Source organism: Syngnathus floridae, chromosome 22 (assembly GCF_059516105.1).
Source record: "Syngnathus floridae isolate MCC-2025c chromosome 22, RoL_Sflo_1.0, whole genome shotgun sequence".
NCBI lineage: Eukaryota > Metazoa > Chordata > Actinopteri > Syngnathiformes > Syngnathidae > Syngnathus > Syngnathus floridae.
The window spans coordinates 1870882-2007741 of record NC_142434.1 but is presented as its reverse complement, the minus strand read 5'-3'; the positions used below and the strand labels follow the sequence as shown (position 1 = coordinate 2007741).

General features: G+C 46.6%; 8 protein-coding genes across 22 annotated transcripts; 5 read left to right on the top strand and 3 right to left on the bottom strand.

Moving 5' to 3' along the window:
• Positions 1–35141: 35141 nt before the first annotated feature.
• On the bottom strand, positions 35142–52329 carry tfec (transcription factor EC). Of its 6 annotated transcripts, none has more exons than XM_088366424.1 (9): positions 52248–52329; positions 49697–49872; positions 39496–39753; positions 38966–39067; positions 37795–37915; positions 36881–36937; positions 36728–36803; positions 36098–36245; positions 35142–35982 (listed from the first exon to the last, which is right to left on the bottom strand). In XM_088366424.1, exons 2-9 carry the CDS (start codon positions 49868–49870, stop codon positions 35545–35547), a joined length of 1374 nt encoding a protein of 457 aa, XP_088222550.1. In that variant the 5' UTR covers positions 49871–49872; positions 52248–52329; the 3' UTR covers positions 35142–35544. The 6 variants fall into 6 exon arrangements, with proteins under 6 accessions (XP_088222550.1, XP_088222552.1, XP_088222555.1 ...); XM_088366426.1 differs by having other exon boundaries at positions 37870–37915; XM_088366429.1 differs by lacking the exons at positions 49697–49872; positions 52248–52329 and adding exons at positions 39972–40190; positions 42506–42735.
• A 2332-nt stretch (positions 52330–54661) lies between these two features.
• Positions 54662–57426, top strand: akr1b1.2 (aldo-keto reductase family 1, member B1 (aldose reductase), tandem duplicate 2). Its single transcript, XM_088366431.1, has 10 exons — positions 54662–54838; positions 55312–55479; positions 55559–55675; positions 55745–55822; positions 55958–56080; positions 56420–56526; positions 56593–56674; positions 56802–56885; positions 56971–57053; positions 57122–57426. Exons 1-10 carry the CDS (start codon positions 54773–54775, stop codon positions 57162–57164), a joined length of 951 nt encoding a protein of 316 aa, XP_088222557.1. The 5' UTR covers positions 54662–54772; the 3' UTR covers positions 57165–57426.
• A 369-nt stretch (positions 57427–57795) lies between these two features.
• On the bottom strand, positions 57796–59837 carry dnajb9b (DnaJ heat shock protein family (Hsp40) member B9b). The gene is made up of 3 exons (XM_088366433.1): positions 59373–59837; positions 58880–59126; positions 57796–58753 (listed from the first exon to the last, which is right to left on the bottom strand). The coding sequence occupies exons 2-3, from the start codon at positions 59094–59096 to the stop codon at positions 58326–58328; spliced, it is 645 nt and encodes a 214-aa protein (XP_088222559.1). The 5' UTR covers positions 59097–59126; positions 59373–59837; the 3' UTR covers positions 57796–58325.
• A 13981-nt stretch (positions 59838–73818) lies between these two features.
• On the top strand, positions 73819–79732 carry scyl2 (SCY1 like pseudokinase 2). 2 transcript variants are annotated; one of them, XM_088366422.1, is made up of 18 exons: positions 73819–74255; positions 74883–75079; positions 75148–75305; positions 75397–75541; positions 75613–75762; positions 75827–76048; positions 76112–76228; positions 76302–76427; positions 76493–76669; positions 76837–76959; positions 77054–77167; positions 77244–77376; positions 77446–77564; positions 77627–77727; positions 77795–77861; positions 77941–78018; positions 78080–78202; positions 78294–79732. In XM_088366422.1, exons 2-18 carry the CDS (start codon positions 74903–74905, stop codon positions 78861–78863), a joined length of 2700 nt encoding a protein of 899 aa, XP_088222548.1. In that variant the 5' UTR covers positions 73819–74255; positions 74883–74902; the 3' UTR covers positions 78864–79732. The 2 variants fall into 2 exon arrangements, with proteins under 2 accessions (XP_088222548.1, XP_088222549.1); XM_088366423.1 differs by lacking the exon at positions 73819–74255 and adding an exon at positions 74350–74366.
• A 200-nt stretch (positions 79733–79932) lies between these two features.
• On the top strand, positions 79933–85061 carry tcp11l2 (t-complex 11, testis-specific-like 2). Of its 2 annotated transcripts, none has more exons than XM_088367551.1 (10): positions 79933–80295; positions 81737–81905; positions 81991–82123; positions 82697–82817; positions 82883–83106; positions 83172–83308; positions 83381–83553; positions 83629–83810; positions 83876–84048; positions 84107–85061. In XM_088367551.1, the coding sequence occupies exons 1-10, from the start codon at positions 80092–80094 to the stop codon at positions 84367–84369; spliced, it is 1779 nt and encodes a 592-aa protein (XP_088223677.1). In that variant the 5' UTR covers positions 79933–80091; the 3' UTR covers positions 84370–85061. The 2 variants fall into 2 exon arrangements, with proteins under 2 accessions (XP_088223677.1, XP_088223678.1); XM_088367552.1 differs by having other exon boundaries at positions 81730–81905.
• Positions 85062–85433: 372 nt separating this feature from the next.
• apaf1 (apoptotic peptidase activating factor 1) lies at positions 85434–92151 on the top strand. Its single transcript, XM_088366863.1, has 27 exons — positions 85434–85601; positions 86044–86220; positions 86286–86445; positions 86511–86708; positions 86780–86969; positions 87053–87165; positions 87223–87354; positions 87437–87675; positions 87752–87919; positions 87984–88115; positions 88178–88291; positions 88350–88534; positions 88603–88729; positions 88802–88927; positions 88990–89130; positions 89232–89357; positions 89425–89571; positions 89636–89764; positions 89834–89959; positions 90035–90163; positions 90228–90353; positions 90426–90551; positions 90620–90745; positions 90812–90937; positions 91014–91139; positions 91208–91354; positions 91414–92151. The coding sequence occupies exons 2-27, from the start codon at positions 86077–86079 to the stop codon at positions 91558–91560; spliced, it is 3750 nt and encodes a 1249-aa protein (XP_088222989.1). The 5' UTR covers positions 85434–85601; positions 86044–86076; the 3' UTR covers positions 91561–92151.
• Positions 92152–92302: 151 nt separating this feature from the next.
• Positions 92303–97942, top strand: LOC148379118 (uncharacterized). 8 transcript variants are annotated; one of them, XM_088366869.1, is made up of 10 exons: positions 92303–93039; positions 93149–93679; positions 94677–94876; positions 94944–95036; positions 95105–95197; positions 95262–95372; positions 95445–95562; positions 95634–96132; positions 96215–96273; positions 96344–97942. In XM_088366869.1, exons 3-10 carry the CDS (start codon positions 94739–94741, stop codon positions 97819–97821), a joined length of 2589 nt encoding a protein of 862 aa, XP_088222995.1. In that variant the 5' UTR covers positions 92303–93039; positions 93149–93679; positions 94677–94738; the 3' UTR covers positions 97822–97942. The 8 variants fall into 8 exon arrangements, with proteins under 8 accessions (XP_088222995.1, XP_088222992.1, XP_088222993.1 ...); XM_088366866.1 differs by having other exon boundaries at positions 94674–94876; XM_088366867.1 differs by lacking the exon at positions 92303–93039 and having other exon boundaries at positions 93056–93679; positions 94674–94876.
• Positions 92342–94052, bottom strand: washc3 (WASH complex subunit 3). The gene is made up of 7 exons (XM_088366872.1): positions 93854–94052; positions 93576–93674; positions 93442–93507; positions 93243–93374; positions 93072–93182; positions 92937–93001; positions 92342–92859 (listed from the first exon to the last, which is right to left on the bottom strand). The coding sequence occupies exons 1-7, from the start codon at positions 93902–93904 to the stop codon at positions 92766–92768; spliced, it is 618 nt and encodes a 205-aa protein (XP_088222998.1). The 5' UTR covers positions 93905–94052; the 3' UTR covers positions 92342–92765.
• Positions 97943–136860: the final 38918 nt, after the last annotated feature.

The following is a 136860-nucleotide window of genomic DNA, read 5'->3' as shown; positions in this document are numbered from 1 at the left end:
ACAAATACACTCGACATCCAAGTGATTCCCGCTCGAGTATTTGTGAGGATCCGAAAAGGTGTGAATGGAGGGATTTATGTATTTGCAATGTTTCAGGCACTTCACTATAGAAAAAATTATTCCATGAAAAAAAAGTTGAATAGCAATACCAGGATATCATGTGATATGTTCACATAAAACTTATTAATGTAAAAAAAAAAATCTGGAAAAAAATACAACTCATGCTAACACGCAACACAACATTTTTCGTATGCGTATAATTTCCTTTCCCGTATTTTGTTCTCGTCATGAATGACCGTCGGTAATCAAAGTGGCGCTTATTTGCCCTAAAGTAGGATTGACACCAACGGCGTCTACATGACACGGCGTGGAATCAAGCGCATTAGCAACACGCGCAATCGCCGTTAAACGCTCCTGATAACGTCCCCGACCGCCGTCTTGGACGGATGACGAGCCGGAGCGACGGTAATCGTCCCTCGGCACGGGAAATAATGAAGCGTGCGCTACGTGTCAGTCCTACAAGCCTTCAATATCCTCTCGTAAAATGAAGTGGAGGGCCAATAGAATGATCTAAAAAACTGGAGAGGGGGGAGAAGAAAAAAAAAACAATCAATAAAGGCATCTAATGATAAATATGAAATTGGTATGTGGAGTGAATATTATTTCCCCTCTCGGAGGATGCCGGCTCGAGGATGAAGGGGAGAAGCCTATTTGTATGTAAATGGCAGATTGATTATATTTATTTGCTGGCGGAGGGTCTGTGAGTGACACAGGCGCAGGCACACACACCTACACTCAAGTAGACAGCTGTCCCGGCCCTTCTGACAAAGCCAAGAAATAATAGTTGGAGAGTAGAAAGGGACGGAGAACCATCATTCTTTTAGCTGCCAGCTCCAGCCGGGCTCACCTCTCCAGAATATTCTAATTACCAACCCTCCTCATTATGGATGCCGTGTCCACCGGAGAGCGGCGGGGTTGGGGGGGAAGGGGGACTTCAAGAAAGGGGGCGACCAATTCTGTAATTTCTTAATTACTTTTTTGCCAGCCTAGTTGTGGCCACAAATTGAATGCACCCCCCTCCCTTTACTAAATAGGCTATCATGGTTTGGCGGTGACGCTCGGTGAAATCTATTATTATTGCCATTTGCATGGATGGGTGGGGGGGGGGGATCCTTTTTGTGGCGGGATCGGGGCACGGGGAAGAACAAAAGAGCTCATGAGGGAGAAAATAGGACAGAAATGATCCGGCGCTGCCTTCATAAACGTGACGTCAGGCCCCCCCTAATGAAATCTTTTGAGTGCGACCATAGCAAATGGTGGAATCTATATCTGACACTTAATGCTTTGCATAGAAATGACACACAAGGAGGCCGTCATGCCCCCCCCTTGTACCCCCCCTCCCCCTGTCTTTCGCTTGATGTCCCCTGATTAATTTACAGCACTTTTGTTACATCGGCGTCACCCAAAAATAAATTAACCGCAGTGGAGATATCAGGAACAGGGAGGCGAGGGGGGGTTGCAATTTATTAAAAAGATGAGATTAAATAAAACACCTAATTGACGAGGCAAAAAGCAGAAGAAAAAATCGGCATTGTTGTCGAGGGAGAGCTGGCGCGAAGAAAAAGAGCCAAAGAGGTGGCCACTTGATTTCCTATGAAAATTAATCGGCTATCAAACAATCTGGCACTGTCTTGGGCTGATTATGCGGCGGGGGGGGGGGGGGGGGGGGGGGGGCGAGGGGGAGGATGCCCTTTGTGTAGGTGAAATGTGTCGGCGACTGTCATCGTAATATACCTCGCCGCCATGAAGGTTAATTCTGATGTACAGCCTGCATGGCCGTCATTATGGGGCGAATCATGAAAATAAATTAAGCCGCTGAAATGGAGAGTGGTGGGCCGCGCGGCGGGGAGCTCCTGAAGGATGGACGGCTGAACTTTGGAGACCATTATTGGGGAAATAGTGGAAATTCAATTAATGCACCTAAAAGCCACCTTTAGAGAGGGCAGCCGTAATTCCAATGACAGCGGGGTGTCATTTTGCTTGGTAGGAATCAAATTTGCAGAGTTCTATGCCTTTCTTTTTATTTTTTTTAACCATTATTTCCCGCCTTTTTGACTTCTGGGAAATTCCTGAAATTCAACACAATTAAAATACACATAATTATTTATTTATTTTCAAAATCTTGCAAAATTTATATATTATATTAGATTATATATATCATAATTCTACTGTATTTATATAGTGTGATCAAATAATAATTTCCAGATCTTAAAAAAAAAATTCAACTCTTCTTCTCATATTGCCTTCCAGTATGTAATCATGGCAGCATGGAGAACCCCCCCCTCCCACCTCCACCTCACCCAGCACCTCCGCCCGCAGGTGCCGGGACCTTTTATGCAGAACCACGTCGCACCCGGTGAACTGGGTAAGTGCTTGACCTCTCACCTGCACACAAGAGAGAAAACGTGAGGGGGGGGGGACGAGGGAGCGGCGGCTTAATCTCAGGCAGGTGTCTGACAAGCCGGGCCGACACGGGCGGCGCTGACCCTCGCTCAGACCTTCCTTATCTGTTCATCTTCACCTCCCTCTAACAAGGCTTTGAATTAACACCTCGCCAGGGCGTAAGGTAACGCGGGGAGGCAACACACCGGCTGCCTCACCAAACGCTCCCCCCCCGCTTGTCAAACACTGGACTCTCTTTTGTTTTCTTCCTACTCACCTTAAACGCCACTCAAGCTGCAAAAAAGGAAACATTTGAAATTTCTTGATAAATATTTATATGTCTGTTTTTAATCCTCTCTCGCTATTTTTATGGAAGTTTTTTGCGGCGCACAACAGAAACAGAAATCCTTGCGCCTTTATGGCGCGTGTCATAAATGAAGGTAGCGAGCAGGCCCGCAGAACGCTGTCGTAAAACGCACCGGAGCGGCACGAGAAAGCGTGCATCAAAATAAAATTCGAAAAAAAATTGAAATAGTAGCACCAAACGTGAGCAGTCGTCATTCGTACCCATCTGTGTCATCTTTATTTAATCTCACCCATGGCAAGATTTTTTTTATTGTACCCCAAAAGCCAAACATGGAAAATCTTCACTTCCTCCAACACCAAAAGTTTAAAGACCGCCCCCTTCCAAGATCATATTTAGTATTGAACTCATTTCTAAATTCCGAAATTGGCTGAGGAAGATCATTCGTTGCGGCTGATAGTAAAATCGATAGCTTTTGTGTTCGGGGCGGGCGGGCGGGCGCTCTCTCTGGGTGGGTTGTGTGTATGTGTGTGTGTGTGTGTGTGTGTGTGCGAGCGAGTGAGCGTCGGAGCAGCCGAGTGCAGTGCAGACAAAAGGCGAGTGAAAACTGAGGGAGTGGGGCCACCTCTTGACGACATGGACACACAATCGCACACGCTCTGACGCACACTCACTTCTCTCCTTTCGTCCAGCTAACACACACACACACCTTCTTATATTTAAATTTAATTTGTACTCATTTGTATATAATACTAGACTTTGCATGTGTCCCTAATATTATGACTATTGTATTATGGTTCATACATGCACGAACAAACACATTTTTTTTTTTTTTTTACGTGCTGGCAGAGCCTAGTGACGGAATGAGGACAACTTATCCCAATGAGAGTCAAATCAATCAAGTCCTTTTAATCACCACTCTGCTTTCATAGTGTGGCAGTAATGATGGAGGCCTATGTCGGGGCAATCCCCTAAGACGACCCCCCCCCTCCACACACACACACATGCACACACTGACAATTTTCATTTCTCAATTACATTATCTTATTAACCAATCCATTGCCAGCCTTATCAATAATTAATGTCCCTCCAACTATTAGAACGTAGATTAGATGGAACGCCAGTCTCTCGTCTTCCCCACTTTGATACTTTAAACTGGGTGTTAATGAGAGTAATTTAATTTATACATTTATTTGTATTCATCAAGTCTTTGGCAGTGCAAAGAATATATTTTTGCACATTTGCGTAGCCAGAGCTAATATTTTGCGAAGGCTCCTTTCAAGAATCACTCAGAGGTTGTTGACCACATTTTTTTTTTTTTAGTTCTGATGAGGATTTCCTTTCATGATTTTCGTTGCAGGATCTGAAGGTGCGTGGGAGGCTGAGCGGCCCTGCCCGCCGACTTGAGGTAAGAATTGCTGCTTTGCTGGGAGGGCTTGAAACATCTGTCAGCACTCAAGAGGGGAGGGGGCGGGTGGGGGGGTGTAAAGGGAGGCCCGCTACGCCGAGGTCCCGCCGAGCAGCCCTCACATTGGCACGACCGCCTTGTTTATTTGACCTGACCCTGGCGTTCGCCGTATGAGCTTGTACACGCCCCGCGTGCTGGCTGAAAGGAGCCATTGTCCTACGGGGAGAAGGCGGGAAATATTTGCCACCAGGGGGACGGAATTTCGACCGCTTCGCAACCCGCCCGACCCCCTTTTTGAATGTAATTTAATGTATAACAACATATGATTAGTAGTTCGTTTTATGTCAACAAAATGTGTTGGCAAAAGTATTGGGACATTAGTCATTGATTTTGTTTAAGGGGGAGTTTGCACTTAATATAAATATAATCAATCATTAAAAAATAATTAAGAAAATAACCATCTGATATTTAAAGGGAATTAAAAGATTTGGTTTTGACCACTCCCACAGCGGCGCAGTTCTCCTCATGACCACTATTTAGATTCAAATCTCTTTCATGTCAAGTTGTCATGATCGATTTGCTATGACAGCTGAAAGTCTGATCCGAATCAATCGGGTTTGGAACTTTGGCTTTTTAAAGAGTGTTTACACAACTGGCGTTAACGTTTTCCATGGAGAAAAGGCCGAGGTCGGACATAACAGACAAATTCCGACAGCTTCCCCAGATGAAGCTATTAAATCGACTTCCTCCGTGACCTAATTGAATCATTTCCCATAAATGCATGTTTTTGTTTTTTGTAAATCGGCTTCCCAGTCCGCCTTGCATCATACTGCAAAAAAAAAATGTGGCACTGATCCCAGCACCACATTTCTTATTCCACAGAGCCGCCCCTGTTAGGTCACGAGTAACAAATGCATTTTCAAAAATGCCCTACTGGAATAAATATCAGTTTCTATCATGCAAAAAAAAAAAAAAAAGAGATATTATTATTATGATTCCTCAGTCAGACCAGGCGGACACACTCACCGGCGCATTGACATGCAACAAAGCTAATGGTGGCCGGGACGGGGGAGGTGAGGTGGGTGGGGGGGTAATCTTGGCTAAGTGACAAGATATAAATTGAGGAGACATCTTCCGCTGATTAGCTCCCACACCCACAATTATCCAAGTGGGGTGTCAAGCAAGGTTTAACATCTCCACTGATTCGGCTCTCCCGAGACATCCGGGAGGCAATGCAATCGTTTTTAATAACTGCCACGCCATCCCGCCATCCCCTCTTTGGATGCCTCCGTTCCCGGAGATCCCAACCATCCTAGCTCCCTTCAAAATTAACCTTCCCTGCAAAGAAGAAAAAAAAAATACTTTTTTCCCCTTATCCTCGCTAATTTATTCAAATTGCCCAACTCGGAACAGCAAAGCAATCTGACACACGGTGAACCTGTGATTTTTTTTTTTAAATTTATGTACCTTGTATCTTCTGGCAAATAAGGTGACAGACCCTCTCGCCCCCTCCCAACCGGCGGCCGCTATCCCCCTCTAGTGTACGCCTCATTAAAATTCATCTGCTCTGAATTTTCTTTTTTTTTTTTTGCAAATATGGTCTGATTTCTAGCCACGACATGAAATGTTATTTTAATCTCACACACGGGGGGACTCCCGACGGGCAACGCTGACATTGAACTCCCTCCACTGCTTGACCTCATTTTATGTCATTTTGGAAGAAGACCTCGAGGGGCGGGGCGGGAGAGGATTGCAAGTTACCTGGAATGATGGACACGCTTGATAATTCCCCCCCCCCTCTCTTTTTTTCCAAATGTTCACATAGCATCAGATCACTTTAAAGCCCCTCTCAATCATGCACCCCCTCCCTCCCTCCCTCCCCCATCCCTTCATCCCCACCTGCTATGCTCTCCCTTCTCTCTAATGAAGTGTTTGCTTCCGGTGATGGAACGGGGACACAAAGCAACGTGATTAATAATTTACTGTTTAGTCGGACTAATTGATCTGTTGTGGGAATGTGGATAAAAGCCAGGATGCACAATGCCTTTCATATGGCATTTATCCACAAGTCACAAGCACAGCTCCCTCCAGATGAATAATGAAGCAAACAAGATCAAATAATTATCACTTGGGAGTCGCAAAAGAGAGCGAGGCGGAGCGAGAGAGGCGGCGAGTTGATCTCGGCTTCTTTCTGCACAATACAAGGCGGGGGACGAAGGCAGGTCGTTGGGGAAGGGCAAGATGAGTTTGTTGTTAGTATTTCTACCAGGCAGGAATTCCAAGTTTCCTAATTTGGATGGGGTAAATCTTGTCCGTCAAAATTTTTGTGGCACGGACACGGCCGCGCTCCGTCATAACAACTCAGGCAAAGTCAGTGGAGTGCTTCCTGCTGGAACACATCCAGGTCTTCACTTTTCCCTCCAGAACCACTCCACAATGTTGTCATGGAATCCAAAATAAAATAAATAATACAGCGGCGGGGCCTGCTGGCTCACTGGGGGGAATGAGCGACTTGAATCTAAATCCAGATTTTTTTTTTTTTTTGGAGAACTGTACTTTTGGGTCAAGCAGGAGGACTAAATGAATCTCAGGGGTTTTACGTCTTAAGGACAAATAGTGGAAATGTTAGAGAAGTCTGAATTATATTCCCCTTAACAATTCGAGATGTTGGATTAAAAATAAAATGAGAACTATTTCGTCCTCGATTCATGGAGGTGTGAATAGCATGGTGGAGGAAAAAGGGCGAGGGGTGGTGGGGGGGGCGTCTTGTATCTTGAGACATGTTCATCTGTTTGCAGATGAGCCCCGCGTGCTTCTTTTTTCGCCCGTGAGATTGACACAAATTAGAAATTTATTGTCGCGGATTACTCGACCGACAGCCCGTCCGGACCTAATACGGTTTTCGTCGGCAAATCGCTAACATTTGCAGCTTGTAAATAAGCTTGAACGCGGCCATGCGGTGTGAAGTGGCAATTTGTGCGGTGCGCTCCCAGCGCCTCGCCTCGCCCTTATAAATATTCCCATGGCTGGCTGCGAGAGTGTCATTAGCTGCAAGTAGCGAGATTAAAGAAGCAACTAAATGCCCATATCATTACCCTATTAACATGTGACATATATGTGGATAGGAGCCTGTCTAATTAGGGTTGATTGATCGGAATCAATGAAAAGGGGCGCTAAGAGGGGGCAGGGTTCGGGGGCGGGAGTCTTGTCAAGGTATCCCGATTTAAAGTCATATCCTCTTATTTGCTTTCGCTGTAGAACAGGCAGACGCGCTAAGTTGCCTTTGATACGCTAACCCGCCACCCCGCCCGTTTCAAAGAAAAAAGTAGTAGCCTAATTTTGTCACGGATATTACACCGTCGCACGCATGAATCAGTGCAGGTTGTCATAATTATGTTAACATAAGGGATATTAAATGAGAAGGGGCCTCGTTGCTAAAGGTGAGGCGGCGGAATTGGAGCCGGAGCTCGGCAAAAGCCCCGCGTCAATCACGCCCGGCGATTCGTATTCCGCCAAAGTCGGAGCAGCATCTGCCCGGATGCATTATTTATGTCAGAAATAAGCTGCTTAACTCGCCGGCGCTAGCAGCTATTAGCAGGAGACGCGCACCTATCCGGATTGCCGTCTCTCGTCGGAGGCCGCGTTTGAAGTGTTTGATTGCGAGGCCAAATCTGTCCCGGCGAAAAGTGTTTGGCGGCGCCGCAACAAAGCCTCGCCCGTGTTTGGACTTGTCATTAGGATGTGTATCTTGTCTCTTCGTACCCGCCCTCGCTAGCTAGCTGGCGCTCTCTCTGCGGGCCTCCGAACAGGGCCGCCGAGTTACAGCTCAATCCTCCTGTCACCGGAACAGTTTGGAGATCTGCCGGCACCCCTCCCAATCTGACGGGCGGCTCTGAGGAAGCGTGAAAAAAAAAAATATCGGCACTGTTGACTGCTGTTGGCGCCCCCGCTCTAACCCTGTGAAAATGAATCGTTGTGGATTTTGACTTTATTTTGTCATGATTGTTAGTTTACTGTCAAACAAAAAGAATTTCAACTTCATTGTTTCAAAACAAAACCTCTTATCTTAGGGAATTTCACTTGCTAACAAACAGTGCTAACAGTTAGCATCAATTGTCCCACACGTATATCTGAACACAAACGGTAGCGCAAAACATGTAGACAGATAATATATCTATACCAAACCAAAAACCGTCGACGTAATCCAAACTAAAACCTAACCTATGACTGGAAACTTCGGGCGTTCGCATGGGGCCTCATCATCAGACCGAAATTCTGCCCTCCATTTACTTTTTCGCCGCACACACACGACCACCCTTCTAACGCAAGCCATTTCACCCCCTGCTTATTTAGATGCACTCCAGCACACAATGGGGGTGCATTAGCGGCGCCCGCACTCACCGCCGCTGTAATTTCATTGTGGTTACCACATGCATCCTACTTGACTCTCAATTCACTGTCTGGGATGAGGGCCAAATAATGGGATTGAGCCTGTCGGACGAGAGCTCCCCTCCCTGTATTTGCGAGCGTGCCCCGACGTAGGCGTCTCATACATATAATAAATAATTACCCGGTGTAGTTGTGCTCGGGCAAGTGCAATTTGTGTTTTGGCACATTGGATGCATATATGCCAATTGGCTTCACCGTCGCTGCGACTTTGGCTGCTGTTGTCGAGTGCGGTGCTTCACGATGAGATGGTTGCAAATGGACTCGCCGGTAATGGTGGCCATTTTGAAAGTGGGGAAAAAAAATGTTTGTTTGAGAAACATGTGGGCTTAAGATTGAAAGTAATTTCATTTAATACTTCTCTCCATTTTTTTTTTTAAAAAGAGAAATTTGTTTCCATAAGATAAGCTGACATCACAGCACGCCCGGACATTTGAATGCAAACAAATCCAGGAAGAACAAAGTCTGTCTCGCTTTTCCAAAGAGGCATTCATTTATTCTCGTTAGTGTTGTGCTTTAATTATTACACCCCCCCAAAGCCCCTTTTAATAGGCAGTCTATAAATGTAGCTGTCAAAAAAAGCAGCGGCAACAATTTCATCTGTGAGTCTGGAAACAAACACTGTCTTCTCGCTTTCTCTGTTGTGTAAAAGGCCTTTAATCAGGCCCTGGTGTATTTCCTGTTTGTCTATTATGTGATAGGGAAAACACAGCTTCCAAATGTGTTCTGTTGTTACGTGACCTCGCAAAACAATTCCCATGGAGGCGGGAATTGATAGGGAGTTTCATAATTAAGCAAATTAATGAGTTTGTTCGGTGAGCAACCAAACGCTTTGTACGGCGACGGGCGCCTATCTCCTCCGAGACATGAAAAGTCGGACTTTGTTGGCAGGGTTAGGTTTCTTTGTTGCGAGCATTCTTTGCATTAGAAAGGCATTGTGCTGGTTTTCATGCTGATTTGAAGGCACGCAAATAGAGCTACAAAGGCAACGAGGCGGGCTGTTTACAATCGCTGGCATCTGGAAATAATAATAATTCCTCCACGGTTTAATTTTGTGTTAATACCCTGCGGCGTCACAATGGCCTCTCTGACAGCAGGCTATTTAATGAGCAGCCATTTTGTCCCTTTGACTGCGGTTGCACTGGGCTTCATTAATTCCTACAGGTCTGAGAGGTGAGGCGAGTGGGGGTGGCAAAGCGGGGAGGGGGGGTGCTCCGGTGCGTCTCCCTGGAGACCCAATAGGGCCGACTGTCTGCATGCTTGATCATCCTTTTTGTGACGTGTTTTTTTTTTTTTGCATTTATTCCTGAAGTGCTATTTCTTGCAAAACAGTAAGCTGTCTGAACACAAAAGGTGCTGCAACACATGTAGACAATAGTCACAGGCATGTATTCTTTATCCTGGAACCGATTCATTCAGTTTCCATTCATTTCAATGTGGAAGGATCACTTTAGAATATGGACAATGTTTTCTGAGTTCTTCCTCCTCTGCGGGGATTTTACCTTGAAATGGAAATAGTGTCAACTTCCCGTGGCCTCTAAATATCAAATATTGATTTGAATATCTTTGCCATGCATTTTCCCCCAAAAAGCAAAGTGCTGACACGGCATTCTTAGTTCCTTGGTTGCCACAAGGTGAACGCGTATGCTAATAGAGCGCTAGCCATTAGCTGCGCCTTTGCAAAAAGAGATGTAGCGGCTCCCCTTGGTCCTCCTCTTTCCACTCATCACTGATATGTCTCCCCCTCCCTCCCCCCCTCCTTCCCTCCCGCCTGCACCGGCAATAAATATCATGTCACGAGGATGGCAATGCTCCTTCATGGAACACTGCATGTTTATTAGAGGCAGGAGAAGTTTAAGAGAAATGCTAACAGTGTTCATTAATGGGCCGCATCGGCGTTTGATGAGCCATGGCACATCCTAGCCACCGGGCAAGAAGGCGGGAGTTTTTTAAGGGCTGCAGGGGAGAGGGCGGCGGCGGCGGCGTTGTATAGGTGGAGGCGTGCGACGGGCTTAACGGCCGCCGGTAAACGGACGGTAATTGTGTCCAAATTGTGCGGTGAGAAGGCCTTTCAAGGACTGACAGTGACGGAGCAATTATGGCAAGCCAAGCGAGCTGTGTCAAATTAGCCTCTCCTACCCCCTACCCCTTTTCCTCCTTGCTCCCAGGCCCACCCCCCCTCTGCTAACGGGGGGAGCCATATTTCTTTGGCCCGGCAAGCCACGCCGGAGTTATAAAGCCTTTATGGTGAATGATAGGCACGACTGGCCGTGGCGACGTGATGATTCAAATTGTCACCGGCGAGCCAGGGGTCGCGCGGGTGATATTTAGAAGAGCCATTTGCACGCCAATCGAGCTTCACTTGTCAGGCTGTCAACCTGTAGGGGGCAGGCTATTGTCACAGTCGTCATAGCGAGAGGAACTGAACAACGTTGCTGGATTTCAGTTTGCTCCAGAAGTGTTTCATCAGATCCACTCCAAACGCAGCCAACCGTGAACTGTCAAGTCCATTCCAGTCCAGTTAAAGACGCTGTAAAGTCAATTAAGATATTTGTCCGAAATACAGATAATTGCAGGGACCGTGAGGACTAGTCGGTTTTCATTTTGGGCAGATACTTGCAGTGTTGGAAAATCTCAATCACTCAATATTGCCCGAAAGAATCAGAAATCCATTTAACAACACGGGGTGTTCCGCAGGGTTCAATTTTAGGCCCCTTTTCATTTGCATATATGGCGCCATCATCAGGAGACAGAGCCAACTTTCACACTTTTTATACTTAAGAGCTTCATAAATCTAATTTGATTGATCGATTTGAAGACAAACAACCGGCACAAGCCCCTTCCATCATAAGTTGTACATGGAGGGGGCGTGTCCGGCGTTTAGCGACTATATCGGCGAAGGTCATCAGTCAGCGTTGGCTGTCAGGGCTGGATCAGAGACAGCGGAGCGCGCCTGACTTTGGTAATTACATCTGACTGCAGAGTGGGAGATGTCTTCTTTTGTGGGCCCACACTGACTACATAATTTATAATTAACCGCAATCAGTTCAGTCGTGTCGACGCGGCTTTGGTTTTAGAGCGAGAAGCTCGGCACTGGATTGTCTTCAAATGTTTGTTCTCAGTATTGTCGTGTCTTCTTTAAGGACCCTGCGCTGATGTTTAGAATGCAAACCTGAGGGGAAGGAGTCCAAGAACAACGTATTGGCTCCATGTGCAAACTAGATGGAACAAATGGGTTTTATGAAGATCACAGCAGCCGGGATCAATAGAAGTGATGATTCAAGATGTCAATCCATACATGCAAACACTATTCTAATTGATTTTCTCCTATTGATTGGCCTCTCCGCCGCTTCTGGTTTAAGGCGAGAGTAATGTTTGTGTTCCACGACGGCGGTCGGACACCGATTAGTCCTCGCGGCGTTCCCGAACGGGCTTTGCTAACTTTGACTTTTTAATTACAATAAATATTAAAGTCACTTCAACTTGGAGAGCACGGTCTGATTAAAGAAGTGTGAATTATACAGCGTAATTTGATAATCAGCTTATGAATTATTGAAATAATTCTGACTATAAATCACAAGTCGCTACATGTTAATATTTACCTGCTTTTAAATGTAAATTTTAATTTTGCTGGAAAATGTCAGATTAGAGGAGCACGCACATGAATGAAGAGCACCCGGTTATTGCCGTGCATGTCTATGCATGTGTGATGCGTTTGCGTGAGTCCAAATATATCAATCTGGTGTCTGCCATTAATGTCACTTTCAGCTCATCATTTCCCAAATTATAGTTAATAATAGATAGCTTTTGGCCATAAATGTTAATGCTGAACGGCATGGAATTTTACATCCTGGAAGCGACATGGCGTAGTTAACGTCTCCATATTCTGAGAGCTTCCATGCAGATGCCCAAAATGAGCTTCTAACTTCCCCCCCCTCAAAAAAACTTTCCTTTTAGCCTGAAACCAAACATTGGCCCAGTCGGAAAATGGCAAACAGTTGCTTTGATTATTGATTTAACTCCCTAAAAGCGACATGGGAGGAAACGCAGCTGAACTAACGTGCGAGCATGGCGATGCACGCCATGGCCAAAAAAGGCCCGTGCTCGTGTCAGATCTTATCACGAGGTGACGAGCGACGCTTTCACTTGATGTCCATTTGTGCGGAATGATATTTTAAGATGTAATCTCTCGAGTCAACACGTTCTCACGCCTAACCCCGTTATTCGTATTCTCATGAAAGGCAGCATACTCCGTTCAAGATGGCCGACAGCTAGCTAGCTAGCTCGAAACAACTGATTTATCACTTCTCATTTAATTGGGATGGATCTAGCGCTTGCTAGTGCTGGTAGCGCTCGCTAGCACTTGGGCCACCGCTAGTTTCAGCGTAATTAAGTCAATTTTAACGCTCCTAATTGTTATTGTTGACGTCTATAGCAACAGATTGTAACCATTGGACAAACTATTTTATTGAAAAACTGACTAAAGGATACCGTAAACATGCTAATTGAGTAGCCCTCAGTTGAAGAGGTCTTCCTCCCCTTGGTGGTCTCTCGTACCGGTTATCATTAGGCGGATTGGGCAATGGAGACGTCACCTATTGATTTATGTTTAACCCGCTAAATGATCCGCTTGGCACGTTGGATGGCGCCGCCCGACGTTTGATTTGAGGTTGCCTCAGGACATAAATGTTGATTTGGCGGGGAGGTGGGGGGGGTGTAGCATCTCGACGGCGCCATTACATATTAACAACATCTCCGCTTATCTTCTGAAAACATGATGAGTACACTGAAGCCCAAGTTGCCTGCCAGATAAATTATTGACACTGTCCTTTGCGCAACCCGATCTTAAAAGTCTTCCGATGCTTTCCTTTAGAAAAAATAACGCATTACTTTGGAGGGCATATTTTTCTTGTCAACATATAGTAGATATGGGGGACCAAATAAAATGTGAAGGACAAACCTTCCAAAAGTTCTTCCAATTAGGATTTCCCTCAAATTTCTCTTCTCTAAGGAACTCGGAATAGTTAGCGCAGTTTGTTAGCATGAAACAAAGACTCAGTCTGCCCCGTTTCAGTCCCGAGCGGTCTCACTTTGTTTATTAGCCCCGTTCCCAGCCTGTTGTTTATTCATAAGCCTTTGTTTTCCAGCGCCAGGGCTCATATTTGTCAGCCGAGTGTCGACGGATGGCACGAGTGCACCTCCCGAGACTACCATCCTGACAAGTACATTTTTCCCCCCCTCCCTAGCCGCCAACCCCTCTATCCTCTCCAACCAAATCCGCACGTCCTGTCCCCCTTTTCCTAGCCATTCTTTTCTACTTCTCTGACACCTTGGCCAATGGGACTTGCGTTTGTGTGCCCGGCGGTTGTCAGGAGAGACAGCCAATAAGCAATCAAAGTGGCGGCCGGCGGCTGAGACAAAGGAGCCCTGCCTTCCTCTTTCCGAGGTGATGCGACGGGCCAAGGCAAAGGACTTGCATGTATAATTAAGTGAGAGAGGAAGCCGAGGCCACTTAATCTTCCCTCTAATGGTGATCCCGGCTCCATCACCGAGGGCCCTCTTGGGGAGGGGGGGGGGCGTACCCCAAAGACCCACTCTCCGGGTCACCGCTGTCCCCCAATTGTCATTGGCAAATCCTTTTTATCGGCCGGAAGAGCTGTTTTCCTGGACCGCTGGCATTGATCCATTCATCATGGCTTTGTTCCTTTAAGAACCGCCAGGGCACACAGAGGGTCCGCAGAATACGCTATTCATCATCCGCAGGAGAAAAATAGCTAAGAAATGAACAGATGCATATTTCACACACCCTCCTAGCTCACAATAGTCTGACATATTTCCAAGTTTGTATTGTTACTACATCTCCCAAGAGACACAAGCGTGCTTCTATGATTATTTGAATGCATTTTTAATTCCATGCAGTAGATTGCAATGAACCGATACTAAGTATCGATACAACCGATACATATCTTCATTGAGGTCAGTCAATTGTGTCCCTCTTTTTCATTAACTCTTCTGGAGGTTTTTTTTTTTTTATCTGGTGTGGTTTAACGAAAGTATCCACCTGCATTTATTTATGAGTCCAGCTCGTCTGTACCCGACCCGGGGGCTGCCGTTTTTTTTTCTCGCATGAACTATTAGAGCATAGCTATACAGTACACAGCCCAAAAAAAAAAAGAGATGCTGATTTACTCCCCGTAGACACGGTCGGACCAAAGTTTAATTCCCATGTCTCCTTTTGACACCGCTAAAGGCGGCATAATGGGCCTATTACAGGCTACCTGCATCATGCCTAATTCATCGGCCCACTATCTCTACGCATCTCCTTATTCAGCAGCCTCCTCCTGATTCAAAGCAGCAGTTAGCACAGGGACCCCCCCCTAACCGGGTCCCTTACACTGGTGACCCCTCAAAGGTGAAGAAGCAGGACGAGTCGAGTGGTTATCTCTCTGGTCTGTGGTCTCGGCGCTGACGCTAATAGGATGTTACATTGCTTTAAAACCATTTAATGGCTCCCAGGTTGGGGCCCCTAATGGCCCCTCTTTATACACCAATGCGTGTTATGAATGGCAATGACAACCGGGGAGGGGGACGTGTCCCTGTAACGCTTATCAGACGGCGACTGGTTGATGCGTCACCCGCTACGCGCTAAGTCAGCATTGATGCTAGTTAATTAGCTTTGTTTGGGGTTTATTTCCATTCGTGTCAAAGGTTACGCCGAAGGATCGTCCTTCGCAAAGTTTTTCCTCTTCCCTGGTCTTTTTTTGACCAAATAAGGAGAATGATTCTATTCCATGACGCGTGATCCTCCGCTTGATCCATCGGGTCACTCCTTTCTGTCACCGGAGCGAAGTGTGTGAAGTGTGTGTGTGTATATGTGCAGTGGCGTGTGAGCGAGTGCCTGGAGGATTGACAGCTCTGGCAGTCATTACACGCTGGATTGAATGCTAGATTAGTCCAAAGTGGCTCAGGGTCAAGCGTCTGCCTGCTCCCTGTTGGCACTCGATGACTTTAATACCCGCTACTGTATTAGTCAATTACCTCAAAGGCTGGGCTGCCCTCTCGTTGGCTCCGACTTCGCTTGTCTTCTCCATCATCTCAACTTTTTACTGTATCACTGTTGATTTGGAATTTACTTTTTATATCCTCTGTATATACGGATACATGTTATATAAATGTGGCAAAATATCATTGTGTTTAATAAATGTCTAAAATTTATTTTGATTGGATCCCTTGGAGGATTTTTCCTTGAAATTTTTCCTATAATATAAAAAATATGTCTTTGACATGTGAAGAAATTGACAATAAAGCTGACTTTGACTTTGACTTTGACTTGAAATAAATAGAATCAATAGTAAAATTAAGTAAATAAAATAACAATAAATTGAATAAATAAAATAAATAAATCAGTATCAGTGTTGATTTGGAATAGGTCATGGACTTTTTATATCCTTTTTATATCATTGTGTTTAATAAATGTGTAAAATTTATTTTGCTTAGATCCCTTAGAGGAATTTTCCTTGAAATTTTTACTATAATATAAAATTTAAAAAAAATAGAATCAATAATAAAATGAAGTAAATAAAATAACAATAAATTAAAAATAAATCAGTCCTGTTTATCCCACTTCTTAGCATGTAAACATCTTGTGACACTCTCCATTAGCTCTCATGTTAAATTGTGTCTTTTTTTTTTTTTCTTTCCTCCCCCTTTTATTCTCCCTCCCTTTTTCTCGACGTGACTATGACCTTTCGGTGCACACGGCTGACAATTACTGCCACAGAGAGCCGGAATTATTTGCCGGTGATGGCGGAGCGGGCGGGTGGGAGTTCACGCTAAAACGCTGTAATTACTTAGCTAAATTGCCGCATTATATATTTATATATATATTTGGGCCATTCATGTTTTGTATTCCGCTCTGTGTGGGGAGACGGGGGGGGGGGGGGGGGGGGGGGATATAAATGCAGGCTACAACTGATTTTTGAGTAACCTTTTCACGTCTGCCAATTCCAAAGCCACAATTGGGCGCATCACGGTTTACGGCAATGGCTTTTTTTTTGGCGCCCTACTGGTTTTTGTGAGTTCCTGCGCACATCTTACCATGTAGAGGTAAACACGCTAAAAGTGCTCCTCTTCGTGTGACCCTGGCGCAATTATTTCTCCTCCGCTAACGGCTTCTGCTTAGTCGCTTGTATCGCGGCCTGTCAGATACTCGCCCGTTTGATTTTTAGTAGCCAGACTCTTTAGCGAGGATTTAAATGGTGCTGTCCTTAATTAAGAAGCTTTCAAGGGGGATGAGTGATTGCGAGGGCTTCTCAGGTCACATGCGTTGGGTTGAAAATGACGGGAAGTGCACGCCGAGGTTTGGAAAAGTAGTGTCATTGTACACAAATTTTATATTTTTTTGCTTTCTTCACTTTGCGACAATGTGCAGAAACACTTCCTTATAAGTGTTGGCCTAGGGGTTGTAAAAAAAGAAAAAAAATAGTAAAAAATATATGAAAATAAATGTAATTGTAAAGAAATAAATAGTAAAAAAAAAAAAACCTGAAAATATTAGAATAAGAATAATTTTTGGGGTTACATTTGTCATGGTGGAGCGGATAAAAGGACCATGCTCATGGACATACGTCGCTAATGAGCACGACGGATCGGCGTCTGCCATCCTTAAGGTCGAGGGCGCCCGAGCGCAGTAAAAGTGGGACAATTTGCACGCGCCATAAAGAACATCCACGCCGCAGAAACCCCGCCCCTCATCGCTCTTTTCTTTTTAATTGTCCATGAAGCAAAGCCATTGTTCTAGCGGATCATGGTGAACATGTCCTACTGCTTCATTCTTGCCGTTCTCCAGTGTGTTATTTGCATTGACAAAGAAAATCTCCAAAGCACTTCTATAAATAGCTTTTTCTGATGGAACAAGTTATAATCCGCCCCCATAAGTTGTCTTTGTTTCACTCAGTCCTATTTATCGATGGGAGGGCGGTATGTTCCAAATGATTCCATAATTCCGCCGGGTTCCTCTCCTATGGCCAGGCCGCTTCCATATCACCTCTCATTTCTCCCCGTATTAATAATACAAAGGCATCCAGCAGGTAGGAGCTGTGCTTATATTTTAACCCGGTTGAGATGTTACCAAGGTCTCAACTAATATTCTCCATGCGCACGGTGAGAAGAAGAAGCAGCCTTGGAATGAAGCCATTATTTCTTCTCTTTTCGATTTTAAATATGCAGTTGTGTGTTTAAAAAGAGCTAAATGACCAATCGGGGATGGTTCGGCTAATGCTAATAGCGAGGGTGACAACAGGAAGGTCCAAAAAAATGTCTTCGTGATGTTTTTCTATTATTTATTTCTTCCCTGATAGGAGTAGCGGATGATCCTGAAGGACGAGGTGTAGTGAGGGTCTCTGATTATTGATTGGAAATATAATAAGATCCCAGGATTGAGTTTTCCTGCTGCATCTTTGACTATTGATATAGTGAAGATGCTTTAAAAATGTTACATTGATATAAACGTAGGATCAAATGTGTTCCTTTCATTTGAATTGAACACTTACGATATGATGGAGTGTCACATACAGGACACACGTCTGCCCGGTCTCTTGGGAAAACCTCCTCCCCCCTCTTTTGGGGTCATAGTTCAGGGCCATGTAAACAACAGCTCCTGATTAGTGTTACATTACTCTTCAATTTTTCATTTGATTCTGATTGGAAAACTGACAGTGGCCTTCCCATGATATGAAACATGGATTAGTAGTGTCTCTGTTTTTAAAGGAGGTGGTGAGTGCAGGAGGGGAGGGGTGGGGGTGGGGGAGGCATTGATTTCCAAGCTACTTAAGAGCCTGTTTGTATGTATAGACACACTGAGGTGTAAGCTTGTTAAATGCAAAGTGCGTCACCTGTCGGTAAGCATCGTGATGACGGCGGTTAGCGTTTGAACACGACGCCGACGGCTGCTACCACGCCCCGGCTAAACGGGCTGATCATCTTCCGCTTGGTTTTATTTCCATGTGATTGGCGCATGACGGCTGAGGAGCTTCTGCTTATGAATCCTTTGAGGAGCTTGCAAATTCATCATTAAGAACATTTTTGGTTCTATCTTGTTAGGTCCAAGCAGGGCTTCTCTAAATCGATCCTAAATAATTATTAGCAAGCGCTCGGGGCCGTGGATATGGCTTGTTTAGTTTCAAACACACCCCAATCAATAGCGGCCTTTCATCTAAAATGGATGACAGCATCACTTTTCTTTTATTTATCCGTTTTTTTTTTCATTTCATTTGCTGGCATTCGGGCCCTTTGCCTCATCCCGTCGGCCGGCGCGGTTTTAATTGTGCATAGCGCTTGTGTGCTTGTTGTCTGCGTGCGTCCGGGGAACGCCGGAATTATGGATCCACCACAGGAGTTGCCGGATGATTGACAGGCGTGTTCCGTTTGGAGGTGATTAGGTGTGCATGGTGGAGAAAAAAACACACATGATGGAAATTTCAACACCCCCACCCCCCCAGATTTATATTTGTGCTAATTGTGCATTGTTAGTGTTGAAATTAGGTTCTAGGTTCTTTTTTCTCTCTGTGCATCATAAATTTGAAAAGGAAATCATTTCATTCATTTTTTTTTTTTAATAATCTGCCGAGTAATTGATTTTTCTGGATTTTTCGGCCTAGTAATTGACAAAAAAATAATCAAACTGTGTTTTATGCCAACGAGTGTAATATTCTATGTATCTTATTCCGTTCGGCAGGTGCAAAACTACAAAATTAACCCCCAAAAGGGGCGACAATAAAACACCTCCTAGCTGTTACACATACGAAACTGACACGCCGAATGTGTGTCAGCCCTTAAATTAGCGCTCCATATTTTAGTGCTATTTCTACCGGCAGTGCTTTGCCAAGGCAAGGCCTCTCTGCAGATGCCAGGCATCTCAAGTGGCATCTCACCTTTGTGACTCCTTTCCTGCATTTGCATAGTCTTTGTTTTGGGGCTGGAGTTACTTTGTAAAGTCATCGAGTGTGAAGCTCGACTTTATTGACCGTTCCCCCAAAAGTATTGGAACAGCTGCAGGTTTGTCTTTATGAACCAAAGAAATCGCCGTTCCAATACTTTCGTCCGACCAGTAAGTGATGACATTTATTATTATTTTTTTTATTATTTATATATATAGATAGATTTAGATCAATATATACATTTTTAGACTCAATATACGGTGGGAAGATATTTTTTTGTCTCTGTCCGCTCACAACAGCTGTTTCACCTCCTAACTATACGCAGTGTAAGTTTATTTAAAGTAATCTCAACGCGATGAGTACTTTGTCTGTCACCTCACAGATTTATTTAAAGCGTTTGTGCCGATTTCCACCCCCCCTCCCCTGGCTAATCTGATTTCCTGTAGACTAAACATAAAATTAAAAAGGGCTGCGCCGTATGTTTTATAGTAATCTGGCAAAGAAAAGAGGAAGAAAAAAAAAAAAGAACTGGCATCAGCGACTTTTGCAGATAAAAGTGGCACGGCTCTGCGTGTGAAAAGACGGATAAAAAAAGGAATATATCCTCTCTAGTCACCCCGCCTCTTTCTTTTTGGTTTTGCATATGTTGAGCAACTTGATTAACGGTCGGGCCGAGCAGAAGCTAATTATTTTATTGAGCAGGGCGACGAGGCGGGATCCCACCCGCGGGGATTTGGCTTTGGCTGCAAAATAGTAAAAGAGTCCCCCGACGTGTGTGATGTGTGCACCCCCCCCTCCCCTCCCCACTGGGCTACGGCAGGATGAGCCCCAGGTATGGGTGGTCTCATCTTCCATCTATCAATAAGAAGCTTAATAGCCAGATTGGAAATGGGAGGGAATACAATGCTGTTGAAATTTGATTTTTTTTCTTCATTTTTTTTAAGCCCGCACAGGTCAATCTGTTCCTACGCCTTATTTAGGTTCTTGCACTTATCCCCACCTCGCCCCCCCCCTCGTCTAACCAACCCCTCAACTTTCATCTTACTGCTTTTTTCTACTCTTGAAGTATTTTATCTTCTTCTCTATATTTACTGTGAAGACATTTTACATAATTTTGATGTGATAGGTTAATTCTGCCTTTAATACTGTAAGGGGGGTGTGCACACTTGTGCAACCACATCACTTGTTTATTTTAACTTTTTTCAGTAGATGTCTCTTTAAAAAGGTTATTAATTGTGCGAACAAATTTTTGAACAAAACATCTCGATGCCTTTTATATCAAAAACATTTGAACAGAGGTGTGTAGACTTATGCAATCAACTCATTTATGGTAATACTTGCAAAATATCCATTTATGATGACGTACCTAATGTGGGTAAAGCTTCAAACAAGTGCAAATATTCCATCACGACAAATAATGACTAGCCGTCACCTCCGGAGTGACCTGGCACTCCTGCCGACAATCCGGTGACGCCTAAAGCAGCTCCTTTACCTTTATCCGCCCACTCCTACTTGAGCTGCGGACAACAAATTGGCCCCATCCTGTCGGCCTCTCCAAATGCTGAGGTTAGGCTTTAATTGTGGCGCGGCGCTCGCAACGCCAGACAAAACAGCGGCGCCCGTGTCAGCTGACGTGTTGTGAATAGTTCACATAATACCAGTGTATACACAGCGGACACGCAGGCAGCCACCTTTGCTCTTCTCCCCTCTTCTCTCCGGATAAGAATCTGACATAAATTCTGCACATATAAAATTAGTAAATGCCACTGTAGCCGTAGTTAAATATCACGTAAGACCCTGGGGAAGGGGGAGGGGCAGGGATGGAGGTGCTTGAGAGAGGGGGGGGGTTACCTTGGCCTATTTTTTTTTTTTATACTTTAACTTAGAGGGGAAAAAGAGAAACAAAAGAGCAGCTGTAGATTGTCCAGGAAGAGGTGGAGAGGGGGGAGAGGAGGCTGTCATCCTTCTGCCTCCCCTCCTCTTCATATTGAAGCTATCAAATAAAAGCATCATTAGGGGTTAAGTGGGCTCCACTCTGCCACCCTAATAAAGTTACTTTGGAGAGGGGCCAGGGGTTGTTCACACACACTGTTGAGGAAATGAGCACCACTGTCATCGTCAACGCGTTGTCAGCCAGCTTGTTGCTTTTTTCTTTTTGGGCATATTTGATCTCCTAATTTGATTAGCTTGTTCAAGATCATCACATGCAAAAAAAAGTCATGGAAAGACTGCACATGAAATTTGTTCTCTCCAATGTTTAAGAAACCATCTTCTTTAGGTATGGCTGCCATCTAGTGGTGACAACTGTTATTACAACTCAATTTCTGCTGCTTAATTCATATATAAAGTTAAATTCAACGGACACTTTCCAAGCTCTTGCAGTCTGGCTGAGAGCCAGGGAAGGGGGGGGGGGACCACTTCCCTCCCCTCGTCCTCATTAATTTACCAACATCATGCTGCAGGCAGGCAGCTCACAGTTTGCCAACATGGTGTTTACAGCCGCTAAGTGACGAGCAGAAAGCCATTAAAGCTTTTAATGTAGCATCGCCTGCCTCTCTTGTTGCAAGTATTTATCAGTTGCGGATGAAGCTACCTTGATACAAGGCGGAGCCAATGTGGTTGTGATTTGCAGAGTAAACGTTATTCCGCCGGCATGTGTCAGCACCACATGGTCTTCTGGCTTTTGTTGCGGCGTACAGTCGGCAGGGGTTGCGGGAATCGCTGTACAAAAAAAAAAAATCACTTTGTGCTAAATGACTCCAAAGCATTTAGTGTCCAACACTCGGCTTGGAATTTGGAGAAGCATATGGAAGCTTTTACGTCGTGTTTTTCTGGTTGATATACAGAATCGGTAACAAATGATAATGTCTTGCAGCTGTGGGATAAATAAGGTGTCTGTTAGTGGATGACTCGATGGCCTCCATTTGAAAACAGAAAAAAGGCTAATTTTAACCACTCTTCATTCCTGAATTGTAGCATTTGGCGTCATTGTTTGTCCACTTTGTCTTCTTACCTCAAATGATTTATCTCAAGCGATCCATCAGAATTTATTTTTGCTTTGAAATCGTTTTTCAGTTGATATCGAAAGTATACCCGAGCGTATCAAAACAAGATTGTTTTAGAGATGACGTATACTTCTCGGGATGAACCAAAAAAAAATGTGGGGGTAAAAAGGGTAACTCTGACAGCTCTAGGAAAGGTGATCTGCTCTGCGGAATGCGAGCGGGGTTTCTGACAAATTGCATTAGTCCGAAAATGGTGGAGTGTTTTGAGAGGCTCTAATTTGTCATCTCCAATAAAGGCCATCAGCGGTCCGTCCGGGCACGTTGCCCGATGGCCCATCCACGGCCAAACTGATTGGATTTAATGTCTGACAGCTGTCGGGAGCGGATGCGAGTTTTGCCTGCAAAAAAGTTTGTGCACATCAATACGTCGAGTGGGCGAGTGAGCTGCCGTGAAAAAAGTACAGGAGGGTCGCTGGGCCCCATCTGGCGCTGCTTTTTTGGTTTTCAGGGCCTCGTGTGAAGTGGTCGCTGTGGTCATGTGGGAGCGGCCACCTCCAGCTATGCAGTGTCCGGGTCATGAGGTTTTTTGTACTCTACCTGCGGCGGCGTTCTGCAATGTGTGACGAGTGGCCAAATGCGGTTGCGGTCCAGTTGGGTGGCCCTGGAGTAATGACGTTGCATCATCGCTCCATACTTGATGCAGAGGTTTTGGGAAATTCACTTCAGAATTAATTGGGCATATGGACACAGTTAAATATTTTTTTTAATGGTCTAACTCGAGTAGCAATTTTCCTGATACGACTTAATTTGTCGATGCTAATATCCATTAGCCGGTCTACGGAGTTTTGCATGTTATGTTAGCATTGAGCTAGCAGATTTTTGTTTTCTTGGACACTCTAATTTTGTGTTTGTGCATATCTCAAGAGTTGTGCAGTGGATCAAGCGTTTGGTTGTTTGAGCTCTTTGTCACAGATTAGCAGCCATTAGCAGTCCACGCTTGTCTCATCCTCACCGCTATCGATTTCACGGCGAGCCGCAGTCAAACAGATGTTAATGATGCAAACAACACAAGCGCCCGTACGCCGAATCGTCCCCGGGTTGTCAAGAACGAGAACGGGGATTATCCTTTGACAGCACAAACACACGTATGATTAGTTGCCATATTGTTACGCACCATATTTATCCCTATTGATTTAGTTTGATTGGAACAATCCGAGCTGAGACAACGGCGTATTCCTTCGGGAAATTCATATTTTATCACACGACGATTCATAAATAAAAGGAGGTTGTTGAAGAAGAAGAAAAAAAACAGCGACAAAGCTGTTGTTGATGTTGTTTGTTCGCAAGACGTCGACGGGGTAAGCGCCCAAGACGACGTGCTAAATAATACAAGAAATTACACGGCGTGCCGAGCCCAACACGTTTTGAATATCTATTATTTACACAAGTAGGGTGTGAAGTATAGAGTAAGCAGTTTGTTTACTAAATATGTGTTTGGGCCCGGATGAAAACACAGCGCTTGCATAATTCATGGGCCGCTCGCGTTTGTTTGTTTGTCAAGCACCGCAAAACGTGTCGGTGCAGATGCATCCCCGCGCATTAAAAATAAAACTAGTGCAGGGGTGTAAAAAAAAAAGAACTCATCAATATTGCACATCGTGCTCTGGTGTGTCTTTGTTTGCGTACAGCTTTATTCGTGTTCCTTCCTTCAAATTTTTTTCAATTTAAATTCTTTAAACATTTTAATTTAGAAAAATTATAATTTGTTTATAAAAAATCTATATAAAAAATATACACCTAAAAAATGGATTTAAAAAAAATTAGATAAATAAATCAAATTTTAACCGTGATTAATTTTTCCGTCCTCCTCCCCGCAATGCTCATTTTCAAGCCAGGTGAGCGATTTTAGTCTCTCGCCGCCTTCAGGGCATCTGAAGCTCCGTTCCGAATCCAAATGCCAATTTGGAGCGCGCAAATAGCAAGAAGCCGCTGCCAGCCGGCGTGGTCGCTGCCTTGTTTGGCAGCCACCGGCGCACACATTCATGCATCTGTAAGATGTTTTCTTTTAAATATATATTTTGATTTAAGCCAGCATCCTCTCAGCTTGGCGCATCTATAATTGGAGAGGAGGGAGCTGTCCGGAGGTGCGCGCTTGTCAGTCACCCTTTCGGTTGCCCTCAGGGCCGCTGGCACTCCTGTGGGTATCAAAGTGGTGCTAATTAAATGTGGGCCCCGGCGTACGGGCCTCCGCATGGCTGGGGCCAAGTGAGAGCCCCTCGCCTGGCTGCCGCTGTCCTCTCCGTGCCTTTGAGAATGCTGCTGCTTGCACTAATTACCCATTGTCCAATTGACTTCATGTTTCATCCAAAGGCTCCCCCCTCCCCTTTCTGATGACTCTACCAACCCCCCGCCATCCCTGTCACCACCTCCTGTATTTATTATTTTATATTTGCCCAGCCCACTCTGTCTGTCTTTGGCCTAATTAATCTTATGGAAATCTCCTCCAGCCAACGTTGGCCTCCGATGTTTGTAATTTGATTTGGGCATGATAAAAGTGAAAGCGGGCATGTGAAGGAACCCCACACACACACCGTCATGCACATCCCAGCACTTGGTAACCGCGTGGGGGCTATCAATCTTCCCCCCACGTGCCTGGCAAACTGATATCCCAGAAAATTAACTTCAATTAATAACCAAAGTCCCCTGATGTGGCAGGCAGGACATGGGGGCTTTTTGAAGGAGAACCTTCAAAGATGTCTTTCTGCAAGTTTCATGCTGGGGAGCAGGTTTTTTTTTTTTGGTAAATGCTTGTCATTAGCAACCATTTAAATATCCCATGTTTCATTGATTTGCTCTTTTTTATTTCAGTATATACAGTTATTCTTTATTAATGACATATGTAAGTATGTCTATTTATTTATTTATTTATTTATTTATTTATTTATTTATTTATTTATTTATTTATTTATTTGCATGTTCTATTTCTTGTATGAGAAGAACCGAGAATGCTTGTTGTGTCCTCACATGCCCTTTCTCCATTTCCCACGGTGGCACAAATACAACAAACACGGCGTGCTTATCGGTCTCCGCTCACCCCTCCCCTCCCCTCCCCTCCGCCCTCGCCACAATAAAATACGATTGTGTTTTCCTCACGCTTCTCGTCAGGCATGGCGGTCACGTCTGAGGGGAGAGCCAGCCAGCTTATTTATTTGTGGCCTGTCAGGATAAAGAGGGCAACACGGAGCCAGTCTGAGAAGATCATTTCTCTGGGAGTAGCGTAGCCCGAAGCGCTGGCGTACACACACACAAGCGGTGAAAGTGGCTGTTGACCTGCTGAATAATGCTTTTTGACGAGTGTGTGTGTGTGTGAAGCAGCTTAGCGCTTGCTTCCTTCCTTGCGCTCCTGTTCGAGGCTAAAAGGATCCATGTCAACAACAAGCAAAGGGACACACACACGTGCCAAGACAAAACCAACATGACACGTCTTAAATACAATATAGATAACGGCGGCCAGGATGTTTAAAGGCTCCATTACCCCCCCTTTTACTGTCGGGGCGGGATCAGTGTCACCAGTTGGCTCCAAACTCGGCGGGGAGCTTGGAGAGGAGCCAGCAGCCTGTTTACAAGCCAGACATGTGTTTGATACTGGCCTGCCACCACTTGATAGCTGCCAAATCCCCTCCATATGAAAAATAAACTCAAGGGCTTCCTGTGAAGCGCTCGCCCGAGCTCAGCCAGGATGCTGTCAGAGAGAGAGAGGAGCTGACTCGGTTTATTCCGGGCGGCAGTTTGGGTGGTTTGTTTGCTTGACTTGGCTCATCGGGCGCGTTAAGTCTCGCCTTTTGCCTCAATTCGAAGGATCCATTTGAGAAGCCGCGTCAGCGGTTTTTCATGTTGGAGGTGGAAATCTGTTTATTTATACGTCGGGCCTTGTTTTGGGGGTGCTGGTGTTGATTTTAGTCAGGCTCCAGAGTGGAACGATACAAAAAAAATAAGTGAAATATTTGAGGAAAAAATATTTGAATATATTTAAATATTTAAAAATATTTTATATATATATTATTATTTTTGAACCGCTTCAGCTATCAAAGCATATTTTTATTCTTAAGGTACACAAGAAAATTGAAATATTTGGGGAAAAAATATTGAAATATATTGACATATTTAAGAATATATCTATTTTTGAACTGCTTCGGCTATCAAAGCATATTTTTATTGAAATATTTGGGGAAAAAAAATATTGAAATATATTGACATTTAAAAATAGATCTATTTTTGAACCGCTTCAGCTATCAAAGCATATTTTTATTCTTCAAGGCACACAAATGTAAGATGGCGAGCTCCTTCTCCTTCTTCTTCTTCTTCTCCAGTACGTATATGACGGCATTAATCATGCTCCCCGTGCTGAATGTCACAGAATGCGCCTGCTCGCCCTGAATAAACACTGTCATCCCTCTGCAGGAATAACCTTCACATATTGCCACTGCCATGCGTGTTTGCTTGTGTACAGTGTGTGTATATGTGTGTGTGTGTGTGTGTGTCGCCACCAGACATCAGGTTCGGAGACCATGTAAATAAAAGAACAGTGGGGAATTTGCGTCTGTACTTTCTCCTCCAGCATTGTTGTGTTTGATTATTTTGAGGTCGTCCAGAAACGTCTCTTCTTCCCTTCCCTCCGAGCGAATCCCTCGTTTGTTTTCATTAGCGTGATTGCCTCAATGTCTCCCTGACCTTCAGCCATCTTTAACACTCGCTCACACACGCGTTCTGGATTATCACTTTTGATTTCTGGGGTCACATTTTTTTTCCCGTATCTCTTTCTCGCTGTCCGTCTCTCTTACGAGGGGAGGCGGCGGCGGCGGCGGCGCCTCCCCTCGTAAGAATAACAAGCTTTCTATTCGGTTTTTGGGTATTAATCACCGGTGATGAGCAAAGAGGAGTGTTAAGGGGATGGAGGGGGGGGGGGGGGGGGGGCATCTATCACTGGTCAGGGTAGATAAAGTATAGCGGGTGGTTTGCAGAGTGACCTTCAGTGGTGATTGGGTACAATTAAGCCTTGAATGATGGTTTGAACTGTAAAGCCACTGGGATAGAAAGGTGGCGCCGACACGTAAGTAAATACGTTATTTACCGACGCGTCGTTATTTATCATCAGCGGTGTCGAAGATTAATTGGAGGGCCGATTGAAGGCGGCGCTCGCGGTAATCTCTCTGTGGAGTGGTCTGGCGATGAATCAATTTAAAAAAAAAAATGAATAGTTGCTTGCAATTTTTCAAAAGTAAAGACAATTTTAGTGTTGACACTAAGTTCATGCATAATTTGTCTTAAAATGATAAAAGGGGCCGTATCTGGCCCCCGGGCCTTGAGTTTGACACCCCTGAGTATCACAAGCTGCTTTGGGAGATAACTTAAAAGTCTAAACCACCGCAAGGGTGGAGATGTCGTCCACATTGGTGCTGTCCATCTTTGATGGTGCTGGAGGACTTGAGGGATTGAAGAAGTCCCATCCTGAGGCTCAGGGGATTAAGTGCTAGGAAGACCAGGAGCAGTTGGTTTACAACTCGAAGCATCACGTCACTCCTGAGTTGTGTAACTTTTACGTTTTTCCGATGAGGCTTGACGTATCACCTTAGCGTGACCCCGTGCGGTTGTTTTCACAATCTTAAAACACAGCAGATGTCTTTTTACAAACAATTTTTAATAATGAATAATGATACCCGACGCCTGTGTTGTTTATTAGCTGGCTTATTTTGAGACTGATTCAAGACAGATACAAGATGCTAATGGCCGTCAGATGCGCCAGGGATGCGAAGCAGGCAGGATGTTTGTTTGCATAGGCTGATTTCTCAGACTAATACGGCAGCTGCTTCAGATCAGAGCGGCCGCATCGGGGGCCCGTACGCCCGCCCGCCCGTCCACCTGGCAAAACATCTCATGGTGACGGTGATTAGAACAAGCCGGCTAACAAATGGACAGTTTACCGAGATGATGCATCTGAACGCTTGTGTTGTTTTAGCTGTAAATCGTACACAGGCCGAAAAAAAAAAGCCAGACGCTATTTAAGCTCAGAGCGTTCACGTTCGTTTTACTTTGTGATGTGGTCGACAGCTGAGACTTTTTATCTCGTATCTCGGACCTTATCTAAAGAATTTCAAGACAAGATGATCTCATCCCTAATTATAAATGTTAACTTTGCCGTGACAGTGTTAACAGTTTAAAGTCAGGTAATCATAAATAAATAAATAAAACCGTTTAAAGTCAAGTAATTAAAATACAAAATAGAATAAAAAAAATATATAAAAATAGATAAAATAAATAAACTAATTAATAAAAATAAAAAGAATCAAGTAATCCAGTCCAGTAATTAATCTGGTAATTTTTCAAGGTATCTGCGGCAAAATCGATGATATTCCACCACACTTTCTTGGGCGGAGAATCAATCTTCGCAAAGCCACGGCCCGGCGTCACATGCTCAGCAGCTTTTCGCCGCTATCTCCTCCTTTTATCGCCTGCCTGTTACTGCAACCGCCACTTCATAAATAAAGCCATTACACCGGAGGGAGCTAGTGAGAGAGCAGTACACATAAACACACACACACAGTTTGGAGGTACTCAGTCTTGCTGTCTGCTGGGGAGCTTTAACCCCGGCTGGCTTAGTTGCAAGGCAAGAGGGCTTTATGGGACATTGGGGAGCAGCTTGCGTCAAGTAAATAGAATACCCATCGCTGTCTGCCCCGATCTGACATAAAGCCAGAAAAAAAATAATAAAATCTCACTTTCTGTGCAGGCAAACAAGAAACACACATGTGCTGGTCTCAATGCAGCTCAGGGGTTTTATGCTGACACAAAAAAAAAAAATGTTTGGACCGAAGGGGCCTCCTTCACTCTCTCGTCTGGCTGCGTACCTGTGCTGATGGCACGACTTACCGACTGACTTAGCGACTGAAGTGCAGCGTAGTGGAGATCTATCTGACAGGGATCTCCATGTGATCGGGTCCCGGAGGGAGAATCTTTCTCCGGCTTACTTGGTGGGCCGAGGAAAGCTGGAGAACTTGTGTCAGAATTGGAAAAAAAAGGAGCTGCTGCAATGTTGGCTTTATGTTAATTGAACGGTTTTTCCTGAACCGGGATGTGGAGGAATCGCGGCCAAAAGAAATGTTGAGGTTGCTTTGAGAGGACTGGATTTTGTCAAAGATGTTAAAAAATAATAATAATAAAATGTTTTTAGGATTGGGACACTTACTTAGAGGAAGGGCGGAGCCTTTTATAACTTTTACTAGAGTCGGGGTGTACTTATTCATCCAGTTTTGTCATTTACAGGGGTGTGTAACACCTGTTCGCCTGCACTCAACCTCATGAAACTTGGCTTTTATGAACCTTGGGCAGATGAAGGGCTAAAAGATGTGATAAAAATGTTCCATGAAGGCTGGGATTGTCAGAAATGTCTTTGTAAGATAGGAAATGAAGTTGGAAGCTTTTTCGTTGCGGTATTAGGGATTCACCGTTGTGTCGTGCCAATCATCTTGTGCCTATCATTTCGTGTAGAAAGAGAAAATATGATCATTTGAGAAGTCTTGGTTATGTGTTTGTGGTAATTTTTTAAAGAGTTGTGATGTCTTGATATACCTGAAGCAAAACAAAACTGGCTGGGAGTTTCCCAAAATGTCCTCTTTTTTTTTTCTTTTTTTTTATAGAAATAAACCAGACATAAAGAGCAACAATAAAAAAAATAATTAAAAAATGAATGTGATGAGTGGAAAGGTTGCGTACATCCTGTTAAGTTTTAACTTTGGCAAAGGAACAGGGCGGAGGGGTAACAAAAATCAATTTTGCTTGACAGAGTACAAATCTAAATATTTAACTTTCAATGTCTCTGTTAGCTCAGACAGATCTGGAAATACTTGAACAAGCCACTGATAATATTTATACATTTTACATACGGCCGCATCACTGAAGGTGTCGCGGCGTGATTGAATTCCAGCTTTCACATTAAGTGTTTTTTTTTTTCTTTTTTTCTTTTTTTTTTTGATGGAGTCTGCTTGATCCTTGTGCACCGAAGCGCCACCACCACACACACACACAGATCCCATTATACGGCATCAGCCAGCCTCAAAGTGGATCATTATTTACTAAACAGGTTGCCTAACAAGAGAAGACTGATTCCCCTGCAGGCTGGCATGAAAAAAAAAAAAGCCTGCAAGCGTAGCGCTGGAGCAATATCCATCATAATTGATGTGTTGCAAAGCAGATTACACACATTAGCGCACACTGTTCTATCAATGACAGCTCCGACTGAACATGACAAATTCCATAACGTGCAGAAAAAGCTCTCGCCGAGGAAATGTTTGCATTGACTTGCCGTTTTTGTTGACACGCGTGAAGCTCACCTCGCCCGTGCGCTCGTTTATTTGTAATTAAACACGCTAACAAGAGCTAATAGGCTAATCTCCACTTAGCATTTGTAGCACGGACGATGCTCCCAAGGCCCGGGTGATATTTATTCGTAAATCTGGCCAATTTGTAACATGTGCCGTGTGCTTAAAGAATAAATAGACATATGTGGACCTTTAATTTTAATTAAATGTGTATATTAATTAAAAAAAATATTTGATTTGACTAGAAATAATATATCTTTGTTTCCCGCCCTTACCTCAGCCTTTAAGAAAAGAAAAAAGAAGACCTCCCGTGGTTTTTTTAAATGTATTGACAGGTGCATAGTGGACGAGATGATGGACATATAAAGCAGCAGTACGGTTAATAATTTTCCAATGCTCTGCTTTAGCTGCACGCCTTTTGCACGCATGTTGGCCAACTGTCGTCCCGCACAATCAGCGCCGCTGTCTGGAATAATCGTTTTGATACAAGCTAAGCTGATTTGCCTAAGCCAGCCACTAATTAAGTGAACTTAATCATTCCATTTCAATTCATTTCCTTTTTTTTTTTTTTATACCTGAATTGCTTTCCTTTTGTAGCCTGCAGCTCACGAGGAAGAGCAGCCCGAGTGGCAACTCTGTTACGACACTGACCTCTAGTGTCAGCTGAGTTTAGAAAAGTCACGTTTTCTTGCTAATTCCTATCTGAAGGAAGAAATCCGCTTCCAGAGTTGGGGAGTTTTAGCCTCCCAACGCCTGCAGCAGGGATTCGCCCGCAAAGGGCAGAGGTAGATTACGAGTCAGGGTAATGAGAGAAAAAGCTTTTTTTTTTTTGCCTCCATCGCTAAGGAGATGCTGGCCAATGGCTGACACCTTTTTTTTTCTTTTCCGTCCCACTCGCAGAGGCAGCGGCCTTGTATTCTTGTTCCATCTTGACAAATATGGAGGAGTGTATCGTGCTGCGCTAATAGGCATAATAGGGTCAGGCCTGCATTTAATAAACAATTACCCATCTATAATAGATGAACGCGGGCTCCAAAGGCCGGGTGGCGGGAAGTGAAAAAACATGGCAGTCAAAGAGTTACTGCAAAGAGAGAGTGGGCGGATGAATGAATAATGCAGACGAGATGGCCATCAGATCACCGAAATGCAGAAGCGAGGGGGGGGGGGGGTGTAATCGTTATCTTCCTCTGCTAATGAAGCTCATCATGCCCCCACTGTCCATTATGGAGAAATAAAACAAAAACACGACGACATCATTCCATCGGGGTCCTCTCTTGAGCGAGCAAGTCCAAGGTCAAGCCGATAACGCGAGCTGGAAGTGTGTCGGAGAGTGTGAGACATCGGCCGGGGGCACGCTTGGCTACTGTGGATTAGCAGCCGGTTATGATATAAAAGTCAAAGGTGTGTGTGTGTGTGTGTCTTGCTGATTGTTGTTTATTTATTTAAAAAACTAACATTTTTCCAGTGTACAGTTAAAAACTAAATTCTCATAAAAACTGTAATCATTTTGTTTGAAAAGTTAGAAAATCATATCTAATCTTTTTTAAATAACCGCTATATGTCGATTATTGTGCAGAATCCTACTAAATTCTTATTTTTAAAAAATGGCGATCATATTTGTCCATTTTTTGGTGATCCCGATGTAACAAAAATTGAACTTTGTCTGCTAAAACAAAATGTCAATAATTTTTTTTAAACCCAATAAAATCATCAAATCGGGACGGTTGTTAAAAATAATTCAAATGCTAATTATCATCAGAGTAATTGCAAGTACTACTTTTGACTTTAGTATAAAAAAAAGCCCTCTGATTTAAAACTCAGCTTCTTATCTCATCTAATATTCTTTATGAATGCAGGGATATTGTAAGATTATGCACCCCCCAAAAAAGCACCATAATTGCCCCCCCTCCCCTCGCCCAATTTAATCCCAACACAGCAGAGATCACATTTCCATTTCTCATCTGCCTTTACATAATTTCAGCCTGTCGTAGTGCTTACATTGTCTCTATTGGCGCTTTACCTAATGATGGAGATTTCCGTCTTTTATTTGATTTTTTTTAATCGTTTGTGTGTCCCCTGTCCTTCCCTTCACCTCCAGCCCACACTGGGATTTAAAACGCAGGCGCAGGCGTGCATACGTCTGTTTTACAGCACAATAACACAAAGCACGGGGCGAGACACCTTGGGTCACGCCGGCCCCATCTGTTGCACATCTGGAAGTGGTGCACCGCAACCAATAATTGCGAGTCAATTTGTTTGAAGTTATGGATTTGGCATCTGGCGCCATTCATAAAAAAAAAAAAAAAAATACTCTGGAAATCGCATTAATTTTATAGCGTTTCGGAAAGGCCCGGCCGCCCCTTTGTTTTTTCTTCTTTTCTTTTACTGTTGGTCGCTCCATAAATGCGCTAGGGGACATGCTAGCACCTTATTTGATTTTATTTTTTTCCTCTAAGAGGCTCCTAGCATCATGAGATGACTTAATGACCTTAACCTTTGTGTCATTTCCACAGTTAATGGGGCGTTTGAGAGGCAGGATATTGTTGTTTGTCACGCATCTGCGACTCACGGCCGGAAATGGACACGTGATGCTCGGTGGTTCTCCGTGTCATGATTTCAACTCGTGCTGCTCCTAATTTGCGCATAAGATGTGTCATTCCAAATCCAGTTGAGGACCTTTAAGGTTGCTTTCGTGCCTTGACGTGCATTGACGCACGCGTGCAGACAACGTGCATATGCGGGAGGTGATTAAGTGGAAGCGGTGGCAGGCTCGACAGGTGAGAACCCGCTAGCGAGCGCGGCGGCGGCACAGGCCGACTCTGACAGCGTCGTTTTGGTGACAGGGCGCCCCTCGGCTGAGGGGTTCACGACATCCCCTCCCTGCCTTAGATTTGTCAGGCCTTATGCAGGCGTGTGCATATCGCGACGCTGAATTGAATCGAAAAAAACATGTTTGATAGGATTAGACTTGCGCTGAAAATGCTCGTTTTGCTGTTGAAAATGCAAAAAAAAATTGCTACAAGTAAGAAAACAAAAATATTCTACCACAAGGGCCTTCTGTTTTTTTCCGAGGATATAAGTAACCTCTAAATTACAAATTATTTTTTGTTTGGATCCGACCATATATTCAAAATAGACATTGGTCCAAATATGAGACCAAAAAAAAAACGTCCCGAATTAGCCCCCAAAATGTTTTATTTGCCACATTTATATCCATTTATATATGCATATTATATAAATGTATATACTACAGTTCATTATTTTATGAACCCAAACAATTTGTCTAAATGTGCAAAGTAATCTACCAGCAACAAAAAAAATCTCCTTTAATAAATACTGGGTATTTTATTTTATTTTGTATGAAATCCTTCTAAATTCACACTTGAACCCTCGATGGTTAATAAGCTCTTTAACTAGCGTTGTGGTTCAAAAGAATGTGATGTGCACACTCCTGCCGTGCATTGCACAGTGCATTGCTGCCACCTGCTGGTGGACTTTATACAGCAGCTTTTATGTTGTGCACAGATCAAGTATTTTATTGACGCTATTTAACCTTGCGTTGCTTTTAAGTGAACTGGCAGAGTCTTAACTTGACTTGATCAAGTGTGAGCTCCCCCGTTGTGATGTCACCGTTGCCTCATCCGACCACAAATCCTGTTTGAAGCCCTTGCGTGTAACGAGCCTTCAACTTTGTCCACGTGTTGTCTTTGAAATGCTGGAGGAAGTCGGGAAGTGCTTTTGTCTATTCTTCAAATGTAATCCACAACTTGAGTCTGCGCGTGAGTGTGAGTAGTGGCCAACAGCAGCATTTGTCTTTCTTTGTGTATATTCCATTTTTTTTAAATTAATCGTAATACTTACTTTGGCAAAGTAATCTCAAAATGTCACAAATTATTTTCTTCTGTATAAATGGCAACAGGCTCTTTTCTCTCCGGGCACTTTTCAATCAAACGTACTTCTGCCAACTATGGCCAGCCCGCCTCACTGTAAACTTTCCACTTCATTTTTCTCGTCATTATGCGCCCTCAAGCCCTCATCAGCTCGCAGTACTCATCAACTGTAGTACTACTTGTCTTTATTATCCGCTTCCTCATTCTCGCATCCCCAATCAGCCACCTTCGCGTTCACCGTGGAACTTCCCGTCCAATTTTGCACACTGATTTTTTTTTTGCTAATCTATTCCAGTAAAGTTCCAATCTTCGAATAATAACAAGACGGCATATGTATCAAAAAAGGGGTTTATTATACTTTCCCCACCCCTACTGTGAATAAAAAAGTAGCATGTTAGCATATACACTGTAAATATATTTTAGGATTACACAGGTTAAGCATATATAAATATAAAAACCTGAAAAGGCACAGCGTTAGTCATGACAGTGAAGACGACTGAATAAGGCACGTCGAGGAAAAAAAAATAAAAATCAGTGTTGACGGGATCTCAGCAGTTCTTTGGAGTCAAAGTCAGTGTACAGCTACTGCAGTGTTGTCAAAAATTCCATTTCTCCCTTTTTTCATACGGGTCTGTTTCTGCTGGAAAGGCCGGGAGGTCCATGAGCTGTACAATATATACAGAAAAGTTGGCGAGCAAACGTCCCGTGAAGCCTTGTGAAGCCGGCTAGCTTTAGCATTATAGCTCATCGCCCTCCCCTGAGCTGAAGCTGCTGCGGCGGCTGCTGTCCTTGGAGGCGGCCCGGGGCGAGCCGGACGACAGCAGCGGGTCGGTGCCGAACGGGGACAGCGCCTCGTCCATCAGGATCTCATCCAGCCGCTGCTCGCCTTTGAGAGTGGCGCTGAAGATCTCGGTAAAGTGGGACAGCGGGTCGGAAAAGGTGGTGCAACCGTCGGCGCCCGCCACGTGGTCCTGCGGCACCGAGATGGGCGGCACTCCGGACACCACGGTTATCCGCTGTAGATAATCTCCGTTGGGGTCTTCCTGGTAGAGAGGCGGCTGCTGGGGCTGGGGGGACGACTGCTGTTGCTTGAGGAGGTGCGGATTCAGTTCTGTCGTACCCAATGAGCTCGCCATGTTAGGGAGGCCGTGCGCCCGTGCTTGGATCTCAAGTTCCTGCGGTAAAACAAAAATGTTTACCCACCAAGAAATACATAGGACTGTGGGTCGGACAATACTTCCTGAGACCCACCCACATCCATGAACTAGCATTTTTCTTGTCTTGCTTTACCTGAATCCTGAGGATAAGCCTCCTGTTGGCCTGCTCCAGCTTCTTCTGGCGACTTTCTAACTCGCGAGCGTGCTGCTGCTCCTTCTGCAGCCACCTAATGTACTCCACCGAAGCCTTCAGGATGGTGCCTTTGTTCCAGCGCATGTCGCTGCACAAAAAAAGACAAATTCTTCAAGATAACCTTTTTTTTTTCCTCTAAACCACTAGAATATTCTCTATCGGTGGATGTTTTTAACCTCCCCACACTCTTTTATAAGAAATGATGATTTACACATGGCAATTATTCATCCCTGGTCCTTACATGGGATTCTGAAGAGACTTTAATAGAATAATTAAGTAGCAATGTAGAAAGTCCATTCTCGTACTTCCTCGTGTCTAAAATTAATCCTGGGGGGGGAGCTGAATAGGTAACTCCAAGATTACCTCCTTTTTTAAAAGGCAAGGTAGTGAAATTGTCATTTTTCTGCAGGTGTGGAGAGCCCAGTTGGATCAAAGCTACTAATCTCCTTTATCTCGCCTTAATGGCGCCGCCGTGACATGGCCGACCTTCCATTTAAATGTACGCCAGAGTTCAATTGCTTGAGATGGCCGGCGGAATTCCAATCCAAAGCTCGTACGGAAACAACTTACGGGTCGTTTGACTTTGGTATGAGCGTCCCCAGTTCTTTAATCCTGTAGTTGATGTTGTATCGTCGCCGTCTTTCGACTGAAAGTCAACAAATAGCAAGTTGAAGCTAAAGCTAATCAGTCGGCGGGTTAATCGACGGCGGTTATGGCGCTCACTTAAATTGTGGTTGTCTTTTTTCTGTCTTTCCTTGGCCATGACCCGTGTGTCGTGTTCTGTAGGGGGGGAGACAAAGAAAAATGATATTACAAATGGATTATCCACGCGGTCTGATCCAGACAAAAAGGTCCAGTCAAGGGAGACACTGAGGTCGGCCCCAATGTAGCGTCTTGACCTCTCTCTCACACACAACTCGCTCACGCACAGAATGAATGAGAGCCCAGTTTATCTCCTGCTGCATGTCTGCAGCTCATTGTGGACAAAAAGTGAGCACTTTTTTAGAAGGGCCAACTCGGTAATTAAGGCGAATTTACTAAGCGGCCTTGGAGAGGGGCAAGAAAATGCCAGCGCATTTATATTTGTATTCACATTCTTGCAAATTACATGATTAGGGAGTTGAAATTGGATTTGCCAATTTGTTGATTCAATCAAGACAATTTGGAGTGCGTGGAGGTGCATATTGTCCTCTCCGTGCCCGCGCTCCACTGAGAATGGAGGCTTCTTCGGGACATACGTACGTTGGATTTCCCAAATTATTTAGGCCTCTTTGCTTGATGCAGCATATTCACGTCTCAGTGTGTGTGTTTTTTTTTTTGGGTTTTTTTACTTCAATCAGGTTCAATCAGGTTTATTTAGGAGAAATTGTGTAGAATAGCTTTTTAATTTATTTTTAATTTATTTTTAAACCAACAGGATTTCAATCAGGTTGATATATTTAGGAAAAATTGTATAGAATAGCTTTTTTATTTTTATTTTATTTCATTTTTCATTAAACCAATAGGATTTCAATCATGTTGATATATTTAGGAGAAATTATACCTCATGAAAATGTGTTTCTTTTTTGTTATCTTATATTAGACTTTGTCGTCATCAAATTGCTCGTATTTGTTAAGACTATGGTATGAGTTCATACCTGTGTATTCCCTTTTTACTGTGAGCTTTGTGGGGTTAGATGTTGGACTCAGTCCACCGTTAGGGGGGTTCATACCTTGTTCACCCCCATACACGTCCAGCATGCTGCTACTGAGGGACACCTGTCGGTAACAAAAAGAAACAAACGGGTCACTCGGAGGATCCCATTGGACTGAGTAGAAGAATCTTCCCGTTGCTCCTCGCAAGTCAAAACAACTTAACACCAAGAAAGGTCCTAAAAAAAAAATTGATTACCACGACGTCCATTCAGACGGCTCCCGCCCTTTGACCTCGGCTAATGCCCCGTTTTCAAACCCCTTCCGCCCCGCACAGAGATGGGCTCTGTTTTGAAAATAGCATTTGGTTTGATGCTGGGTCAACAGCAAAACTGTTTTTCTACGCCTGTCGTTTTTGTCTGAGGATGTAAATAGTAATCACGGATGGTTCTGGATGTCAACATGTAGCGTGCTAGCCACCACATGTGTGTCTAATTTGCATTTGTGTACTTATGGGAACATGTGAGAGTCCCGCTTTGAGTATTCTGGGCTGAAGAAACAAAACATTTTCTCATTATCTCCTCGAGATGGAAGAAGGAGAGGAGGAAAGCTTATCGAAAACATTCCAAGGACTCCTCCCATAACTTCTGAACGCATTGTGTTGACAAAGTGAGAAATCGGTCTGACTAATATATTTGGTCACAACGTCATTCCTGAGCATTCCCATTCGTGTTAAGAAGCCGAGAATATTTTCGTTTGAAGCTGACTAACTAGGCCTTATCTCCGCCACCCCCGCCTTTCCACTGTTGTGGTATCTTTCAAAGCTCCACGTCACTTTATCAATCAGAATGATCCTTCCTGCTGCTCTTAGAATTCATCACTAGATTCCCTAATCTGGATTTATCATGTTGTCCAGCAAAAAGATTTTGGCATTCGGTCTCATTGGCATCAACTTTGGAGGCTTTACTTGACCACCATCTTGACTGATGTGAGAACTGTTGTTAAGCCCTGATGAACTTTGACTCATCTCTCGACTTAAGCTGACCTCAAAGATAGCGCACCCCCCTTTCTACCTCACCCCCAAAACCAGCCTTCTCACTTTTTCCCAAGCTGCCACCTTCCATTTCTGGTGTCCCGATTTAAAAACAAGGAGATGATAGATCCTAATAGACTTACATTGTTTTGCATCAGGATGTTCGACTCCATGCAATCCAAGCCTCCATCCTTGAAGCCCGATTCAAGACTGATCAGATCATCAATCACTTCATCCATTGGGAACTAAAAGAACAAAAGTCATGAGAGTGGATCAAAAACCGAGAAGTGTTGAGGTCCACCTGAATGAGGGACTTTCGCATCCAATAATGGGAAAGTCTTAAGTTAGCACATTGTTTTGGGAAAAAGGTCTGTCATCAAAGTTCCTCCTGCGAGAGACTACTTTGTCAGAGATGACAAAGTCTGAAGTTATTGACGAGCATGTCAGATAAATGGACTTCCTGGACAGTATTTTTCCCCCAAACAACCTTTCCCTCTTATCTGGATGAAAGAATGTGGGAGGACTGAGAAGAGTCACTCGCAGTAATAACGAAAATAACCGCAGATCCGAATGCTTTCAATGCCAGTGACGGGAAAATGTGTCAGCCAGTTCGTCCCCCGAGCAATTTCACTTCCTTCCAGTCGGCAAAACAAACTTTCATTTCTGCGCTCACCTCGCCGTCGTGGTTGGCCATGGTCATTAGGGTGACGGGGCTGTCGGGGTTGCTGCCGTCGTTGACGGATCCCATGTGTCCGTTCCTCATGATGGGCACGGTGGGTAGCGGCTGGCCGGGGGCGTGGGGGTGGGGCACGGCGTGGCCCTGCGCCGCCGCCGACGAGGCCAACTTTGAACCCAGCGTCAGGTACTGCTTGACCTGCTGGCTCTGGCTCTGATGGAGGTGGAACTTGGTGTTGTCCAGTTGGCTCTGTACCTGCAGAAGTAAGGCAGAAGTTGTTGTGACTAACGTATATCGCGCAGGTGCTGATGATCTCAGTGGGGATGCAGAACTGGTCGTGAGTCACGACGTTGTCATTTCAGCCTAACAGCTGGGTTGCATTTTCTGGAAAATGACTGAACCGACAATCATTCTTCAGATCTACCGCAAACATCAATTGACCCAAAACCAAGACTGAATTTCAACGCTCTTACGTTTGAAGCTCTTGTGGCATCCCGCATGGTGTAGTAGCCGCAGTCAGATAAGTGTGGCATTCTCAAAAAGTCTTCAGATTGAGTTGGTTTGCTCGGAGCAGCAAAGTTTAAGGATGCGAGTCTGCTGCTGCTTCTGCCCGTTGCTCTCCTGTTGATCTTCTGGCTCCTTAATAACTCGGTGTCCCTCGTCTTGTCTTTATAAAGGGGCCCCTAAGTGAACTAATTAGGCCCAAAGCTTGGATAAGCCTTCATGTTGCATAGCATGACAATCACTTCAAATGGCCCAGCTGTCAGATCACCCGGGGTTTCATCACCGCGGGACGTCTGCCATTCGCTAGGACCGCCCCCTTTTTGTCTGAGCGGCCAATCGGCGCTCACCTCCCGAGGTCCTCTTTTGCCTGCTCCAGGGGTTTGCGGCAGTACAAATGACCCTTGTTCTCCAATCGGGGTTTTAAATAACTCCACTAATGCCATTTTTAGTCGTTTGTCGCCGTCAATGCGGAGAGCTCAGAACGATCGGTTACGCCGACAATAAAACAATTTGGAAGTCCTAAGCAAGAATATGTCGACTATTTTCAGAAGTAATATTTCACCCAAAACCTGTCATTGAATTATTCTATTGACAATGCGACTCTCTGTCATGACTTTATGGCCCCCGAACTATTTAGAGATAATCGAATAATGTGTGTATTGTAAGCAAAAGTTTGAAATATAAATGTCTATCGTAGGTAAAAGATATGAACTTGCCTGAACTTTGTCTCAATGAGGATTATTTTCCATGACGGAACTCAGCTAATCAATTACAAGAATCATTCCATTGTCACTTGACCTTTTTGAGCACCGATATGATTTTTTTCAGAAGCTAACCGTTGCATTGATGACGCAATCTTCAGGAAATCCGCTCTTAGGAATAATAACGGCGCTTTTTGTTCCGAGGCTGTGTGACGCCATTTGTGTTCGGTTAGCTTAAATGCTACATTATTAGCCGTAGAGAAGAATCATCAATTCAGGTTATTTCTGGAATTTTTTTATCTCAGTTCCGCCCATACCGTCTTGAGAAAACACTTATCGATATTACCACGAATAAACCTAATGAACTCACAGTGTAATATGAAACCTTTAGGTTCTCTTCATTTTTAAAGCGACACAAGGTAGTATTAGTTCCTCACTGGGACACAGAGTTCCTTAAATGACTACACAGACAAGTTTCAGATTGAGGTGCTCGGAGGAAAGTCGGATTTTTTTTCAAATGTAAATCATTTTTAGACAAATATGAACTCTGACCATACGGTGAAAATAAATTTTGAGCATCACAATGCTCATCTTGTCAGTGGTCACTTATCTCTCTCAACAAGATGCCGGTTGTTAGTCAATCTATTTTCTTTTTTTTCCGACGGGCAAGTCGGAGCTTGCACACACACGCCGCCGTCTTCTACGTGTGTGTGTGAGCTGACTGTTCTGGTTTCACTTTACCATTTTAGCTACTGTAAATGACGGAGACGCGCTTGTTATCCACTTAAAGGAATCTGATTAGATTGGAGAGGTTACGGTGCTTCAGTCACCGAAGCTGAACTCCACAATGGTGCGTCTGTGTAAGTGTGAAGAGGACATGCCAGAGGATTATCAGCGGTCCTACACACACACACAAACACACACACACTCGCTGGGATAGCAATGGGAGAAGAATTCAGTCAATCTGGGCCCAAGTTTGGGATTTTTTTTGGGTTTGAGACACTTGAGTGTTTCTCTTTGGGGAGTTGTGCTGGCACCTGCTGCAACAATTGAGGCAGTGTTTGAGTTCACTGACTGATTTTTTGTTTTGCAGGCATTCGCACACTTTTCCTGACATGCCAACTTTAAGTGGCTCAAATATCGAATTGAGCAACAACAACGAAAGCTGGCGTCAGTTGATGAAATTGCAAGTTATAGAGATTTTCGTTTTTTGTCCGAAAGACTTTTGTCACCCAAACAAGGGAGCCCGAACGGAATGTCGTGATGACGCAAACTAAGCCGGGCAAAAAATGCAAAAACTTTCGTGGCCTTAGTAACTCAGGGGTAAGATTAGACTCGGAAATAAAAACAAAGTTATTGTAGGCTTATATTCTTGTGCAACAAAGTTTCAGTCTTGCTTAAGTTCTCCTTTCACTTCAGAAAAATCCAGCTGCTTATGAAAGACCGGCCAACGTGAACCCATTATGGGCAAACACCAGCGACGTCTTTGTTATTGCTGAGTTTTGATTTGAATCAGTTGTTTTGTTTCCAAAAACAAATTTAAACAGATGTCTGGGAGTAATCATGGCAAATTTTGTCAGGCCCCATAAAATGATCCAGCGGGGCCAGATCGGGCCCCCGAGCCTTATGTTTAAGCTGCAGGAGATTCCCATTCATTTCTATGCGATGATTCGAGCTAGCTATCCAAGCTAAGCGGATGGTAACGCTTTACCTTTACGCTGTTGTAGCTACTTCCGAAGGTGTGAGCACGAGTGAGCGGCGTTTCTTTACATCCCCCCCCTCCCCTCAGCCTCGCCCCCTACCTGCAGCAGCTGAATCTCCGTCAATGCGACCACTTTGACCACGCAACGTCGACTCATGGCGCCCGCGCTTTCTCCCATCGCCGAGTGCAAAGCGTAAATTTGAGAGCCGAGCTCTCTGAGCGAGATGAGGGAAGAGGAAGAAGAAGAAATCCTGCAGCCTCTTTCCTGTACTTTGCAGAAATATCAACGAGGAAAGGAAGGCATGACACATCAGCTTATTCGGGCCGCTTCCTCTCTGTGTGTGTGTTTGAGGTAAAAAAACCTGACAGAAGCAGAAACACCAACGGCGGTTGGGCTAGCGAGATGCTAATAAGTTGCTTCTGCATGCACATCGCCGCACTTTTCCTTCCTGCAGAAAATTCAGCACATTCTGCCAGGTTATCTCCATGACAGCCACTTCCCTTGTCAGGCCTTTTTTTTTTTTTTTTTTTCCCCAAGCAGACCAGATAACCCCACTCACACCAAAAAACTTTTACGACCCCCCCTTAACTCATTCAACACAGTTAATATCTTTGACGTCTATAACCTTCAATGGCAGTGAATGAGTTAAAAAAAACATATCAAAAAGTCTGAGAAAAATCAAAGGCATAAAAAAAGTTATTTCTCCCTACTCAGTAAAACAATTCCATTTACACAGTAAGCAAATATGGCCGCCACTGATAAAGTCTCCCATTAATGCGCATCCATCTCGGCATTATTTTAACCACCGTGACCAAAGGAATGTCTCGCCGCCATCTGAGGCTCATGTTTGACTCGCGTGTCCACGTGAGCGCCGCCGGGCGCCTGACTGTAAATCACGTTTCATTGATCATTATGACGCTTGATCACGTTTCGTTTTTATCTGTATTTCTAGTCCGTTCTTCAACGAAAAGCACATGGCAATTTTGTGATTAGTTCAACAAGAAGTGAACACATTTTTGATTGTTAATATTGCCATTTTTTTTTTCCCTGCTGTGCATTTTGATTTCTTCACTTGTATCATATGCTGAATGAAAATTCCATTTTTGGGGGGGGGCGGAGCCACAAGTGCTCACCTTTGTTAGTGGCCCGGCCGGCGCACGCGGCATGTTTTAAACATCAGGGACTTCTTGTAACAGCCGGCCTGGCTTCTGAGGCCGTGCATCAAAGTGCGGCTCGCACATCTGACGACTGTTTTATCCTGCTAGAAAAGGAATGCGTAATGGACACGCGGCACCGCTGCACTTTTAATGATCCTCGTATGAATTAAATATAGAAGCCATTTTAACCGGATGACACGGGGGAAACTGTGTGCTTATTGTTAATATCCCAATCAGGAGAATGTTTTGTCCGTTTGAAATTCGGCCAAAATTTTTTAAATAAACTTTGGATCTCGATTTTACTGCAGGAAAAAAAATGGTTGACTCCTCGTGCACCTCCGATCGTACAATGAAAGCAACCCAAAATAAAAAAAAAGGGGCTTGAAGATACAGCTCGTCCCCTGTCAGCGCCAAGTACATGCGATTAGTCAAATGGAATAATAAAATTTTTGCAAGCTAAATCAATTAGGCGGCTATTCTCACAAGAGCTGGAATTGTAGCGGATGGCCACGTGTCTCGAGCTACACACACACGACATTGAGGACACCTGCAGTCTCCAGTCAATCAGTTCCACTCCAGAAACCAAATCGGTTTACAGACAATCGTTTCTCTCAGTGTTGAGGATAGCAAGAGTTAAACGACGGTGAGAAAGTGGAAAGAAGACGAGAGCAGGCCACAACGGATTAGATCATAAGAGACGAGGGAGCTCGAGAAGATTTAACAGGGCATGGAAGTTAGTAGAATTGTCAAAACTGATCTTTTGTTTCTGGGCAAATTTGAATAACTGGAACCAGCAGCAAAAAAAAAAAAAATTCCCGTGAATGAATTTTCAAGTCTGAACTTTGAAGTGACATGAAAAAGGGCATCGTATTCACCCTAACTGCATTTGTGAAGCACTGTTCAAAAGCTTTTTGGGTGAACAAATGTTGATTACACCTCCCCCCCCCTCCCCGACTTTGCTTTTAACTCGATTGTGGCAAATGAAATAATGCAATAGCTTTTTAATGAGAACTAAGCAGAAAATTAAATCAAGCTTTGACCTTACCCGAACTAATATTATACGGTTTGGGCTGCGGATACAAAGAGCGGCTTGTGTTTTGCTCGGCTAGGCTATCTTAGCGCCAGCCTTCAAGGCCTTCCCCAAAAACGTTCAAAAGCACAGAGCGCCATTTAGAACGTACAAAATGGCGAGAATTTTGTCAACCCTCAAAACCACTGAGGGGGTGAAACCAGGAAGAAAAATTAAAAAGGACCAAGGGTTGACCCTTGGGGCACTCCGCAAGAAAGTGCGATTCCTGTTTTAATATATATTCCGGGATCTGAAAGGAAACTAGCCCTTGCCAATGTGATTTCTATAACGTTGATATCAAAATGGAGAGCCATTTTGTCTATGCGGTACTTTTCGTAAGCTAAATCAATGCCAATAAAGCTAAAAAAACAACCTGGAATAACCTCAAACTTTCCCTCTCATCAGTCATTTCTTAAAAAATATGTCGCCATTTACATATTTGCGCACTTCACTCCGTCTCCTTCTCATCTTCTCTGCCTTGATGTTTGTCTGTGTGGCTCTCTTGATGGGCTTTGCCGCCGCCGCCGCCGCCGTCTATCTCTTCATCTGCGCTTACACCTGCGCGAGGCTAACGTGAGACGACACCCATCTTTTTCATCACAATGGGGAGCCCGAGAGACCAAAAGACTCACATTAAAAGCCTGTTTCAGGGTATTAATTGCTTGACATGACTCACCCAGGTATGGGAAACCTTGCAATTAAACCGAGCGAAATACTTCTGAACGAATCACGTGTCGGAGGCACGCGAAGTTTCTGTCGCCAAAAAGTCGGAATACCGTGTTAAAACCAAAAATGAGTTCCGGAAAGTTGTGCATAATAATTATTATTTGTCAAACAACTCCAGCTACAACAGTCTTCAATTGTTATCATGTACCAGAACCTTCTACATCATTCTAGATGAGAAATCTTAATAATGAGCTGCTCTTTCTGCAGGACAGCCACATGGCGCCGTCGTAAAATTTGACATTCTGAGATGAAATGGTCAAATAAAACCAAGACGCCAGCGTTTGTATGTGCGTGACCCGCCGTCTTTCTCGTTATTTATGCTAAGTTGCTGCGTCACGGTCATGTGTCACGTACGTACCTGCCCGTACCAGTTATATTCCAACATGGTGTCCCAACACCACAACACGCACGTCCAATTTCCAAAAAGGGGTGACGGGAGAATAAACGCGGTCAAGTTGTTGCGCGAGCGTTAGCGTTCACACATGTCCCAGTTCTGATTGGCAAGCCTTGGCTGTAGAATTTGGGCACTCCCAGAGCTTCTGACCTGTTGATAATGAACCTGAACCCATTATTTTGAGTCAATGAATTGAAAGAAATAGGGCAAGGAATGAAAGCCGCAAGGCCAATTAACGGCATTCTTGGATGTATTATGCCCAGCCCGCCGCTCAGGCAGACCACTTTTGCGCTTTTTGTCTTTATCCCTTTCTGTTATTCATTAATTATTCCGAGCAGGGTCGGGGGTCACGTGGCTAATTGCGCTAGGTCTCTCTCTCGACGCTCGGACGACACAAGATTGACGTTTCCTGATGGCTTTGAATTAAAAAAAAAATGCTATGTAATCTTGATACATTTTCAAACGTGACGCCGCTACGAATATCGGGCGTATCGGGGGCTAGCCGAGGCCTCGTCAGGTTAAATACGAGATCTCAAAAGCATTCCGTACATTTTAATGAGGCTTTATAACATTTGACGTCCGAATGATTTTTTCCCAAAAAATCTTTTGATACATTTCTGACTGGCAGCGGTTTCTCACGTACGTCCACGTGGAGCTCCTCAGGTTCCCAGAACTACAGAGGCGGGTTTGTGCCTGTGGATTTGTCACAGTCTGAGCCACTTTTAACGGGCCATTGGCAACGCATTGCTCAGTTTAGGGTAACTGCGAGTCACATTGTCCCGCACGGGAAGGAGGAGCCTTTTGACGATGACCTTTCAACTATTATATACGGCGTGTTTGATAAAGACTGACGCTCAAACGGGACAAGCAGGAAACCAAATGAAATTCGATTTTGCCTAGTGATAACAGAGTAATCACATTAGGAAAAACTTATTGTCTGTAATGTCAATTCCCCTTTTAACGTGATTAGAAGATAGACATCACAGTTTTGCTATCCCATAGACTCTGGGAATCCCTTCATCTCGTCCTCGGATGTCTTATGTATAGCCACGGTTTGATTTTAGAGTCATTTGGAGCGTCCAATCAGAGGACTCCCCTTTGTTTAGTTTTTTTAATAATGGCGTTTGTTGCAATTTTTCAAACAGATGCCTGCCTCCCAATTAAAACCTGAAAATAACCTTACTAATTATCAATATTATCAGTATGTATAGGAAAAATGCTTAGGAAGGTCAAATAAGGTCAAGCCTTTGCTGTCCTTCCTCCTGTTGTCTCTTCAAATTTTTTGGAAGTCTTTTCTTCCTTGGACGCTACCGGCCAAACGCTGACCCCTTCTGACCTCCATTAATCATAAAACCGATCTCTGTCACTCGTCTCGATTCCGAAAACAGCGTCACGGAATGGTCACAAGTGTGGAGCATCAATCAAGGTACAAGGCTTGATGAAGTCATTTTATCATCACAAGGCCAACACAACTCTAATATTTAACCCAGATTTTTAGCAGAGGAACAAATGCATTGTTCCACATCATTCTTTCCATTTCCTGATTTATGACTGCCAAAAAAAAACAACTATCACATCGCTATTGGTTTAAATGTCTCTATTGTGTAGTAAACATACACAAACACACTAGGGGTCCCTGAATACCAATTATGTGAATCTTACACCCCCCTCCCGCCCCACTCCGAGCTTATCTAGCCTCCAGGGAGACCTCCCTCCCTCCCTCCCTCGTAAATACAGAACCCACCGAACCAGCGTGAAGCCCCGAGCCGGTCCCCGACCCGCACGGTCCGATTCAACCCGGCCACCATTTATGACTCATTGTACCTTTTAGCGCCCCTCCCTTCCCCTCCCCTCCCCTTCCCTTTTGAATCCTATTAGTCTGCGAACATAGTTTAACTGAAAAAGACTGTCGACTTCACTCAATTAGGCCTAATAGGATTAAAGGATGCCGGTATGGGCCGGGGAGTTTTCAAATGGCCGTGGAATTTTTTTTCTAGACACCTGCTCCGTCCGTGGCGGTAATCGCAACCAAACTGAGGATGCGAGAGGGCTTGGCCACGCCCACCCCCGAGTGATGGAATATCCGTCATTATTATATCTTTATTTATTATATATATTTTTTTACAATTATTATTATTCATTTATTATTTTATTTATTAATATTATTTGTCCATCTGGTGCATTTGCTTTAAAATCACATCACGCTATTTTATAAGTGCCCCCCCCACTTTGATATAATCTTTATCCATTCCAAATCTTACATTCCATTCTTAATAAGACATCAAACATAAAGGCATGTAACTTCATTTGGCTAAAGATGCTTGTTAGTTTATTTACTTTTATGATTTGTAATGCCTAAATGCTCAATGGCAATCTTTATCCATGGTTGCTGTGGACGACAATCAATTTGATTTAATGATCATCCTGCATTCTTGGTGGCTAATTCTTCCCAGGGGTGTCATACGGAGTCTCATGCCAACACCTCACAACAGTTTTCCTTCCCGGAGGTCTCTCCGTGTGTCTGGACACTGTGAAAAGCTATCTTGGTGGCCTCAGATCGCCCCCCCCCACATTTTCGCCGCCCCCCCTTTCCAAGCACCACTACCTCAGCCTACAACGAGGGATTATGATATGTTTCATCCCAAAGTGGCTTGTGCTTTTCTTTTTTCTCTTTTGTGTCAGTGTGCAAGTAGCCGGGGAAGGGCCAACTGGGGCGCTGTGATGCGTGAGTCGAAAAAAAAATGCTAACCAATTAGCGTTTGGGAAAAGATGAATCGCTCAAATGAATTTCAAAAAATGTATTTTCCGGAAAGACGAAAGATTTTTCGTGAGCTTCCTAATTCTTCTGTTGCTTTATTTAGATGTTTCTTTTTATAGAGGTCGTTTGTCCCCGCAGTAACTCTGGTCAGCAGCACGGATGACTATTTAAAACGGAAGCTTGATTTTATTAGCTAACTCAATTGACAGTATGCAATGCATGCCAGATATTTGAGGGTTAGAACAGACGGGAAATATTTGTTCCGAGTCCAATTTGATTTTGGACAACAATTTGATTGTAGCGTCTTTTTTTTTTTTGTGAACTACAGTAGCTTGTCGCTATGGCTCAATTTTTTTGTTGTTGTTACGGTGAGTTGATCCAAACAAGTACAGTACATTCAAGGCACGCTTGAATTTGTTGAAAAACTTTGGTTTGTCCCACGGCACCCGATGACACGCCGACTTGCCACCGTGACGGCAGATCTTAACGCAACAAACTCGCACTTGTCCCAAGCGTAGCGGCCATGTTTACTTGTGATTTCTACACCTCAAAGTGACATCCAGCAGATAGAAATCCGGTTTTAAAAATTGGGTCGAATCGCTAACCCATCGAGATGTTGCGTAAACTTCAATATTTGCTGACTGGCATTTTCTGACGATGAGAACATGTCCAATGAATTCTTCAAGGTTTTATTTCCATGCTCAAGCAGGACGTTTGCACCTGAGCATATTCTCACGAGTCCTGCCCATCCTCTCCTCCTCCTCCTCCTGCTTGTTCCTTCAGGCTCATACAAACACATACTGGCCACAGCAACTTATGCACATGAAAGACCTCCAACCGATGCTTTGAAGTCTATCAGTCCCCCATCTAACGTCGGGATGTTTTCTCTTTCCTCCTCCTTTATAAATCTGATTCATGTCGCCCCGTCTGGATCTTCTATTCCCGTCTCGCCGTGGTCAGTCAGGGAGTCATTTGGCGCTTTTTCGCCAGCGCTTGCAGGATTCAGGCTCAATTTTGCATCAAAGCAAGAAAAATAGAGCGGATTTCTCCATTCTCGTTCCCAATAGTAAACTAAGATGCGTGCCCCCTAGTGGTGATTATTGAAATTACAACGTAAAAGTGTCTTGAAAAGCTGTATTTTAAAAAAATCTGCCATTATGGCGATTATTATTACTATTTTGCTTACCTTCCATGTGTTTTGGGTATTGTACAAAGCAGATGATTGCATGTAGGGACAGCGAGACTGGAACCCATAGTCATTGGTGCTGGGCCATGTGGTGTAGAACTCCAGCGCTCCAGAATTCCACAAAGTCTGTCGGGCATCTCGCCGACCCATCATGCACTGGCTTGATGGAAACATCTCTGAAAATGGACATGAAATGTGACACAATCACTTGATTGTCTTTGGATTCTTCTTCTGATGCGAGTTACCGGGGACTCGTCAGCGGTTGAGTTTTGCCAGTAACCTAATTTGCATGCACGGGTTTGAAGATATCAATGGGATAAAAAACAATAACCAGCAGCATGCATCCAATCAAAACGGAATCGGATTTAATTGGAAAAAAAATGTATTCGTCAGAAATTCTGTTTTTACTCATATTCATTTGTCTGTCGCCTTCATTCTGTGGACAACGCTGGCGAGACTGTGAGAACCTGTGGGGGTCATTCTGCAACCTCGCCGCATTCCCGTCACGGTGTTCACGTCGGAACAACGGCGGCGTTTGTACGGGGGAGGTTGAAGCGCCGTCTTTGTCTCGGGCTTTGTGAGCCTCTCTGTTCGCCCGTGAGCAAGGCATCGTTACAACAACCGACCCAGCCTGAGGTGTTCCTTCCTTCCTCCATCTTGTTTCATTAGTTAGCGTAACCTGCTGAATGGTTTTACGACACCAGGACAATGGCACTGCTTAACTTGTGATGTCATAATGATCTGTTTTACTGAAGGTATGCTGATCAGGTAGCAAGGTGCTAGAAACTTCCCGTGCCGCAAAACAGACGTCCATCAACCACGTCGGCCATTTTGTTTTCACAGTCTGATATCATTTTACTTATACTGGTTTAGCTAGCACAGCGAGGGCAAGATGGAGTCACATAAAATCGGTTTCTATCTTCTGGCAAGACAACAAACCGCTTGTTTTCGTGTGGACTTTGGTCCAGCCAGTCAATCAGATCCATTTTGGGACTTGAAAGAGATGTCCCAGGAAGAAGCTGCAGACCGTGGATGAGCATTCACTTTCACTTTGCGTCGGTCAAGAGTGCGCGCCACCGCTGAGAGGAGGTTAGCGCACCCCGCCTTTGAAGTGGTGCCTCCGAGCAGACAATGTTGACATTCTTCCCGCACATGGCTTTGCTCCTGAACGCCCCGTCAATACACTCCTGTCTCTTCCGCTGTCAAGCCAAACCAAAGCTATGAATGCTAATTTTATTTACACACATGGTTGTTAGTCCCCCTCTATTAATGAAAGACATAATAACAAAAGTAGTGGTAGTAGTAGTAATAATTACACATAAATTATGGAAATTTTAAATATTTATTTATTTATTTATTTATTTATTTATTTATTTATTTATTTATTTATTGGAAACCGGCAATGAAGAACTGCAAGCAATGCCTAGATTGGCCGCTAGGTGTCGCAATATCATACAGTATCTCAAGTGTAACATGAATAGTTCCCCATATGACTTGGCAAATTTGCTGTGACTCAGACATGAGTGACCAGATTGCAAAACAGTGTGTGTGTGCCCCGTGCAAATATAATAGCGTGCAACAAGTCACACATGCTCACACGATGATGGCGTGCAAATGTTTTGCGACTCTTGTGTGCCTGTTTAGCTTTGCTTCACCTTTAAAGGCATTTCAATCACCTGCCGCACAATTGAGTCAATAATTTTGCCGACTCATTCTGATCTTTTTTTGTGTGTGTCCAGTCTGCCTATATAGATCACACATGTACCCATTGGAGAAGTTCACCCGCCAAAATGTCAATAATATCAGCTGACTAAATATGAGGAAGTGGCACATGAGGAACTTTTGCCGGAGGAAGATTTTCCTGCTGTGTCATCCTGACCTTCCACTCCTGGATGACAAGCCAACACAAACGGCTGTGTTGATATTGGTATGATATTTGGATTATGGGAGAAATAACCAGCAACCAACCCGTGAAATGGGATGTACAGATATAAGACAAAATCATGGTCAATCATGTCTAAATTTAATAATAATAATAATAATAATAATAATAATAATAATATTAAAAGGAGCCTATTGTAGGCAAGTAGTGGTTAGTAATAATTTTAATCTCTGCATACACATAAGGCAGGGGTGTCAAACTCATTTTTGTCGAGGGCCGCATCATAATCATAGTTTTCTTCGGAGGGCCATTATGACTGTCAATATATGATATACAGTATAACCTACACAACAAACTGATGAATAACAACAATTTTGAAATCAGAGACGAGTGAAAACAGATATTTTTAAAAAATGCATGATAATAAAACGTGATCAATATCTCTATTTTTTAAAAGTGAAGACAATTTGCAATTTTAATATTGACACAAGTTGATGCACAATTTGTCTTTGCGGGCCACATAAAATGATGTGGCGGGCCGTATCTGGCCCCCGGGCCTTGAGTTTGACACCTATGACATAAGGGAATAGTTTGTAAATAAATAAATAAATACATGAATAAATAATGCAATAAATAAATCATGCAATAAGAAAGAAAAAAATAGATCACCTGTAATTTTGCAGGGTTCTTAAGTCTTTGGCGACGAGCTTCTGTTTACGTTTGCCGATTGATTCCTCGAAGTATGGCCAAGTGAAAGGGGGCATGGAGATTTAAAGCATTGTGAGTTTCCTCTTTTTGACGGGCACCCTTTTGGAGCTGGGTGCAAAATTGAGGCCGGAGATTGCGTCAACTGACCCATATACCAGGCTTTCTTTTATTCTGCCAAATCGCCTTTGCTACTATCTTGCTATCAAAAGTCTTCACACCCCTTTTCAATCCCCCATTATAATTACTCTCAAATGCAATGCGATGCTATTTAAAAGCCTTTAAGTTCTACCTTGACTTTCATATTTGTGGTTTTTGCCGACACTTAAGCACACAGGTGACAAACTCAAGGCCCGGGGGGCAGATACGGCCCGCCGCATCATTTTATGTGGCCCGCCAAGACAATTGGTGTGTCATTACTAGAATTGCAAATTGTCTTCACTTTTAATAATATCTTAAAATATTTGACCAGTTTTGACTCGTCTGATTTGAAAACGAGTTATTTGTCAGTTTGTTTTGTAGCTTTTACTGAGAGTTTGTGCTAAAGTTTAGCACAAAAGACCGCCGCCATCTGCATAATGATCCCCGTGATGTTTGTTCACACCAGTTAAGGTTGATGAGGGTACAAAACGGAGGAGGCCGGATGGACACTCGTGAAAGTAGCAACAAGCGACGCTGCCGTGTAGCAACATGCAAATTCAAAAGCACTCCAACGCTTGTTTTTGTCCGGGTGACGTCCGAGAGAGCTCAATCAAGACCAAAATGGATGTGAAGGGCCTGAAAGAGGTTGCCTTGCTTAAATAAAAGCAATATTTTAGGGGGGGAAAAAAACACTCAGTGACTACAAAATTAGATGCCGACTGTCTTGAGAGGACACACTAGAATAATAATGCCCAGCGATTTTGTGAAGAATTGATTTAAATGAGTTGTTTAAGTGTTACTAGTTAGGCAGAATTTCTTCTAATGCTGTTTTTATTTTGTTAGATTTTATTAAGACTACATTTGCAAAGGGAAATTGAAATTTAGATTCCAGCCTGATCTTCAGCCCTGCACGCAAACATGCTTAATGAAATTTCCTGCGTTGTACAGCAAATGAAATTCAAATGAGCAAAAACTAAAATGGCTAATTAACTGAATATGACTTTTTTTTTTTTTATTTGATCATGTAGTCAGTCAAATTTGACTCATAATGGGAATTCCCATCCAATGAAATCCATGGCGCTATATCAAAAATCTGTAGAAATTCTGCTGAAAACAAAAGTCCCTTTGTGGAAATCAAAAGGCTTTCACAGATCTTTCACTGTGCTTTGGCGACCCCTTGTGTCTGTCAAATAACACTTTGTGTCATTAAAGTTTCTTGTTGGAAAGGTGAGCTGACTTCTGTTCAAACTCTTCTGGAAAGCCACTTGGTTCTTCAAATAGGTGGTCATTTTCTGCCTGGTTCTTTTCTTCTAATAGATGCTTGGCCTGCACAAAACAGTGTCAGTGGCGTCTTGGGCTTTTGATGAAGGCAGCATGTGGCCACGTTTGATTCCAGTGGCCACTTTGACAGTTTGGAGGTTGTCTGAAGTGAGATCAGAGACGCAAGAGGGCCCGGAGAAGCAGACGTCCAGCCGGGGGAGAAGATCAGAGCGGACATTGTGAGGTACACAGCGTTACTGGCTCCTACAACTTTTCCCTTTGTATATATATTTTTTTTGTCAAATATATCTTTAGTAACACCTTTCTCTGCAGCTCTTATGGTTCAAATAAAGAACTGTGAGGGTTTTATCTGATTTTAACCAAAGAGCCCTGGCAGGTTGTAAGACACTATTATTTTTTAAATTCATAAGCATTGGCAACATGCATCACATTTTCTGAGCTCAAGGAACTTTGTTGCCATTTCAAATGACGTTTCGGCTCCAGATAGGCAAGATCACGCCACAACGCAGGATGACTTCAAGTAGAACAAGAAATGACTTGTTTTATTTATGCATACCAACAAAGAACAATAAGCTCAAAACCAGAGTTGTCAAACTCGTTTCCACTACGAGAAGTAAAAATTCTACACCAAACCAAACTACTTGTTTAATTAATAATAACTTGTTTAGTTTATAATTAATCATAAATAACATATTTCATTCCACTATTACCATTAAAGACCCCAACGCAATGCTGGTGTACTGTCTCCCTCCTGTGGCAAAAGTTGGAACAACAGGTATTTTTTTCAGCCGTGATAAATCACAGTATCATCGAGTTAACGCCATTCGCGTAAATTATTATAATTATTGATTATATAACAGTCCAAATGTGTGACTAATATTTATGTTGTATTTTATGCGTGAAACCACTGAATCACTGCATTGTTTAATTTCACGCCTGGGGCAACCTGCAAGGCATCACTAATCAATCGACGATGCCTGCCTGCTCAGTCACACATAAATCAACTAACCACACACACCTCGCCTCCACTTGTTGCTCAACTGGGTATCACTCGTCTTTCGAAAACAATGGCAACGACCGTGAAGCTCTCCACCGGTGCGCTTATGCCCATCGTCGGGCTGGGGACATGGAAGGTGAGTGATCCGTTATCTCCATTTTCTTGGATCTCGTGGAAAGTTACGAGTTGCTCAGTTTGGGTGTAACTACTTCAAAATGGCAAACAGGCGCAGCAATCGAAACTTAAATTTAGACTGCAGAGCGTTGCGTAACAGATCGGAAATAAACTCACCGAGTGATATTAAACTGCGTGAAAAAAATGAACAATCGGACTTGAAGCTAACGGTAGCTAATGCTAACAGCCATTCAGTCATGGTGGATGATGTTTGAATTTATGTTGTCATTACATTTAACCGTGCAGGCTGATTCTTTTGGGTTTGTCTTTATGTTTTGTTTGTCTTTAGTTTATATTCATGCATTCATAACGTTTTCTGTCTCAAGGAGCCTTGAGGTAAATCTTTAACATGTATTTTTTGTGTCACGAGGTTAAAACTGATCTACATATTGTTTTGGTTTTTTTTTTATAATGAATATTCACTTTCTCTTCTAGTCTGAACCCGGTCAAGTGACTGCAGCGGTGAAAGCAGCCATATCAGCGGGCTACCGGCACATCGATGGGGCTGCCATTTACCGTAACGAGGCGGAGGTGGGCGATGGAATCCAGGCCATGATCAAGGACGGTGCAGTCAAGCGAGAGGACCTTTTCGTTGTTAGTAAGGTAAGAAAGCCATGAGGTGGAGTTTCAGATCTAGCAGGATGCTTCTTAATGTTCCTCGCCTCATTTTTTTGCCCCGTAGCTGTGGTGCACCTACCATCAAAAGTCCATGGTCAGGCAAGCTTGTGAGAAGACCCTGAGTGATCTCAAATTGGCCTACCTTGACCTCTATCTGGTGCACTGGCCAATGGGATTCCAGGTAAATGCTGCAAGTCTCATCATCCGCTATTGTCCCGGTTTTTAAAGCCATCTCTTTGGACTTGTATAGCCCGGCGACGAGATGTTTCCGTTGGACAGCAACGACCAAATCATTCCTGATGATTCCGACTACCTGCAGACATGGGAGGTGAGTTGGAAGCTTACCAGTCATAAAATAATACTTTGTGACAGGATTTGGATCACAATGCGGGAGCATCCGGTATAGACACTTGTGGAACTCCTCAGAGCACACAAATAGAGGAGAAAACATTTTGTGTTTCAGGGAATGGAGGAGCTGGTCGATGCCGGTCTGGTCAAAGCCATCGGGATCTCCAATTTCAACCGGGATCAGATTGAGCGTCTTCTCAACAAGCCGGGCCTCAAGTACAAGCCGGCCAATAACCAGGTACACCAACACACTATGGACCCATTTCTTGTCTAGAAATACAAAAGTCATTCCAAAAAAAAAAAAATGGTGCTGTCCTTAAGGGTATGTCTGTAATGCTCTTTCCCTCCCAACAAGAAAAATTAAATGATTTTGTAATTCCCTTGAGTTTAATGCAGTTCCCCCCCCTTAGGCTAAGCTAATGCGCTTAGTCTGTTGTTTCTCCCGTCTGCTTTAAGATTGATCCTGCCTGGTATTGAATTAAGCCACCATTTTCTTCTCTAGCCTGCAGCCGTTGTACAAAAGCAGACCTGAAAATGTTGGTGATTGTGCCCGCCGTTGTACTTTTGTGCCTTGAAGGTGGAGTGCCACCCATTCTTGAGCCAGGAAAAGCTGATCAGCTACTGCCACTCCAAGGGCATCACCGTGACAGCCTACAGTCCACTCGGCTCCCCGGCCAGACCCTGGTAGGTCCTCAAAGGCGGATCGGGAAGTTTCTTTTCACGAGGTGACCGCCGGCCGCGCTTTTGCAGGGCCAAACCCGACGAGCCTTCGCTTTTGGAGGATCCTAACATCACGGCCATAGCCAAAAAGCACAACAAAACATCTGCTCAGGTACATTGTTTTGAATGATAAAATATTAACTAGGGCTGAATAATGAATTAAAAATCATAATTGGAGGGGGGCAAATAGATGGTTTCTGTGGTTCAGCCCAAGTCTTGATGTCGTAATCTCAACTCAGGTCCTGATCCGCTTCCACATCCAGAGGAATGTGGTGGTGATTCCCAAATCGGTCACACCTCACCGCATCCAAGAGAATTTCAAGGTAAGGAGCGAGAAAGACACACAAATGCCCTCTTTGCCTTGCACGCCCGGCCGAGCGCCAAATTGATTTTTCCACCCTTTGCCAGGTGTTTGACTTCCAACTCAGCGACGAGGACATGAAGACCATTTTAGGATTCAATCGGAATTGGCGAGTCTGTCCGATGCATTGGTGAGTGTATGGATGAACTGTTCAACATTTGTTGTATGGCTTATTAATTGACTTATCTTGGCCTCCAGGAGCACCAAGCACAAGGACTACCCCTTCAACGCTGAGTTCTGATGTGGGGAAAATGGCAAGCACTGGTTTGAATTTTGGCACTGTTACAAAAATTTAGTAATCAGTCTATCGTAGTCACTTCGCGTTGGCAAGTCTCCGCCCATGTGAGCACTTCCCCTTATTTGCACTTGTGACTGTTGCCGTTGCTGAGTCATGTGTGTTACTTGTGATGGCGTTGCCTCATTTGTTTTCACTTCTTTGTCCCACGTGTGCCAAATTAGTATGTTGCAATAAAATAGTGCCAGCCAATTGAGCATTCTCATAAGCAGACTTTGGCTTTGGTGATATGCCAACTGAGCTAAATTATTTTCAAGTTGATTCTGCAGTAAAACCAACAAAGCTGTAGTAAATGAGTTTTGGCGCCGCTTAGTGGTTGACTGGCGTCATGACACTAAGAGCCTTTTTTATCGCCCCTTTATGTTTATGCAGCATAGTTAATTTCCCACGAGAAACTTCTGACTGCACTTCTCTAAGTGACCACAAGACGGCGACAGTGTAACGCCTGAGAAAGCTACAATGTTCTGCCGTCACCATTCTCCAGCCTAAATTCCACAAACGCTAAAATTGTTGGATAAAAATAGTCATAGCATAGTTTTACAAATAATCACGCACAGATAAACAATAAAGAGCCACATCCTGTTGCAACTTTATTCCATTTTCAAACATCTTTCAATACACACACACTCACACACTCTCTCACACACACTCAAAGTGCAGACATTATTGAGACAGCACTGTCTGTGCAGAATAGGCAACATGAAGAGCAAAACGTGCTGAATATTGCACATGATCAGCTTGAGGTTTTTGAGTTTTTAAACATGAAAATATTGGAAAATATCTCCAGCAAAATATTGCATAAGTGCTTGGTTTTTTTTGTTTTTTTTTTTCTTCCTCCTCTCATCATTCAAATGTGTCTTTTTCAGCCCTGGCTTGTTCGAATACAAAGAGCCCAGTGCAGCTTGTTGAAGCAAAGATTACACGAGCTTCTGTCGATTCCTGAGCAAGTGAACAAGCTGACCTAATTGGAAGTGACTGAAATCTCACTTTGTTCCTTGAATACAAATCTCATACTGAAAGTCACCAAAAAACATGTGATAAATTGGCGTTAAATTGCCACACGAAACCCACCAGCGCCCCCTGTTAGTGTTTTACCCACTCCCCCTTTCAGGAGCACTCTGTGAAGGTTGTCACCATGTTGCCCCTCCTCTGCGTCACTGTCCTGCAGTGCTGCTTGGTAGAATGTTGGAATCTGCCATCATTCCTGGTAGTGTGAGCGTTAAAGGAGAACATCTTCTCCAAGTCTTCAAACATGTCATCAAACAGTCCCCCTCCTCCTCCAAAGGGACGCCTCTGTTGGTTCCCCGAGGCCTCGTGGAAGAACCTCTGGTGCGCTTGATGATGATGGGAGTGGAAGTGTTCCTGCTGCTGCTGCTGCTGACCGAAAAAATCAAAGTCCTTGAAGATGTCGTCCATGTTGAACGAGCGGTAGTGCTGCCGGAAGTTGTGATTTGCATTTCCTCCGTGCGCCGACTGGCCGTGGCCGAACTGGTCGTACTCTCGGCGTCTCTTATCATCTGATAACGTCTCGTACGCTGAGGTAAGACAGCAGGTGTAGTGAGTTTTGTGAAAACAAGAAATTCAATCTTGCCTAGTTCTGGAAATGTGTGTATAAGCTAACTTGCAGAATGATGACGTCACCGGAGGACCCGAGATCTTACCCTCAGCTATTTCTCTGAACTTGGCCTCGGCGTCCGCACCCTTATTTCGGTCCGGGTGGTACTTGAGTGCCAGCTTATGGAAGGCTTTCTTGATCTGGCGCTCCGAGGCGTCTTTGGGCACCCCCAGGATGTCGTAGTAGTCCCTCTTGGCTAAGATGAACTCGGAGATGAGCAAGATATGAAAGGCGAGCAGCAACACGCACTGCGCCGTGGCCATGACTGCTTTGGGGCTTCTTTTGTTGGGCACCTATAGCGGACGAGAACAATTTTGTTAACTTTAAATACGTCGAGGCAGAGTACGATTAAAGAACCATTACGGTCAAATGTTTTTGGCTAGTTTTTAACGTCACCCTTCCGAATCGAGTCGTTTACCCTCAGGATCAAGAAAATGACAACTCGCCATTTTGGATGGAAAGTGAGAACGTTTGGTGATCTTAATTTCTACATAAAATGGAGCTCAGTTAATTACTTCAAAAATAAGAGTGTGGCTTACCTGGGTCACCAAAGAAGCCAGGGACACTGCGTAGTGCTGCTGACAGCTCCAGCTGATACGAAGCCGCAAGCTAAGGTTTGTTGACGAAATGCATTCCTGAGAGGGAGCACCACGACTCGCAACGCTATTGGCCCATTCAGCGGACGCAGTGACTCAGAGCCCTCCGATTGGTCGAAATTGTCCACGTAGCTCCACGAAACAGAAATGAGCCAAGAGTACTTTATCTTGTGTTTCCGGTTTCGTTTTTAGGAAACAGACGTGTCGTCCGCCAGTTTGGTCTGGATTCAGGAGAGTCGGGTTCGAAGGATATGTTCTCATATTCATTTGGTTGCTCGGATTCAGGATGAGTTGACAAGACAAACTACATCATTAGTTGTTGCGAGTGAATGATGGGTTCAAAAGAACGAAACTTCTCAGTTCATATGACTTCAACCAGTAGGTGTCGGTAATGCCCAATGAAGCTGGTGCCACCTTGCTGTAAAACAAAACGAAGAAAATGACGTCACTTCCTGTCCACGCACGAGTTGCTTTTCCCGCTCACCAACAAACGAATCTGAGAGTGAACGAATATGTGAGTGAGTGATTCGCATTTCCAGTGAGAACGGATCAGTGAGGGACCGAATCCTGACTTTCCCGTTCGCGAACGAGTCAATGGCTCAACTGCCTTCCTTCCCGTGCATCAACGGATCAGTCAGTGAAGGTGTTTCGTCTCTCTCCTGGCGTGAGCTATGTAAGTCAGAATGTCGATTTGCCAAGGAAAGAAAGAACCACTCACTGAAACGCCACTTTTTTAATGCACGTTTTCTCCAAGCTAACGGCTAACTTTATTGTATTTTTTAACTTTTTATTCTATTTATTTATTTTGCACTGATCGGTTGGCACTTGCTGTCATGTGTGACAATGACAATAAAGATCTATTCTATTCTGAAGGGATGCGCCGTTATGCAAAAACGGGGAGATTATGCTTCTCTTTGGGTAACCTTGATTTTAAAAGTTAAAGTTCCAATGATCGTGAGCAGCAGCGGAGCCCCATTCAACCCCTTACACTGAGTGCCAAGCAGGGAAGAAATGGGTACCATTGTTATAGTCACTGGTATGACCCGGCAGGGGTTTGAACCCACAACCTCCCAAACTCAGGGCGGACACTCTCCTCTGAGGCCACTGAGCTGGTAAGCACTTGTATCGTAGTATAACACTTATAGTAGTTTTTAAATAACGTGTATGCATATATACGCCTAAATATTGTTATCCAATATATCTACTGCAATTTCAGATTGCTGGTTTGAAATTTACTTTTAATATTATTATTTTTAATAAACATTTATGTTAAAACTTGTCTGGTGTTTTATTCCTTGTTTTTTTTTTTTGGGCATGAAAACAAAAATCTGACATTTGGTTAACTGCTTAAGTAGCCTGTGATTAGGTACACCTCATGGACGCTTCAATAGGTACACTACACGAGGTAAAAAATAAATAAAAATTAAAAAAAAGAATAAATAAATAACAGGCCACTTAATTAGGGAAATATCATGGTCAAAGGTCACAGGAGTCAAGCTCTAGTCGTCCTCGGGCCACGTTCCAACATGTTTTCCAAGTGACCCTCGTTAAGCGCACCTGCGTGAAAAGTTTTAGCTACTGCAGAACGTGAAAGGAGCTAAAAGTTTTCACGCAGGTGCACTTAACGAGGGAATCACACGGACACTCCATTAGGTACACCGCCAGTTTCAAGTGTTCAAGGGTCACTTGGAAAACATATTGGAACGCGGCCCCGAGGACTAGAGCTTGACTCCTGTGACCTTTGACCATGATATTTCCCTACTAAAGTGGCCTGTTATTAGGTACACTTGAAAATGGCGGTGTACCTAATGGAGTGTCCGTGTGCTTCCCTCGTTAAGTGCACCTGCGTGAAAACTTTTAGCTCCTTTTGAACGTGAAAGAAGCTAAAAGTTTTCACGCACCTGCGCTTAACGAGGGTCACTTGGAAAACATGTTGGAACGTGGCCCAAGGACTAGAGCTTGACTCCTGTGACCTTTGACCATGATATTTCCCGAATTAAGTGGCCTGTTATCAGGTACACTTGAAAATGGCGGTGTACCTAATGGAGTGTCCGTGATTCCCTCGTTAAGCGCACCTGCGTGAAAACTTTTAGCTCCTGCGGAACGTGAAAGGAGCTAAAACTTTTCACGCAGGTGCGCTTAACGAGGGTCACTTGGAAAACATGTTGGAACGCGGCCCTTCGAGGACTGGAGGTCCACACAAGTGAAAAGTGCCACACCCGCCCTCACCCCCACTTTCTGATTGGCTGATCTGTGACATCACTTGGACACTCCATTAGGTACACCACCATTTTCAGGTGTACCTAATAATTCTATGGATTTTTTGTACGTGTCAAGAATGTGTATTTGACTACTTGCTCTTTATTTTGGGGGACACCAACACATTACACAACGTAAAACACATTTACATATTGTCATCTAAAGCAGTTAACCAAATGTCATATTTTTGTTTTCATGCCCAAAAAAATAAAAACAAGGAATAAAACACCAGACAAGTTTTAACAGGTTTTTAATGTTTATTAAAATAATAATAATAAAAGTACATTTCAAACCATCAATCTAATGTGAAATTGCAGTAGATATACATACACATAGTCATATAAACCAAATATCTGATTTTTATGTTTTAATTGGCGAATAAAGAAACAATGAATAAAACACCAGACAAGTTTTAACATAAATGTTTATTAAAAATAATAATATTTAAAGTAAATTTCAAAGCAGCAATGCAATGTGAAATTGCAGTTGATATATTGGCTAACAATATTTAGGCGTATATATGCATACACGTCATTTAAAAACTACTCTAAGTGTTATAAAATCAAGATTACCCAAAGAGAAGCATAATCTCCCCGTTGTTGCACTCAAGTTAGCCGTTAGCTTGGAGAAAACGCGCATAAAAGAAGCCGTGTTTCAGTGAGTGGTTCTTTCTTTCCTTGGCAAATCGTAAATCGACATTCTGGTTTACATAATCCAAGCCAGGAGGGAGACGCAACACGTTCACTGACTGATCCGTTGATGCACGGGAAGGAAGGAAGGCAGTTGACTCGTTCGCGAACGGGAAAGTCAGGAAGTCAGGAAAGTCGTTCCCTCGCGATGAACTGGAAATGCGAATCGTTGGTGAACGAGGAATGCAATTCAGGTGACGTCATTTTCTTCTTCGTTTTGTTTTACGGCGAGGTGGCACCAGCTTCAATGAGCATTACTGCTACCTACTGGTTGAAGTCATATGAACTTTTTAGAACAGCGAACTGCGCATGCGCCGCGGCTCACGATATGCTGACCGGGAGTTTTCTTTATATTCTTTCCCAAAGCCGTGGAAGAACCGAAAGAAATGCTTTCGCTGGGTAGAATTATTCTCAAAGCATCCCCTGATCTTAAGCTCCCAAGAGAGCAAGGAAAACTACTAAAAGAAAGAAATAGTCGTATCATTTTATTTCATCATATTTATTATAAATGTATTATTTATTCATAGAAAGGCCGGTCCGCAAAAAAACGTTGGGGACCACTGATCTATACTATTCGCATGTCAGCTACTCCATAAAATCACAAATATTCCATGCAATTTGACCGAGGCTTCCGTAGTGTAATGGGCAGTGCTTGGGGCTCTCAACCCAGCATCCCGGGTTCGAGTCTCAGTGGGAGCCAAAATTTTTATCATAGAAAATTTGCAACACAGTTGCTAGTGTGCTGCCCCATATAACCATACACCTCCTTAGAGCTAGGATTAGGGCTAGGGTCAGGTTTAGAGCTAGAGTTAGGGTTAGAGCTAGGGTTAGCGCTAGTGTTAGAGCTAGGGTTAGGGTTAGGGTTAGAGCTAGGATTAGTGCTAGAGCTAGGGTTAGGGTTAGAGCTAGGGTTACGGTTAGAGCTAGGGTTAGAGCTAGAGCTAGGGTTAGAGCTAGAGTTAGAGCTAGGGTTAGGGTTAGAGCTAGGGTTAGAGCTAGAGCTAGGGTTAGGGTTAGAGCTAGGGTTAGAGTTAGAGCTAGGGTTAGAGCTAGGGTTAGAGCTAGAGCTAGGGTTAGGGCTAGGGTTAGAGCTAGTGTTAGAGCTAGAGTTAGAGATAGAGCTAGGGTTAGAGCTAGTGTTAGAGCTAGGGTTAGGGCTAGGGTTAGAGCTAGGGTTAGAGCTAGAGCTAGGGTTAGAGCTAGAGTTAGAGCTAGGGTTAGAGCTAGAGCTAGGGTTAGGGCTAGGGTTAGAGCTAGTGTTAGAGCTAGAGCTAGGGTTAGAGAGAGAGCTAGGGTTAGTGCTAGAGTTAGAGCTAGTGTTAGAGCTAGGGTTAGAGCTAGTGTTAGAGCTAGAGCTAGGGTTAGGGTTAGAGATAGAGCTAGGGTTAGGGTTAGAGCTAGTGTTAGAGCTAGGGTTAGGGCTAGGGTTAGAGCTAGTGTTAGAGCTAGGGTTAGTGATAGGGCTAGGGTTAGAGCTAGGGTTAGAGCTAGTGTTAGAGCTAGGATTAGGGCTAGGGTTAGAGCTAGGCTTAGGGTTAGAGCTAGAGTTAGAGCTAGGGTTAGAGCTAGAGCTAGGGTTAGAGCTAGGGTTAGGGTTAGAGCTAGAGTTACAGCTAGGGTTAGGAATAGAGCTAGAGCTAGGGTTAGGACTAGAGTTAGAGCTAGGGTTAGAGTTAGGGCTAGGGTTAGAGCTAATGTTAGAGATAGAGCTAGGGTTAGAGCTAGTGTTAGAGCTAGTGTTAGAGCTAGGGTTAGGGCTAGGGTTAGAGCTAGGGTGAGGGTTAGAGCTAGAGTTAGAGCTAGGGTTAGAGCTAGAGCTAGGGCTAGGGTTAGAGCTAGAGTTAGTGCTAGGGTTAGAGCTGGGGTTAGGGTTAGAGCTAGGGTTAGAGCTAGAGTTAGTGCTAGGGTTAGAGCTGGGGTTAGGGTTAGAGCTAAGGTTAGAGCTAGAGCTAGGGTTAGGGTTAGGGTTAGAGCTAGAGCTAGGGTTAGGGTTAGGGTTAGGGTTAGGGTTTAGGGTCAGGCTAGCCCTAACTAGCTCTCAAACTTTTATCATAGAAAATTTGCAACGCAGTTACTCGTGTGCTGCCCCATATAACCAGAGCTAGGGTTAGTGCTAGAGTTAGAGCTAGAGCTAAAGCTAGGGTTAGGGTTAGGGTTAGGGTTAGAGCTAGAGCTAGAGCTAGGGTTAGGGTTAGGGTTTAGGGTCAGGCTAGCTCTAACTAGCTCTCAAACTTTTATCATAGAAAATTTGCAACGCAGTTACTCGTGTGCTGCCCCATATAACCAGAGCTAGGGTTAGTGCTAGAGTTAGAGCTAGAGCTAGGGTTAGGGTTAGGGTTAGAGCTAGAGCTAGACCTAGAGCTAGGGTTAGGGTTAGGGTTAGGGTTAGGGTTTACGGTCAGGCTAGCTCTAACTAGCTCTCAAACTTTTATCATAGAAAATTTGCAACGCAGTTACTCGTCTGCTGCCCCATATAACCAGAGCTAGGGTTAGTGCTAGAGTTAGAGCTAGAGCTAGGGTTAGGGTTAGGGTTAGGGTTAGAGCTAAGGTTAGAGCTAGAGCTAGGATTAGGGTTAGAGCTAGAGCTAGAGCTAGAGCTAGAGCTAGGGTTAGGGTTAGGGTTTAGGGTCAGGCTAGCTCTAACTAGCTCTCAAACTTTTATCATAGAAAATTTGCAACGCAGTTACTCGTGTGCTGCCCCATATAACCAGAGGTAGGGTTAGTGCTAGAGTTAGAGCTAGAGCTACAGCTAGAGCTAGGGTTAGGGTTAGGGTTAGGGTTAGAGCTAGAGCTAGAGCTAGGGTTAGGGTTAGGGTTAGGGTTAGGGTCAGGCTAGCTCTAACTAGCTCTCAAACTTTTATCATAGAAAATTTGCAACGCAGTTACTCGTGTGCTGCCCCATATAACCAGAGCTAGGGTTAGTGCTAGAGTTAGAGCTAGAGCTAGGGTTAGGGTTAGGGTTAGAGCTAGAGCTAGACCTAGAGCTAGGGTTAGGGTTTAGGGTCAGGCTAGCTCTAACTAGCTCTCAAACTTTTATCATAGAAAATTTGCAACGCAGTTACTCGTCTGCTGCCCCATATAACCAAAGCTAGGGTTAGTGCTAGAGTTAGAGCTAGAGCTAGGGTTAGGGTTAGGGTTAGAGCTAAGGTTAGAGCTAGAGCTAGGATTAGGGTTAGAGCTAGAGCTAGAGCTAGAGCTAGGGTTAGGGTTAGGGTTAGGGTTAGGGTTTAGGGTCAGGCTAGCTCTAACTAGCTCTCAAACTTTTATCATAGAAAATTTGCAACGCAGTTACTCGTGTGCTGCCCCATATAACCAGAGCTAGGGTTAGTGCTAGAGTTAGAGCTAGAGCTAGGGTTAGGGTTAGGGTTAGAGCTAGAGCTAGAGCTAGGGTTAGGGTTAGGGTTAGGGTCAGGCTAGCTCTAACTAGCTCTCAAACTTTTATCATAGAAAATTTGCAACGCAGTTACTCGTGTGCTGCCCCATATAACCAGAGCTAGGGTTAGTGCTAGAGTTAGAGTTAGAGCTAGGGTTAGGGTTAGGGTTAGAGCTAGAGCTAGACCTAGAGCTAGGGTTAGGGTTAGGGTTAGGGTTTAGGGTCAGGCTAGCTCTAACTAGCTCTCAAACTTTTATCATAGAAAATTTGCAACGCAGTTACTCGTCTGCTGCCCCATATAACCAGAGCTAGGGTTAGTGCTAGAGTTAGAGCTAGGGTTAGGGTTAGGGTTAGAGCTAAGGTTAGAGCTAGAGCTAGGATTAGGGTTAGAGCTAGAGCTAGAGCTAGGGTTAGGGTTAGGGTTAGGGTTTAGGGTCAGGCTAGCTCTAACTAGCTCTCAAACTTTTATCATAGAAAATTTGCAACGCAGTTACTCGTGTGCTGCCCCATATAACCAGAGCTAGGGTTAGTGCTAGAGTTAGAGCTAGAGCTAGGGTTAGGGTTAGGGTTAGAGCTAGAGCTAGAGCTAGAGCTAGGGTTAGGGTTAGGGTTAGGGTCAGGCTAGCTCTAACTAGCTCTCAAACTTTTATCATAGAAAATTTGCAACGCAGTTACTCGTGTGCTGCCCCATATAACCAGAGCTAGGGTTAGTGCTAGAGTTAGAGCTAGAGCTAGGGTTAGGGTTAGGGTTAGAGCTAGAGCTAGACCTAGAGCTAGGGTTAGGGTTAGGGTTTAGGGTCAGGCTAGCTCTAACTAGCTCTCAAACTTCTATCATAGAAAATTTGCAACGCAGTTACTCGTCTGCTGCCCCATATAACCAGCGCTAGGGTTAGTGCTAGAGTTAGAGCTAGAGCTAGGGTTAGGGTTAGGGTTAGAGCTAAGGTTAGAGCTAGAGCTAGGATTAGGGTTAGAGCTAGAGCTAGAGCTAGAGCTAGGGTTAGGGTTAGGGTTAGGGTTTAGGGTCAGGCTAGCTCTAACTAGCTCTCAAACTTTTATCATAGAAAATTTGCAACGCAGTTACTCGTGTGCTGCCCCATATAACCAGAGCTAGGGTTAGTGCTAGAGTTAGAGCTAGAGCTAGAGGTAGGGTTAGGGTTAGGGTTAGAGCTAGAGCTAGAGCTAGGGTTAGGGTTAGGGTTAGGGTTAGGGTCAGGCTAGCTCTAACTAGCTCTCAAACTTTTATCATAGAAAATTTGCAACGCAGTTACTCGTGTGCTGCCCCATATAACCAGAGCTAGGGTTAGTGCTCTAGCTCTAACCCTAACCCTAACCCTAGCTCTAGCTCTAACTCTAGCACTAACCCTAGCTCTGGTTATATGGGGCAGCACACGAGTAACTGCGTTGCAAATTTTCTATGATAAAAGTTTGAGAGCTAGTTAGAGCTAGCCTGACCCTAAACCCTAACCCTAACCCTAACCCTAGCTCTAGCTCTAACCTTAGCTCTAACCCTAACCCTAACCCTAGCTCTAACTCTAGCACTAACCCTAGCTCTGGTTATATGGGGCAGCAGACGAGTAACTGCGTTGCAAATTTTCTATGATAAAAGTTTGAGAGCTAGTTAGAGCTAGCCTGACCCTAAACCCTAACCCTAACCCTAACCCTAGCTCTAGCTCTAGCACTAACCCTAACCCTAACCCTAGCTCTAGCTCTAACTCTAGCACTAACCCTAGCTCTGGTTATATGGGGCAGCACACGAGTAACTGCGTTGCAAATTTTCTATGATAAAAGTTTGAGAGCTAGTTAGAGATAGCCTGACCCTAACCCTAACCCTAACCCTAGCACTAGCTCTAGCTCTAGCTCTAACCCTAACCCTAACCCTAACCCTAGTCTAGCTCTAACTCTAGCACTAACCCTAGCTCTGGTTATATGGGGCAGCACACGAGTAACTGCGTTTCAAATTTTCTATGATAAAAGTTTGAGAGCTAGTTAGAGCTAGCCTGACCCTAACCCTAACCCTAACCCTAACCCTAACCCTAACACAAACCCTAACCCTAACCCTAACCCTAACCACAGCAAGAGCAAGCCTAACCCTAAGCCTCAGCACAGCAAAAGCCAGCCTGAGCCTAACACAAACCCTAACCCTAACCCTAACCCTAACCACAGCAAGAGCAAGCCTAACCCTAAGCCTCAGCACAGCAAAAGCCAGCCTGAGCCTAACACAAACCCTAACCCTAACCACAGCAAGAGCAAGCCTAACCCTAAGCCTCAGCACAGCAAAAGCCAGCCTGAGCCTAACACAAACCCTAACCCTAACCCTAACCCTAACCACAGCAAGAGCAAGCCTAACCCTAAGCCTCAGCACAGCAAAAGCCAGCCTGAGCCTAACACAAACCCTAACCCTAACCCTAACCCTAACCACAGCAAGAGCAAGCCTAACCCTAAGCCTCAGCACAGCAAAAGCCAGCCTGAGCCTAACACAAACCCTAACCCTAACCCTAACCCTAACCACAGCAAGAGCAAGCCTAACCCTAAGCCTCAGCACAGCAAAAGCCAGCCTGAGCCTAACACAAACCCTAACCCTAACCACAGCAAGAGCAAGCCTAACCCTAAGCCTCAGCACAGCAAAAGCCAGCCTGAGCCTAACACAAACCCTAACCCTAACCCTAACCACAGCAAGAGCAAGCCTAACCCTAAGCCTCAGCACAGCAAAAGCCAGCCTGAGCCTAACACAAACCCTAACCCTAACCCTAACCACAGCAAGAGCAAGCCTAACCCTAAGCCTCAGCACAGCAAAAGCCAGCCTGAGCCTAACACAAACCCTAACCCTAACCCTAACCCTAACCACAGCAAGAGCAAGCCTAACCCTAAGCCTCAGCACAGCAAAAGCCAGCCTGAGCCTAACACAAACCCTAACCCTAACCCTAACCACAGCAAGAGCAAGCCTAACCCTAAGCCTCAGCACAGCAAAAGCCAGCCTGAGCCTAACACAAACCCTAACCCTAACCCTAACCCTAACCACAGCAAGAGCAAGCCTAACCCTAAGCCTCAGCACAGCAAAAGCCAGCCTGAGCCTAACACAAACCCTAACCCTAACCCTAACCACAGCAAGAGCAAGCCTAACCCTAAGCCTCAGCACAGCAAAAGCCAGCCTGAGCCTAACACAAACCCTAACCCTAACCCTAACCACAGCAAGAGCAAGCCTAACCCTAAGCCTCAGCACAGCAAAAGCCAGCCTGAGCTAACACAAACCCTAACCCTAACCCTAACCCTAACCACAGCAAGAGCAAGCCTAACCCTAAGCCTCAGCACAGCAAAAGCCAGCCTGAGCCTAACACAAACCCTAACCCTAACCCTAACCCTAACCACAGCAAGAGCAAGCCTAACCCTAAGCCTCAGCACAGCAAAAGCCAGCCTGAGCCTAACACAAACCCTAACCCTAACCCTAACCACAGCAAGAGCAAGCCTAACCCTAAGCCTCAGCACAGCAAAAGCCAGCCTGAGCCTAACACAAACCCTAACCCTAACCCTAACCCTAACCACAGCAAGAGCAAGCCTAACCCTAAGCCTCAGCACAGCAAAAGCCAGCCTGAGCCTAACACAAACCCTAACCCTAACCCTAACCACAGCAAGAGCAAGCCTAACCCTAAGCCTCAGCACAGCAAAAGCCAGCCTGAGCCTAACACAAACCCTAACCCTAACCCTAACCCTAACCACAGCAAGAGCAAGCCTAACCCTAAGCCTCAGCACAGCAAAAGCCAGCCTGAGCCTAACACAAACCCTAACCCTAACCCTAACCCTAACCACAGCAAGAGCAAGCCTAACCCTAAGCCTCAGCACAGCAAAAGCCAGCCTGAGCCTAACACAAACCCTAACCCTAACCACAGCAAGAGCAAGCCTAACCCTAAGCCTCAGCACAGCAAAAGCCAGCCTGAGCCTAACACAAACCCTAACCCTAACCCTAACCACAGCAAGAGCAAGCCTAACCCTAAGCCTCAGCACAGCAAAAGCCAGCCTGAGCCTAACACAAACCCTAACCCTAACCCTAACCACAGCAAGAGCAAGCCTAACCCTAAGCCTCAGCACAGCAAAAGCCAGCCTGAGCCTAACACAAACCCTAACCCTAACCCTAACCACAGCAAGAGCAAGCCTAACCCTAAGCCTCAGCACAGCAAAAGCCAGCCTGAGCCTAACACAAACCCTAACCCTAACCCTAACCACAGCAAGAGCAAGCCTAACCCTAAGCCTCAGCACAGCAAAAGCCAGCCTGAGCCTAACACAAACCCTAACCCTAACCCTAACCACAGCAAGAGCAAGCCTAACCCTAAGCCTCAGCACAGCAAAAGCCAGCCTGAGCCTAACACAAACCCTAACCCTAACCCTAACCACAGCAAGAGCAAGCCTAACCCTAAGCCTCAGCACAGCAAAAGCCAGCCTGAGCCTAACACAAACCCTAACCCTAACCCTAACCACAGCAAGAGCAAGCCTAACCCTAAGCCTCAGCACAGCAAAAGCCAGCCTGAGCCTAACACAAACCCTAACCCTAACCCTAACCCTAACCACAGCAAGAGCAAGCCTAACCCTAGCTCTGGTTATATGGGGCAGCACACGAGTAACTGCGTTGCAAATTTTCTATGATAAAAGTTTGAGAGCTAGTTAGAGCTAGCCTGACCCTAAACCCTAACCCTAACCCTAACCCTAGCTCTAGCTCTAGCTCTAACCCTAATCCTAGCTCTAGCTCTAACCTTAGCTCTAACCCTAACCCTAACCCTAGCTCTAGCTCTAACTCTAGCACTAACCCTAGCTCTGGTTATATGGGGCAGCAGACGAGTAACTGCGTTGCAAATTTTCTATGATAAAAGTTTGAGAGCTAGTTAGAGCTAGCCTGACCCTAAACCCTAACCCTAACCCTAACCCTAACCCTAGCTCTAGCTCTAGCACTAACCCTAACCCTAACCCTAACCCTAGCTCTAGCTCTAACTCTAGCACTAACCCTAGCTCTGGTTATATGGGGCAGCACACGAGTAACTGCGTTGCAAATTTTCTATGATAAAAGTTTGAGAGCTAGTTAGAGCTAGCCTGACCCTAACCCTAACCCTAACCCTAACCCTAGCTCTAGCTCTAACCCTAACCCTAGCTCTAACCCTAACCCTAGCTCTAGCTCTAACCTTAGCTCTAACCCTAACCCCAGCTCTAGCTCTAACCTAAGCTCTATCTCTAGCACTAACCCTAGCTCTGGTTAAATGGGGCAGCACACGAGTAACTGCGTTGCAAATTTTCTATGATAAAAGTTTGAGAGCTAGTTAGAGCTAGCCTGACCCTAACCTTAACCCTAACCCTAGCTCTAGCTCTAGCTCTAACCCTAACCCTAACCCTAGCTCTAGCTCCAGCTCTAACTCTAGCACTAACCCTAGCTCTGGTTATATAGGGCAGCACACGAGTAACTGCGTTGCAAATTTTCTATGATAAAAGTTTGAGAGCTAGTTAGAGCTAGCCTGACCCTAACCCTAACCCTAACCCTAGCTCTAGCTCTAACCCTAACCCTAACCCTAGCTCTAACCCTAACCCTAGCTCTAGCTCTAACCTTAGCTCTAACCCTAACCCCAGCTCTAGCTCTAACCCTAGCTCTAACTCTAGCACTAACCCTAGCTCTAGCTCTAACCCTAGCTCTAGCTTTAACCCTAGCCCTAGCCTTAGCTCTAACACTAGCTCTAACCCTAATCCTAGCACTAGCTCTAACCTTAGCTCTAACCATCACCTTAGCTTTAACCCTAGCCTTAGCTCTAACCCTAGCTCTAACTAGCACTAACCCTAGCTCTAACCCTAAACCAAGGTCTGGCTCTAACCCTAACCCTAGCTCTAGCCCTAACCCCAGCTGTAGCTCTAACCCTAGCTCTAGCTTTAACCCTAACCCTAGCCCTAACCCTAGCCCTAGCTCTAACACTGGCTCTAAACCTAACCCTAACCCTATCTTTAACCCTAACCCCAGCCCTAGCTCTAACCCTAGCTCTAACCCTAACCCCAGCTCTAGCTCTAACCCTAGCCCTAGCTCTAGCTTTAACCCTAACCCTAGCCTTAGCTCTAACACTAGCTCTAAACCTAACCCTAGCACTAACCCTAATCCTAGCTCTAGCCCTAACCTTAGCTCTAACCCTAACCTTAGCTTTAACCCTAGCCTTAGCTCTAACCCTAGCTCTAACTAGCACTAACCCTAGCTCTAACCCTAAACCTAGGTCTAGCTCTAACCCTAACCCTAGCTCTAACCCTAACCCCAGCTCTAGCTCTAACCCTAGGTCTAGCTCTAACCCTAACCCCAGCTCTATCTCTAACCTTAGCTCTAGCTCTAGCTTTAACCCTAGCCCTAACCCTAGCCTTAGCTCTAACACTAGCTCTAAACCTAACCCTAACCCTAATCCTAGCTCTAGCCCTAGCCTTAGCTCTAACCCTAGCACTAACCCTAGCTTTAAACCTAACCCTAGCCCTGGTTATATGGGGCAGCACACGAGCAACTGCGTTGCAAATTTTCTATGATAAAAGTTTGAGGTCCCACTGAAAGTCGAACCCAGGTTGCTGGGGGGAAAGCCCAGAGCACTAACCACTACACTAAGGAAGCCTCGCTGAATTTGCATGGAATATGTATGATTTTATGGAGCAGCTCACAAGCGAATAGATCACTGAAGACTCCACAGCAGATGTCATCACAGCACATTGTGTACACGAACACCTAGCAAAGTGCAATTTAAAATGACACTTTCGAAGTACCCAAAGTTAAACTTACAAATGTTTTCAGTGAACCGATTCTAAAGATTCAATTCACTTGAAACTGGAATGCACATCACTAGTACAAAACAGTGCAGACGACCGCAAACTATATGGTCTAAATAGCCGACTGGTTGATGACATGGGCTCTTACGTGGGATAGATCCTGGTTCAAGCCCAGGTAAGAGACTATACTTAAATGTGCTTTTATTGTGCAATTAACCCTTTATTTATTTATTCTTTTTTTAACCTCGTGTAGCGTACCTATTGAAGTGTCCATGAGGTGTACCTACACATATTGTCATATAAAGCAGTCTGATTTTTATGTTTTAATTGGCGAATAAAGAAACAAGGAATAAAACACCAGACAAGTTTTAACATAAATGCTTATTAAAAATAATAATATTAAAAGTAAATTTCAAACCAGCAATCTGAAATTGCAGTAGATATATTGGATAACAATATTTAGGCGTATATATGCATACACGTTATTTAAAAACCACTATAAGTGTTATACTACGATACAAGTGCTTACCAGCTCAGTGGCCTCAGAGGAGAGTGTCCGCCCTGAGTTTGGGAGGTTGTGGGTTCAAACCCCTGCCGAGTCATACCAGTGACTATAACAATGGTACCCATTTCTTCCCTGCTTGGCACTCAGTGTAAGGGGTTGAATGGGGCTCCGCTGCTGCTCACGATCATTGGAACTTTAACTTTTAAAATCAAGGTTACCCAAAGAGAAGCAAAATCTCCCCGTTTTTGCATAACGGCGCATCCCTTCAGAATACAATAGATCTTTATTGTCATTGTCACACATGACAGCAAGTGCCAACCGATCAGTGCAAAATAAATAAATAGAATAAAAAGTTAAAAAATACAATAAAGTTAGCCGTTAGCTTGGAGAAAACGTGCATAAAAGAAGTGGCGTTTCAGTGAGTGGTTCTTTCTTTTCTTGGCAAATCGACATTCTGACTCACAAAGTTCACGCCGGGAGGGAGACGCAACACCTTCACTGACTGATCCGTTGAAGCACGGGAAGGAAGGAAGGCTCGTTCGCGAACGGGAAAGTCAGGAAGTCAGGAAAGCCGTTCCCTCACTGATTCGTTCTCGCGATGAACTGGAAATGCGAATCACTCACTCACAGATTTGTTTGTCGGTGAACGGGAAATGCAATTCACGACTCGTTCGTGAAGGGAAAGTGACGTCATTTTCTTCTTCGTTTCGTTTTACGGCGAGGTGGCACCAGCTTCAATGGGCATTACCGACACCTACTGGTTGAAGTCATATGAACTGAAAAGATTCGTTCTTTTGAACCCATCGTTCACTCACGAGCCAACACTACACTGCAGGTGTGTGACGTGAACGCGCAGCCCACAGCGGAGCTCCAAAGAAGGAACGAGCGACTCACTTTATCAATATGACCAAATCTATTGTATTCAAACAGGCTTTGGTCGAATGGTTAACGTCATTGCCTTCGATAAGATGGAATGATGGTTCGAGACATTTCCTTATTCATGGGCTTCTTTTCTTGAGTATTGCAAAATAGTGAGCCGCCCAGACATCCGTGACGTCACCTTTGGTTCATCAAAGCCGGAAGTAGCATTGTCAGACGTCCTAGCATGCTAGCATGCTAGCACATTCTGCAGGCTAGAAAACATGAGGGCTGTGAGTCGCACAAGCCAGTGACAGCGCTCCTCGGGGAGTGGGCTTTTTCCCAAGGAGTCACCTGGAGACATCTTGTCCTACATTCGTGTAAGTTACCGCGAGGAGACCAAATAGCAGTTGGCGACCCTTGATCGTTACGACTTCGGTGTTACTGCGCATTGTCAGCTAGTTAGCTTCGCTTCACGACTGCCGCGGTCGGTGAGTCACTCCAGGGATGTTAAATCGAAATATTTAATCACTAACTCAAAGTGTGCTTTAACTTCACGGGTTGTACAAATGTCAGCGAGCCAGGGGGTCACCTGTCCTAGCCCCGACGAGCTCGGCATCAATAATGCTACTTCCGTGATTTATTCTTTTTCAAATACGATTTAACTCATCACCAATGTGTTTAAATTACCACTGAAAATGTTTCTGGCATACATTCGGATTGATTTAGATTTCCAAGTGATTGCAAAAGGACAATATTGTACAGCCTCAGTTTCTAATTCATGTCTACCTCCATCAAATAAGATGCTTAATTTAGCCCACTGCACAGTGACATCAACATTTATTCAACTTCTTTCAGACTTATCGTTGCGTAACCTGGCATCAACTTCCCTTTTCAATCGTTTTGAAAGCCTTATTTGGCGAGACGTAGCTCAAAGACATTTCTCGAAAGAAAAATGATCAACTTACCTAACACGAGCTCCGAACCGGGCCCGTTCTTCCTTCCAGCTGCCCGCTCCGGCCTCAACATGGAGTCCATGCTGAACAAGCTGAAGAGCACCGTCACCAAAGTGACGGCCGACGTCACGAGCGCCGTCATGGGCAACCCGGTCACGCGAGAGTTCGAAGTGGGCCGACACATCGCCAGCGGCGGTCCGGGGATGTGCTGGAGGATCTACAACGGCACTAAGAAGTCCACCAAGCAGGTGCGTCGTATGATACTACTCCTTCGTAGGAATAGAATTGCTCACAAGATGTTTTGGGGCATTTCCAGGAAGTGGCTGTATTTGTTTTTGATAAGAAGATGATTGATAAGTACCAGAAGTTTGACAAGGACCAAATCTTGGACTCCTTGAAGCGAGGGGTGCAACAGCTGACCCGACTGCGACACCCCCGTCTCTTGACCGTTCAGCATCCTCTGGAGGAGTCTCGGTGATTTACCCGTTTAGTTTTTGTCGTCGTTATAGCCACAAGTTCTGCTCATTTCGACAGATCGTAAAATGTGTCAATGTTTCTTCTCCAGAGACTGTCTGGCCTTCTGCACGGAGCCGGTCTTCGCCAGCCTGTCCAACGTGCTGGGCCACTGGGACAACCTGCCTAGCCCCGTGCCCAACGACATCAAGGAGTACAAGTTGTACGACGTGGAAACCAAGTACGGCCTGCTCCAGGTGAGAGGAAAAAAAATCCCCAAACTGATTCAAAATCGGGTCTTTGAGTCTCCTTTTCATTGTCATTTTAGATCTCGGAGGGTTTGTCCTTCCTGCACAGTGGAGTAAAGATGGTCCACGGGAACTTGTGTCCGGAGAACATCATTCTCAATAAGAGTGGATCGTGGAAAATTATGGGCTTTGATTTCAGTATTTCATCCAGCAATCCGTCAGACGCTGATGTGAGTGAAAAGAGACACAATCCACTTTTTCGAAACGAGTTCATAAGATTCATTTTGTCGACAGCCCAAATACTCGTGTAAGGAATGGGAACCCAACCTGCCGCCGCTGTGCCTGCCCAACCCCGAGTACCTGGCCCCCGAATACATCCTGTCGGTCAGCTGCGACACGGCCTCCGACATGTACTCGCTGGGCGTGGTGGCGCACGCCATCTTCAACGAGGGCAAGCCCGTCTTCGCCGTCAACAAGCACGACATCTTCAAAAGCTTCAGCCGGCAGTTGGATCAGGTGACCGCCGAGGGACGACCACTCAAAACCGGTTGACGTGCTGACCATTTTGTTTTGTCGCAGCTCACCAACATAAGTCCGGCGCTGTTGAACAAGATTCCAGAGGAGGTGCGCGACCACGTGAAAATGCTCCTCAGCGTCACGCCCAACGTGCGCCCCGACGCCGACCAGATCACCAAGGTCGGCCTCGACGCCTGATGATCATCCTCGTCTCGCGCCCGTCTAATAAATTCCTCCCGTCTGAATGAAACAGATTCCATTTTTTGACGACGTGGGGGCGATGACGCTGCAGTACTTTGACTCGCTCTTCCAGAGAGATAATCTGCAGAAGTCTCAGTTCTACAAGAGCCTCCCCAAAGTCCTGCCAAAACTCCCCAAGGTAAACCTTAGATGAATGGCATCATGAGAATGGAAAATGAGAATTGGCCGCTTTGTCTCTATAAGAGAGTGGTGGTGTACCGCATCCTTCCCTCGCTCACCTCGGAGTTCGTCAACCCGGACATGGTCCCCTTCGTGCTGCCCAACGTGCTGCTCATCGCCGAGGAGTGCACCAAGGACGAGTACGTCCGCTTCGTCCTGCCCGACCTCACGCCCGTCTTCAAGCAGCAGGAGCCCGTCCAGGTAGACCGCACACACACACTCAGCGGCCGCTTCGTCTCTTTATCCGACGTGTCTTTCTATCTCCTCCCATGCTTCTTAAGGCTAGTAACATGGTAGGTGCTCAGCCAGTGTTTGACCTTCTTGCACAGGAAGTGCATTTCTAACTCCCTGCCTGTGCCCCCATGCAGATTCTGCTGATCTTCCTGCAAAAAATGGACCTGCTCTTGACCAAAACGCCGGCCGAGGACATCAAGAACAGCGTGCTGCCGATGGTTTACCGAGCCCTGGAAGCACCTTCTGTGCAGATCCAGGTGGCCATTTTGTGTCTTTGTTAGCATCGCGGGACGACTTCTTTAAATAGTTGTTTCGAGTTTGACCTGATTTACGTGCCGCGCCGTCTTCCAGGAGCTGTGCCTCAACATCATTCCCACGTTCATCAACCTGATCGACTACCCCTCCATTAAGAACTCCCTCATCCCTCGCATCAAGTCCGCCTGCCTGCAGACGTCCTCGCTCGCCGTGAGTCTTTTTCCGCCCGCACCGGAAACACACGTGAGCCCGTCGTGATGTTTCCCTTCATGTGGCCGCCGCGTAGGTGCGCGTCAACTCGCTGGTGTGTCTCGGGAAGATCCTGGAGTACATGGACAAGTGGTTTGTCATTGATGAGATCCTGCCCTTCCTGCAGCAGATCCCCTCCAGGGAGCCGGCGGTGCTCATGGGAATCCTGGGTGAGTTTTTAATCCTCAGCTTTCTGATTTTGTTTTTTGAGGGGCGCCACCTCACTGTCACCCCTTTAGGAATCTACAAGTGCACCTTCAGTCACAAGAAGCTGGGCATCCCCAAGGAGAACCTGGCTGCCAAGACTCTGCCGTACTTGGTTTCACTTAGCATTGACAACAACCTCAACCTTAATCAGGTAGGATTTTTTATTTTGTGTAAAATCAAGGTTCCAGTCATTAAATGTATTTTTCATTTCAGTTCAATTCGTTCATGGTGGTCATCCGAGAGATGCTGAGCCGCATGGAGGCCGAGCACAAGACCAAACTGGAGCAGCTGCACATCATGCAGGAGCAGCAGAGGTGATTTACATTTGAAACGTTGACAACATAAAAGCAACCTTCTTCCTCTAAAATTGCTTCCCGTCAGGAGTTTGAACATCTCCGGCACAGAGAAGCCATCAGAGGAGACCAAGGGCCCGCCGTCGTCGCACCAGGTGTGTTTATTTCCTGGTCAAGAGCAAGAAATAATACTTTAATTTCATTGTTAATCAAAGCACAATTATGTTTTTTCAGATCGATGACATCTTCGGCAGCACGGGGCTGAACGGCAAGGAGAACGGATCCTCGGCGGCACCCCCGCAGCCTAACAGAGTAAGATGACCACTTTTTTTTGTTCTTTTTACAAGCATCTGGTCATCAACGCTCTCTTTAGATGTCTCTGACTCTGGAGGAGAAGCAGCGACTGGCTAAGGAGCAGGAGCAGGCGGCCAAACTGCGGAGTCAGCAGCCACTGGCGCCACAAAGTATCAAACCGACCACGTCTGCCAACTCACAGGTATTTTTTTTTTTGCAATCTATCACTCCAACACACTTCCTTGACGCTGATTATTCTACTACTCTATTTCTTGTCCTTTTTTTTTTTCCAGGCAAAAGATCTGACCAGCAGCTTGCTCACTAACATGGCGTCCCTGAACAGTATGTCCTTGAGCAACACGCCTCGAGCACCTATGTCGCAGGCACCCGCCGCCATGTCCCCCTTCCCCTCCTCCTCCTCCATGGGCCCCCCGGTGTCCAACGGCTTCAACCCGGCCATGGGCTTTCCCGCGGCGGGCGTCGGGATGAGCATGAGGCCGCCGGGTTCCGCCATCTACGGTGGCGGCATGGCCTCCACCACCAGCACCCCCAACTTTGGCGCCCTGGCGCAGAACCAAGGCCAGATGAACATGTCAGCGCTAGACAGCCTTTTCACATCCAACAAGCCCAAAGTCTCCCTCAACCAAATGGCGCCCTTAGGCGGAACCCCTTGGCTGGGCCAGTTCTCTCCGGGGCAGAACGCTCAGCCCGCTTTGCAGGGGGCTCCGTCGGCGGCATTCGGGATGCAAGCGAACCCTTTTTTCAGCCCGCAGAACTTCTCTCAAACGACCGCTGGCGCCAACCAAAGCGGACTGAAGCACGGTACGTCCGCCAACACCGACCTGAAAGACTTATTTGGCTGAAAAGATCCACTGTGAAGTAGAACGAAAAGGTCCACTTTTGCTGTGTCTATTTTTGATCGCGCTCACATTCTGCACCTCATTTGTATTTGAAGGGCGACGTGTTACTTCTTGTATGCTGTCTTCTACAAAGCTGTGGGTTTCTTACTCTTTTCTACTTGATGTTCTTAAGGGGTGCACATGGGAGTTGAGAGTTACTTTTTGAATCGGAGTTACCTTATTCAGACTCTTTGAGGACATCCGGGAGGGAGGTAGCTGGACGTGTAGCATCCGGGAAGTTGGGCCTTTTTCCACGACCGCTTCCATGGCAACAGTCTCCAGCAGCAGTGACCTAATACACCCATTTACATTTCCACTTCTTTTAAATGCAGTATGACTGGAGTATCACTTGTCGCTAGATGCTAATGCTAACAAGGCGCATTGTAGGCTCTTGTGCCTTACAGGGTTAAGCTTGTATTGATTGTCTTTTTTTTTTCTTTCAACCTCCCAATTTAGCTTTTGTCTTCAAATCATTCCTGTTTTACACATCTTCAATTTTAAATAGTGAATGAAGTCAATCTATTTAGTTCTGTGCACTTTTCAAAAACTTTTTAATTGGATGCTCCTTTACAGTTTTAGTTGGGTGTGAGAGAGAATTTGAGAGGCCTTAGGTGATGACGCTTGTGCAATATTAATGATTCTTTGTGATGGTTCATACTGGACTGATTGGCCACACAGCTCATTAAATACTGGTTCCGTTGAAAGCTTCTGGTCATTCCAATTTTGCATCTCCCAAACTCCACTGCTGGCATTTGTGTGTTATTTGTGATTTCATAATGATCTGAGGTGGTTCAATGAAAATGTGTACATATAAAGGAAAATATACAATCGTTCGGGAGTGTGTATTTATTTTTGTGATGGGGTAAAGTCGCCTAACTACCATTTGCAATTCACACATCACATAATCATGACAATTCTATCTTTACTCGTTTACGTGTAAAAGAAGGAAAACGTAAATGTGTAATAAAGTCTCCTACGATGACGAGAGTTGTTATTTTATTCCTTAGTGAAGTCACATCCGTAAACAAAAACCTCATACATAAACCCAAGGAGAGTGTACCATTTTACGAAGGAGGGTACAGTAGTCTTATCAGGCGTGTTTTTGACTTCCAGTCAAAATGTGCAGCACATCTTTTATATATATACACTTATTGTACGGGTTTATTAATACTGTTACTATTTTATTGAATTGATGACAGTCTGGACTTCTCTTTCTGCGCGTGTTCTTAAATCCCACCCCTGCGTGTCACAAATGGTTTCGTCCGTATGTCCTCAAGCTCCTCCGAAGTGTCGAAGGACCTTTAAATCGTCAAGCTTGCAACACAGAAAACAACGAAACTTCGTTTCACAAGGCAACAATTTCTTACTAGTCTCCTACTCGGGAGACTTAATCGAGGTAAGAACTCACTACTAATGCACTTTATTGTGTGCGTGTTTTAACCATGCCTCGCTCCAATGCGAGTTTTGCGGTGGTAGAATCGTCGAATTGGCTGCAGCTTGTGTTTATTTTACATAAACCTGACCGAAATTACAAGTGGGTTTTTGTTTAGGTATGCAAATGACGCATAAAAGTAAGCATAATCGTACAGTCAATGTGTTTAACATAAAAAAAAAACACCAGAAAAAAACAACAGGCGAGAATGTAAACAACAAAAGTGTCCAGATGGCTTGGTGAATAAATGTTAGTTGTTTTAAATTATTATTTGAAAATACGTTAATGGCTTTTCTTCTTGTTTGGAGAGTGACTGCAGATCACGTGTACCATGTTCTCACGCGTGTCTGGATGTTTTTTCGGTCCATGTGCTGTACTCGGAACCAAAGATTTTCCATGTAGGGATGATGGACGGGCGGTGCTAGCCAATGGGGAGTGGCTATTCAATTAAGCCCCGCCTCCTTCTCCACTGTTTTGTTTACCTTGTGCTGCAGCAATCTGGACCTCTTTGTCCTGACACTTTACAAAATATCCATGCACAATTGAGTCTATACGATATTCCATATCTTTTCTACACTTTTGCTCGTGAAATTCATCCAATATACATTCATTTTGACTGTGTTGTAGATATTTGATGACATAATTTCTCCCACAGACTGCAAGTAAACATGTGTGAAGTAAAAATAAGACTCCCAATAGCCTCAGGAATAAAAAATGTTGTTTTAATACGTCGTGAAGGAAGCGCACTTGCCAGAAATAATCTCAAATCCGGACTCACTCTGGATAATCCGTGGAAATTGGCCTGCTGTTTTTTTATGTGACCTAGCTATCTGCTCGTGCAGATGATGTAATGAACCACACAGCGGACACACACACACGACCCCCACCTTACAAGTGCTATCTTTAAACCAAAGTGGGAGTTGGCATTCATTTTTAGCTCCAGATAGCAGAACGAGCACTCCAGTGGGCCTTAGATAATAGTAGACAGCTGTCTAATTGTGGAAATGGATTCTAAAATAAATTTTGAAAAGTCGTGATGTGATGGTGCACATTTAATTAAGACTTCGTCTTCCCAGATAATCCAGATAATCGTAGCTCTTAAAAGCAGCCAGTGGGGTTGCGCTTATGTCACCTTCTTAGTTCCCTGCCGCATCTAGGGAATCTTTTTTATCACACTTTTACTTTGAGAAGAACTCCAATGTAACTGGATCCTGCAGTTGAGGAGCCCTCCGCTTTCCAGCATTGCCATGGAGACATTTGATCTCATTCCCATTGAAAACAAGCTGTTAGTGTATTGTTGTTTTGTTTTTAACTCTGGCTTGCATCATATAGCAACCGTTTCCATGGCGATGGTCCGACTCGGGGGTTTGTAATGAAAATGCACACTCTGCCTCGCAGTTTGAAGATGCCCCTGAACAACGAGCGTCCGTCTTCCGGCTCCAGCGGCGACGAGCAGGGCAGCGACGGCGAGTCGTCGTCGGGGCGCTGCGACAGCACCGCGTCGGCCAGCGACACCGACTGCTCGCGCGAGAGCTTCACCAGCGATGGCTGCAGTAAGCACTGCTCACCCTCCTGTGAGTGCCTACGTCGTTTTCTGGGCTTTATTTAAACGTGTCAATGCGGAAGTGGAGATAAAACTTTCTGTGGGACCTCTACCAGCGAGCCCTCCCAAGACGCTCACCCTGGACGAGGTAATGGGCTCCGCCAGAGACCTCTCCAACCTCAGCTTGTTCCACGAGATAGTCGTCAACCGCAACTTCCACCTGGAGCCCAACACCTTGCCCGAGGACAGGTTGTCATCACGCTTGTAAAGCTATCAACGTTTATCGTCGCTCATTTGGGTTCGCGCCACCCACAAATATTTGCACTGCGTCGTGGAACAAGTCGGGGCTGCTTGCTCTCCTGGAAAGTTGTAGGTGAAACAAATCGTATAAGTTGAGAAAATGTTGTACGGTAAACTGAAGCACCGATTCCCACCTACAGTACCTAATTTTAATTAATTGCAGTTCAGGTAATGGATGGATGGTCTAAAAAGCATTATTGAATATAAAGAATGCATCTTTGTTCATATCTCCGACATGTTTCGACAGGCAGAACAATGTCAAACCACTTCTACTAGTTTGTGGAAGCTCCAATAAACCTGTTACCACACACATAATAGAATAATAGCTAAGGCAAACACACCCACATTTGTGACTTTGTGACTCAGACAACGTTATTATTGTTTCCGAACACATTTTTGGATGTTTAGTTGAGCACGACAAAGGTAGTAACTTCTCATCGTCACATTCTTGCTAGGGATCATGCAGTTAAAGTTAAAAAAATAAAATCAAAGTTGAGCAATGTTCATTTCTTGTGTTTGTAGTTTATGGAAGATGGTCCGCGACAACGTCCACAAGGCATTCTGGGACATCCTAGAGACAGAGTTGAATGATGACCCGCCGGAGTACCAGCAGGCCATCAAGCTGCTGGAGGAAATCCGAGAGGTACAAAATTATTATTTTATGTTTAAAAGACAGAAAAAATGCTGAGGTTACACTTTGCCGGCTAGATTTTGCTATCCTTCCTCAACCCCGGCGCCAACCGCATGCGGACACAAATCCTGGAGGTGCTGGACATGGACCTGATCAGGCAGCAGGTGGACAACGACGCCGTGGACATCGCGGGCCTCGCTTCGTACATTATCGGCGTCATGGGGAAGCTGTGCGCGCCCGTCCGCGACCAGGAGATCAAGAAGCTAAAGGAGAGCACGGACAACATTGTGACGATCTTCAGGTAAAACACCCCCGTGCGTGTCTCCTGCGAAGAATCCACGTTGATGCCAGCTCAACGTCCACTAGGGAGATCTTCCGCGTGATCGACCTGATGAAGGCCGACTTTGTGAACCTGACCATCAACAACCTGCGGCCCGTCATGCAGAAGCAAAGCGTGGAGTACGAGAGGGCGACCTTCCAGAGCATCCTGGACAAGACGCCCGGTGAGTGGACTTCTAACAAAACGTCCACCGAGTGAGGACATCCGTGTTTGACGTCTCCTGTGTCACCTTTAGGTGCTTTGGACAACACCGCCGCTTGGATCAAAAGGACTTTTGAGGAGCTTGTGTCCACCATGCCCAGCAACTGGGGAAAAGGACAACCGTGCTTGCCTGGACCCTTCCAAGTCCTCAATGCGGCTTTCCTACACATCCTCATGTGGGACTACACGAAGCACACACTCCCAGAGGTGAGCGGATATTTAAATCATTTTAAAACTGAATGCAACAGAATAATGTTTTTGTTGTTTGTGTGGCATGTATAGACGTGGATGACGGACGAGGCTCGCCTGCGAGAGGTGCAGTCGCAGCTGAAGCGCTGGCAAGCGGTCAACGAGGTTCTGCTCATCGTCCACAGCACTGTCGGCGGGCCCATCCAAGGCGTGGCGGTCCTGTCCGAGCGCCTCAAGAGGATGACGGCTGTGCTGCTCGACCACATGCACAACCCGTGAGTGCACGCGTACGCTTAAGATTTTCTAAACCACCCTCTCACTTCTGTTTTGTGCTTTTCAGGACTTTTAACCTGCAGGAGGCGCTAGTGGGCGTCAGCGCTCAGATCTGCAGCGAGTTGAACAAGTCTCTAGCGGAGAGAGGCTACCCCACGCTTAGCCCCGCGTTGCAGGCGACCCTCACAGGCCAAATCAGCGGCATTGCCCACAAGGACAACCCCATCCGGACTCTCGTCGGTACGTACATCCAGATGTTTCCGCTCTCCCATGTCCTAATGTCTCGCTCCGTCCGCAGAGGACCGTGTGCAGCACTACTTCATGGTGCTCATTTGCGATCCCAAACCTCAAGCCAAACTGGAGCAAACGCCCGCCGGCCTCTCCGCCATTCACTCTGAGTTGGTCTCGCTGGCCACCAGGTTCCTCTCTCTGGTCAACTACAACAAGGCGGTGTATGGACCTTTTTACGCCGACATCATCAGGAAGTTGATGTTCGCCAACAGCCCGTCGCCGCCATCAGCGGCGTCTTCGCTTCCTAAAGACACCGTTGCCTCCGAATGAACCTGCGACCTCCGTTTTTGTTCTTTTACAAGGGAGCTGACTTTGTCAGTGAAGTGTTTACTTACAGGATAGTGTTTCCCAACAGCCAAGGCACATGTTAAGTATAAAATTGTTCTCCGAAGTGAGGAAATTATAGTTTGACAACAACGACTTGACAATTATGAATTACTAGCACAGATAGATGAACAAAATATTATGATTTTTGATTCCTATATTTAGCAGAGTAGCAACACAGGTGTATATATAACACATCATGACTGTTTATGTTTTCGATATATATCATACGACAAACCTCTTCACCGTTTAAAGAAGGTATTAAAAATATTAGGGAGTTTTTTTGTATATTTGTTTTATGCACGAGTGCTTTTTTGTGTTCATCATTTTTGCTTGTGTAACTGTAGGATAATTTTCCAGTTTGTGTGATAGATACGTTTTGTGTGATTGGTGATGTTTGTTACATGGCTCGGTACTGTGGCCCTTTATCGTATTCCTGCATTGGCTTGATCGAACCTGTGTGGACACAGACACAAAAGGTTCTGAGCTCCAGAGGGATTGTTATCCAGTGTGGTTCCAAAGATGCACAGAACAAAAACAGCAATTATTATCTTTACTGAAGTTTACATGAAAAAAAATGTGCTGTTTTCTTCTGTACTACACTTCATTTAATAAAAGTAAAAATTATACTAAGTTGATGCAAGCGTGTATATAGTTTTACATAATGTCTTGGGTATTTGAACATTTTTGCAATAGCTACTTAAGAATACATTTTTAGGGCAATTTATATTTGCATATTGTGATATTACTTCATTGGCCCGTTATAATAAAAAAAACAAAGGTATACTCTATTAGGTAAATGTACGTCTTGATAAATGTCCTTATTTTGACTTGTTTCATCGATAATTACTGATGAAATAAATATTTTCTCGATGTATATACGCGTTGTCATTTTGTAAACAAATGCTCAATTTTCCTACCAAACAACGTGTTCTTAAAGGCACCAGCAGTCTGCCCAGTTACAAACAAGGAGAACAGGTGACCTCATACGTCACGTGGTTTGATTCTGGCACACTATTGGTCACCTCCTGCCGGGCGAGTCGACCAGGAAGAAGGCTGTGGACGCGAGGAATCGTAAATTCGTACTTTTGGGCACTTCTTATTTTATTTTGTGACTTTTAATTACAGTTATCCTCAATTTAACATTAATTCTCCCTCGTAGAGATAAGAAGACAATCGTAAGTAGCCTTCCGCCATTACTTTCTTTGTTTCTTAGCTCAGGTGCTGGGGGAACTTGTCTTGACATGCAGTGAGAGTTTCGATTCGAAGTTGTGAAATTATCAATGATTTTTTTTTAATTCTTCCAAGGTTGAGGTCAAGTTTATATTCACATTAAATGTAATTTTGAAAGTGTTAGGAAAAGTAGTTTTTTTATGTGTGGTTTTCTCATTCAAAGATGTTCCTGTTTCAAGACAAAATCAGTATTTTGCTTGGAAACATTACTTAAGACCTCACACTAGAAAAAACACACCTAAAATATGAAAAATACTTCTTAGAGTATTATATTATTATTTATTGGGAAAAAAATACTCAAATTTGCTCTATAAATGAAGGTCAGTGCTTCTAATTGTGTAGCTTTACTACTCATTTCAAAAATGTCAACTTGGGTGTCGCTTGCAGAAATTGGTCCAACTAGTTCCTATATGGTCGGCAATGATGCTGGACGAAGGCGCGCGAAGCAGCCTGCTTCGCTTTCGCCGCAATCTGGAACAGGACATCAAGCCCACCTACCTGATGGATCACATGATCAGCGACGGTGTGCTGAGCGAAGAAGAGGAGGAGAGTGTCAGCGCCCAGGTTGGTGGAAATAAAAATAGTTCCTTGCTGAAGTATGTACTGATGTACTTTGTGTCATTCTGCAGCCTAACGGGAAAGAGCAGGCAGAGGCGCTCCTGCAACTCCTGCTCAAGAAGGACAACAATGCTTTTATCTCATTTTATAATGCTCTCGTCAAAGAGCAATACTACGACTTGGCCAAAACGCTTCATGGCGACCTTCCTGGTTCTAACAGCACATCTGATGGTGAGAATTAGAGGAAGTTGAAAACTTGAACTGCGGGTGTGACCAGTCCTTCCTTTTTCTTTCAGTCCAAGTAGTTCTGAGTGCAGGCGGGGTCCCTCAGAGGCCTGTGGTTTTCGTCAGCCGACCAGAGATGATCAACCGGATCCGGGAGAAGCTCCGCCGTCTCCGGAAGGAACCGGGATGGGTCACGGTGTTCGGCATGGCCGGCTCGGGAAAATCCGTGCTGGCGGGGGAAGCTGTCCGAGACCAGGGACTGATTGAAGGTGATTCATCTCTGGGTGTCTCGCTCGCTGATTTGAAGATGATATCCTCTATTTTTCTTTCTGTGCCATAGACTGCTTCCCAGGAGGCATCCACTGGCTGTCCATCGGCCAGCTGGACAAAGCCGACCTGCTGGTGAAGATCCAAGCGCTGTGCTTTCGTCTGGAGCAGAGCCTGGACTCCCAGTCCCTCCAGCGACCTCCCACCTCCCTGGACGAGGCCAAGGAACGTCTGCGCTTCCTTGTCTTGCGCCGATACCCCAGGTAAAAATTAGCTTAGAAAATAATTTGTGCCACATATGATCACATTGAAGTATTCCTTGAGAGTTTTGCTTGTTGGTTTCCAGATCTCTGCTGATTCTCGACGACATCTGGGACAGCACGGTGCTCAAGTCATTCGATATCCACTGTCGCATACTTCTGACCACCAGGAATAGAAGCCTCGCCGACTCAGTGAGCGGTAAGTGATTCTGTGATTCCCAAACAACCTTGTGTATAAAAATAAAAACTTTTTCAGGTGCTAAATATGTCATTGAGGTTGAGAGTGGTTTGGAAGACAACAAAGCCCTGGAGATTCTCGCCCTGTACACTAAAAGTGCACAAGAAGGTCTGCCTGAGGAGGCTCGGAGCATCGTGAGAGAATGTAAAGGTATGTCGCAATCCCGTTTCTTGCTGGCAACTCATTACCAAAAAAAAAAAGTTGCTTTTCTGACGCCTTTGTTCTGCTTCAGGCTCACCTCTGGTGGTCTCCCTGATCGGCGCGCTGCTGAAAGAAAAGCCAGACCGTTGGAGCTACTACCTGCGGCAGCTGCAGCAGAAGCAGTTCAAGCGCATCCGCAAGTCGTCGTCGTACGACTACGACGCGCTGGACCAGGCCATGGCAGCCAGTATCGAGGTGCTGCCCGACGAGCACCGTGAGCTCTACCGAGACCTCGCCGTGCTGGAGCCTGACGTCAAAATTCCCGCCAAGGTGAAAACTCTCACCAGGCTCATTTATATATCAGAACCGATCCAAACGACATCTTGTTCTGGTGCTTTTTCTCCAGGTGTTGTCCATCCTGTGGGATCTGGAGCCCGAGGAGGTGGAGGACATCTTGGAGGAGTTTGTCAACAAGTCCCTTCTGTTTGTGGACAATCACAGAAAACCTCAACTATACTACCTCCATGACCTCCAACTCGACTTCTTGGTGGAGCAGAATCGGGCCCAACTCGAGGTCCGTAGAGATGGCAGCTTGGTAAAGGTTCAAATTTAGTGACACGCGTGTGCTTGTGCTGTAGAACCTTCACACCAAAGTGGTGCGTCAGTACCAGCTGCACTACAGCCAAGCTCCGCCCACTTCCAAGGACGACGAATGCCTCTACTGGATCCGGTTCTTGACCTACCATATGGCCAAAGCCAATCTCTGCCAGGTAACAAACGTACAGTTTAGGGAGTCGAGTCCATATTCCTGAAGGTGCTCTTCCCTTCCCAGGAGCTGTACTCGCTCATGTTCTCACTGGACTGGGTCGCCCACAAGGCCCAGATACTTGGTCCAGCTCATCTTATAAATGACTTTGTGGAATACGGAGCCATCTTGGACAAAAAGGTAAGCAACATCAAAAATGGAGGATGGCTCAAGTAACTGAGGTAACCCCTCCTTGCAGAATAGCAACGTGCGCAGTCACTTCCAGGAGTTTTTGTCCCTCAACGGGCACCAGCTGGAGCAGAATCCATTCCCTGACGTGGTCCAGTTGGCTCTGTCGCAGCCTCAGGACTCGGAAGTCTACAAGCAGGCTCTGCAGCAGGCGCAGGAGCGGGCCAAAAATGGAAAGGTCTACTTTGATTGGCTGTAAGCAAACAAGCGTGCCTCGTTCATGGTGTCGGGACGGGTTTTCATCAAGTTGTCTCCTGGTCCAGAAATAAGAGCAGTGTGGAGAGCCTGTCCCGGCTGGTGATCCATCCGCACCAGGGCTCTATCTACGCTGCCTGCTTTTCCCATGATGGAGCAAAAATCGCCTCCTGCGGAGCAAGCAAGACGCTCAAGGTACCTGATTAGAAGTGATACAAATGACAAATAGCGTCACGCTTCCTTCATATTTCCCTTCCACACTGTTAGGTTTTTAGGAGCACGTCCGGCGAGAAGCTGATCGAGATCGAAGCCCAAGAAGACGAAATTCTATGTTGTGCCTTTTCCCCCGACGACCGTCTCCTGGCAACCTGCTCCAGTGACAGAAAAGTCAAGGTAAAAATGAAAATTTGATTTTATGACTTTATTCCATTCAATTTGAATGCCTGTGTCTAAAGGTGTGGAACGCGGACCGCGGCATGCTGCTGAGGGTCTTCGAGGTGGAACACCAGGAGCAGGTCAACCACTGCCAGTTCACCAACACACCACGGCGCCTCCTGCTGGCCACTTGCTCTAATGACAGTTTTTTGAACGTCAAGGTAAATATAGTTTCATTTGTTCCGTGACCATGCGTATAACTTTAAATGCCGGTCTTGCAATGAGGGTGTTGTGAAATTTATGTATCTCTGCCTTGTTTCAGCTGTGGAACCTGAACAAGCCCTCTTCACAGAACACCATGTTTGGCCACGATGAGCCGGTCAACCACTGTTGTTTCTCCCCCGACGACACGTATCTGTCCACCTCCTCCAATGACGGCACCGTTAAGGTAAATGTCTTCTTCTCAGTCACACCTCTCAAGCAAAGATGCTCGAATGCTACGTGTCCTACTCCAGCTCTTCCAGGTGTCCTCCGCCAATGAGTGGAAGACCATCAAAGTGCGGGAGTGGTGCTCAGATGCCGGTGAGGAGGTTCCAGTCAAGTGCAGCACGTGGACGGGCGACGGCAAGCGGGTGGTGTGCGCCATCAGGAGCGCCATTTTGGTGAGCGAGTGTCATTAATGGCGTCAATGCGGTTCTCTTGAGTGTCGTTTTTTTTTTGCGGCAGGTGATGGACGTGGAGACGTTGCAGATGCTGTTAGAGATCCGAACGGGGCGGCTGAGTATGGTGCAGTACTGTGACGTGTGTCCCACCAGCAACCTGCTGGCCATCGCCTTCTCCAACTACGCGGTGGAGGTACGAGACTTAATTTGAGAAACTTCGATTTATCCCATCCAAAAGTGAAGTCTAAAACCTGTCTTGCAGTTGTGGGACCTGGAGGAGAATAAAAAGATGGCCGACTGCAGCGGTCACCTGAGTTGGGTCCAGCGAGTCCAGTTCTCCCGCGACGGCTCACAACTTCTCTCGTGCTCCGACGACCAGACCGTCAGAGTGAGACGTGCTCAGGGTTACGTCAATGACGCTATAGAAACTGTCAAAATAAAATGATTTTTTTATTTTTTGCAGCTATGGGAGACAAATCAAGTGCACGTCACCTCTGCAGTGCGCCTGAAGAGAGACTCGGATGCTTTCTTTAATCCTGGAGAAGACGGCGAGTTTATGGTTTCGGCCGCGGACAACTGCAACAGACTGCAGGTGAGTCGGCGGCAACGTGGCAGTTTGATTGACAGCTTGACTGACTGCGTGGTGTGCGTTGGAGGTGTGCGCTGGCAGAGCGGGTTCGCTGATCTTTCAATCCGAGGAGATAGCGTCGCGGATCCGATGCACGTGTTTCTGCTCGAAGCCTTTGGCCGTGGCCTTTGGCACCGAGGACGGCACCGTGCAGGTATCCTACACGATTGGATCTCATTCTGTGGTTCGGGTGACAGTCACCTAAATGTCGGTGTTGTCTGGGCAGATTTTGTCCATCCCCTCCGGGAAGGTTCTCGCCACCCTGCTGGGTCACACCAAGACGGTACTGCAGTGTCAATTCTTCCACGCCGGCCAAACGCTCATCACGTCATCCGAGGACACCACCATCAATGTGGGCACCCTCGTCTCCTCCTCGCCCCTCCCCTCGGATTGCCATCGCTGATGCGTTTGCATGTGCAGGTGTGGAAGTGGCAGTCGCTCGAGCGCTTAGTGCTGCGGGGGCACAAAGAGCAAGTGCGATGCTTCTCTCTGCTGTCGCCAGCTGGAACGCGACTGCTGTCCTGCTCCTTTGATGGCACAGTCAAGGTAAGAACTCATAAAAAAAAAAATCTTCTCAGGAAATTACAGTACTTGGCTCTTTCTCTCACTCAGGTGTGGGACCTGGAAAGCGGCGAGGAGCTGCAGCACATCGAGGCACACCGGGGAGCCATTTTGTCTTGTCACGTCTCCCCGGACGGACGTTTCTTCACCACCACCTCTGCGGACAAAACTGCCAAGGTCCAAGCTTTAACGCCACACTCTGCTCTTCCATACTTTTTTTTCTCTGAATGTTTTTTTTCTCATGATATTTAAGGTGTGGCAAAATGAGTCCTGGCACTGTGTCCACATACTCTGCGGGCATCAAGACTGCGTCAGGAGTTGCCGCTTTTCCCGGGACGGGCGACTACTGGCGACGGGGGACGACAGCGGCGAGATCCGGGTAGGTTCTTTTAGCCCATCATCCAGGAATACCGACCGTGTCTCATGTTTTATTTTTTACTTGAACAGCTGTGGAGTGTTGCAGAAGGCTCCTTGCTGAAGATATGCTCACGGGCCGGAAAGGACGGGCTAGACTCGTTGCACGGAGGCTGGGTGACCGACTTGCATTTTTCCCCGGACGACTCCCTCCTGGTGTCCACGGGCGGATACATTAAGGTACCACTCGCCACCACAAACATTTTTTGCTTCCAAACCTCATCTGTCATCTCATCCAGTGGTGGGACGTGGACAAAGGCGAAGCCCTGCAGACCTTCAATCCAACAGGAAGCGCGCTGAAGAAGGTCCACGTGTCTCCCGATTTTTCCACGTTCATCACCATCGACAACGTCGGCATCCTCTACATCCTCCAGAGGGTGGTGTGATGATGGCCTTTGATTTTACGTGCAGTCACCAGCATGACAAGAGCGAGTCGCTGAACAAGGTGCGTCAAGATGTTTACTTCCATCAGATTTTAGATCATTGAGAATTAAGACCACTGGTTTTTTTGTAATTTTGCATTTTGAGATTCTTCTGAGCCGCAACAAGCCGTTAAGTGCATTAACTAGTGCTGTGATGTTTGTCATGGTTCTTTTCTACAAAAGAATCATTTCCATTTGTACACAAATCTTTTTCTAATCAGCATGTTTTACAACGGCGCATACACTTGACAATCTTTCCTAGAACGCATTAATAGTTGCTGCCTCTTTCCTTGCTATGATATTTAAAAGAATTAATGAGTTTTAGGGAGATAGGATAAAAATGTGAATAAGGATACGTTTTGTATGTCCGAGTAATGTTATTTCCGCAATGTGCTCTTCGGATTGGCGCTTTAAATGTTGCATGTATTTAATCATGTAAAAAAAATATCATTGTCTGCTCAGGATCTATGAATACAAGTACTGTACTTTATGAGCCATTAAGTAATTTATTATTTGCTACGCTAATTGCACTAATAAAACAAACTTCAGCGGCAATCTGTTTGACTTGAAACTTTTCCAAAAAGGTCCATTTATAATAAATCAGTGTCAAATAAGAAAATGTAATCCTACATTATACATATATACAATAGAAAAGCATTGACGAATTTATGAAAGTTGTTTTGCCGCCCTCCTGTGGCTCTTTTTTGTATGGCAGTTACTGTTCAACAAAATAATTTCAAACACGTTATGAAATAGCATCACTGTATTTTATTTAGGCACTAATAGTTAACAAATGTTGCTCAGGTTGACAGTTAAAACACTAATCATTCTCTGAAAGTACCGCTATTGTCCACCATATAATTTCATTTTCCTCAAATTCACTCCTATGGACAATTTTTACCATTATGAAATAACAGAATAGTCATGTCCCACATTTAGGGTGAAAATATCTTAAAAAGTTAAATGTTAGTAAATGCGATTCTAACACAGAGAACTACAACGTCCTCACTGAACTTTTTGACTGTCCAACATTTAGTTTAGTGGAATAACTACTAAATGCTTTATCTGGAGCTTGTGCAATTGGCTAATTCTCCACATTAGCATCTGCTAGCCCGCTCCCAGGTTGCTCACTTCATCAGATGGCCAGCGCAGGCCAGATGGGATTCATCTCAGTCGCTGAAGGACGACTCGCTATCTGAAGCGTTCGCATCGAGCTCCTCGCTGTTTTTCATTCCCGCATCCGGCACGGGGGCGTTGGGCTTGCTGCCATCAGCAGGAGAGTGTCACGTTAAAGCAGGAAAACACAACAAAACTCAAAGGAGGACCTTTGCAAAACTCACTCAAGCAAGTCCGGATCCAAACCTTCCATGCTCATTTTATTCCGGATGGCCATAACGGGAACACCCTGCAAACAACAATGTCTGACATGGTACATCTGAAAAAGTATGAGAGCGATAACACAAAATTTCACACACCACTTGAACCATCTTCAGATATCTAGCGTAGCGTGGATCCTTGGCCACTGTCATGACGTTTGTCTCCTCGCTTTTAGGAGTCGTCACGTCATCTGGGACAGCGTGAGATGGCTAAAAGAGAATGGTAAATATTCAATAAAAGGTAACCATATATTAATGACCTGTTTGTACCTCAAGAGGGGGAAGCATCACAGCAGGTGGACCTTCTGTCAGACCAGGATCAGAAGCACTGGTGCCGTTGGTCTGGACTCCTTGTTTGACTGTATCTACAGTGACGTCCTCCAGTCCAGGGATGGAGGACAGCTGCTCACGGTTGGATGATATTCCATCAGGGAGGAGATGTACAAAAGGAGAAGAAGAAAGAACCAACCTTGGCTTCCAAGATACACAGCGTGGTCTCGATCTGTTGGATGCGCAGGGATACATTGGCAAGTTTCTGTGGAGGAAAATTCAAGATATTATTGTTTTTTTAAGGATTACACGTCTGAGGAAAAATCCACAAACCTCTTCACACACTGTGGAAAAGTTGTTGAGGAAGCGAACCGTGTGGACGATGAACTGGTTGAGAAAAGCAACAATTCTTCTCTGCTGAATGGCAGGAACCTAAGGTAGGAAATGTGACATCAACGTGGAGGTGTTAAAATGTTCACTCTGGATTGAAAAATTTATTCAAGGGAGTGCTGTCAGTGGAAAAAGGTGCTTTAAAAAACACAACTGTGTTTGACATGCATTTTGTTTACATTCATTTCCTGGCTAGGCTAACACGCTAACTTGACACTAACCTTCGTCAGATCAACTCCAGAGCCTACAATCGGAAGTCCGTCCTCGTCCATGCCTCTTACTACAAAACGTCACTTATTTGAATGTTGATTAAATTTCTTCCGCTTTATACGATGAGGAAAAAATGCAGATAGGATGTGCACGATGATGACTGTTTCATGTGACTATGAATTGTAATATCGCGTGACCTCGCGAGAGGACGACAATTCTCGTTTTATTTTGAAGCGAGGGACAAATATCTGTTTCACGCCGAAAAAGGATTTGTCTCTGATTTGGAGCTTAAAAATGTCTCAAAATTATCACAATTACGAAGTACTCTGTGGAAATCGTTCAATCATATTCTGAAGAAGTCAGTTTGTAAACCCTCTTATTTTGAAAAGCGGAAATGTCGCAGAATGACTATGAGGACAAGAATGCTTGCGTCGTGATAGCGCATGCTAACCTCAAATTAAAACATTACCTTTTATTATATTTTTTATTAAGACCACGGAAGACTTTGTAAACCCTTTGACCTTCTTGTGAAAAAAAAATATCGAAAATGAACCGTATGTATTTGAAAAATGAACTCTTAGTGTTGTCTGTTTATGTTAGCTTGCTGTATAGCGGGCGGTGTCAATTCAAAATTATCTAGCAAGTCACTCAGGCTCGTGGTGTTGCGTTAGTTTTTTGGAGCAGGTAAAATAGATGAGGAATTTATTCCTCTCCCTTTCCTGTGAACATCTTAAAAAACAGTCACACGTATAGGTTAAAATGACATTGCAATTATATTGATATTTGAAGAATAATCATATTGAATGCCTTATTAAATATTGCATTTTTCAGAAGCTGTCCCACCCTTGTCGACCCTCCGCCAACTGGTGCCCCCTTTGCAGTTGTGCTCAGCTGCCATGTGGCAACTAGCCCAGCAGAAAGATGTGATGAACTACCAGAAACTCCAGGAGTTTGTGTACGCTGTGACCGAGGCGGTGCCCGAACTGATGAACCACAAGCAGCGAGACCAGCTCATCCTGGGCCTCAGAGCAAGGGTATACAGTACTTGCATTTATTTTGAAATGAAACAAAAGAGTCTTATTGTTGATGTTTCCTGTTCAGCTGATCCTAGAGCTGTGCAAAGGTTCTACCCGGGGCTCTGTGGACTCTCAGATGATCCACAGCCACTTAGAAAGACTCCCAGTAGCTCCAGATGTAAGTGCAGGAATGACATCATCAGCTTCTTATTTTAGTTCATGTGTATAATAAATGTTTGCCCGCAGAGCGACGACGAGGTGAAAACAGCAGAGTCCACTTTCGTCGCTCTGATTCAGAGCCTCTTGAAGGATCCGGCGGAACGAGCTTACTTCTTTCAGGTCGGGTCAACAAATGTTTACATTGTGAAATTCATCATTTTTGTAAGTATTTATATTCTTATAGGAGGTGTTCCCTGTCGAATACGGCCAAAAGTATGATGCAGCCCTACATGCGTTACTTTGGGAGCTGCTCACAAAATTAGAGAATTTGATCCCAGTACCAGACCTCAAGCAGGTATTGAGTCCACTTTGTCCTGTTATTTTCTATTCATTTATCTATCAGGGAATTTACACATTTTGATTCCAGACGGCAGCCTGGCTTGGCTCGGCTCCCGCCATTTTGGGCGAGTGCGTCCGGTCCATGCCAGAAGAGCTGCCTTCAATCTTTGAGCACTGCAGAACTGCTGGACTTTTTAAAATACAACGTAAGTAAATCTTGGAATCTTCATCCTGATGCTTCAGTTTGTAACTCGTGTTATTGCTTTTTTCCCCCCAGACGGCCCCTCGTCCACGATTGGCAGCTGCATCATGTCCGCTCTGTCCATCCCGCCCTCTCAAAAATCGAACATCTCCCTGGCTCCGGAGTCTGTGCACAACTATTCCAATGTCCTCCATCCTGAGCAATTCAGCGTGGTGACCATCTACACCGAGGTGGACGTCCAAGAAGTGACGACCGAAGGTCAGACGAATCTCTACGAGGTGGAGGTGTCGCCCGCGGAGGACGCCACGGACGTGGCCAAAGCGCTGGAAAAGCTGACCAAAACATTTGCATTGAGAAAGGATAGTATTGGTAGTGAAACAGCGAGGAGCCAGCAATTTGCAATTCAAGATGTCTTTGAGGAGGCTAAGGATGGCGTCCAGCCTGACACCGAAGCGAAGGAGCTTTCTGCAGAAGACGACGTGACAACGAATGCCACGGAACTTCTTGTTGGTGAAACACACCACTCGTCCATTCCACTCGTGGAAGCTTCCACCGGTTGGTGTGACTTAAAGAGGTAAGGTAGAGCAGGGAGGCTGTCCCAGCTCTTTTTGGGCCTGAAATGAAACTGTCTACAAAAATGTACTTTTCTCCCGCAGCATTCAAGCTGACCACCCAGTTGCCTCGTCTGTGATCGCCATTAAAGGAAGCGACAAAGGTGTGATCCTGCGAGCCCCACAAATATTTTATTTTATATTGCACCGTGACATATATGATACCACCCGCAGGCAATTCCGATGAGATGACCTCCATCATCTTCACATGCTCACAGTGTCCTTTCCACCACTCGGACGTCGACAGCCCGCCGCACTTCCACATGCAGAGCGTTCGCAACGAGGACTACGGCAAACTGTCAGGATCCAACGCGGCTCCAATTCCTTCCGAATTGGATGAAATCTTCACATCTATTAAGCTTCTACCCAAAGGAGATGCGGAGCAGCCGGACGAGGCGCCGGTTAGCGATGGCTCCGGAAGTTCCCGCCAAGCCTCCGGCAGGGAAAAAGCTCTGGCGTGCGAGACGTGCGGCCGGACGTTCACGCGTACGTCGGACGTGCGGCGCCACCAGCTGACCCACACGGGCGAGCGCCCCTTCCGCTGCTCTCAGTGCGACTGCACCTTCCAGCACTCGTGGGACCTCGCCAAGCACCAGGGCAAGTCGCACGCCGCCGCCGTCTCCTTCACCTGCTCGTCGTGCCACGCGTCCTTCGCCAACCTGCGGGCGCTGACCGCCCACCACAAGCGCAGCCACTCGGACGGCGACCGCCTGCCGCACATCTGCTCCATCTGCAGCCGCAACTTTGCCTCGGCCGACGAGCTGCTGGAGCACAGGAAGTCGCACGTGGCCAAGCGCTACCTGTGCCCGCAGTGCGGCGAGGCCTTCGACTCGCTGGCGGCGCGCTCGCTGCACCGGCAGACGCATCAGGTGAAGCGACAGTTCAAGTGCCCGCGCTGCGAGAAGACGTACACGCGGCGCTCGGACGTGAAGCGGCACATGGCCGCGCACACGGGCGAGCGCCCGCATCGCTGCAGCCAGTGCGGCAAGCAGTTCTCGCTGCGCTTCATGCTGGTCAAGCACCTGCGCGTGCACACGGGCGAGCGGCCCTTCCAGTGCTCGCACTGCACCAAAAAGTTCACCCTGGCCTCGGTGTTGGCGCGCCACGAGAGGATGCACACGGGCGAGAAGCCCTTCCTGTGCTCTCAATGCGGGAAAGCCTTCCTGTCCCAGGGCGAGCTCTCCAAACATCAGCGCTCGCACACGGACGAGCGGCCATTCGGCTGCCCGCTTTGCCCCAAGCGCTTCAAGAGCAAGAAGACGCAGCGGGAGCACGCCGTCTCGCACACCGGCGCCCGGCCTTACCCCTGCGCCTACTGCAACAAGGGCTTCGCCAAAGCCACGGCGCTCACCCGACACCACCTCATCCACACGGGCGAGAGGCCCTTCCCATGCGGCTACTGCGACAAAGCCTTCCTCACCCCCGGCGAAGCGCAGCTACACCGCCGCATCCACACGGGTGAGCGACCCTACGCCTGCGACGCCTGCCAGCTCAGGTTCAAGAGCTCGTCCGAGCTGGCCTGGCACAAGCGTGGCCATTTGGGCGTCGCCAAGCCGCCCAAGCCCAACTGCGACGTCTGTCGGAAGAGCTTCGCATCCAAGGCTAAACTCAAGAAACACATGGAGACGCACGAGGACCACATCGCCCAATGACAGTGGACTTGAACGTTGGACACTTAAATATTATTTTCTTTCTACGCAAATCACAATAATAGGCCATACACGTATGTAACCAAAAGATATGAAGTAAAGTTACCTTTTTCCCTCCAAAGTATTCATTGTTTTTAACCTTTAATTAGCCGAGACGTTTTAAATGACCATGATGAAATAAAAAAGCCGTTTCATGATATGTTGCATCATCTTCCAGGTTTTTGGAGCAAAAAGTTGAAAAGAGAAATTGACCACAAGCAAGAATGAAGACCTGCAGGTAACGTCACTGTCTTTGAGTAGACTTCATTATCTTGTCTTATCTTCATTGTTTGCCATCATTTTAGGTGTCTGGCTTCTACATTTGCTGATAGTGTGGGAGAAAAAAAAAAAAAGACATTCTTCATACATGTTCTCCCAACAGATATGCTCGCTGCATTAACTGAACTGATAAGGTCGGGTGTCACCGAGCAGCTTCACAATGGCCGACGGGACAAAAAGCGATTCCAAGCCCACCTTGGCCCAATCAGGTTCCTTCAGATTCTTGTGAACTTCACTTCAATACAAGTGCCATTGTTATTCCATAAGGGGAAATTGGCATCTTGCGACAAGGGACGGAAACGCAGGTGGCGGCTCGCGGCCACAATCTGGTTTGAGGCCACGGCGGCCGTCATAAATGTCTCATTTCAATAATAAAAGTGGAAGGGGGACTTTGAGTGACAGGCTGCAGTGAATCACATTGACCTCTTTTGCCTCGTGACGCTAACATGCCATTGATGCAGAAAGAGGAGGAAATACACCACGGGAAGTCATTTGAGTATTCGAGCTATTTCTAGAACGGCGGCGGAGGAAGCTCTTAAATCTCAAGTCACACGTGTCAGGTGAGTCATTTCCGTGGTAATTGCACAGAACACATAAAACGTGGGTGGCATTATTGATGAAAATTTGAATTTTTCCTCTTGTGGTGGAAAACATCATGCTCACTCGCTGTGTATATTTTCCGTATAGCCAGTAAGAAATCTGCTTCGAGTCGTTTTGCCTAGCTCTACTCCGAAGCCCCTGAGCCTGGCTTTAAAGCCTACTTTGAAAGCCTAGCTCCAGTATGAAGCCCCTGAGCATGGCTTTAAAGCCTACTTTGAAAGCCTAGCTCCAGTATGAAGCCCCTGAGCCTGGCTTTAAAGCCTACTTTGAAAGCCTAGCTCCAGTATGAAACCCCTGAGCCTGGTTTTAAAGCCTACTTTGAAAGCCTAGCTCCAGTATGAAACCCTACTCTGAAGCCCCTGAGCCTGGCTTTAAAGCCTTCTTTGGAAGCCTAGCTCCAATATGAAGCCCCTGAGCCTGGCTTTAAAGCCTACTTTGAAAGCCTAGCTCCAGTATGAAGCCCCTGAGCCTGGCTTTAAAGCCTACTTTGAAAGCCTAGCTCCAGTATGAAGCCCCTGAGCCTGGCTTTAAAGCCTACTTTGGAAGCCTAGCTCCAGTATGAAGCCCCTGAGCCTGGCTTTAAGGCCTACTTTGAAAGCCTAACTCTACCCCGAAGCCCCTGAGCCTGGCTTTAAAGCCTACTTTGAAAGCCTAGCTCCAGTATGAAGCCCCTGAGCCTGGCTTTAAAGCTTACTTTGAAAGCCTAGCTCTACTCCGAAGCCCCTGAGCCTGGCTTTAAAGCCTACTTTGAAAGCCTAGCTCCAGTATGAAGCCCCTGAGCCTGGCTTTAAAGCCTACTTTGAAAGCCTAGCTCTACTCCGAAGCCCCTGAGCCTGGCTTTAAAGCCTACTTTGAAAGCCTAGCTCCAGTATGAAGCCCCTGAGCCTGACTTTAAAGCCTACTTTGAAAGCCTAGCTCCACTATGAAGCCCCTGAGCCTGGCTTTAAAGCCTACTTTGAAAGCCTAGCTCTACTCCGAAGCCCCTGAGCCTGGCTTTAAAGCCTACTTTGAAAGCCTAGCTCCAGTATAAAGCCCCTGAGCCTGGCTTTCAAACCTACTTTGGAAGCCTAGCTCTGGTATGAAGCCCCTGAGCCTGGCTTTAAAGCCTACTTTGAAAGCCTAGCTCTACTCCGAAGCCCCTGAGCCTGGCTTTAAAGCCTACTTTGGAAGCCTAGCTCCAGTATGAAGCCCCTGAGCCTGGCTTTAAAGCCTACTTTGGAAGCCTAGCTCCAGTATGAAGCCCCTGAGCCTGGCTTTAAAGCCTACTTTGAAAGCCTAGCTCTACTCCGAAGCCCCTGAGCCTGGCTTTAAAGCCTACTTTGAAAGCCTAGCTCCAGTATGAAGCCCCTGAGCCTGGCTTTAAAGCCTACTTTGAAAGCCTAGCTCCAGTATGAAGTCCCTGAGCCTGGCTTTAAAGCCTACTTTGAAAGCCGAGCTCCAGTATGAAACCCTACTCTGAAGCCCCTGAGCCTGTCTATAAAGCCTACTTTGGAAGCCTAGCTCTGGTATGAAGCCCCTGAGCCTGGCTTTAAATCCTACTTTGAAAGCCTAGCTCTACTCCGAAGCCCCTGAGCCTGGCTTTAAAGCCTACTTTGAAAGCCTAGCTCCAGTATGAAGCCCCTGAGCCTGACTTTAAAGCCTACTTTGAAAGCCTAGCTCCACTATGAAGCCCCTGAGCCTGGCTTTAAAGCCTACTTTGAAAGCCTAGCTCTACTCCTTAGCCCCTGAGCCTGGCTTTAAAGCCTACTTTGAAAGCCTAGCTCTACTCCGAAGCCCCTGAGCCTGCCTTTAAAGCCTACTTTGAAAGCCTAGCTCTAGTATGAAGCCCCTGAGCCTGGCTTTAAAGCCTACTTTGAAAGCCTAGCTCTACTCCGAAGCCCCTGAGCCTGGCTTTAAAGCCTACTTTGGAAGCCTAGCTCCAGTATGAAGCCCCTGAGCCTGGCTTTAAAGCCTTCTTTGAAAGCCTAGCTCCAGTATGAAGCCCCTGAGCCTGGCTTTAAAGCCTACTTTGAAAGCCTAGCTCTACTCCGAAGCCCCTTAGCCTGGCTTTAAAGCCTACTTTGAAAGCCTAGCTCCAGTATGAAGCCCCTGAGCCTGGCTTTAAAGCCTACTTTGAAAGCCTAGCTCTACTCCGAAGCCCCTGAGCCTGGCTTTAAAGCCTACTTTGGAAGCTTAGCTCCAGTATGAAGCCCCTGAGCCTGGCTTTAAAGCCTACTTTGAAAGCCTAGCTCTTCCCCGAAGCCCCTGAGCCTGCCTTTAAAGCCTACTTTGAAAGCCTAGCTCCAGTATGAAGCCCCTGAGCCTGGCTTTAAAGCCTACTTTGAAAGCCTAGCTCCAGTATGAAGCCCCTGAGCCTGGCTTTAAAGCCTACTTTGAAAGCCTAGCTCTACTCCGAAGACCCTGAGCCTGGCTTTAAAGCCTACTTTGAAAGTCTAGCTCCAGTATGAAGCCCCTGAGCCTGGCTTTAAAGCCTACTTTGAAAGCCTAGCTCCAGTATGAAGCCCCTGAGCCTGGCTTTAAAGCCTACTTTGAAAGCCTAGCTCTACTCAAAAACCCCTGAGCCTGGCTTTAAAGCCTACTTTGAAAGCCTAGCTCTACTCCGAAGCCCCTGAGCCTGGCTTTAAAGCCTACTTTGGAAGCCTAGCTCCAGTATGAAGCCCCTGAGCCTGGCTTTAAAGCCTACTTTGAAAGCCTAGCTCTACTCCGAAGCCCCTGAGCCTGGCTTTAAAGCCTACTTTGAAAGCCTAGCTCTAGTATGAAGCCCCTGAGCCTGGCTTTAAAGCCTACTTTGAAAGCCTAGCTCCAGTATGAAACCGTACTATGAAGCCCCTGAGCTTGGCTTTAAAGCCTACTTTGGAAGCCTAGCTCCAGTCTGAAGCCCCTGAGCCTGGCTTTAAAGCCTACTTTGAAAGCCTAGCTACAGTATGAATCCCCTGAGCCTGGCTTTAAAGCCTACTTTGGAAGCCTAGCTCCAGTATGAAGCCCCTGAGCCTGGCTTTAAAGCCTACTTTGAAAGCCTAGCTCTACTCCGAAGCCCCTGAGCCTGGCTTTAAAGCCTACTTTGAAAGCCTAGCTCCAGTATGAAGCCCCTGAGCCTGGCTTTAAAGCCTACTTTGAAAGCCTAGCTCCAGTATGAAGCCCCTGAGCCTGGCTTTAAAGCCTACTTTGAAAGCCTAGCTCCAGTATGAAGCCCCTGAGCCTGGCTTTAAAGCCTACTTTGAAAGCCTAGCTCCAATATGAAGCCCCTGAGCCTGGCTTTAAAGCCTACTTTGAAAGCCTAGCTCCAGTATGAAGCCCCTGAGCCTGGCTTTAAAGCCTACTTTGAAAGCCTAGCTCCAGTATGAAGTCCCTGAGCCTGACTTTAAAGCCTACTTTAAAGCCTAGCTCCAGTATGAAGCCCCTGAGCCTGGCTTTAAAGCCTACTTTGAAAGCCTAGCTCTCCTCCGAAGCCCCTGAGCCTGGCTTTAATGCCTACTTTGAAAGCCTAGCTCCAGTATGAAGCCCCTGAGCCTGGCTTTAAAGCCTACTTTGAAAGCCTAGCTTAAGTATGAAGCCCCTGAGCCTGGCTTTAAAGCCTACTTTGAAAGCCTAGCTCTACTCCGCAGCCCCTGAGCCTGGCTTTAAAGCCTACTTTGAAAGCCTAGCTCCAGTATGAAGCCCCTGAGTCTGACTTCAAAGCCTACTTTGAAAGCCTAGCTCCAGTATGAAGCCCCTGAGCCTGGCTTTAAAGCCTACTTTGAAGCCTATCTCCAATATGAAGCCCCTGAGCCTGACTTTAAAGCCTACTTTGAAAGCCTAGCTCCAGTATGAAGCCCCTGAGCCTGGCTTTAAAGCCTACTTTGAAAGCCTAGCTCTACTCCGAAGCCCCTGAGCCTGGCTTTAAAGCCTACTTTGGAAGCTTAGCTCCAGTATGAAGCCCCTGAGCCTGGCTTTAAAGCCTACTTTGAAAGCCTAGCTCCAGTATGAAGTCCCTGAGCCTGACTTTAAAGCCTACTTTAAAGCCTAGCTCCAGTATGAAGCCCCTGAGCCTGGCTTTAAAGCCTACTTTGAAAGCCTAGCTCTCCTCCGAAGCCCCTGAGCCTGGCTTTAATGCCTACTTTGAAAGCCTAGCTCCAGTATGAAGCCCCTGAGCCTGGCTTTAAAGCCTACTTTGAAAGCCTAGCTTAAGTATGAAGCCCCTGAGCCTGGCTTTAAAGCCTACTTTGAAAGCCTAGCTCTACTCCGCAGCCCCTGAGCCTGGCTTTAAAGCCTACTTTGAAAGCCTAGCCCCAGTATGAAGCCCCTGAGCCTGGCTTTAAAGCCTACTTTGAAAGCCTAGCTCTACTCCGAAGCCCCTGAGCCTGGCTTTAAAGCCTACTTTGAAAGCCTAGCTCCAGTATGAAGCCCCTGAGCCTGGCTTTAAAGCCTACTTTGAAAGCCTAGCTCCAGTATGAAGCCCCTAAGCCTGGCTTTAAAGCCTTCTTTGAAAGCCTAGCTCCAGTATGAAGCCCCTGAGCCTGGCTTTAAAGCCTACTTTGAAAGCCGAGCTTAAGTATGAAGCCCCTGAGCCTGGCTTTAAAGCCTACTTTGAAAGCCTAGCTCTTCCCCGAAGCCCCTGAGCCTGGCTTTAAAGCCTACTTTGAAAGCCTAGCTCCAGTATGAAGCCCCTGAGCCTGGCTTTAAAGCCTACTTTGAAAGCCTAGCTCTACTCCGAAGCCCCTGAGCCTGGCTTTAAAGCCTACTTTGAAAGCCTAGCTCTACTCCGAAGCCCCTGAGCCTGGCTTTAAAGCCTACTTTGAAATCCTAGCTCTGGTATGAAGCCCCTGAGCCTGGCTTTAAAGCCTACTTTGAAAGCCTAGCTCTACTCCGAAGCCCCTGAGCCTGGCTTTAAAGCCTACTTTGAAAGCCTAGCTCCAGTATGAAGCCCCTGAGCCTGGCTTTAAAGCCTACTTTGGAAGCCTAGCTCCAGTATGAAGCCCCTGAGCCTGGCTTTAAAGCCTACTTTGAAAGCCTAGCTCTACTCCGAAGCCCCTGAGCCTGGCTTTAAAGCATACTTTGAAAGCCTAGCTCCAGTATGAAGCCCCGGAGCCTGGCTTTAAAGCCTACTTTGAAAGCCTAGCTCCAGTATGAAGCCCCTGAGCCTGGCTTTAAAGCCTACTTTGAAAGCCTAGCTCCAGTATGAAGCCCCTGAGCCTGACTATAAAGCCTACTTTGAAAGCCTAGCCCCAGTATGAAGCCCCTGAGCCTGGCTTTAAAGCCTACTTTGAAAGCCTAGCTCTACTCCGAAGCCCCTGAGCCTGGCTTTAAAGCCTACTTTGAAAGCCTAGCTCCAGTATGAAGCCCCTGAGCCTGGCTTTAAAGCCTACTTTGAAAGCCTGGCTCTAGTATGAAGCCCCTGAGCCTGGCTTTAAAGCCTACTTTGAAAGCCTAGCTCCAGTATGAAGCCCCTGAGCCTGGCTTTAAAGCCTACTTTGAAAGCCTAGCTCCAGTATGAAGCCCCTGAGCCTGGCTTTAAAGCCTACTTTGGAAGCCTAGCTCCAGTATGAAGCCCCTGAGCCTGGCTTTAAGGCCTACTTTGAAAGCCTAGCTCTACCCCGAAGCCCCTGAGCCTGGCTTTAAAGCCTACTTTGGAAGCCTAGCTCCAGTATGAAGCCCCTGAGCCTGGCTTTAAGGCCTACTTTGAAAGCCTAGCTCTACCCCGAAGCCCCTGAGCCTGGCTTTAAAGCCTACTTTGAAAGCCTAGCTCCAGTATGAAGCCCCTGAGCCTGGCTTTAAAGCTTACTTTGAAAGCCTAGCTCTACTCCGAAGCCCCTGAGCCTGGCTTTAAAGCCTACTTTGAAAGCCTAGCTCCAGTATGAAGCCCCTGAGCCTGGCTTTAAAGCCTACTTTGAAAGCCGAGCTCCAGTATGAAACCCTACTCTGAAGCCCCTGAGCCTGTCTATAAAGCCTACTTTGGAAGCCTAGCTCTGGTATGACGCCCCTGAGCCTGGCTTTAAAGCCTACTTTGAAAGCCTAGCTCTACTCCGAAGCCCCTGAGCCTGGCTTTAAAGCCTACTTTGAAAGCCTAGCTCTACTCCGAAGCCCCTTAGCCTGGCTTTAAAGCCTACTTTGAAAGCCTAGCTCCAGTATGAAGCCCCTGAGCCTGGCTTTAAAGCCTACTTTGAAAGCCTAGCTCTACTCCGAAGCCCCTGAGCCTGGCTTTAAAGCCTACTTTGAAAGCCTAGCTCCAGTATGAAGCCCCTGAGCCTGGCTTTAAAGCCTACTTTGAAAGCCTAGCTCCAGTATGAAGCCCCTAAGCCTGGCTTTAAAGCCTTCTTTGAAAGCCTAGCTCCAGTATGAAGCCCCTGAGCCTGGCTTTAAAGCCTACTTTGAAAGCCGAGCTCCAGTATGAAACCCTACTCTGAAGCCCCTGAGCCTGTCTATAAAGCCTACTTTGGAAGCCTAGCTCTGGTATGAAGCCCCTGAGCCTGGCTTTAAATCCTACTTTGAAAGCCTAGCTCTACTCCGAAGCCCCTGAGCCTGGCTTTAAAGCCTACTTTGAAAGCCTAGCTCCAGTATGAAGCCCCTGAGCCTGGCTTTAAAGCCTACTTTGAAAGCCTAGCTCTACTCCGAAGCCCCTGAGCCTGGCTTTAAAGCCTACTTTGAAAGCCTAGCTCCAGTATGAAGCCCCTGAGCCTGGCTTTAAAGCCTACTTTGAAAGCCTAGCTCCAGTATGAAGCCCCTGAGCCTGGCTTTAAAGCCTACTTTGAAAGCCTAGCTCCAGTATGAAGCCCCTGAGCCTGGCTTTAAAGCCTACTTTGAAAGCCTAGCTCCAATATGAAGCCCCTGAGCCTGGCTTTAAAGCCTACTTTGAAAGCCTAGCTCCAGTATGAAGCCCCTGAGCCTGGCTTTAAAGCCTACTTTGAAAGCCTAGCTCCAGTATGAAGCCCCTGAACCTGGCTTTAAAGCCTACTTTAAAGCCTAGCTCCAGTATGAAGCCTCTGAGCCTGGCTTTAAAGCCTACTTTGAAAGCCTAGCTCCAGTATAAAGCCCCTGAGCCTGGCTTTAAAGCCTACTTTGGAAGCCTAGCTCTGGTATGAAGCCCCTGAGCCTGGCTTTAAAGCCTACTTTGAAAGCCTAGCTCTACTCTGAAGCCGCTGAGCCTGGCTTTAAAGCCTACTTTGAAAGCCTAGCTCCAGTATGAAGCCCCTGAGCCTGACTTTAAAGCCTACTTTGAAAGCCTAGCTCCAGTATGAAGCCCCTGAGCCTGGCTTTAAAGCCTACTTTGAAAGCCTAGCTCCAGAATGAAGCCCCTGAGCCTGGCTTTAAAGCCTACTTTGAAAGCCTAGCTCCAGTATGAAGCACCTGAGCCTGGTTTTAAAGCCTACTTTAAAGCCTAGCTCCAGTATGAATCCTCTGAGCCTGGCTTTAAAGCCTACTTTGAAAGCCTAGCTCCAGTATGAAGCCCCTGAGCCTGGCTTTAAAGCCTACTTTGAAAGCCTAGCTCTACTCTGAAGCCGCTGAGCCTGGCTTTAAAGCCTACTTTGAAAGCCTAGCTCCAGTATGAAGCCCCTGAGCCTGACTTTAAAGCCTACTTTGAAAGCCTAGCTCCAGTATGAAGCCCCTGAGCCTGGCTTTAAAGCCTACTTTGAAAGCCTAGCTCCAGAATGAAGCCCCTGAGCCTGGCTTTAAAGCCTACTTTGAAAGCCTAGCTCCAGTATGAAGCCCCTGAGCCTGGCTTTAAAGCCTACTTTGAAAGCCTAGCTCTACTCCGAAGCCCCTGAGCCTGGCTTTAAAGCCTACTTTGAAAGCCTAGCTCTACTCCGAAGCCCCTGAGCCTGGCTTTAAAGCCTACTTTGAAAGCCCAGCTCCAGTATGAAGCCCCTGAGCCTGGCTTTAAAGCCTTCTTTGAAAGCCTAGCTCCAGTATGAAGCCCCTGAGGCTGGCTTTAAAGCCTACTTTGAAAGCCTAGCTCCAGTATGAAGCCCCTGAGCCTGACTTTAAAGCCTACTTTGAAAGCCTAGCTCCAGTATGAAGCCCCTGAGCCTGGCTTTAAAGCCTACTTTGAAAGCCTAGGTCCAGTATGAAGCCCCTGATCCTGACTTTAAAGCCTACTTTGAAAGCCTAGCTCCAGTATGAAGCCCCTGAGCCTGGCTTTAAAGCCTACTTTGAAAGCCTAGCTCTACTCCGAAGCCCCTGAGCCTGGCTTTAAAGCCTACTTTGGAAGCTTAGCTCCAGTATGAAGCCCCTGAGCCTGGCTTTAAAGCCTACTTTGAAAGCCTAGCTCTTCCCCGAAGCCCCTGAGCCTGCCTTTAAAGCCTACTTTGAAAGCCTAGCTCCAGTATGAAGCCCCTGAGCCTGGCTTTAAAGCCTACTTTGAAAGCCTAGCTCTACTCCGAAGCCCCTGAGCCTGGCTTTAAAGCCTACTTTGGAAGCCTAGCTCCAGTATGAAGTCCCTGAGCCTGGCTTTAAAGCCTACTTTGAAAGCCTAGCTCTACTCCGAAGCCCCTGAGCCTGGCTTTAAAGCCTACTTTGGAAGCTTAGCTCCAGTATGAAGCCCCTGAGCCTGGCTTTAAAGCCTACTTTGAAAGCCTAGCTCTTCCCCGAAGCCCCTGAGCCTGCCTTTAAAGCCTTCTTTGAAAGCCTAGCTCCAGTATGAAGCCCCTGAGCCTGGCTTTAAAGCCTACTTTGAAAGCCTAGCTCTACTCCGAAGCCCCTGAGCCTGGCTTTAAAGCCTACTTTGAAAGCCTAGCTCCAGTATGAAGCCCCTGAGCCTGGCTTTAAAGCCTACTTTGAAAGCCTAGATCCAGTATGAAGCCCCTGAGCCTGGCTTTAAAGCCTACTTTGAAAGCCTAGCTCCAGTATGAAGCCCCTGAGCCTGACTTTAAAGCCTACTTTGAAAGCCAAGCTCCAGTATGAAGCCCCTGAGCCTGGCTCTAAAGCCTACTTTGAAAGCCTAGCTCAACTCCGAAGCCCCTGAGCCTGGCTTTAAAGCCTACTTTGGATGCCTAGCTCCAGTATGAAGCCCCTGAGCCTGGCTTTAAAGCCTACTTCTAAAGCCTAGCTCCAGTATGAAGCCCCTGAGCCTGGCTTTAAAGCCTACTTTGAAAGCCTAGCTCCCGTATGAAACCCTACTCTGAAGCCCCTGAGCCTGGCTTTAAAGCCTACTTTGAAAGCCTAGCTCCAGTATGAAACCCTACTCTGAAGCCCCTGAGCTTGGCTTTAAAGCCTACTTTGAAAGCCTAGCTCCAGTATGAAGCCCCTGAGCCTGGCTTTAAAGCCTACTTTGAAAGCCTAGCTCCAGTATGAAGCCCCTGATCCTGACTTTAAAGCCTACTTTGAAAGCCTAGCTCCAGTATGAAGCCCCTGAGCCTGGCTTTAAAGCCTACTTTGAAAGCCTAGCTCTACTCCGAAGCCCCTGAGCCTGGCTTTAAAGCCTACTTTGGAAGCTTAGCTCCAGTATGAAGCCCCTGAGCCTGGCTTTAAAGCCTACTTTGAAAGCCTAGCTCTTCCCCGAAGCCCCTGAGCCTGCCTTTAAAGCCTACTTTGAAAGCCTAGCTCCAGTATGAAGCCCCTGAGCCTGGCTTTAAGGCCTACTTTGAAAGCCTAGCTCTACTCCGAAGCCCCTGAGCCTGGCTTTAAAGCCTACTTTGAAAGCCTAGCTCCAGTATGAAGCCCCTGAGCCTGGCTTTAAAGCCTACTTTGAAAGCCTAGCTCTACTCCGAAGCCCCTGAGCCTGGCTTTAAAGCCTACTTTGAAAGCCTAGCTCCAGTATGAAGCCCCTGAGCCTGGCTTTAAAGCCTACTTTGAAAGCCTAGCTCCAGTATGAAGCCCCTGAGCCTGACTTTAAAGCCTACTTTAAAGCCTAGCTCCAGTATGAAGCCCCTGAGCCTGGCTTTAAAGCCTACTTTGAAAGCCTAGCTCTCCTCCGAAGCCCCTGAGCCTGGCTTTAAAGCCTACTTTGAAAGCCTAGCTCTACTCCGAAGCCCCTGAGCCTGGCTTTAAAGCCTACTTTGAAAGCCTAGCTCTACTCCGAAGCCCCTTAGCCTGGCTTTAAAGCCTACTTTGAAAGCCTAGCTCCAGTATGAAGCCCCTGAGCCTGGCTTTAAAGCCTACTTTGAAAGCCTAGCTCTACTCCGAAGCCCCTGAGCCTGGCTTTAAAGCCTACTTTGAAAGCCTAGCTCCAGTATGAAGCCCCTGAGCCTGGCTTTAAAGCCTACTTTGAAAGCCTAGCTCCAGTATGAAGCCCCTAAGCCTGGCTTTAAAGCCTTCTTTGAAAGCCTAGCTCCAGTATGAAGCCCCTGAGCCTGGCTTTAAAGCCTACTTTGAAAGCAGGGGCTTCATACTGGAGCTAGGCTTTCAAAGTAGGCTTTAAAGTCAGGCTCAGGGGCTTCATACTGGAGCTAGGCTTTCAAAGTAGGCTTTAAAGCCGGGCTCAGCGGCTTCAGAGTAGAGCTAGGCTTTCAAAGTAGGCTTTAAAGCCAGGCTCAGGGGCTTCATACTGGAGCTAGGCTTTTAAAGTAGGCTTTAAAGCCAGGCTCAGGGGCTTCGGAGTAGAGCTAGGCTTTCAAAGTAGGCTTTAAAGCCAGGCTCAGGGGCTTCATACTGGAGCTAGGCTTTCAAAGTAGGCTTTAAAGGCAGGCTCAGGGGCTTCATACTGGAGCTAGGCTTTCAAAGTAGGCTTTAAAGCCGGGCTCAGCGGCTTCAGAGTAGAGCTAGGCTTTCAAAGTAGGCTTTAAAGCCAGGCTCAGGGGCTTCATACTGGAGCTAGGCTTTTAAAGTAGGCTTTAAAGCCAGGCTCAGGGGCTTCGGAGTAGAGCTAGGCTTTCAAAGTAGGCTTTAAAGCCAGGCTCAGGGGCTTCATACTGGAGCTAGGCTTTCAAAGTAGGCTTTAAAGGCAGGCTCAGGGGCTTCGGGGAAGAGCTAGGCTTTCAAAGTAGGCTTTAAAGCCAGGCTCAGGGGCTTCGGAGTAGAGCTATGCTTTCAAAGTAGGCTTTAAAGCCAGGCTCAGGGGCTTCGGGGTAGAGCTAGGCTTTCAAAGTAGGCTTTGAAACCAGGCTCAGGGGCTTCAGACTGTAGCTAGGCTTTCAAAGTAGGCTTTAAAGCCAGGCTCAGGGGCTTCGGAGTAGAGCTAGGCTTTCAAAGTAGGCTTTAAAGCCAGGTTCAGGGGCTTCATACTGGAGCGAGGCTTTCAAAGTAGGCTTTAAAGTCAGGCTCAGGGGTTTCGGGGTAGAGCTAGGCTTTCAAAGTAGGCTTTAAGCCAGGCTCAGGGGTTTCATATTGGAGCTAGGCTTCCAAAGAAGGCTTTAAAGCCAGGCTCAGGGGCTTCAGAGTAGGGTTTCATACTAGAGCTAGGCTTTCAAAGTATGCTTTAAAGCCAGGCTCAGGGGCTTCATACTGGAGCTAGGCTTTCAAAGTAGGCTTTAAAGCCCGGCTCAGGGGCTTCCTACTGGAGGTAGGCTTTCAAAGCAGGCTTTAAAGCCAGGCTCAGGGGCTTCATACTGGAGCTAGGCTTCCAAAGTAGGCTTTAAAGCCAGGCTCAGGGGCTTTAGAGTAGGATTTCATACTGGAGCTAGGCTTTCAAAGTAGGCTTTAAAGCCAGGCTCAGGGGCTTCATACTGGAGCTAGGCTTTCAAAGTAGGCTTTAAACCCAGGCTCAGGGGCTTCGGAGTAGAGCAAGGCTTTCAAAGTAGGCTTTAAAGCCAGGCTCAGGGGCTTCATACTGGAGCTAGGCTTTCAAAGTAGGCCTTAAAGCCAGGCTCAGGGGCTTCATACTGGAGCTAGGCTTTCAAAGTAGGCTTTAAAGCCAGGCTCAGGGGCTTCATACTGGAGCTAGGCTTTCAAAGTAGGCTTTAAAGCCAGGCTCAGGGGCTTCATACTGGAGCTAGGCTTTCAAAGTAGGCTTTAAAGCCAGGCTCAGGGGCTTCGGAGTAGAGCTAGGCTTTCAAAGTAGGCTTTAAAGCCAGGCTCAGGGGCTTCATACTGGAGCTAGGCTTCCAAAGTAGGCTTTAAAGCCAGGCTCAGGGGATTCATACTGTAGCTAGGCTTTCAAAGTAGGCTTTAAAGCCAGGCTCAGGGGCTTCAGACTGGAGCTAGGCTTCCAAAGTAGGCTTTAAAGCCAAGCTCAGGGGCTTCATAGTACGGTTTCATACTGGAGCTAGGCTTTCAAAGTAGGCTTTAAAGCCAGGCTCAGGGGCTTCATACCAGAGCTAGGCTTCCAAAGTAGGTTTGAAAGCCAGGCTCAGGGGCTTTATACTGGAGCTAGGCTTTCAAAGTAGGCTTTAAAGCAAGGCTCAGGGGCTTCGGAGTAGAGCTAGGCTTTCAAAGTAGGCTTTAAAGCCAGGCTCAGGGGCTTCATACTGGAGCTAGGCTTTCAAAGTAGGCTTTAAAGCCAGGCTCAGGGGCTTCATACTGGAGGTAGGCTTCCAAAGTAGGCTTTAAAGCCAGGCTCAGGGGCTTCATACTGGAGCTAGGCTTCCAAAGTAGGCTTTAAAGCCAGGCTCAGGGGCTTCATACTGGAGCTAGGCTTTCAAAGTAGGCTTTAAAGCCAGGCTCAGGGGCTTCGGAGTAGAGCTAGGCTTTCAAAGTAGGCTTTAAAGCCAGGCTCAGGGGCTAAGGAGTAGAGCTAGGCTTTCAAAGTAGGCTTTAAAGCCAGGCTCAGGGGCTTCAAAGTAGGCTTTAAAGTCAGACTCAGGGGCTTTATACTGGAGCTAGGGTTTCAAAGTAGGCTTTAAAGCCAGGCTCAGGGGCTGCGGAGTAGAGCTAGGCTTTAGAAGTAGGCTTTAAAGCCAGGCTCAGGGGCTTCATACTCGAGCTAGGCTTTCAAAGTAGGCTTTAAAGCCAGGCTAAGGGGCTTCGGAGTAGAGCTAGGCTTTCAAAGTAGGCTTTAAAGCCAGGCTCAGGGGCTTCATACTGGAGCTAGGCTTTCAAAGAAGGCTTTAAAGCCAGGCTCAGGGGATTCATACTGGAGCTAGGCTTTCAAAGTAGGCTTTAAAGCCAGGCTCAGGGGCTTTTGAGTAGAGCTAGGCTTTCAAAGTAGGCTTTAAAGCCAGGCTCAGGGGCTTCATACTTAAGCTAGGCTTTCAAAGTAGGCTTTAAAGCCAGGCTCAGGGGCTTCATACTGGAGCTAGGCTTTCAAAGTAGGCTTTAAAGCCAGGCTCAGGGGCTTCATATTGGAGCTAGCCTTTCAAAGTAGGCTTTAAAGCCAGAATCTGGGGCTTCATACTGGAGCTAGGCTTTCAAAGTAGGCTTTAAAGCCAGGCTCAGGGGCTTCATACTGGAGCTAGGCTTTCAAAGTAGGCTTTAAAGCCAGGCTCAGGGGCTTCATACTGGAGCTAGGCTTTCAAAGTAAGGTTTAAAGGCAGGCTCAGGGGCTTCGGGGTAGAGCTAGGCTTTCAAAGTAGGCTTTAAAGCCAGGCTCAGGGGCTTCATACTGGAGCTAGGCTTTCAAAGTAGGCTTTAAAGCCAGGCTCAGGGGCTTCGGAGTAGAGCTAGGCTTTCAAAGTAGGCTTTAAAGCCAGGCTCAGGGGCTTCATACTGGAGCTAGGCTTCCAAAGTAGGCTTTAAAGCCAGGCTCAGGGGATTCATACTGTAGCTAGGCTTTCAAAGTAGGCTTTAAAGCCAGGCTCAGGGGCTTCAGACTGGAGCTAGGCTTCCAAAGTAGGCTTTAAAGCCAAGCTCAGGGGCTTCATAGTACGGTTTCATACTGGAGCTAGGCTTTCAAAGTAGGCTTTAAAGCCAGGCTCAGGGGCTTCATACTAGAGCTAGGCTTTCAAAGTAGGCTTTAAAGCCAGGCTCAGGGGCTTCGGAGTAGAGCTAGGCTTTCAAAGTAGGCTTTAAAGCCAGGCTCAGGGGCTTCATACTGGAGCTAGGCTTCCAAAGTAGGCTTTAAAGCCAGGCTCAGGGGCTTCGGAGTAGAGCTAGGCTTTCAAAGTAGGCTTTAAAGCCAGGCTCAGGGGCTTCATACCAGAGCTAGGCTTCCAAAGTAGGCTTTAAAGCCAGGTTCAGGGGCTTCAGAGTAGGGTTTCATACTGGAGCTAGGCTTTCAAAGTAGGCTTTAAAGCCAGGCTCAGGGGCTTCATACTGGAGCTAGGCTTTCAAAGTAGGCTTTAAAGCCAGGCTCAGGGGCTTCATACTGGAGCTAGGCTTTCAAAGTAGGCTTTAAAGCCAGGCTCAGGGGCTTCATATTGGAGCTAGGCTTTCAAAGTAGGCTTTAAAGCCAGGCTCAGGGGCTTCATACTGGAGCTAGGCTTTCAAAGTAGGCTTTAAAGCCAGGCTCAGGGGCTTCATACTGGAGCTAGGCTTCCAAAGTAGGCTTTAAAGCCAGGCTCAGGGGCTTCAGAGTAGGGTTTCATACTAGAGCTAGGCTTTCAAAGTAGGCTTTAAAGCCAGGCTCAGGGGCTTCGGAGTAGAGCTAGGCTTTCAAAGTAGGCTTTAAAGCCAGGCTCAGGGGCTTCATACTGGAGCTAGGCTTTCAAAGTAGGCTTTAAAGTCAGGCTCAGGGGCTTCATACTGGAGCTAGGCTTTCAAAGTAGGCTTTAAAGCCAGGCTCAGGGGCTTCAGAGTAGAGCTAGGCTTTCAAAGTAGGCTTTAAAGCCAGGCTCAGGGGCTTCATACTAGAGCTAGGCTTCCAAAGTAGGCTTTAAAGCCAGGTTCAGGGGCTTCAGAGTAGGGTTTCATACTGGAGCTAGGCTTTCAAAGTAGGCTTTAAAGCCAGGCTCAGGGGCTTCATAATGGAGCTAAGCTTCCAAAGTAGGCTTTAAAGCCAGGCTCAGGGGCTTCGGAGTAGAGCTAGGCTTTCAAAGTAGGCTTTAAAGCCAGGCTCAGGGGCTTCATACTGGAGCTAGGCTTTCAAAGTAGGCTTTAAAGTCAGGCTCAGGGGCTTCATATTGGAGCTAGGCTTCAAAGTAGGCTTTAAAGCCAGGCTCAGGGGCTTCATACTGGAGCTAGGCTTTCAAAGTAGGCTTTAAAGTCAGACTCAGGGGCTTCATACTGGAGCTAGGCTTTCAAAGTAGGCTTTAAAGCCAGGCTCAGGGGCTGCGGAGTAGAGCTAGGCTTTCAAAGTAGGCTTTAAAGCCAGGCTAAGGGGCTTCATACTTAAGCTAGGCTTTCAAAGTAGGCTTTAAAGCCAGGCTCAGGGGCTTCATACTGGAGCTAGGCTTTCAAAGTAGGCATTAAAGCCAGGCTCAGGGGCTTCGGAGGAGAGCTAGGCTTTCAAAGTAGGCTTTAAAGCCAGGCTCAGGGGCTTCATACTGGAGCTAGGCTTTAAAGTAGGCTTTAAAGTCAGGCTCAGGGGCTTCATCCTGGAGCTAGGCTTTCAAAGTAGGCTTTAAAGCCATGCTCAGGGGCTTCATACTGGAGCTAGGCTTTCAAAGTAGGCTTTAAAGCCAGGCTCAGGGGCTTCAGAGTAGGGTTTCATACGGGAGCTAGGCTTTCAAAGTAGGCTTTAAAGCCAGGCTCAGGGGCTTCATACTGGAGCTAGGCTTTCAAAGTAGGCTTTAAAGCCAGGCTCAGCGGCTTCAGAGTAGAGCTAGGCTTTCAAAGTAGGCTTTAAAGCCAGGCTCAGGGGCTTCATACTGGAGCTAGGCTTTCAAAGTAGGCTTTAAAGCCAGGCTCAGGGGCTTCGGAGTAGAGCTAGGCTTTCAAAGTAGGCTTTAAAGCCAGGCTCAGGGGCTTCATACTGGGGCTAGGCTTTCAAAGTAGGCTTTATAGTCAGGCTCAGGGGCTTCATACTGGAGCTAGGCTTTCAAAGTAGGCTTTAAAGCCAGGCTCAGGGGCTTCATACTGGAGCTAGGCTTTCAAAGTAGGCTTTAAAGCCAGGCTCCGGGGCTTCATACTGGAGCTAGGCTTTCAAAGTAGGCTTTAAAGCCAGGCTCAGGGGCTTCGGAGTAGAGCTAGGCTTTCAAAGTAGGCTTTAAAGCCAGGCTCAGGGGCTTCATACTGGAGCTAGGCTTTCAAAGTAGGCTTTTAAGCCAGGCTCAGGGGCTTCATACTGGAGCTAGGCTTCCAAAGTAGGCTTTAAAGCCAGGCTCAGGGGCTTAATACTGGAGCTAGGCTTCCAAAGTAGGCTTTAAAGCCAAGCTCAGGGGCTTCATAGTACGGTTTCATACTGGAGCTAGGCTTTCAAAGTAGGCTTTAAAGCCAGGCTCAGGGGCTTCAGAGTAGGGTTTCATACGGGAGCTAGGCTTTCAAAGTAGGCTTTAAAGCCAGGCTCAGGGGCTTCATACTGGAGCTAGGCTTTCAAAGTAGGCTTTTAAGCCAGGCTCAGGGGCTTCATACTGGAGCTAGGCTTCCAAAGTAGGCTTTAAAGCCAGGCTCAGGGGCTTCGGAGTAGAGCTAGGCTTTCAAAGTAGGCTTTAAAGCCAGGCTCAGGGGCTTCATACTGGAGCTTGGCTTTCAAAGTAGACTTTAAAGTCAGGCTCAGGGGCTTCATACTGGAGCTATACTTTCAAAGTAGGCTTTAAAGCCAGGCTCAGGGGCTTCATACTGGAGCTAGGCTTTCAAAGTAGGTTTTAAAGCCAGGCTCAGGGGCTTCGGAGTAGAGCTAGGCTTTCAAAGTAGGCTTTAAAGCCAGGCTCAGGGGCTTCATACTGGAGCTAGGCTTTCAAAGTAGGCTTTAAAGGCAGGGTCAGGGGCTTCGGGGTAGAGCTAGGCTTTCAAAGTAGGCTTTAAAGCCAGGCTCAGGGGCTTCGGAGTAGAGCTAGGCTTTCAAAGTAGGCTTTAAAGCCAGGCTCAGGGGCTTCGAAGTAGAGCTAGGCTTTCAAAGTAGGCTTTAAAGCCAGGCTCAGGGGCTTCATACTGGAGCTAGGCTTTCAAAGTAGGCTTTAAAGTCAGGATCAGGGGCTTCATACTGGAGCTAGGCTTTCAAAGTAGGCTTTAAAGCCAGGCTCAGGGGCTTCAGAGTCGAGCTACGCTTTCAAAGTAGGCTTTAAAGCCAGGCTCAGGGGCTTCATACTCGAGCTAGGCTTTCAAAGTAGGCTTTAAAGCCAGGCTCAGGGGCGTCATACTGGAGCTAGGCTTTCAAAGTAGGCTTTAAAGTCAGGCTCAGGGGCTTCATACTGGAGCTAGGCTTTCAAAGTAGGCTTTAAAGCCAGGCTCAGGGGCTTCGGAGTAGAGCTAGGCTTTCAAAGAAGGCTTTAAAGCCAGGCTCAGGGGCTTCATACTGGAGCTAGGCTTTCAAAGTAGGCTTTAAAGCCAGGCTCAGGGGCTTCATACTGGAGCTGGGCTTTCAAAGTACGCTTTAAAGCCAGGCTCAGGGGCTTCGGAGTAGAGCTAGGCTTTCAAAGTAGGCTTTAAAGCCAGGCTCAGGGGCTTCATACTGGAGCTAGGCTTTCAAAGTAGGCTTTAAAGCCAGGCTCAGGGGCTTCGGAGTAGAGCTAGGCTTTCAAAGTAGGCTTTAAAGCCAGGCTCAGGGGCTTCATACTGGAGCTAGGCTTTAAAAGTAGGCTTTAAAGCCAGGCTCAGGGGCTTCGGAGTAGAGCTAGGCTTTCAAAGTAGGCTTTAAAGCCAGGCTCAGGGGCTTCATACTGGAGCTAGGCTTTCAAAGTAGGCTTTAAAGCCAGGCTCAGGGGCTTCAGAGTAGAGCTAGGCTTTCAAAGTAGGCTTTAAAGCCAGGCTCAGGGGCTTCATACTAGAGCTAGGCTTCCAAAGTAGGCTTTAAAGCCAGGTTCAGGGGCTTCAGAGTAGGGTTTCATACTGGAGCTAGGCTTTCAAAGTAGGCTTTAAAGCCAGGCTCAGGGGCTTCATACTGGAGCTAGGCTTTCAAAGTAGGCTTTAAAGCCAGGCTCAGGGGCTTCATACTGGAGCTAGGCTTTCAAAGTAGGCTTTAAAGCCAGGCTCAGGGGCTTCATATTGGAGCTAGGCTTTCAAAGTAGGCTTTAAAGCCAGGCTCAGGGGCTTCATACTGGAGCTAGGCTTTCAAAGTAGGCTTTAAAGCCAGGCTCAGGGGCTTCATACTGGAGCTAGGCTTCCAAAGTAGGCTTTAAAGCCAGGCTCAGGGGCTTCAGAGTAGGGTTTCATACTAGAGCTAGGCTTTCAAAGTAGGCTTTAAAGCCAGGCTCAGGGGCTTCATACTAGAGCCAGGCTTTCAAAGTAGGCTTTAAAGCCAGGCTCAGGGGCTTCATACTGGAGCTAGGCTTTCAAAGTAGGCTTTAAAGCCAGGCTCAGGGGCTTCGGAGTAGAGCTAGGCTTTCAAAGTAGGCTTTAAAGCCAGGCTCAGGGGCTTCATACTGGAGCTAGGCTTCCAAAGTAGGCTTTAAAGCCAGGCTCAGGGGCTTCGGAGTAGAGCTAGGCTTTCAAAGTAGGCTTTAAAGCCAGGCTCAGGGGCGTCATACCAGAGCTAGGCTTCCAAAGTAGGCTTTATAGACAGGCTCAGGGGCTTCAGAGTAGGGTTTCATACTGGAGCTCGGCTTTCAAAGTAGGCTTTAAAGCCAGGCTCAGGGGCTTCATACTGGAGCTAGGCTTTCAACGTAGGCTTTAAAGCCAGGCTCAGGGGCTTTGGAGTAGAGCTAGGCTTTCAAAGTAGGCTTTAAAGCCAGGCTCAGGGGCTTCATACTGGAGCTAGGCTTTCAAAGTAGGCTTTAAAGTCAGGCTCAGGGGCTTCATACTGGAGCTAGGCTTTCAAAGTAGGCTTTAAAGCCAGGCTCAGGGGCTTCAGAGTAGAGCTAGGCTTTCAAAGTAGGCTTTAAAGCCAGGCTCAGGGGCTTCATACTAGAGCTAGGCTTCCAAAGTAGGCTTTAAAGCCAGGTTCAGGGGCTTCAGAGTAGGGTTTCATACTGGAGCTAGGCTTTCAAAGTAGGCTTTAAAGCCAGGCTCAGGGGCTTCATACTGGAGCTAAGCTTCCAAAGTAGGCTTTAAAGCCAGGCTCAGGGGCTTCGGAGTAGAGCTAGGCTTTCAAAGTAGGCTTTAAAGCCAGGCTCAGGGGCTTCATACTGGAGCTAGGCTTTCAAAGTAGGCTTTAAAGTCAGGCTCAGGGGCTTCATATTGGAGCTAGGCTTCAAAGTAGGCTTTAAAGCCAGGCTCATGGGCTTCATACTGGAGCTAGGCTTTCAAAGTAGGCTTTAAAGTCAGACTCAGGGGCTTCATACTGGAGCTAGGCTTTCAAAGTAGGCTTTAAAGCCAGGCTCAGGGGCTGCGGAGTAGAGCTAGGCTTTCAAAGTAGGCTTTAAAGCCAGGCTCAGGGGCTTCATACTTAAGCTAGGCTTTCAAAGTAGGCTTTAAAGCCAGGCTCACGGGCTTCATACTGGAGCTAGGCTTTCAAAGTAGGCATTAAAGCCAGGCTCAGGGGCTTCGGAGGAGAGCTAGGCTTTCAAAGTAGGCTTTAAAGCCAGGCTCAGGGGCTTCATACTGGAGCTAGGCTTTAAAGTAGGCTTTAAAGTCAGGCTCAGGGGCTTCATACTGGAGCTAGGCTTTCAAAGTAGGCTTTAAAGCCAGGCTCAGGGGCTTCATATTGGAGCTAGGCTTTCAAAGTAGGCTTTAAAGCCAGGCTCAGGGGCTTCATACTGGAGCTAGGCTTTCAAAGTAGGCTTTAAAGCCAGGCTCAGGGGCTTCATACTGGAGCTAGGCTTTCAAAGTAGGCTTTAAAGCCAGGCTCAGGGGCTTCATACTGGAGCTAGGCTTTCAAAGTAGGCTTTAAAGGCAGGCTCAGGGGCTTCGGGGTAGAGCTAGGCTTTCAAAGTAGGCTTTAAAGCCAGGCTCAGGGGCTTCATACTGGAGCTAGGCTTTCAAAGTAGGCTTTAAAGCCAGGCTCAGGGGCTTCATACTGGAGCTAGGCTTTCAAAGTAGGCTTTAAAGCCAGGCTCAGGGGCTTCATACTGGAGCTGGGCTTTCAAAGTAGGCTTTAAAGCCAGGCTAAGGGGCTTCATACTGGAGCTAGGCTTCCAAAGTAGGCTTTAAAGCCAGGCTCAGGGGCTTCGGAGTAGAGCTAGGCTTTCAAAGTAGGCTTTGAAGCCAGGCTCAGGGGCTTCATACTGGAGCCAGGCTTTCAAAGTAGGCTTTAAAGCCAGGCTCAGGGGCTTCATACTGGAGCTAGGCTTTCAAAGAAGGCTTTAAAGCCAGGCTCAGGGGCTTCATACTGGAGCTAGGCTTTCAAAGTAGGCTTTAAAGCCAGGCTCAGGGGCTTTTGAGTAGAGCTAGGCTTTCAAAGTAGGCTTTAAAGCCAGGCTCAGGGGCTTCATACTGGAGCTAGGCTTTCAAAGTAGGCTTTAAAGCCAGGCTCAGGGGCTTTATACTGGAGCTAGACTTTCAAAGTAGGCTTTAAAGCCAGGCTAAGGGGCTTCGGAGTAGAGCTAGGCTTTCAAAGTAGGCTTTAAAGCCAGGCTCAGGGGCTTCATACTGGAGCTGGGATTTCAAAGTAGGCTTTAAAGTCAGGCTCAGGGGCTTCATACTGGAGCTAGGCTTTCAAAGTAGGCTTTAAAGCCAGGCTCAGGGGCTGCGGAGTAGAGCTAGGCTTTCAAAGTAGGCTTTAAAGCCAGGCTCAGGGGCTTCATACTCGAGCTAGGCTTTCAAAGTAGGCTTTAAAGCCAGGCTCAGGGGCTTCGGAGTAGAGCTAGGCTTTCAAAGTAGGCTTTAAAGCCAGGCTCAGGGGCTTCATACTGGAGCTAGGCTTTCAAAGAAGGCTTTGAAGCCAGGCTCAGGGGATTCATACTGGAGCTAGGCTTTCAAAGTAGGCTTTAAAGCCAGGCTCAGGGGCTTTTGAGTAGAGCTAGGCTTTCAAAGTAGGCTTTAAAGCCAGGCTCAGGGGCTTCATACTTAAGCTAGGCTTTCAAAGTAGGCTTTAAAGCCAGGCTCAGGGGCTTCGGAGTAGAGCTAGGCTTTCAAAGTAGGCTTTAAAGCCAGGCTCAGGGGCTTCATACTGGAGCTAGGCTTTCAAAGAAGGCTTTAAAGCCAGGCTCAGGGGCTTCATACTGGAGCTAGGCTTCCAAAGTAGGCTTTAAAGCCAGGCTCAGGGGCTTCGGAGTAGAGCTAGGCTTTCAAAGTAGGCTTTAAAGCCAGGCTCAGGGGCTTCATACTGGAGCTAGGCTTTCAAAGTAGGCTTTAAAGGCAGGCTCAGGGGCTTCGGAGTAGAGCTAGGCTTTCAAAGTAGGCTTTAAAGCCAGGCTCAGGGGCTAAGGAGTAGAGCTAGGCTTTCAAAGTAGGCTTTAAAGCCAGGCTCAGGGGCTTCATACTGGAGCTAGGCTTTCAAAGTAGGCTTTAAAGTCAGGATCAGGGGCTTCATACTGGAGCTAGGCTTTCAAAGTAGGCTTTAAAGCCAGGCTCAGGGGCTTCATACTGGAGCTAGGCTTTCAAAGTAGGCTTTAAAGTCAGGCTCAGGGGCTTCATACTGGAGCTAGGCTTTCAAAGTAGGCTTTAAAGCCAGCCTCAGGGGCTTCATACTGGAGCTAGGCTTTCAAAGAAGGCTTTAAAGCCAGGCTCAGGGGCTTCATACTGGAGCTGGGCTTTCAAAGTAGGCTTTAAAGCCAGGCTCAGGGGCTTCGGAGTAGAGCTAGGCTTTCAAAGTAGGCTTTAAAGCCAGGCTCAGGGGCTTCGGAGTAGAGCTAGGCTTTCAAAGTAAGCTTTAAAGCCAGGCTCAGGGGCTTCATACTGGAGCTAGGCTTTCAAAGTAGGCTTTAAAGCCAGGCTCAGGGGCTTCATACTGGAGCTGGGCTTTCAAAGTAGGCTTTAAAGCCAGGCTAAGGGGCTTCGGAGTAGAGCTAGGCTTTCAAAGTAGGCTTTAAAGCCAGGCTCAGGGGCTGCATACTGGAGCTAGGCTTTCAAAGAAGGCTTTAAAGCCAGGCTCAGGGGCTTCATACTGGAGCTAGGCTTTCAAAGTAGGCTTTAAAGCCAGGCTCAGGGGCTTTTGAGTAGAGCTAGGCTTTCAAAGTAGGCTTTAAAGCCAGGCTCAGGGGCTTCATACTGGAGCTAGGCTTTCAAAGTAGGCTTTAAAGCCAGGCTCAGGGGCTTCATACTGGAGCTAGGCTTTCAAAGTAGGCTTTAAAGCCAGGCTCAGGGGCTTCATACTGGAGCTAGGCTTTCAAAGTAGGCTTTAAAGTCAGGCTCAGGGGCTTCATACTGGAGCTAGGCTTTCAAAGTAGGCTTTAAAGCCAGGCTCAGCGGCTTCAGAGTAGAGCTAGGCTTTCAAAGTAGGCTTTAAAGCCAGGCTCAGGGGCTTCATACCAGAGCTAGGCTTCCAAAGTAGGCTTTAAAGCCAGGCTCAGGGGCTTTATACTGGAGCTAGGCTTTCAAAGTAGGCTTTAAAGCCAGGCTCAGAGGCTTCATACTGGAGCTAGGCTTTAAAGTAGGCTTTAAAGCCAGGCTCAGGGGCTTCATACTGGAGCTAGGCTTTCAAAGTAGGCTTTAAAGCCAGGCTCAGGGGCTTCATATTGGAGCTAGGCTTCCAAAGAAGGCTTTAAAGCCAGGCTCAGGGGCTTCAGAGTAGGGTTTCATACTGGAGCTAGGCTTTCAAAGTAGGCTTTAAAGCCAGGCTCAGGGGTTTCATACTGGAGCTAGGCTTTCAAAGTAGGCTTTAAAGCCAGGCTCAGGGGGATCATACTGGAGCTAGGCTTTCAAAGTAGGCTTTAAAGCCAGGCTCAGGGGCTTCGGAGTAGAGCTAGGCTTTCAAAGTAGGCTTTAAAGCCAGGCTGAGGGGCTTCATACTGGAGCTGGGCTTTCAAAGTAGGCTTTAAAGCCAGGCTCAGGGGCTTCGGAGTAGAGCTAGGCTTTCAAAGTAGGCTTTAAAACCAGGCTCAGGGGCTTCATACTGGAGCTAGGCTTTCAAAGTAGGCTTTAAAGTCAGGCTCAGGTGCTTCATACTGGAGCTAGGCTTTCAAAGTAGGCTTTAAAGCCAGGCTCAGGGGCTTCAGAGTAGAGCTAGGCTTTCAAAGTAGGCTTTAAAGCCAGGCTCAGGGGCTTCATACTGGAGCTAGGCTTTCAAAGTAGGCTTTAAAGCCAGGCTCAGGGGCTTCATACTGGAGCTAGGCTTTCAAAGTTGGCTTTAAAGCCAGGCTCAGGGGCTTCATACTGGAGCTAGGCTTTCAAAGTAGGCTTTAAAGCCAGGCTCAGGGGCTTCGGAGTAGAGCTAGGCTTTCAAAGTAGGCTTTAAAGCCAGGCTCAGGGGCTTCATACTGGAGCTAGGCTTCCAAAGTAGGCTTTAAAGCCAGGCTCAGGGGCTTCGGAGTAGAGCTAGGCTTTCAAAGTAGGCTTTGAAGCCAGGCTCAGGGGCTTCATACTGGAGCCAGGCTTTCAAAGTAGGCTTTAAAGTCAGGCTCAGGGGCTTCATACTGGAGCTAGGCTTTCAAAGTAGGCTTTAAAGCCAGGCTCAGGGGCTTCGGAGTAGAGCTAGGCTTTCAAAGTAGGCTTTAAAGCCAGGCTCAGGTTTTTCATACTGGAGCTAGGCTTTCAAAGTAGGCTTTAAAGCGAGGCTCAGGGGCTTCATACTGGAGCTGGGCTTTCAAAGTAGGCTTTAAAGCCAGGCTCAGGGGCTTCATACTGGAGCTAGGCTTTCAAAGTAGGCTTTAAAGCCAGGCTCAGGGGCTTCATACTGGAGCTAGGCTTTCAAAGTAGGCTTTAAAGTCAGACTCAGGGGCTTCATACTGGAGCTAGGCTTTCAAAGTAGGCTTTAAAGCCAGGCTCAGGGGCTGCGGAGTAGAGCTAGGCTTTCAAAGTAGGCTTTAAAGCCAGGCTCAGGGGCTTCATACTCGAGCTAGGCTTTCAAAGTAGGCTTTAAAGCCAGGCTAAGGGGCTTCGGAGTAGAGCTAGGCTTTCAAAGTAGGCTTTAAAGCCAGGCTCAGGGGCTTCATACTGGAGCTAGGCTTTCAAAGAAGGCTTTAAAGCCAGGCTCAGGGGATTCATACTGGAGCTAGGCTTTCAAAGTAGGCTTTAAAGCCAGGCTCAGGGGCTTTTGAGTAGAGCTAGGCTTTCAAAGTAGGCTTTAAAGCCAGGCTCAGGGGCTTCATACTTAAGCTAGGCTTTCAAAGTAGTCTTTAAAGCCAGGCTCAGGGGCTTCATACTGGAGCTAGGCTTTCAAAGTAGGCATTAAAGCCAGGCTCGGGGGCTTCGGAGGAGAGCTAGGCTTTCAAAGTAGGCTTTAAAGCCAGGCTCAGGGGCTTCATACTGGAGCTAGGCTTTAAAGTAGGCTTTAAAGTCAGGCTCAGGGGCTTCATACTGGAGCTAGGCTTTCAAAGTAGGCTTTAAAGCCAGGCTCAGGGGCTTCATACTGGAGCTAGGCTTTTAAAGTAGGCTTTAAAGCCAGGCTCAGGGGCTTCATATTGGAGCTAGGCTTTCAAAGTAGGCTTTAAAGCCAGGTTCAGGGGCTTCATACTGGAGCTAGGCTTTCAAAGTAGGCTTTAAAGCCAGGCTCAGGGGCTTCATACTGGAGCTAGGCTTTCAAAGTAGGCTTTAAAGCCAGGCTCAGGGGCTTCATACTGGAGCTAGGCTTTCAAAGTAGACTTTAAAGGCAGGCTCAGGGGCTTCGGGGTAGAGCTAGGCTTTCAAAGTAGGCTTTAAAGCCAGGCTCAGGGGCTTCATACTGGAGCTAGGCTTTCAAAGTAGGCTTTAAAGCCAGGCTCAGGGGCTTCGGAGTAGAGCTAGGCTTTCAAAGTAGGCTTTAAAGCCAGGCTCAGGGGCTTCATACTGGAGCTAGGCTTCCAAAGTAGGCTTTAAAGCCAGGCTCAGGGGATTCATACTGTAGCTAGGCTTTCAAAGTAGGCTTTAAAGCCAGGCTCAGGGGCTTCAGACTGGAGCTAGGCTTCCAAAGTAGGCTTTAAAGCCAAGCTCAGGGGCTTCATAGTACGGTTTCATACTGGAGCTAGGCTTTCAAAGTAGGCTTTAAAGCCAGGCTCAGGGGCTTCATACTAGAGCTAGGCTTTCAAAGTAGGCTTTAAAGCCAGGCTCAGGGGCTTCATACTGGAGCTAGGCTTTCAAAGAAGGCTTTAAAGCCAGGCTCAGGGGCTTCGGAGTAGAGCTAGGCTTTCAAAGTAGGCTTTAAAGCCAGGCTCAGGGGCTTCATACTGGAGCTAGGCTTTTAAAGTAGGCTTTAAAGCCAGGCTCAGGGGCTTCGGAGTAGAGCTAGGCTTTCAAAGTAGGCTTTAAAGCCAGGCTCAGGGGCTTCATACTGGAGCTAGGCTTTCAAAGTAGGCTTTAAAGGCAGGCTCAGGGGCTTCGGGGAAGAGCTAGGCTTTCAAAGTAGGCTTTAAAGCCAGGCTCAGGGGATTCATACTGGAGCTAAGCTTCCAAAGTAGGCTTTAAAGCCAGGCTCAGGGGCTTCGGAGTAGAGCTAGGCTTTCAAAGTAGGCTTTAAAGCCAGGCTCAGGGGCTTCGGGGTAGAGCTAGGCTTTCAAAGTAGGCTTTAAAGCCAGGCTGAGGGGCTTCATACTGGAGCTAAGCTTCCAAAGTAGGCTTTAAAGCCAGGCTCAGGGGCTTCGGAGTAGAGCTAGGTTTTCAAAGTAGGCTTTAAAGCCAGGCTCAGGGGCTTCATACTGGAGCTGGGCTTTCAAAGTAGGCTTTAAAGCCAGGCTCAGGGGCTTCGGAGTAGAGCTAGGCTTTCAAAGTAGGCTTTAAAGCCAGGCTAAGGGGCTTCGGAGTAGAGCTAGGCTTTCAAAGTAGGCTTTAAAGCCAGGCTCAGGGGCTTCATACTGGAGCTAGGCTTTCAAAGTAGGCTTTAAAGCCAGGCTCAGGGGCTTCATACTGGAGCTGGGCTTTCAAAGTAGGCTTTAAAGCCAGGCTAAGGGGCTTCGGAGTAGAGCTAGGCTTTCAAAGTAGGCTTTAAAGCCAGGCTCAGGGGCTTCATACTGGAGCTAGGCTTTCAAAGAAGGCTTTAAAGCCAGGCTCAGGGGCTTCATACTGGAGCTAGGCTTTCAAAGTAGGCTTTAAAGCCAGGCTCAGGGGCTTTTGAGTAGAGCTAGGCTTTCAAAGTAGGCTTTAAAGCCAGGCTCAGGGGCTTCATACTGGAGCTAGGCTTTCAAAGTAGGCTTTAAAGCCAGGCTCAGGGGCTTCATACTGGAGCTAGGCTTTCAAAGTAGGCATTAAAGCCAGGCTCAGGGGCTTCGGAGGAGAGCTAGGCTTTCAAAGTAGGCTTTAAAGCCAGGCTCAGGGGCTTCATACTGGAGCTAGGCTTTAAAGTAGGCTTTAAAGTCAGGCTCAGGGGCTTCATACTGGAGCTAGGCTTTCAAAGTAGGCTTTAAAGCCAGGCTCAGGGGCTTCATACTGGAGCTAGGCTTTCAAAGTAGGCTTTAAAGCCAGGCTCAGGGGCTTCATATTGGAGCTAGGCTTTCAAAGTAGGCTTTAAAGCCAGGCTCAGGGGCTTCAGAGTAGGGTTTCATACTGGAGCTAGGCTTTCAAAGTAGGCTTTAAAGCCAGGCTCAGGGGTTTCATACTGGAGCTAGGCTTTCAAAGTAGGCTTTAAAGCCAGGCTCAGGGGATTCATACTGTAGCTAGGCTTTCAAAGTAGGCTTTAAAGCCAGGCTCAGGGGATTCGGGGTAGAGTTAGGCTTTCAAAGTAGGCCTTAAAGCCAGGCTCAGGGGCTTCATACTGGAGCTAGGCTTCCAAAGTAGGCTTTAAAGCCAGGCTCAGGGGCTTCATACTGGAGCTAGGCTTTCAAAGTAGGCTTTAAAGCCAGGCTCAGGGGCTTCATACTGGAGCTAGGCTTTCAAAGTAGGCTTTAAAGCCAGGCTCAGGGGCTTCATATTGGAGCTAGGCTTCCAAAGAAGGCTTTAAAGCCAGGCTCAGGGGCTTCAGAGTAGGGTTTCATACTGGAGCTAGGCTTTCAAAGTAGGCTTTAAAGCAAGGCTCAGGGGTTTCATACTGGAGCTAGGCTTTCAAAGTAGGCTTTAAAGCCAGGCTCAGGGGCTTCATACTGGAGCTAGGCTTTCAAAGTAGGCTTTAAAGCCATGCTCAGGGGCTTCATACTGGAGCTAGGCTTTCAAAGTAGGCTTTAAAGCCAGGCTCAGGGGCTTCGGAGTAGAGCTAGGCTTTCAAAGTAGGCTTTAAAGCCAGGCTCAGGGGCTTCATACCAGAGCTAGGCTTTCAAAGTAGGCTTTAAAGCCAGGCTCAGGGGCTTCGGAGTAGAGCTAGGCTTTCAAAGTAGGCTTTAAAGCCAGGCTCAGGGGCTTCGGAGTAGAGCTAGGCTTTCAAAGTAGGCTTTAAAGCCAGGCTCAGGGGCTTCATACTGGAGCTAGGCTTTCAAAGTAGGCTTTAAAGCCAGGCTCAGGGGCTTCGGAGTAGAGCTAGGCTTTCAAAGTAGGCTTTAAAGCCAGGCTCAGGGGCTTCATACTGGAGCTAGGCTTTTAAAGTAGGCTTTAAAGCCAGGCTCAGGGGCTTCGGAGTAGAGCTAGGCTTTCAAAGTAGGCTTTAAAGCCAGGCTAAGGGGCTTCGGAGTAGAGCTAGGCTTTCAAAGTAGGCTTTAAAGCCAGGCTCAGGCGCTTCATACTGGAGCTAGGCTTTCAAAGAAGGCTTTAAAGCCAGGCTCAGGGGCTTCATACTGGAGCTAGGCTTCCAAAGTAGGCTTTAAAGCCAGGCTCAGGGGCTTCAGAGTAGAGCTAGGCTTTCAAAGTAGGCTTTAAAGCCAGGCTCAGGGGCTTCATACTGGAGCTAGGCTTTCAAAGTAGGCTTTAAAGGCAGGCTCAGGGGCTTCGGAGTAGAGCTAGGCTTTCAAAGTAGGCTTTAAAGCCAAGCTCAGGGGCTAAGGAGTAGAGCTAGGCTTTCAAAGTAGGCTTTAAAGCCAGGCTCAGGGGCTTCATACTGGAGCTAGGCTTTCAAAGTAGGCTTTAAAGTCAGGATCAGGGGCTTCATACTGGAGCTAGGCTTTCAAAGTAGGCTTTAAAGCCAGGCTCAGGGGCTTCATACTGGAGCTAGGCTTTCAAAGTAGGCTTTTAAGCCAGGCTCAGGGGCTTCATACTGGAGCTAGGCTTCCAAAGTAGGCTTTAAAGCCAGGCTCAGGGGCTTCGGAGTAGAGCTAGGCTTTCAAAGTAGGCTTTAAAGCCAGGCTCAGGGGCTTCATACTGGAGCTTGGCTTTCAAAGTAGGCTTTAAAGTCAGGCTCAGGGGCTTCATACTGGAGCTATACTTTCAAAGTAGGCTTTAAAGCCAGGCTCAGGGGCTTCATACTGGAGCTAGGCTTTCAAAGTAGGTTTTAAAGCCAGGCTCAGGGGCTTCGGAGTAGAGCTAGGCTTTCAAAGTAGGCTTTAAAGCCAGGCTCAGGGGCTTCATACTGGAGCTAGGCTTTCAAAGTAGGCTTTAAAGGCAGGGTCAGGGGCTTCGGGGTAGAGCTAGGCTTTCAAAGTAGGCTTTAAAGCCAGGCTCAGGGGCTTCGGAGTAGAGCTAGGCTTTCAAAGTAGGCTTTAAAGCCAGGCTCAGGGGCTTCGAAGTAGAGCTAGGCTTTCAAAGTAGGCTTTAAAGCCAGGCTCAGGGGCTTCATACTGGAGCTAGGCTTTCAAAGTAGGCTTTAAAGTCAGGATCAGGGGCTTCATACTGGAGCTAGGCTTTCAAAGTAGGCTTTAAAGCCAGGCTCAGGGGCTTCAGAGTCGAGCTACGCTTTCAAAGTAGGCTTTAAAGCCAGGCTCAGGGGCTTCATACTCGAGCTAGGCTTTTAAAGTAGGCTTTAAAGCCAGGCTCAGGGGCGTCATACTGGAGCTAGGCTTTCAAAGTAGGCTTTAAAGTCAGGCTCAGGGGCTTCATACTGGAGCTAGGCTTTCAAAGTAGGCTTTAAAGCCAGGCTCAGGGGCTTCGGAGTAGAGCTAGGCTTTCAAAGAAGGCTTTAAAGCCAGGCTCAGGGGCTTCATACTGGAGCTAGGCTTTCAAAGTAGGCTTTAAAGCCAGGCTCAGGGGCTTCATACTGGAGCTGGGCTTTCAAAGTACGCTTTAAAGCCAGGCTCAGGGGCTTCGGAGTAGAGCTAGGCTTTCAAAGTAGGCTTTAAAGCCAGGCTCAGGGGCTTCATACTGGAGCTAGGCTTTCAAAGTAGGCTTTAAAGCCAGGCTCAGGGGCTTCATACTGGAGCTAGGCTTTCAAAGTAGGCTTTAAAGCCAGGCTCAGAGGATTCATACTGGAGCTAGGCTTTAAAGTAGGCTTTAAAACCAGGCTCAGGTGCTTCATACTGGAGCTAGGCTTTCAAAGTAGGCTTTAAAGCCAGGCTCAGGGGCTTCATACTGGAGCTAGGCTTTCAAAGTAGGCTTTAAAGCCAGGCTAAGGGGCTTCGGAGTAGAGCTAGGCTTTCAAAGTAGGCTTTAAAGCCAGGCTCAGGGGCTTCATACTGGAGCTAGGCTTTCAAAGAAGGCTTTAAAGCCAGGCTCAGGGGCTTCATACTGGAGCTAGGCTTCCAAAGTAGGCTTTAAAGCCAGGCTCAGGGGCTTCGGAGTAGAGCTAGGCTTTCAAAGTAGGCTTTAAAGCCAGGCTCAGGGGCTTCATACTGGAGCTAGGCTTTCAAAGTAGGCTTTAAAGGCAGGCTCAGGGGCTTCGGGGTAGAGCTAGGCTTTCAAAGTAGGCTTTAAAGCCAGGCTCAGGGGCTTCATACTGGAGCTAAGCTTCCAAAGTAGGCTTTAAAGCCAGGCTCAGGGGCTTCAGACTGGAGCTAGGCTTCCAAAGTAGGCTTTAAAGCCAGTCTCAGGGGATTCATACTGTAGCTAGGCTTTCAAAGTAGGCTTTAAAGCCAGGCTCAGGGGCTTCAGACTGGAGCTAGGCTTCCAAAGTAGGCTTTAAAGCCAAGCTCAGGGGCTTCATAGTACGGTTTCATACTGGAGCTAGGCTTTCAAAGTAGGCTTTAAAGCCAGGCTTAGGGGCTTCATACTAGAGCCAGGCTTTCAAAGTAGGCTTTAAAGCCAGGCTCAGGGGCTTCATATTGGAGCTAGGCTTCAAAGTAGGCTTTAAAGCCAGGCTCAGGGGCTTCGGAGTAGAGCTAGGCTTTCAAAGTAGGCTTTAAAGCCAGGCTCAGGGGCTTCATACTGGGGCTAGGCTTTCAAAGTAGGCTTTATAGTCAGGCTCAGGGGCTTCATACTGGAGCTAGGCTTTCAAAGTAGGCTTTAAAGCCAGGCTCAGGGGCTTTTGAGTAGAGCTAGGCTTTCAAAGTAGGCTTTAAAGCCAGGCTCAGGGGCTTCATACTGGAGCTAGGCTTTCAAAGTAGGCTTTAAAGCCAGGCTCAGGGGCTTCATACTGGAGCTAGACTTTCAAAGTAGGCTTTAAAGCCAGGCTCAGGGTCTTCGGAGTAGAGCTAGGCTTTCAAAGTAGGCTTTAAAGCCAGGCTCAGGGGCTTCATACTGGAGCTAGGCTTTCAAAGTAGGCTTTAAAGCCAGGCTCAGGGGCTTCATACTGGAGCTAGGCTTTCAAAGTAGGCTTTAAAGCCAGGCTCAGGGGCTTCGGAGTAGAGCTAGGCTTTCAAATTAGGCTTTAAAGCCAGGCTCAGGGGCTTCATACTGGAGCTAGGCTTTCAAAGTAGGCTTTAAAGGCAGGCTCAGGGGCTTCGGGGTAGAGCTAGGCTTTCAAAGTAGGCTTTAAAGCCAGGCTCAGGGGCTTCATACTGGAGCTAAGCTTCCAAAGTAGGCTTTAAAGCCAGGCTCAGGGGCTTCAGACTGGAGCTAGGCTTCCAAAGTAGGCTTTAAAGCCAGTCTCAGGGGATTCATACTGTAGCTAGGCTTTCAAAGTAGGCTTTAAAGCCAGGCTCAGGGGCTTCAGACTGGAGCTAGGCTTTCAAAGTAGGCTTTTAAGCCAGGCTCAGGGGCTTCATACTGGAGCTAGGCTTCCAAAGTAGGCTTTAAAGCCAGGCTCAGGGGCTTCGGAGTAGAGCTAGGCTTTCAAAGTAGGCTTTAAAGCCAGGCTCAGGGGCTTCATACTGGAGCTAGGCTTTCAAAGTAGGCTTTAAAGCCAGGCTCAGGGGCTTTGGAGTAGAGCTAGGCTTTCAAAGTAGGCTTTAAAGCCAGGCTCAGGGGCTTCATACTGGAGCTAGGCTTTCAAAGTAGGCTTTAAAGTCAGGCTCAGGGGCTTCATATTGGAGCTAGGCTTTCAAAGTAGGCTTTAAAGCCAGGCTCAGGGGCTTCATACTGGAGCTAGGCTTTCAAAGTAGGCTTTAAAGTCAGACTCAGGGGCTTCATACTGGAGCTAGGCTTTCAAAGTAGGCTTTAAAGCCAGGCTCAGGGGCTGCGGAGTAGAGCTAGGCTTTCAAAGTAGGCTTTAAAGCCAGGCTCAGGGGCTTCATACTCGAGCTAGGCTTTCAAAGTAGGCTTTAAAGCCAGGCTAAGGGGCTTCGGAGTAGAGCTAGGCTTTCAAAGTAGGCTTTAAAGCCAGGCTCAGGGGCTTCATACTGGAGCTAGGCTTTCAAAGAAGGCTTTAAAGCCAGGCTCAGGGGATTCATACTGGAGCTAGGCTTCCAAAGTAGGCTTTAAAGCCAGGTTCAGGGGCTTCAGAGGAGGGTTTCATACTGGAGCTAGGCTTTCAAAGTAGGCTTTAAAGCCAGGCTCAGGGGCTTCATACTGGAGCTAAGCTTCCAAAGTAGGCTTTAAAGCCAGGCTCAGGGGCTTCGGAGTAGAGCTAGGCTTTCAAAGTAGGCTTTAAAGCCAGGTTCAGGGGCTTCATACTGGAGCTAGGCTTTCAAAGTAGGCTTTAAAGTCAGGCTCAGGGGCTTCATATTGGAGCTAGGCTTTCAAAGTAGGCTTTAAAGCCAGGCTCAGGGGCTTCATACTGGAGCTAGGCTTTCAAAGTAGGCTTTAAAGTCAGACTCAGGGGCTTCATACTGGAGCTAGGCTTTCAAAGTAGGCTTTAAAGCCAGGCTCAGGGGCTGCGGAGTAGAGCTAGGCTTTCAAAGTAGGCTTTAAAGCCAGGCTCAGGGGCTTCATACTCGAGCTAGGCTTTCAAAGTAGGCTTTAAAGCCAGGCTAAGGGGCTTCGGAGTAGAGCTAGGCTTTCAAAGTAGGCTTTAAAGCCAGGCTCAGGGGCTTCATACTGGTGCTAGGCTTTCAAAGAAGGCTTTAAAGCCAGGCTCAGGGGATTCATACTGGAGCTAGGCTTTCAAAGTAGGCTTTAAAGCCAGGCTCAGGGGCTTTTGAGTAGAGCTAGGCTTTCAAAGTAGGCTTTAAAGCCAGGCTCAGGGGCTTCATACTTAAGCTAGGCTTTCAAAGTAGGGTTTAAAGCCAGGCTCAGGGGCTTCATACTGGAGCTAGGCTTTCAAAGTAGGCATTAAAGCCAGGCTCAGGGGCTGCGGAGTAGAGCTAGGCTTTCAAAGTAGGCTTTAAAGCCAGGCTCAGGGGCTTCATATTGGAGCTAGGCTTCCAAAGTAGGCTTTAAAGCCAGGCTCAGGGGATTCATACTGTAGCTAGGCTTTCAAAGTAGGCTTTAAAGCCAGGCTCAGGGGCTTCAGACTGGAGCTAGGCTTCCAAAGTAGGCTTTAAAGCCAAGCTCAGGGGCTTCATAGTACGGTTTCATACTGGAGCTAGGCTTTCAAAGTAGGCTTTAAAGCCAGGCTCAGGGGCTTCATACTAGAGCTAGGCTTTCAAAGTAGGCTTTAAAGCCAGGCTCAGGGGCTTCGGAGTAGAGCTAGGCTTTCAAAGTAGGCTTTAAAGCCAGGCTCAGGGGCTTCATACTGGAGCTAGGCTTTCAAAGTAGGCTTTAAAGCCAGGCTCAGGGGCCTCATATTGGAGCTAGGCTTTCAAAGTAGGCTTTAAAGCCAGGCTCAGGGGCTTCATACTGGAGCTAGGCTTTCAAAGTAGGCTTTAAAGTCAGGCTCAGGGGCTTCATATTGGAGCTAGGCTTCAAAGTAGGCTTTAAAGCCAGGCTCAGGGGCTTCATACTGGAGCTAGGCTTTCAAAGTAGGCTTTAAAGTCAGACTCAGGGGCTTCATACTGGAGCTAGGCTTTCAAAGTAGGCTTTAAAGCCAGGCTCAGGGGCTGCGGAGTAGAGCTAGGCTTTCAAAGTAGGCTTTAAAGCCAGGCTCAGGGGCTTCATACTTAAGCTAGGCTTTCAAAGTAGGCTTTAAAGCCAGGCTCAGGGGCTTCATACTGGAGCTAGGCTTTCAAAGTAGGCATTAAAGCCAGGCTCAGGGGCTTCGGAGGAGAGCTAGGCTTTCAAAGTAGGCTTTAAAGCCAGGCTCAGGGGCTTCATACTGGAGCTAGGCTTTCAAAGTAGGCTTTAAAGCCAGGCTAAGGGGCTTCGGAGTAGAGCTAGGCTTTCAAAGTAGGCTTTAAAGCCAGGCTCAGGGGCTTCATACTGGAGCTAGGCTTTCAAAGTAGGCTTTAAAGCGAGGCTCAGGGGCTTCATACTGGAGCTGGGCTTTCAAAGTAGGCTTTAAAGCCAGGCTCAGGGGCTTCGGAGTAGAGCTAGGCTTTCAAAGTAGGCTTTAAAGCCAGGCTCAGGGGCTTCATATTGGAGCTAGGCTTTCAAAGTAGGCTTTAAAGCCAGGCTCAGGGGCTTCATACTGGAGCTAGGCTTTCAAAGTAGGCTTTAAAGCCAGGCTCAGGGGCTTCAGAGTAGAGCTAGGCTTTCAAAGTAGGCTTTAAAGCCAGGCTCAGGGGCTTCATACTAGAGCTAGGCTTCCAAAGTAGGCTTTAAAGCCAGGTTCAGGGGCTTCAGAGTAGGGTTTCATACTGGAGCTAGGCTTTCAAAGTAGGCTTTAAAGCCAGGCTCAGGGGCTTCATACTGGAGCTAAGCTTCCAAAGTAGGCTTTAAAGCCAGGCTCAGGGGCTTCGGAGTAGAGCTAGGCTTTCAAAGTAGGCTTTAAAGCCAGGCTCAGGGGCTTCATACTGGAGCTAGGCTTTCAAAGTAGGCTTTAAAGTCAGGCTCAGGGGCTTCATATTGGAGCTAGGCTTCAAAGTAGGCTTTAAAGCCAGGCTCAGGGGCTTCATACTGGAGCGAGGCTTTCAAAGTAGGCTTTAAAGTCAGACTCAGGGGCTTCATACTGGAGCTAGGCTTTCAAAGTAGGCTTTAAAGCCAGGCTCAGGGGCTGCGGAGTAGAGCTAGGCTTTCAAAGTAGGCTTTAAAGCCAGGCTCAGGGGCTTCATACTTAAGCTAGGCTTTCAAAGTAGGCTTTAAAGCCAGGCTCAGGGGCTTCATACTGGAGCTAGGCTTTCAAAGTAGGCTTTAAAGCCAGGCTCAGGGGCTTCGGAGGAGAGCTAGGCTTTCAAAGTAGGCTTTAAAGCCAGGCTCAGGGGCTTCATACTGGAGCTAGGCTTTAAAGTAGGCTTTAAAGTCAGGCTCAGGGGCTTCATACTGGAGCTAGGCTTTCAAAGTAGGCTTTAAAGCCAGGCTCAGGGGCTTCATACTGGAGCTAGGCTTTCAAAGTAGGCTTTAAAGCCAGGCTCAGGGGCTTCATATTGGAGCTAGGCTTTCAAAGTAGGCTTTAAAGCCAGGCTCAGGGGCTTCATACTGGAGCTAGGCTTTCAAAGTAGGCTTTAAAGCCAGGCTCAGGGGCTTCATACTGGAGCTAGGCTTTCAAAGTAGGCTTTAAAGCCAGGCTCAGGGGCTTCGGAGTAGAGCTAGGCTTTCAAAGTAAGCTTTAAAGCCAGGTTCAGGGGCTTCATACTGGAGCTAGGCTTTCAAAGTAGGCTTTAAAGCCAGGCTCAGGGGCTTCGGGGTAGAGTTAGGCTTTCAAAGTAGGCCTTAAAGCCAGGCTCAGGGGCTTCATACTGGAGCTAGGCTTTCAAAGTAGGCTTTAAAGCCAGGCTCAGGGGCTTCATACTGGAGCTAGGCTTTCAAAGTAGGCTTTAAAGCCAGGCTCAGGGGCTTCGGAGTAGAGCTAGGCTTTCAAAGTAGGCTTTAAAGCCAGGCTCAGGGGCTTCATACTGGAGCTAGGCTTCCAAAGTAGGCTTTAAAGCCAGGCTCAGGGGCTTCGGAGTAGAGCTAGGCTTTCAAAGTAGGCTTTAAAGCCAGGCTCAGGGGCTTCATACCAGAGCTAGGCTTCCAAAGTAGGCTTTATAGACAGGCTAAGGGGCTTCAGAGTAGGGTTTCATACTGGAGCTCGGCTTTCAAAGTAGGCTTTAAAGCCAGGCTCAGGGGCTTCATACTGGAGCTAGGCTTTCAAAGTAGGCTTTAAAGCCAGGCTCAGGGGCTTCATACTGGAGCTAGGCTTTCAAAGAAGGCTTTAAAGCCAGGCTCAGGGGCTTCATACTGGAGCTAGGCTTTCAAAGTAGGCTTTAAAGCCAGGCTCAGGGGATTCATACTGTAGCTAGGCTTTCAAAGTAGGCTTTAAAGCCAGGCTCAGGGGCTTCAGACTGGAGCTAGGCTTCCAAAGTAGGCTTTAAAGCCAAGCTCAGGGGCTTCATAGTACGGTTTCATACTGGAGCTAGGCTTTCAAAGTAGGCTTTAAAGCCAGGCTCAGGGGCTTCGGAGTAGAGCTAGGCTTTCAAAGTAGGCTTTAAAGCCAGGCTCAGGGGCTTCATACTGGAGCTAGGCTTTCAAAGAAGGCTTTAAAGCCAGGCTCAGGGGATTCATACTGGAGCTAGGCTTTCAAAGTAGGCTTTAAAGCCAGGCTCAGGGGCTTTTGAGTAGAGCTAGGCTTTCAAAGTAGGCTTTAAAGCCAGGCTCAGGGGCTTCATACTTAAGCTAGGCTTTCAAAGTAGGCTTTAAAGCCAGGCTCAGGGGCTTCATACTGGAGCTAGGCTTTCAAAGTAGGCATTAAAGCCAGGCTCAGGGGCTTCGGAGGAGAGCTAGGCTTTCAAAGTAGGCTTTAAAGCCAGGCTCAGGGGCTTCATACTGGAGCTAGGCTTTAAAGTAGGCTTTAAAGTCAGGCTCAGGGGCTTCATACTGGAGCTAGGCTTTCAAAGTAGGCTTTAAAGCCAGGCTCAGGGGCTTCATACTGGAGCTAGGCTTTCAAAGTAGGCTTTAAAGCCAGGCTCAGGGGCTTCATATTGGAGCTAGGCTTTCAAAGTAGGCTTTAAAGCCAGGCTCGGGGGCTTCATACTGGAGCTAGGCTTTCAAAGTAGGCTTTAAAGCCAGGCTCAGGGGCTTCATACTGGAGCTAGGCTTTAAAGTAGGCTTTAAAGCCAGGTTCAGGGGCTTCATACTGGAGCTAGGCTTTCAAAGTAGGCTTTAAAGCCAAGCTCAGGGGCTTCATACTGGAGCTAGGCTTTCAAAGTAGGCTTTAAAGCCAGGCTCAGGGGCCTCATATTGGAGCTAGGCTTTCAAAGTAGGCTTTAAAGCCAGGCTCAGGGGTTTCATACTGGAGCTAGGCTTTCAAAGTAGGCTTTAAAGCCAGGCTCAGGGGCTTCATACTGGAGCTAGGCTTTCAAAGTAGGCTTTAAAGCCATGCTCTGGGGCTTCATACTGGAGCTAGGCTTTCAAAGTAGGCTTTAAAGCCAGGCTCAGGGGCTTCATACTGGAGCTAGGCTTTCAAAGTAGGCTTTAAAGCCAGGCTCAGGGGCTTCATACCAGAGCTAGGCTTTCAAAGTAGGCTTTAAAGCCAGGCTCAGGGGCTTCGGAGTAGAGCTAGGCTTTCAAAGTAGGCTTTAAAGCCAGGCTCAGGGGCTTCGGAGTAGAGCTAGGCTTTCAAAGTAGGCTTTAAAGCCAGGCTCAGGGGCTTCATACTGGAGCTAGGCTTTCAAAGTAGGCTTTAAAGCGAGGCTCAGGGGCTTCATACTGGAGCTGGGCTTTCAAAGTAGGCTTTAAAGCCAGGCTCAGGGGCTTCGGAGTAGAGCTAGGCTTTCAAAGTAGGCTTTAAAGCCAGGCTCAGGGGCTTCATACTGGAGCTAGGCTTTCAAAGTAGGCTTTAAAGTCAGGCTCAGGGGCTTCATACTGGAGCTAGGCTTTCAAAGTAGGCTTTAAAGCCAGGCTCAGGGGCTTCAGAGTAGAGCTAGGCTTTAAAAGTAGGCTTTAAAGCCAGGCTCAGGGGCTTCATACTAGAGCTAGGCTTCCAAAGTAGGCTTTAAAGCCAGGTTCAGGGGCTTCAGAGTAGGGTTTCATACTGGAGCTAGGCTTTCAAAGTAGGCTTTAAAGCCAGGCTCAGGGGCTTCATACTGGAGCTAAGCTTCCAAAGTAGGCTTTAAAGCCAGGCTCAGGGGCTTCGGAGTAGAGCTAGGCTTTCAAAGTAGGCTTTAAAGCCAGGCTCAGGGGCTTCATACTGGAGCTAGGCTTTCAAAGTAGGCTTTAAAGTCAGGCTCAGGGGCTTCATATTGGAGCTAGGCTTTCAAAGTAGGCTTTAAAGCCAGGCTCAGGGGCTTCATACTGGAGCTAGGCTTTCAAAGTAGGCTTTAAAGTCAGACTCAGGGGCTTCATACTGGAGCTAGGCTTTCAAAGTAGGCTTTAAAGCCAGGCTCAGGGGCTGCGGAGTAGAGCTAGGCTTTCAAAGTAGGCTTTAAAGCCAGGCTCAGGGGCTTCATACTCGAGCTAGGCTTTCAAAGTAGGCTTTAAAGCCAGGCTAAGGGGCTTCGGAGTAGAGCTAGGCTTTCAAAGTAGGCTTTAAAGCCAGGCTCAGGGGCTTCATACTGGAGCTAGGCTTTCAAAGAAGGCTTTAAAGCCAGGCTCAGGGGATTCATACTGGAGCTAGGCTTTCAAAGTAGGCTTTAAAGCCAGGCTCAGGGGCTTTTGAGTAGAGCTAGGCTTTCAAAGTAGGCTTTAAAGCCAGGCTCAGGGGCTTCATACTTAAGCTAGGCTTTCAAAGTAGGCTTTAAAGCCAGGCTCAGGGGCTTCATACTGGAGCTAGGCTTTCAAAGTAGGCTTTAAAGCCAGGCTCAGGGGCTTCGGAGTAGAGCTAGGCTTTCAAAGTAGGCTTTAAAGCCAGGCTCAGGGGCTTCATACTGGAGCTAGGCTTTCAAAGTAGCCTTTAAAGTCAGGCTCAGGGGCTTCATACTGGAGCTAGGCTTTCAAAGTAGGCTTTAAAGCCAGGCTCAGGGGCTTCATACTGGAGCTAGGCTTTCAAAGTAGGCTTTAAAGTCAGGCTCAAGGGCTTCATACTGGAGCTAGGCTTTCAAAGTAGGCTTTAAAGCCAGGCTCAGGGGCTTCGGAGTAGAGCTAGGCTTTCAAAGTAGGCTTTAAAGCCAGGCTCAGGGGCTTCATACTGGAGCTAGGCTTTCAAAGTAGGCTTTAAAGCCAGGCTCAGGGGCTTCGGAGTAGAGCTAGGCTTTCAAAGTAGGCTTTAAAGCCAGGCTCAGGGGCTTCATACTGGAGCTAGGCTTCCAAAGTAGGCTTTAAAGCCAGGCTCAGGGGCTTCGGAGTAGAGCTAGGCTTTCAAAGTAGGCTTTAAAGCCAGGTTCAGGGGCTTCATACTGGAGCTAGGCTTTCAAAGTA

Bases quoted from the DNA above. Each gene is read 5' to 3' on its own strand.
- tfec (XM_088366424.1), bottom strand. From the start codon at position 49,870: ATGTTTCCATCAAGCCAGTGCATGATGGGTCGGCGAGATGCCCGACAG. The intron at 36,938-37,794 runs GTATGAACTCAT...CCCCCCCTACAG, and splicing joins AGTAAAAAGGGAATACACAG to AACACGACACACGGGTCATG. The intron at 36,246-36,727 runs GTAAGTTGTTTC...TTTTTTGTGCAG, and splicing joins ATACCAAAGTCAAACGACCC to CGACATGCGCTGGAACAAAG.
- akr1b1.2 (XM_088366431.1), top strand. From the start codon at position 54,773: ATGGCAACGACCGTGAAGCTCTCCACCGGTGCGCTTATGCCCATCGTC. The intron at 55,676-55,744 runs GTAAATGCTGCA...GGACTTGTATAG, and splicing joins ACTGGCCAATGGGATTCCAG to CCCGGCGACGAGATGTTTCC. The intron at 56,675-56,801 runs GTACATTGTTTT...ATCTCAACTCAG, and splicing joins ACAACAAAACATCTGCTCAG to GTCCTGATCCGCTTCCACAT.
- dnajb9b (XM_088366433.1), bottom strand. From the start codon at position 59,096: ATGGCCACGGCGCAGTGCGTGTTGCTGCTCGCCTTTCATATCTTGCTC. The intron at 58,754-58,879 runs GTAAGATCTCGG...GTCTTACCTCAG, and splicing joins GTTCAGAGAAATAGCTGAGG to CGTACGAGACGTTATCAGAT.
- scyl2 (XM_088366422.1), top strand. From the start codon at position 74,903: ATGGAGTCCATGCTGAACAAGCTGAAGAGCACCGTCACCAAAGTGACG. The intron at 76,049-76,111 runs GTGACCGCCGAG...GTTTTGTCGCAG, and splicing joins TCAGCCGGCAGTTGGATCAG to CTCACCAACATAAGTCCGGC. The intron at 76,428-76,492 runs GTAAACCTTAGA...TGTCTCTATAAG, and splicing joins TCCTGCCAAAACTCCCCAAG to AGAGTGGTGGTGTACCGCAT.
- tcp11l2 (XM_088367551.1), top strand. From the start codon at position 80,092: ATGACAGTCTGGACTTCTCTTTCTGCGCGTGTTCTTAAATCCCACCCC. The intron at 80,296-81,736 runs GTAAGAACTCAC...CGCAGTTTGAAG, and splicing joins ACTCGGGAGACTTAATCGAG to ATGCCCCTGAACAACGAGCG. The intron at 83,554-83,628 runs GTGAGCGGATAT...TGGCATGTATAG, and splicing joins CGAAGCACACACTCCCAGAG to ACGTGGATGACGGACGAGGC.
- apaf1 (XM_088366863.1), top strand. From the start codon at position 86,077: ATGATGCTGGACGAAGGCGCGCGAAGCAGCCTGCTTCGCTTTCGCCGC. The intron at 89,765-89,833 runs GTACGAGACTTA...CCTGTCTTGCAG, and splicing joins TCTCCAACTACGCGGTGGAG to TTGTGGGACCTGGAGGAGAA. The intron at 91,140-91,207 runs GTAGGTTCTTTT...TTACTTGAACAG, and splicing joins ACGACAGCGGCGAGATCCGG to CTGTGGAGTGTTGCAGAAGG.
- washc3 (XM_088366872.1), bottom strand. From the start codon at position 93,904: ATGGACGAGGACGGACTTCCGATTGTAGGCTCTGGAGTTGATCTGACG. The intron at 93,508-93,575 runs GTTTGTGGATTT...TTTCCTCCACAG, and splicing joins TTTCCACAGTGTGTGAAGAG to AAACTTGCCAATGTATCCCT. The intron at 93,183-93,242 runs GTACAAACAGGT...ATTCTCTTTTAG, and splicing joins TGATGCTTCCCCCTCTTGAG to CCATCTCACGCTGTCCCAGA.
- LOC148379118 (XM_088366864.1), top strand. The intron at 95,198-95,261 runs GTCGGGTCAACA...ATATTCTTATAG, and splicing joins AACGAGCTTACTTCTTTCAG to GAGGTGTTCCCTGTCGAATA. The intron at 96,274-96,343 runs GTGTGATCCTGC...TACCACCCGCAG, and splicing joins CATTAAAGGAAGCGACAAAG to GCAATTCCGATGAGATGACC.